Raw genomic sequence first — 144179 nt, 5'->3', positions numbered from 1 at the left:
TAGCTAGGGACTCACCTTATATCGATTTTAGAGTTAATAAGATCCTACAGGTAATATCTAAATCATGCATCCAATGATAAATATTTATATACATGAACGTAATTAATGATATATTGTTGACGTGACAAATCTAAGATATTAGATTTATGATTACGGTAATATCTATAAGGTAGGCTGAACTCTACCTGAATTTAGTGACTCGGTCCCTATTTTCTTGAAAAATGTTTTTTTGAAGGACTTTGTTTCAATAATTTAAATGTTGATGTGTTTTCTATAATAATAATAATAATAATAATTTGGTGCGAGGGAGGTATGTCATTTGAGCAATCAAAGCCTAAAGAAGCATTAATGTTGGAAAAATGATATAGAATAGTTATTGATATGCTCTTAACTTTTGTTTTTTCCCCAATAATATCCCTGAAATCAAGGACCCACAATATAATAATGTATACAGTATACTAGCTAGTGCACTCTCATGGTCACGTTTTGTTTTGTTTTTTTTAACCAAAAGTCCAGTGATTAATTTGTTACAATAATATAGAAGAATTAATGTTAAAAGCTGCAAAATTAAAGTGGCTTTTTAAACCCTGTTTAATTTGTCCCGATGAATTATAAATAATCTCTCTTTTGAATTGTTATCAAGAGAATCAATAAGTAGCAAAGAATTTTTTGTAAAACCAACAAGACACTCGAAAGTTTGTAATACAGATCCAACCACACGAACACATATATATTTATTTTAAATTAAATAATCCACCACAATATTCATTAATGTTGATGAATATTTTCCACAAATCACAGAATATTTACTATACAAATGGATGAAATTATTGATCGACAAGTAGCTGTTGCTTGTACAAGACTTATTGGTACCCGATCCGACCTACTTTATAAGAGATTTGAAAGATCCATTCTGTCAGATCAAACCCAAGAGAAATTTTCGATATCATCAAATATCAAAGATTTCGTGTACGTATCATTATCCTGCATGCACACAAGAATATGTGGGCTAATTGATTTTCTTTAATTTGGATGCAGTGGCGCCCGGCCAAGTTTTGCCACCATGTCCTTGTCTCGAAAAACACGAATTAAGAGAAGTGGGCACTACCGGTACCCCACCCACCCCTCATTGGGGCTGCAAATTGCGCAGAAGCACCCTTTGAAAAAAATGAAAATTCTGCTAAAAACTCTATATTGAAAATAAATACACGTTAAAATTAACTTAAATTTTTTAAAATTAATGCTAAAAAACTCTTTGCAAATTTTTAACATGTATTAATGATGTTATGTATATAATTTTGACGAGTTAATGGAAAAATCGGGTAACTTATTATATAATTAAGAAGAAAAAATAAGTTTTTTGGTCCAATAACTTTATCCCTTTGGGTTTTGGTCCATTAAATTTTTTGATGTGGGTTTTGGTACATTAACTTTGAATTTTAAGTATTTTTTGGTTCAATTGCATACGTCAGTTTCTGATTGGTTCACGTCATCATATTGAACCAATAAAATATTGACACGCATGCAGTTGGACCAAAAAACACTGAAAATGCAAAGTTAGTGTACCAAAACTCACATCGAAAAAGTTAATGAACCAAAACCATAACATGGAGAAGTTAATGGACCAAAAAACTTATTTTCCTTAATTAGAATGAGAAACAACTTGCTTTCTCTCTTGGTAATGGGGGAAAATATATGTGCTTTTTATATAGATCGAGAGCTCCTTTGTGAAAACACATCATATATAACTAGGTATTTGGATTTTATTCGATTATCATCATAATATTAGGTACTAGAGTTTGCAAGCTCGATCAGTCGCTTTTTGTTTTTTAAAAACATGAAGTCAAGTCACTTTTTATCTCTAATTATATTAGGGCTGGTTCATAATTAATATAAAATAAATGTTTAATATTGTTCATGCACACATGTTGCATTCTTGTAAAATTGTGTTTTTTCTTTATAATTTCGTCAATTTTTATGATCAGTTTGTGGAATAAAGATAGTTTTGTAATTTAAATTAAGTAGAAGTAGAACCATAATTATTAAAATTAATTAACACGGGCAATATGGCAATTTCACAATTGGAAAACATGTAACAATAGCTAGTATTGTAGCCAATATTAAGTAGGAGTAGAACCATAATTTCAGAGATTTTTTATCGCCGTGCAGAAAAATAAAGCATGACATGTAGAATCCTAAAAGAAACCACACAAAATGTATGTTTCACCAGCCAGATTTTTATTTGTAGGAATACAATCATGAGAAAGTTTCCACAAGAATAATCTAACCCTTGGCGGGATATCAAGAAAGACTCCATATAAAATTCCACCATTTTTCATTGGAGTGAATCGACTAATATTTTGGAGCTGAGAAAAGACCACGCCGAATCTACAACACCGTATACTTTCCCTTAGAATCAAATCTCCAAAAAAGAGAGTCATCCACCCCTGATACCAAGAGTGGGATTCTTAGAATTTCACCAGCTACATAGAGACTAAACTTTGATAAAATGAGGTCCGCATTCCACTTTTTTGCAGTGATCAAAGAATTCACCGTATCATCAAACTCCCAGGGTATCCCAGGTTGGCCGATCATTGAGTGTAAACTCGGGATCCATTTGTCCTCAAATATTTTGATTGATTTTCCATCTCCCACTCTCCATAAGAGACCAGCTTTTAAGAGTTCTTTGCTCCATAAGATTGATCGCCAAATATAAGAAGGAATACTGCACAATCCCGCTTCCATAATTGATCCATGTCTAAAATATTTTCAAAACTCTAGAAACTAAGGACTCCGGTGCTCGGATAAGGCGTTAGAGTTGCTTAGCTAACATGGCTTGATTAAATTCTCCCAATTTCCTAATTCCCAAATCTCGTCTACACTTGGGCTGACAAAGAAGTCCCAAGATCGCCAGTGCATCCTCCTTTTGCCATTGCTAACTCCCCACCAAAAATTCGCACAATCTCTTTCAATATCTTCACAAATTCCAGCAGGCAGTTTAAAACAAGACATAACATATGTGGGGATTGCTTGCAGAATTGATTTTATAAGCACTTTTTTTCCCCTGCAGAGAAACAGTTGCTACTCCAACCCTGTATTTTTTTTCTCACTCGTTCCACCAAATATTTGAACTGGAGCTTCTTACTTCTTAATGAAATAGTAGACAGTCCCAGATAGGGATGCAAAAGAACCGAATCGAACCGAATAATGTTAAAATTTTAAGGCTTGAATTTGGCTCGTTATAAGTATATTTGAGTTCGAGCTCAATTCGAAGCTCGATAATTTCAAATATTTTGGCTCGAGTTCGGCTCGAAATGAAGTTTGAGTTCGAGTTCGGCTCGAAATATTCGAACCTATTTTTGAACTATTGCTCGGATATTATTGTTCGAAAAACTCAAAATATTCAAAAAATTTCGAAATGTATATATATTTATTACATAATTATATTATATTATATTAATTAAATATTAAGGTTCGCAAACTATTCGCGAGCTATCGAATAAAATAATTTTGGCTCGATCTCGACTCGAAAAAAAGTTTGAACACGTTCGAATTCGGCTCGAGTTCGATAAGTTCGAATACGAATCAAATATTTATTGAGCCAGCTCGAAAATCTCACGAACATGTTTGGTTCATTTATATCCCTAGTCCCGTATAAAAATCATGTCTCTGGACTACAGGCATTGACAGAAAACTGAACATGTATTTATGTTTGAATTCAGGATTGATCACCAAATTACCATACCAAGATATATATTTCCCTCATTGGAGCAACCAAAGCTTAAAGAAGCATTGTTGGAAAAATGATATATATCTACTTATAATAAAGCGCGAATAAGTTGAAATGGGCCTGTTTCTGCCCGGTTACCGATAGCTCAAAATACACGCGTCATTTCTTCTCTCACGATGTTCAACCAAGATCAAATGTGTTGAAAGAAGAATGGTGGAGAGGATCGGTGGTCACCGTTTCTCGCCTCTCTTGATTTTGTTTGTGGTTTTCTTTCATAATTTAACGTTCAACATTCTCATCTCTCCCGATCTTTCTCTGTTTTGAGCCTTACGCTTTGCTTTGCCTTCCGCCTCTCGTCATTTTATCTGAACCAACCGTTATATCATTCTTCAGACAATTTGCGTCGTGTGCCTTCTATTTCGGAGTTCAAAACTTTGTACGGGTAACGTGTTTCTTATCTGTTATTTTACCCTTCTCTTGCGTCAAAATGTTGCAAAATTTGCTTTATATTTTCAGATCTGCGTTTCGTGTGGCTTCTATTTGGGATTTGGAAACTTTGTACTGGTAACAGGTTTGTTACTCTCCAATTTTTTTACCTTTGTTTGCTTACACCTGTTGCAAAATGTTATATAAATTTTTAGATCTGCGTTTTACTGAAAAGCTTCTTCTGGGTTTTTGTTTCTGGTTCGGGTTTCTCATTTATCAAGCTTCCATGTATTGTATTTCTCGACCCTTTTGCTTCGTCTTTATCATCTCAGTGGGTTTTCTTTCATACCGTCTCGATGCCTTGGTATTTGTTTTTTTTGCTTCAAAAATTCTTTTTTTTTTTTTGGTTGTAGTCAGACATTTGTATTTCTTTTTCTCACCGTTTCGGTGCCTTGGTATTTTTTTTGCTTCAAATTTTTTTTTTTTTGTGAGACGTTTGTATTTCTCAATCCTTTTATTTTGCTTCCAAAATTCCTGATTGCTTTTTAATTTTACTTTAGTTAGATGTTCGATTGGTTACAGATGTGATTTGTTAGCGGTTTTTTCCATTCTACGAAATTCTTCGTTGTTTTTTATTGTTGTTAGTTGTCTGATTGATTACAGATCTGGTGTTAGATATGGTGTTGCTTGTATTGAGTTTTTCTTTTTCTGCACTTATAACCGTCGGCATCCTCTGCGCCGTTCTTTTTCATAGAGGTTTTACGATTTTTCAAGGACGGTCATTTGATGCAGCTACTTAATTGTATGCATTTTTAAGCTTGAAGTTTAAATGTTCATCTTCATTTTGTTTCGTGAATATGTAAGGGTCGTTTTTGCTTTAAGATTACATTGAACTTAGTGATTCTGTTTTATTTTTGCTACTCACTTTTATGACGATGGAAGCTTGTGTTTTGATCAAAATGTCTTGAAATATATTAGTTTATGGTTTTAGTTTTGTTATCGATTCCTGTCTACTCACTTTGCCTTTTTCTTTCTTTCTGTTTTTTTCCCTCACATGCTATACATAGATTTATTGTTTAGTTTTCACATCTGCGTTTTTCTTTCACTAAGAAAGAACTGACGCGAACTGAGAAGATGTTGCATATAGATCTGTGTTTTTATTTTTATATCTATTTGTTTTTGTCCCAAAGGTGGTTACTGGACAAGACGCTCAACACCCTCTTCTCTTCCTATATGTTTTAGTACCCCTGCTTCTGATTTGGAGTGGAAACTCATACAGGTTTTTTCTTCTACCCTTTTTTGCATCTTCTTTGTTTGACACTCTATGCAATGCATTTATGCTATCAAATCTGTGTTCTGCTTATGAGTTTTGTTTTGTTTACTCTAAAAAACTTTGTACGTGTTTCTTCTTCTGCCTTTTTTTTTCCTATTCTTTGACTCAACATGTTGTGCAATGTTATCTGTGTCCTTTGATCTGTGTTTGGTTCTCCGTAAAACGTGATTTATTTCTTCAGATTTTTTCTTTGTTATTTTTAAAACGGTTTTTTCGACTTGATTTTCTTCAATCTTATGTCTTATGTAGTATATGTTTTTATATGTAACATATTTTAGTTCAAAGTTGAACAAAAAAGTATTTTCAAATTTGTACATATTATTGAAGTCTTGAAAGACCTAAATAAATTACACAAATCTATGACTTTTTGAACTTTTTCCCTTTGTTTTGTGCACTATGTCTGCTGCGACACATTTTAACTATGGAATATAACCAAAACAATTACAAGTGTTGAAATGTTCTCTGTTACGATGTTTTATGGGGAAAAATGATGCAAATGCTATTAGCTTAATTTAAGGCTGGAAAAAATATCAAGTCCTTGTTGGCCATGAAATTTTGGATTGGAAGAGAGGAGACAGTAGAAATTACTTAAAGAAGAAAATTGAACGTGTCATATGGAGTCTGTCACTCAGGCTTCAACTTGCCATGCACAATTACTTCACTTTGTCTTTTTTGTGATAACGGCTGGGGGATAGACTCATGTATATTGTTTTTAAGAAATTTGTACAGTGCTTTTGACCCTTAACTGAACTTCTACTGCGATAACGATTGAAACTGAAATTTCAATTGAAGAAATATTATATGTTTCATGTCTTAAAAACCTTGCCTTTACAGGATACTGAATATTGTCTAACAATAGAGTTCCATCAAAGAGCACTAAAAAAATAAATTTAGAATCGAACATTAATCTGAGTAGAAGAAAGTAATGGGTAAGAATATTGATGCGTAAATTGAATATAATTCACATCTTCAAGTGTTTAGTTAAATTGTGATGAACATCTTGACCTAATTTTTAGCAACAAAATAAGATTCAGGATCCTTTATAAATGAATTGTGGGGAGGTATAAGTATATATAAGATATTTTAGTTTGACTTGTATTGTATTTTTTAATGTCAGAATAGGCTCAAACACCTAATGTGGACTACTTAGACGAATTCATCATTAATCATTAAAATATTGCTGAATGGAATTTCTGAAAAAAAACACATGCATGATTCAAAATATATATCGAAGATAGCTAATATTATATAATATATATCGATTTAACTTCATAATTAAAGCATTGTTTTAAGTGTTTTTTGTTTCACACCTAATGTGACTTTAAGTGTTTTTTGTTTCACAAACTTGTTAAATTCGTAAGCGATTGTAATGAAACCACTTGATGACATAGAGCTTTTTTCTTTGAGAAGACCAACCAATTAAAAGAAAAATCTTTAAATTGTTTTAAGCTAACCACAGGGGGAAAAAAAAGAGAAGAACAGATTTGAAAATCCATGATTTGAATTGTTACTTTCCTTTGCTTTATGAGGCTGTTTCTAACAACAGCTTTTGCTAGCATATAAATTGTATGTTGATTATGTTTATGCAATATTCGGTGTTCTAATTCTTTAACGACCGAGTTACTTTTAAAATATATTATTGATAGAAGCCATTTTAATATTTAGGTTGACTGCTGCTCTATCCAAAGATCATTGGAGGATTTCATACAGTAAGCTAAGTTAACCTTACTTAAATAATTTTGAATTATTAAATTTAGTTCTGTACAACATAGGTTTGGATTTAGTTGTTTCAAAGAATATTACACTTACGAATATTTAGGTAAAACTATTTTATCTTGTAAATCAGATCAGCTATAATGTTACAAACAGAAAAAGAAGCTGCCTCACAAGTTGATAAAATAAAAACCTGTCATAAAAGAAAATATACTTCTTTAGAAGAGCACAGATTAGCGAAAAACTTGCGCCGGAAACAACGAAGGGATTTGTCAAGTTCAAATAACACTGACATTGAAAATGTGAGGTCTGATCCATTAAAATATATGGTAGATAGTCAAGATGTACTACCTAACATGCCAAATTGTAAATTTTGTAATGCAAAAAGTATTTATTTAGAACCACCAACTTTTTGTTGCTCTTTAGGAGAAATCAATCTTGCATCAATAGAAATGCCTTCTGAATTAGTCCATTTGTATCTTGGGGATAGTAAAGATGCTAAAAAATTCAATAATTGTGTTCGTAGTTATAATAACATGTTTGCTTTCACATCAATGGGCGTACATTGTGACAAATCTTTAGCTACAAGAAATGCTGGAATTTATACATTTCGTGTGCAAGGTCAAATGTGTCACTTCTTGGATCAATTAATACCATCAAATAATGACAAACCAAAAAATCTACAACTATATTTTTTCGACACTGAACATGAGATCTTGAATCGAATGTGAATTAGTTCAAAATTTAAAGAAACTCTTGCACAAAAAATAATTCAAATCTTAGCATTAAATCCATACGCAATTTTTTTCCGTAGTCTTAATAGTATCCATAATATGAATGAATTTAAATTCATTTTACAAGCTGATCCTACCATCGACCAACGTGTTTTTAACAAGCCTAATGTCTCTCAAGTTGCTGCCATATGGTTAGAATCTGATGACTCTGAACATTGTACAAGTCAACACATACAAGTATATCCAAAAGGTAGCCAACCTCAAATAATAAAACATTATTTTGCTTGTTATGATCCTATGCAATATCCTCTTATATTTCCAAATGGGAACCTGGTTGGCATCCAAAAATCGAAAGATTAAATCAAAGACAAAAAAAATGACTCCCAAACCAACATGTGATGGTCAAATCAACAATAGTATCCAAAATTCCACGAATGCAAATGACTTTATTGTTCATATAGGTTGCGAAAAGGGAAACAACCAAAGGTCAACGGTATCATGCCGTGAGTATTATTGTTATAAGTTACAAATAAGAGAAAATGACAAATCGTTCTTGCTACATATTGGTAGACTTTTGCAACAATATATAGTAGATATGTACATTAAAATCGAAACATCAAGATTAGACTTTCTCAGAACTAAAGACATGCAAAATCGTTTGCGAAATGAAATATATCATGGTTTACTAGATAGTATTACAGAAGGGTGTCAAATGGGCAAAGACATTGGAAAACGTATCATATTACCTGCATCATTTATCGGAGGACCTAAAGATATGCGTAGAAGGTATATGGAAGTTATAACTTTAGTGCAACATTATGGAAAACCTGATATCTTCTTAACAATAACTGCAAATCCAAATTGGCCAGAAATAAAATCCTTGTGCTTACCTTCTGATGAAATACAAAACAGACCTGATTTAATTGCAAGAATTTTTCGTTCAAAGCTTCATGTTTTAAAAAATGAATTATTGAAGAATAAAATATTTGGGCATGTCATTGCTTACACTTACGTAGTAGAATTCCAAAAAAGAGGTTTACCACATGGTCATTTTTTACTTATTTTAAGTCAAGCATCAAAAATGTTTCACCCAGAAGCATTTGACAGAATTGTAAATGCAGAATTACCTGATCCACATACTCAACCATATTTATTCTCATTGGTAGTTAAGCATATGATGCATGGACCTTGTGGTTTACTTAATCCAACTTGCCCTTGTATGAGAAAAGGAACCTGCAAATTTAATTATCCTAAAGATTTCTCAGAAAAAACTAAATATGGAAACAATTCATACCCAATATATCGACGAGGAACAACAACAATGTTATTACTATCAGGGGTTCAAAGCTTGACAATCGTTGGGTTGTGCCTTATAATCAATATCTTCTTGCTAAATTTAATTGCCACAAGCAATAAAATATATCTATAAATATATTTATAAAGGACACGACAAAATTTTGTATACATTGATTTCGAATGAAAAAGACTTCACAATTGATGAAATAAAAAATTTCCAATGTGCAAGATGGATTTCACCCCCTGAAGCAATTTGGCGAATTTTCAAATTTGATCTTAACCAAATACATCCGTCTGTAATATGCTTGCCAATTCATTTAGAAAACGAACAAGTAGTAACTTTCCTTGCCAATCAATCAATAATCAGCATTGCCAATAACCCTGCAAATAAGAAGACAATGTTAACACAATTTTTTTACATGAACAAACATAATGACCATGCTAAACAAATGAATTGCTTATATGTTGAATTCCCTGAATATTTTGTTTGGTACAATGATTCAAAAGAATGGGAACCACGTAAAAAACATGAGGTCATAGGTCGAATTTATAGTTGTCACCCATCAGATGGCGAAAATTTTTATCTAAAGTTGTTACTAATGCATATTAGAAAACCAACTTCCTTTAGGGATCTACGAACTATCAAAGGGAAATATTTCACTACATTTAGAGAAGCTGCACAAACTGTAACACCCGGTATTTTAATACGTAAATTCGCATGCATAATTAGGGATTTTATTTATTTAAAATTTTAGATTTATGGGTTAAATTATGATGTGAATTATTTGTGCATGTTTTAAGATTTATTTTTAATCATTTAACCCATAATTAGTGATTTTCATGATTTATGGAAATTTAATTATTTTATCGCGTAGACGGGACCGTGGACGGACGAGATGACAACTTTCTATCCAATTTATTTCATGAGCATTTTTAGAATCCAAAAATATTATTTTGAGTTTTATTTCCTCAAAATTATCAGTATTTAATTTTATATATTTTTAGGAGTCCGTTTTTATTCAAAATAAGCCAAAATAATGACTTTTTATTATCTTTAAAATTCCCTTAATTTTATATTTCGGGATTTATGTTTTATATTAGATTATTTTGTATTTTTAAGAGTTTAAAATTTTATATTTTATGTATATTACCTATCTAATTAAATTATATTATCTATCTAACTAATTTTAATTATTTATTTTAAAAACCTAGATTAATCTAACCTACCCAACCCCACACCCCACTACCATCACTCAGCCGCCACCCCACCATCTTCATCATCTTCTTCATCGGCCATCACCCCCTAGGACTCCATAGCCACGTTTTTGAAGCTCCAAGTCAAGTTGTCGTCGCCCCGTCGTCCCGGAATCGTTCTACATGCCTACTTCTCTTTAACCTATGGTGCAAGGCATGTTTTTCTTCTAATTTTGCACGCAAATCAGTTTATATCATGTATGTTGGGTTTAGCATCGATTTTTCTTCAAATTTTCAGATTAAGGATCGGTTTTTGTTGTTTGAAGCTTGTGTATGCGGTTGTTCATTCATCTCACGGTTTTTCCTTGACATGGCTTGTTCTAGCTGCTGGTTATGGTTGGTAAGAGGTCTAAGGTGGGTCTAGGCTCGAGTGGCTCGAGCCAAACGAGCCCAGGTAAGGGCTGGTGCAAGATCGAGTCTCATTGGTGCGCAGTTTAGGGTTTAGGGGAAGGGGCGATCGGCATGAGGGCTGGGGCTGCATGGGGCTGGGGTCGTGGTCAGGTTAGGACCGCCCAGACGTGGGCTACGTCTGGGCGGCAAAGGTCCGGCCAGGGGCGGCTGGAGCAGGCCGGCAGCAGCCATGGAGTGGCTGCTGCTCGCGGCCGAGAGCTATACAAGAGGGGGGATCGGGTTCTAGGGTTTGGGGTGGATCCGGGTCGGGTTGTTGTGTCCGGGTCGGTTCTGGAAAGTCATGGGTTATGTTAGTTGGGTCCGGGTTCGGGTTAAGTTAGTCGGGCTCTGATATTTTATTTTTAAGTTAATTATTAAGTTAAAGTGTTTTAATTGGGCTAATTAGATTAATTAAATTAATGGGCTACATTTAAGTTTATTAATGGGCTTGAATAATTATTTTAAGTTAGCCTAATAATTTTTATGGGCTTGGAAGCCCATGAGAATTATTGGGCCAGTCTTTGGACTTTTGGGCCCATTGGGCCAGAATAGAGTGTTATTGGGCCAGAAAATTTTTATTGGGCTTAGAAATGTGTTAATGGGCTTAAGTATGTTAATGGGCCAGTCTCAGTGTTAATGGGCCAGAATTTAAGAAATTGGGCTTGAGTGTTAGGGCCAGCAGTTCAGTACAACCCATGAGAAATTTGCATGTGTCCTGAATATATATTTAATTATTTTTATGTATGGAAGTTATTTTTAATATTTATATGTTAGTATGAAATTAAATTAAATATATATGAAGGACACACATTTTATTTAAGTACATGCATTCATGAAATAATTTTTATGCATGATTTAATGTTTAAGGTTGAGCAAAAGAAAATAATTTTTTTATGTTGGAAGTTGAAGTAGTGTGATAATTTAAGGGGGATTCGTCCCCATATGTGAACTATTGAAGGGCAGTTTACTGCCAATTTAAGAGGTGATTCGTCACCGCCACGTACGTTGGTTTACCACGCTGATCAGTATTTAATGTATGTATGGTTACACTATGGATATGACCTTTCGATGTTAGAAAATACTTTGCTCAACAATGTTTATGTATCATTATGATATTCAAGTTTAATTTAAGTTTATGTTATGTTCATGATATTTTTTAAGCATGCTCATTCATGTATATGTTATGTATTAGTATTAAAGTGATTTAAATTATTTTAAACCCTTGTTATGTTAGCATGTTGGGCCTCTAGGCTCACTACACTGATATGGTGCAGGTGAGTACGTAGAGGAGGACGTAGTACCCACCGGCGGCGAGGACCTATGAGCGGACATGCAGTAACCCCGTGACCGTTGTCTGAGTCTACGTCATGTTTTGAATATTTTTATCATGTCATACATTTTATTTATTTTCAGTGGTGGATATTATTACTCATTTTATTTAAATATTCTCAGTGCATGCAAATTTTATTTATTTTGCTTATGTTAGTATTTTATTAAATGTTTGACTCAGATATTTAATTTATTAAAGATTGCATTTTTATTTAAGTTATTTATTTTTAAATTTATTTATTCTGTGCATATATGTATGGGCATGTATGTACATATTTTTACTTAGTAAGTAATAAAAAAAAAAATTCGCATATTTATTTACATTTAGAGAGTTAGGGTCGTTTCACAAACATTAGGATTAATGGAAGATGACAGCACTGCTGAAATGTGTATTGAAGAGGTTGCCGCTTACTTAATGTCTGCTGCTTTACGACAATTATTTGCTACCATTCTTGTTTATTGTAACCCGAAAAATCCCAAACAACTATGGTTAAAATTTGAGCATTTTTTATCACAATATTTTGAACAGAACATAACTCTCACTCCATATGTAATTAAACACAAAGTTTTAGACATTGTTGCTTCTTATCTCGACTCCATGGGGAAAAAATTAAAAGACTTCTTATGTGTTAATGATAACATCATGATAAGCTCTAACGACAGTGTAACTAAAGAAATACAAGCTGAACGAGACATAATAATACCCACTGAAGACATATTAGCTGTAAAACAACTTAACAAACAACAAAACTTTGCTTACGACAAAATTTTATATCATGTTAACAACAATTTATCAAATGTATTTTTCGTCGACGGTCCTGGTGGTACTGGAAAAACATTTTTATACAGAGCACTTCTTGCTACGATTCGTTCAGCTGGTCATATAGCGCTTGCTACAGCTACTTCGGGAGTAGCAGCATCATTACTTCCAGGAGGACGCACATCACATTCAAGATTTAAAATTCCTCTTGATGAGAATGACTCAAAACCTTGTAACATCAGTAAACAATGCTCTTTAGCTCACCTAATTAGATCAGCAAAACTCATTATTTGGGATGAAGCTACCATGGCCAAACGTTGTATTATTGAAAAATTCGACGAAATGTTAAGAGATATAATGGATTCAAATACAATATTCGGTGGTAAAACTATTGTATTCGGTGGAGATTTTCGACAAACACTACCAGTAATTCTTAAAGGTAGCAAAGATGATATTATAGATTCTTCAATTGTCATGTCCCCTTTATGGAACCAATTTCATAAACTGAAACTTAAGCAAAATATGCGAGCATCCCTTGATCCTTACTTTTCTTCTTACTTGCTTAAAATTGGTGATGGAATTGAGGATACTAATGAAAATGATGAAATTCAAATATCTCCTCAAGCAAAAGTTCCATTTACAGATGAGACTAAGTCATTAAATACATTAATAGACATGGTATTTCCAAATATTAACGATGAAAAATTGGATTTTTTTTCATTTGTTAATCGGGTCATACTTACCACGAGAAATGACTTTGTCCACGAAATAAATGATGTCTTAATTAATAGATTTCTTGGCGAAGAGACTACATATTTTAGCTTTGATGAAAACACAAGTACTTGTGTCATACCGGACCAAGAAGAATTGTTCCACAGTTTAACTCCTCAAGGACTTCCTCCTCATAAACTAACTTTAAAAATAAATGCACCAATCATATTGTTAAGAAATATTAATCCAAACGAAGGACTTTGTAATGGTACAAGGCTTCTTTGCAAAGGTTTCACTACGAATATTATTTATGCTGAAATCTCAGTCGGTGTCCATGCAAAAAAACCTGTATTTATTCCTCGTATAACATTATAAGCTCCACATGATAATTTCTCATCTATTCCATTTAAAAGAAAGCAATTTCCAATACGTTTATGTTATGCAATGACGATCAATAAAGCACAAGGTCAGACTTTAGATTTTGTTGGTGTCTATCTAAAAGAACCTGTCTTTTCGCATGGTCAACTTTATGTTGCAATGTCAAGAGCAAAAAGTATTGAGCAATTAAAAGTGATTATTAGACCGCCAACAGCATTAATACAAAGTACCGACTATACAAAAAATATTGTATACCACGACATTTTAGACGCTGTGAATACTCATTGACTCAAGTAAGTTCTTATCTTATTATTTTTCTGCTCATTGCAAGTTTCATTTAAATCTGTACGAGTATTATACAAACCTCATTAAGATATTTGAAATTTCATTTTCATTACTAAACAAGCTCGTTTCTGTGGTTGGAAATATTTGTAAATCAAATCTCGGTGTTGATGAAAAAGCTTCTGATTTGATCACCAAACAGGTTGATGTCATAATAAATTCTGCAGCTAATACAACTTTTGATAAAAGGTATGTGTTTACAAGTATGTTTCCATTTCATATCTGCAAAAGGGAATGATTCAAGATATCAGTCATTACCAAATCAGGTTTCTTTTTATTTTGCTCATGTGGACAAGGCACAAATGTTGGCCTTCCAGCACTGGATAGAGGCAGTGACTTGTGAGTGCTTTGTTTTTTTCCAGTCTTGAAATATTTTATCCGTGTTTCTTCAGATTTTTGCTTGGCCGTTTTTGTACAATGGTATTTTTTCAACGAACATGTTTTATTTTTTATTTATTGTATTTCTACGGTAGATTGATCGTAGGCTTCGATATGGCGACAGCTTACACATTGACTATGAAGTGTGTTGTAAAAGTAATGTTGATCAGCCCTTCTACTGGTGAGAAAAAATTCTGTATTTTTTATGTTGCTTCTTAGTTTATAATAGTTTTTGGCTTGAATCAAGAAGAGTGGTGGAATGTTTCGGCTCTCACCTCTTCTCTCTTCTCTCGCATTTGTTTTTCTTTGTCGACGAGTGTTTATCAGGTGTTTACCATCATCATCTTCTTCTTCTTCTTCTTCTTCTTCTTCTTCTTCTTTTTCTTATTCTTCAGTTCTCCGATCTATTCTACGTCTTCACTGCTTTTCATTTGGCCGATGATCAAGAAATACAAAACAACAAAAATTCGGTGCAGAAAGAGATAATGTGTGAGACCCCGATTCTAATCATCTAATCAAGAGTTAATCCTATCGATAATCATTCAAAGGCCAAGAGATAAGACACCAAATTAAAAAAAAAATTATTTCTAGTGAACAGTGCCGCGCTCGATCCTAGAAAATTCCAGGATCGAGCGCACCATATTCCTGAACTCTCTGCCGAGAAAAAAAATAAGTGCCACGCTCGATCCTATAAAATCGTAGGATCGAGCGCACCCTGGGATCAGAATTTTTCCAGAAAACTGAACATGTTTCAAATCTCAAATCAACAATTCAACTCAATCTAATGTCAATCTAACATGCTCAATTCCGAATCCAACAACATGTAATCAACATAAAAACTTCAATATTCATCATTCATAATCAATTTTAATATTCAACAACGCTTGAGTTCTAAACATGCTTTCAAAACATAAACTAGATTGGCATGCATTTCCAATTCTAACTCGAAGTCCCACTTCTATTCTTCATTCTCGTTTTATCCCTGTCGTCTCTGACTCGATCTTGCCCCACCTGTTGCCAAGTACACATACAAACAAAGACAACAGCCGGATAATCCGTTGAGAATAACATTTCTAGTAAAAGAGACTGACATGCAATCAAATAAACATTTCAAATCGAAATACATCTGTAACGACCCACTGTATCAAGACGTGTCTTTTCAGCGTGCTTATGTCCTCACTCACACGCACCCTGAGCAACTTCCCAGGGGGTCACCCATCCTATAATTGCCCCAAGTCAAGCACGCTTAACTTTGGAGTTCTTATGTGATGAGCTCTCAAAAAGAAGATGCACCTTCTTGATATGAGCAGTACATATGAAATCTTTTAAGCCCTCCTCAACTATGTAGTCTCATACCTACACAGTCTCAGAATCCCTCTCATTCCGGCATGGGATCGGTTCATTCATGTCTCCCTCCACCTAGAAGCCTACCAGGAGCCGCTCATTGTCCGTGCAACCTCTTGGCACCGGCGATCACTCCCTGCCTCTTCAGCCCCGGGCGTCACATGCCCACCAGCTTCCGCTTGGTTCGTCCCCGAACCATACCGTACTAAGAGAGGTCGGCTCTGATACCATTTGTAACGACCCACTGTATCAAGATGTGTCTTTTCAGCGTGCTTATGTCCTCACTCACATGCACCTTGAGAAACTTCCAGGGGGTCACCCATCCTATAATTGCCCCAAGTCAAGCACGCTTAACTTTGGAGTTCTTATGTGATGAGCTCTCGAAAAGAAGATGCACCTTCTTAATATGAGCAGTACATATGAAATCTTTTAAGCCCTCCTCAGCTATGTAGTCCCATACCTACACAGTCTCAGAATCCCTCTCATTCCGGCACGGGATCGGTTCATTCATGTCTCCCTCCGCCTAGAAGCCTACCAGGAGCCGCTCTTTGTCCGTGCAACCTCTTGGCACCGGCGATCACTCCCTGCCTCTTCAGTCCCGGGCGTCACAACATCAACTTCCAAATATTCAAATATCAATCATGCAATTCCAAGACAATTCAACATGAAATGCATGTCTTTAAAACTCTGGGATTATCAAGTCTGGATAATCAAGGTAATCAGCTCTTCTCTTCCTCTATTGGGATCCCGAGGATGAACTATCACACAAAATCGCACCGACCCTCCACTCGAGGTGAATAGTGTATTATTCAATCCTCTAGACTCTGAAGCAACTATATAGAGTTAAGTCGGTCATTGCAGTAAATTGCCTGCCAATGCCCCCTACTATAGTTCTCAGAACGTCTAACTCAAAATGAAATAAATCCATTGGCTCAATATGAATGCAATACAAACCATAAATCATTCAAGTAAATCAAATAACATGCAAGTATGTGATTTTTTCGAAACACTCGAATCAAGTCGGATTCGAGTTAATCGTTCCATTCCAGTCTAAGTCGTCTTATACCTTATTCGCTTCAAAGGTACTTCAATCTGAAAAATCAATAATAAGGATAATAATCAATATCCAATCAAATTCATTCAAAACTCAATCAAACTTCTTCGATCGATAAATAAGAAAATCGATAATGTACCGACTTCAATCTTCCAAACTGTCCAAAGCTGCTATCTCGCAACTCTGCTGACTTCAATTCAATCTATCAGAAGGAGTCATAAGGATCAATATCGACATCAAAAGCTCACTCAAACTCGATATGATCAAAACATAGAAACGATATCCAAAACTCAAACTGACGGCATAACGGCTATAAACTGATCGGTTGCAGACAGCAATTCAACAATCCAATAAACTCATTTCAATCAATACATATCATTTCCAATCCAATCCCAACACATCTCAAATTCAAAGATTAATCACTAAAAAAATCATAACAATTCCGATCGTCGTTAGATCTTCGAACCGTCTTAGATATACTATCACAGCAACCTCAAGAACAACCTCTCCGAATATCAATCAATTCTAAAGACATCCAAAAATTCAAACCTCATAGAAATAAGAGAAACTTACTTCCAAACGGAGCACTTGATGCTGTGATCGCAGATATCTACTCGATATTGAATTCCAACGGACGGATCGAGCTAAAATCGAAATCACAAAAGCTTGGGGAAGCTTTTGTTGCTTCAATGGAGGGAGAGGCGGTTGGAAGGGAGAAGATGGAGGAAAGAGTCAAAGCCTCTTAAATATCTAACAATTCCCATATTTGCATTTTAGTCCCTGAAAATTTTGAAAATTGCATTCTAGTCCCTGATCCAAATCGAATCGGCCCTCGACTTCTAAAATCTCTGATTATCTCAAATAAAGTCCATTAAGATAATTTTGGTGCGTTACAATTCTCCCCCTCTAAGAATCGATTTCGTCCTCGAAATCAATTACAGTTCTATCACAAGGTCGAGGATAGAATCACAGGACTGCAATAAGAATTTACATCTCGGAACTACGTCCAAAATTTTCTTCCAATCTAACTTTGAATCATTCGTCTCAATCAGTTCGACATCTCAACAACAGGAGAAAGTCAGAAACTCTAGTCGATTAATTCATCAACATTCCGTTCGTCTATCAAAAGTCGTCTCATCCTCGTCAGAACATCCTTACAATTCAGTCATATTTCGAATCATCTACCGTTCTAACTCATGAGACACAGAAAGTTCATCTCGAAAATGAAAGAGATCTTCATCTCTCCTCGTACAACTTCTAGAGAGGTGTTTTCCATATATCATTTGATCGCTGCCGTTGTACGAAGTCTCCACAAAAATCATGAATTCTGCCAACTAGTGCTAAGTCGAGCACTACAACTCATGGCAATTCCTCTAAAGTTCGACTCATCTGATCTGGTTGTACGTCGTTATGAGGGTATCGAATCGAAAATAGTTGAAATCAACAACAAAATTCTCTTCAAAGTATATGCCGAGAGAACAATAACATCAAGGATCTCTGTCTAGACTGACAGACTTCGGCAATTCATGACATCTGACAACCTCTGACAAGATATCTATTCTCTGTTCTTCATCAAAATCATTTTGTACAGAAAACAGTAGTGGATTCCATCAATCAATCAATCAAAAATAGACAGTAGATAAAATAAGAAAAATTCCAAAATCTCAATAAGAAGAAATCCCAGCACTGAAAGATCATCAGCACTGAAAATCAGAATACATGAAAGCGGATAATCAGAAATTCCATAATCAGATAATAAGGATCGAAGAAATTCATTCGGTCCAAACCGAAATTCAAACATCGAGTTTAACATACAACTGTTCGGCGTACAATTCTGAAAAGATTCTCGAAATCTCTGTACGATGAGTACAATTCTCATAACCAGAAACAAGAAATTCATCAATAAGAATTCCTAATTTCAACTAATACTTCAGAAAGATTCGGTCAACAGAAAATTCTTCAACAATGCAGGAGTATTCGTCAAATCAAACGGCATGTCCAAAGTTCAAAATGGCCAAACTTAAACCCGGAAATGATTCTGAGAAAGTTCTCTCTTTACGAACCTCCTGTAGATAAATTTCGGATCCCCCTTCAGTGTCGAACTCGTTCTGACAATCGGGACCAATCTAGAAGTTCATTCCGAACAACTTCAGTCGTTCAATAACCACTGGCACATCAACCAGTTACAATCCAATACATCAACTGTAAAGCTTCGGGAGTTCGTTCATACTATTCTGTAATAATAGTCATTCAACAGAATAAATCAAGAATTCTTAGAATCGAGAATTCTTAACGGAGGATTCCATCACTCGTTAAACGATACTCCGATGACATCTCATCTCAGACTCAACAAAGTAGCCTTGCTACGAAAATCATCGAATTGTGACCCCAATTCCATTCTGAATCAGAATAGACTGTACAACAGAAAATCGGATCGTTCTCTCTCTGACTGTTGACAGCTCATAACATCAGAAGCCATACCTCGAACCTCATGCTTCCTCGTCCTCTATTCGATCTGATTCCTCAATTCATCAAACATCTTCCGATCATCTGGAAGAACACTGAATGAACTTCAAAGTTCCAATCTCCTTATACTCTGTCTCAAACCGGAACATCTGGCACAACAAAAGTTATTCGCTAAGAAGGCATCAATATAAACCTGAAACTCAGATTATACCCAGATATGATCTATCTTCATCGGATTCTGAAAGGTCGAATCTGATTCCAAAGCGTTCTCAATCTTCTCAATCAACTCTGGTTCGAAATCGAATGAAGAAGTCAAGATAAACGTTCCATCTGTTCCCGACTCTATCAGAAGTGCAGCAATCATCTGTCAAAGAGGACAACTGAAGTAGATAAAATAAGAACAAATCATTCAGCTTTCACACCCAAACTCATTCTCAGAACTCCTCAGAGTTGGAGGGCTAAATTACTGAAATCTCATCAGTAATGATTCCATCAGTGTCGGAGTGACATCCATCAGTTCAGTCACAGAACAATTCTATATAATCGGGTTCGCTACTATTTGAATCCTGTTCAAAACTTGCCGAATAGAAAATCTGATTCAAGAGGATTAGGACACAACATCTCAATTACATCTATCTGGTGTCCAACAACCTCAGCTCGACATACTCATTCGATCTCTAGAGTATTCAATGCAACCAGTAACCCGAAATAGTTCGTATCTCAATTAATTCATGCTTTAAAAAATTAAATCACATATCCAAGTAATTCAAATAATTTTCAATCATAAAGCATGCTCGCATATTCTTCAACCATAGAATTAATCAATCACATGCGAGAAATTAAGTTCAAGCGGACTCAATCTACCCCGCTCACTTATAGAAATAAAATCCAAAAACTTATTTCTCTGATACCACTTAATGTGAGACCCCGATTCTAATCATCTAATCAAGAGTTAATCATATCGATAATCATTCAAAGGCCAAGAGATAAGACACCAAATAAATAAAAAAAAATTATTTCTAGTGAACAGTGCCGCGCTCGATCCTAGAAAACTCCAGGATCGAGCGCACCATATTCCTGAACTCTCTGCCGAGAAAAAAAAAAGTGCCGCGCTCGATCCTATAAAATCGTAGGATCGAGCGCACCCTGGGATCAGAATTTTTCCAGAAAACTGAACATGTTTCAAATCTCAAATCAACAATTCAACTCAATCTAATATCAATCTAACATGCTCAATTCCGAATCCAACAACATGTAATCAACATAAAAACTTCAATATCATCATTCATAATCAATTCTAATATTCAACAACGCTCGAGTTCTAAACATGCTTTCAAAACATAAACTAGATTGGCATGCATTTCCAATTCTAACTCGAAGTCTCACTTCTATTCTTCATTCTCGTTCTATCCCTATCGTCTCTGACTCGATCTTGCCCCACCTGTTTCCAAGTACACATATAAACAAAGACAACAACCGGATAATCCGGTGAGAATAATATTCCCAGTAAAAGAGACTGACATGCAATCAAATAAACATTTTAAATCGAAATACATCAACTTCCAAATATTCAAATATCAATCATGCAATTCCAAGACAATTCAACATGAAATGCATGTCTTTAAAACTCTGGGATTATCAAGTCCGGATAATCAAGGTAATCAGCTCTTCTTTTCCTCTATTGGGATCCCGAGGATGAACTATCACACAAAATCGCACCGACCCTCCACTCGGGTTGGATAGTGTATAATTCAATCCTCTAGACTCTGAAGCAACTATATAGAGTTAAGTCGGTCATTGCAGTAAATTGCCTGCCAATGCCCCCTACTATAGGTCTCAGAACGTCTAACTCAAAATGAAATAAATCCATTGGCTCAATATAAATGCAATGCAAACCATAACTCATTCAAGTAAATCAAATAACATGCAAGTATATGATTTTTTCGGAACACTCGAATCAAGTCGAATTCGAGTTAATCATTCCATTTCAGTCTAAGTCGTCTTATACCTTATTCGCTTCGAAGGTACTTCAATCTGAAAAATCAATAATAAGGATAATAATCAATATCCAATCAAATTCATTCAAAACTCAATCAAACTTCTTCGATCGATAAATAAGAAAATCGATACTGTACCGACTTCAATCTTTCAAACTGTCCAAAGCTGCTATCTCGCAACTCTGTTGACTTCAATTCAATCTATCAGAAGGAGTCATAAGGATCAATATCGACATCAAAAGCTCACTCAAACTCGATACGATCAAAACATAGAAACGATATCCAAAACTCAAACTGACGACATAACGGCTATAAACTGATCAAACCGGAAACGCAGACATCAATTCAACAATCCAATAAACTCATTTCAATCAATACATATCATTTTCAATCCAATCCCAACACATCTCAAATTCAAAGATTTCAAAAATCACTAAGAAAATCATAACAATTCTGATCGTCGTTAGATCTTCGAACCGTCTTAGATATACTATCACAGCAACCTCAAGAACAACCTCTCCGAATATCAATCAATTCTAAAGACATTCAAAAATTCAAACCTCGTAGAAATAAGATAAACTTACTTCCAAACGGAGCACTCGACGCTGTGATCGCAGATATCTACTCGAGATTGAATTCCAACGGACGGATCGAGCTAAAATCGAAATCACAAAAGCTTTGGAAAGCTTTTGTCGCTTCAATGGAGGGAGAGGTGGTTGGAAGGGAGAAGATGGAGTGGAAAGAAAGAGTCAAAGCCTCTTAAATATCTAACAATTCTCATATTTGCGTTTTAGTCCCTGAAAATTCTAAAAATTGCATTTTAGTCCCTGATCCAAATCGAATCGGCCCTCGACTTCTAAAATCTCTGATTATCTCAAATAAAATCCATTAAGATAATTTTGGTGCGTTACATAATGGTTCCACTTATTTCACATGAGATGATATTTGACAATGGTGATGCAGAACAACACAAGAAAAGAAGCACTGGCAAAGACAGATGCGTTGTTTATCTCACCACTTTTGTTGCTGTTTGCGGCTCATATGCATTCGGATCATGCGTATGTAAAGGGTTCTATGATAACCTTATTATCTAAGACACTTGTTTCGAATTTTTTGATCAAATTGTTTGTGCTTTTCTGTCAGGGTATCCATCCCCCCCACAGTTTGCTATCATAGAAGATGTAAACTTATCCTTGGCAGAGGTTGGTTCAAAATACAAGAGTCCGATCTCATTGAGTTTATTTCTTTTTTAATATTCTCTAAATTGTTCGTAGGAATGGATAGTTAGCTATCGGAGTTCTATAGCTACTGAGGATCAATATATAATAACTATGCAGAAAATGCCTGGGTCATGGGAATTTGGGTAGGCAAGTAGAGCATTTGATGGAGTGCAAGCCGCTAGGGGAGGCGGGTGTGAAGTCTCTGTGCGAGCAAGCTTGAGCAATTTAGTCGAGGAATGGAACGTGCAGCCGGTGAAATGCCACGTGACAATCTGCGGCGATATGCACGGGTAGTTTTACGATTTAATCGAGCTCTTTCGAATTGGTGGAAACGCCTCCGATACTAATTACCTCTTCATGGGAGACTATGTTGGTCAGTTTTACTTGGATTTTGGGCATGTTACGGAAGACAAGCGTATTTTGATTTTTGTTATTTGTTTGATGCATATGAACTGTATCTTTAGGAAGTTTTAGCTGATTTTTGTAACTTGGATAAATCGTAGTTGGTTTTTCTTTTTGTTTGCAAGTGTCCACCGTTGGTGTTCTGGGAAAATCAATTGTTTTTTACTTAATACTTGATGGTTCTATTCTATGCCAGAAAATGAACTGAATTATTAGCATTAAATTGTGATTGATGCTCGGATTGTCCCGGAGGTATATATATTCTAGAAGAAAAACCGATGAAGTGTTATTGTGTTGATGAGATCTGATTCCCTAGCACATGTTTTTTGAATTTCAGCTGCCTTTACTATAGTAATGACAATATAAACATGCAATTTGGAGTTTTTGCACTGTATTTTCTTTAATATTGACCGAAGCCTTTCATTTGTTACATGTTTGAATTTTGTTGCAATTATTGAATCATGCTTCGATAATGATGGATTTTGTCTTGTCTATCCTTGTATTATCTCTTTGGTGACGAGCAATATTTATGGTTTCTTTAGATGGTTTCTTTAGATAATATAGTTCTATTAGCATGTTAGAAAGACCTCTACTTTCTTTAATATGCCCTTACGATAGATATCCCTTGAAGTAACATAAATTTTCCAGACAAACCAGTTTGCTACATTCTCTTTTGCTTATACTTGATAAAATATATTACTGACACAGTAATGCTGTATGACGCACATTGTTCATCCTTTTCGTATTTTAAAAAATATTTCCACTGCACATTCACAACGTAATACAAAATTGATGGATAAAATAAGCATCATTTTAAAGACCTCAATCGAAAGAATTTTTTAATTTTTTCCTTGATATCTGCTTTATTCACCAGATGTTTAATTTGTAGATGGAAAATTGAAGTTATTTATGTTCTTGAGCATTTCCAAAATTTGAAGACTATATTCATCTTCATCTGATAATTTCCAGGTGTGCTTACTAAATTCTTTTGCTTGCTACATATGGGTTCTACGATGTCCGCTTGAGAAAGTATATATGGCAACGCCAATTTCGGTTCGATTCGGTTCGGTTCCGATTAAATGAATACCCAATTACTTGATGTCTGCAATTTTACTACAATAATTTTTGCTGCTTACTGAATGCCTGCAACTTTATGAAAATAATTTGTTACCATCCTTGTTTACTGTAATCCTAAAAATCCCAACCAACTGAACGAGACATGACGAAGACCTTTTAGCCATCCAACAACAAAATGAATAACCTTAGAGTTATATTTTTCGTAATCGTGTTATAAAACTTCATGAACTGAACGAGACATAATGAAGACCTTTTGGCCGTCCAACAATTAAATTGTTTGGTGCGAAAGATAACACATTGATTGATTAATAATTATTGCTTTGTACAATGAACCAAACCGCGCCTAAAGTTATTTATTTAGTTGTTGGACAATGTTATATTTTTCGTAATCTTGTTATAAAACTTCAAAAGTTCTTACATATAAATATCTTTTAGGGCTAATTGCATTCACACCCCCTGTGAAAAGTCTAAAAGACATAAAACCCCCTAAGAAATATTAATAGGCTAATGCATCCCTCAGTTTTTTAAAATGTAGCACATTTCACCCCTATGTTATACAAACTTGGGCACATTTATACCCTCTCATATGGATTTTTATGCTAATATTTTTAAAACATAGGGTCTAACATGCTATTAATTTTACAAATGATGTTTTATGTCTTTTAAATTTTTCACAGGGGATGTGAATGCAATTAGCCCATATATTTTAGGTAAATGATAGTTTAACATATATGCTCAAATAAATTAGTTATTAATACTTCAACGTCGGAGGAATCAACGTAATGCTTTATTACAGAATGGAATGTATTAATAAAAATTACAATAAAAAATCATACCAACACAAATATAAACTTATCTTTACTTATTTATTTAAATTTTTTACGATGTACAACAAGTCTGGGCAAACACCTCACTAAGTGAGGTGGCCCACTCCTAGTATATATAATAGTTATTGATATGCTCGAACTTTTGTTTTTCCCCCAATAATATCCCTGAAATCAAGGACCCACAATAATAATGTATACTAGGGTGAGCACCACCCCAAGAGCCCCATACAGAACCCCCAAGTTCCGGCGCAAAGGATGGTAAATCAGAATAATAATGTATACTAGCTAGTGCCCTCTGATGGTCACGTTTTGTTTTTTGTTTTTTTATCCCAAAAGTCTTGTGATTAATAATGCAACCCCTTTGCGTAACATTATCGTTTTAAAAAAAGCTGAAGAGTGTGCTAAACTTAAAAAACATGGGAATTGAAATTCCAAAACTGTAATTATCAAATGCTATACTAGTTTAAAAGCTGCAGGTGAGGTCGTTTGCCTCTTGTTCGTCTTAGTAAAATCCAAACCATGGAATTGACATGGAGTACTACTTCACTAGCAACTGCGTTTATAATCTTTCCTAGCATAATATTCTACTTTCTCCTAAAAAAATTTGCAGCAAAAAGATTCAGAAAAAGTTCACCCCCGGAAGCAGCCGGGGGATGGCCGCTCATCGGCCACTTGAATTTGCTGTCGGGCCCGGAGCAACCTCATGTGGAGCTATCGAATTTAGCAGACAAATATGGTCCGATTTACAGCATCAGATTAGGCGTATGCCGTTGCTTGGTGGTTAGCAGTTGGGAAGTGGCTAAAGAAATTTTCAACTCCACAAAAGATTCAACTTTCTCCAACAGACCACAGATTGTGTCCAGTCAGCTCATCGGCTACGATTTCGCCATGTTTGGCTTCAACAAATACAACGATTACTGGCGGGAACTGCGCAAGTTTTCCACGCAGAAGCTGCTTTCGAGCCAGAAGGTGTCGACGCTTGGCGCCCCGTGGGAGATGGAAACCCGGGCCATGATGAAATCGATTTATACTCGGTGCCGGAAGAATGGATTCCAAGAACCGTTGGAAATGAAGAAATGTTTTCAGGACCTGGCGTTGAATTCGATGGTGAGGATAGTCTCGGGGTCTACGGTGAAGAAAATGAATTCGGAGGAGTCTGAGAATTGTCTTGTACAGGTCAGGGAATTCTTCAAGATGATGGATGTGATAACTTTCTCGGATGTGTTGCCATGTTTGGGATGGTTGGATTACTTCAAAGGAACCAAGAAAGCTATGAAGAAGACAGGGGAAGTGATGGATGTTATACTGCGATCATGGCTGGAGCAGCACAAGATTTTACAGAAGCTGAAGAAATCTGATCAAAATTATAGGGAAGAAGAAGACGATTTCATGGAGGCGACGATGAAGGCTGCGGATTCTATGGCGCACCAGTTTCCGAGGTATGATGCTGATACCATCGTCAAAGCCACGTGTCAGGTAACCCCACATTCTTATCTTTAATTTCCAGCTGTTGATAATTATATCTCTTTCTCGTAAAAATTTAAGTACATGTTGACTCTACTTATGATTGAAAAAATATTTTAAACATGAAATGAAGTGTAGGTAATAAAATGGAGTGTAAATATCAATTTTTTTCGTTAACTCATTTAATATGAGTTAAATTAGTGAATTTAGAAGGCTTGATTTAGTACTTCCTAACAAATACAATATTATCTATCATTTGTTTATTTTTGAAGCTTGCTCTCCGCTAATTTGAATGTGCTTTAATTTAATTGCTATGTGGAAAATAATTTGCTTTGGATTATTTGTTTTAAAAAATTTGAACTTTTTTCCATATCATAGATGGGAGAACATGGCCTCTATATTCCATCAAATCCAGTCAACAAATTAAATTAGCAGGAAATGTTATATGTACATATTGAGTTACACATTGGTTTACACGCTACACATGAAATTACAAAATTATCAATCCATTTGATTTGGAAAAAATCTTTCCAAAATACATTAAGGATATTTATGTAATTTCAAGTGCAACGTTTAACCCAACGTTATCCTAAATTAAATTAATTTTAATATCTGATACTCAAAGGTACGTACGTAGACTGAAAATGACTAGCTAGTTAATTAGGTGTCTATAACATTTTCTAAAATTCTTTGATTTTAATTTTTACAGTCTATGCTCGTTGCTGGAACTGATACGATCACCGTGACTCTCATTTGGGCTTTGTGTTTACTACTCAACAATCGCCACGTCCTCGAAAGGGCTCAGCAAGAGCTAGATGATCACATTGGCATATCAAGAATGGTGGAAAAATCAGATATTGGAAATTTAGTATACATCCAAGCCATAATCAAGGAAACCCTCCGCCTCTATCCGCCAACGCTTCTTTCACCTCCTCGAGAATCATCTCGAGACTCTACCGTAGCAGGATACCAAATTCCAGGTGGAACCCGTGTAATTATAAACCTGTGGAAATTGCATCGTGATCCCGGGGTGTGGTCGGATCCATCGGAGTTTATACCCGAAAGGTTTTTGACAGAATGTAGAGATGTTGATTTAAGAGGCAACCACTTTCAGTTTCTTCCGTTTGGTGTTGGCAGAAGAATTTGCCCTGGAACTACATTTGCTTTGCAATTCATGGAACTCGCACTCGCTACTCTTTTGCATGGATTCGATCTTAAAACTCCGGCAGGTGATGTTGTGGACATGAAAGGGAGTTTCGGTGCCACCAATATGAAGGCCTCTCCTCTTCCGGTTCTCCTGGCACCAAGATTGTCGCATGATCTTTTCTCGTGCGAGATATGAATAAAGCTAAGGTCGTTATCAATCAAGAAATTTGTTTTAGATGTGTAATCCAACGTGTAACACTTCGTGTACATGCAGCATTCTTTTTTGTTTTAATATAAGTTCCGCATCAAGTACCAATGTTATCTCCAATCAATTTACTTCAAATTTTATGTTTATTTATAAATTTTACAATATAAATATAATGAAAATTTTTAATATGATATAAAAATATTATATTTTTAATAAATATATTTATTATAATATATAAATTGTTGTATATTAATTAATTATACAAGCATGATACGAATTTAATATATATATATATATAAACTAATAAAATTGATAAATAACTTGAATACATAATTTTTGATGGTAAACTCGTAACTTTATTGAGAATAATCATTCATTACTATTGGTACCAACCAAAAAAAAAATTCACCATTCACCCAAACAAACGGGGAATGGAAAGAAGAAGCAAAAAGAGCTAAATTATGAGCCACTGAATTAGCCGAATTCTTAACATGAATAAGATCTGAAACCACTGGACACTTCAAAAAATTTCTGATTTCCTCAGCAATAATACTATCATATCCAAGATTTTCCTGATTGGTAGTGACTGCTTGCACTGCCAAAAGATAGTCGGCTGCCACTTGAACATTTTGGAAGCCTCTTTCATAAAGCAGATCAATTCCTTCCTGGAGCGCGACGAGCTCACCCTGCACCACTGATATAGGCTGATTTATTTGTTTACCAAATTCTAGCAGAAGGCAACCCTGGGTATCTCGTACTACACCACCGATACTAAACAGTCACTGGCGCGTCCACATTCAACTTAAGTGAGCTTCTAGTAGGCGGCGTCCCGGACTTCTCTGATTGTTCTCCCACTATTCCACCACTAATTTTCACCTGTTCTTTGGTTTTTCGGAAGTCAGATAATAACACCGAACTCCAAGAAACAAAATCGGCCATCAAACGCCCTCCTTCTCCATGCAAAAAAATTATGTTTCTCCTTCCAAACCGCCCATGCTTGTATTGCAAAGTCTCAAACTCTTCTCTTGAAAGCTTTTGCTGCATACACCAATATAACTCCAGAGTACAAGTAAAAGTGAGCCTCTTAAAAACTTGTGCAAAGCCAGATGACTTCCAGATATTTTTGATCGTCGTGCAGTAAAATAAAGCATGACATGTAGAATCCTGAAAGAAACCACACAAACTGTATGTTTCACCAATCGACACATGGTGTCTAGCCAGAGTTTTATTCGTAGGAATACAATCATGAGAAAGTCTCCACCAGAATAATCTAACCCTTGGAGGGATATCAAGACTCCATATAAAATTCCACCATTTTTCATTGGAGTGAATCGACTGATGTTCTGGAGCTGAGAAAGACCACGCCGAAATCTACAACCATCACGCACCGTATACTTTCCCTTATAATCAAATCTCCAAAAAAGGGAGTCATCCACCCCTGATCCCAAGAGTGGGATTCTGATAATTTCACCAGCTACATAGGGACTAAACTTTAATAAAATGAGGTCCGCATTCCACTTTCTTGCAATGATCAGAGTATTCACCGTATCATCAAACTCCCAGGGTACCCCAGGTTAGCCGATCACCAAGTGTAACTCGGGATCCATTTTTCCTCAAATATTTTGATTGATTTCCCATCTCCCACTCGCCATATATAAAAGACCAGCTTTTAAGAGTTCTTTGCTCCGTAAGATTGATCTCCAAATATAAGAAGGAATACTGCCCAGTCCCGCTTCCATAATTGATCCATGTCTAAAATATCTGCTTTTCAAAACTCTAGAAACTAAGGACTTCGGTGCTCGGATAAGGCGTTAGAGTTGCTTAGCTAACATGGCTTGATTAAATTCTCCCAATTTCCTAAATCCCAAACCTCCTCTACACTTGGGCTGACAAAGAAAGTCCCAAGATCGCCAATGCATCCTCCTTTTGCCATTGCTAACTCCCCACCAAAAATTCGCACAATCTCTTTCAATATCTTCACAATTTCCAGCAGGCAGTTTAAAACAAGACATAGCATATGTGGGGATTGCTTGCAGAATCGATTTTATAAGCACTTCTTTTCCCTGCAGAGAAACAATTGCTACTCCAACCCTGTATTCTTTTTCTCACTCGTTCTACCAAATATTTGAACTGGCTTCTTACTTCTCAATGAAATAGTAAACAGTCACAGATAGGGGTGCAAACAAACCGAATCGAACCGAATAATGTTAAAATTTTAAGGCTCGAATTCGGCTCGTTATAAGTATATTCGAGTTCGAGCTCAATTCGAAGCTCAATAATTTCAAATATTTTGGCTCGAGTTCGGCTCGAAATGAAGTTCGAGTTAGAGTTTGGCTCGAAATATTCGAACCTATTTTTGAACTATTGGTCGGATATTATGGTTCTAAAAGCTCAAAATGTTCGAAAAAGTTCGAAATGTATATATATTTATTATATAATTATATTATATTAATTAAATATTAAGGTTCGCGAACTATTCACGAACTATCGAACAAAATAATTTTGGCTCGAGTTCGGCTCGAAAAAAAGTTCGAACATGTTCGAATTCGGCTCGAGTTCGATAAATTCGAATACAAATCAAATATTTATTGAGACGACTCGAAAAGCTCACGAACATATTTGGTTTTTTTACACCCCTGGTCGCAGATAAATATCATTTCTCTGGACTACAGGGATTGACAGAAGTTGAATATGTATTTATGTTTGAATTCAGGATTGATCCAAATTACCGTACCAAGTTATATATTTCCCTCATTGGAGCAAGCATAAAGAAGCATTGTTGGAAAAATGATATATAATAGTTATTGATATGCTCGAACTTTTGTTTTTTTCCCCAATAATATCCCTGAAATCAAGGACCCACAATAACAATGTATACCAGCTAGTGCACTCTGATGGTCACGTTTTGTTTTTTTTGTTTTTTTTCCAAAAGTCCCGTGATTAATTTGTTACAATGGATTAAATGAATATAGGAAGAATTATTTTAATGTTAAAAGCTGCAAAAGTGGCTTTTTAAACCCTGTTTAATTTGTAGCAATGAATTATAAATTACACTAATTTTTTTATAATATAACTTACAAATAAAATATTTTCACATTAAAAAATATTTTCACATAAAATATAATACTTTTTTATGAGTAATATACATTTTACTTGAATCAGCAGAAGTTTCACAATATTTTCATAACAAAAAAAAAAAAATTTTATAGTGAAAAAATATTTCAGACATTAAAAGTAACATCTTTCATGAGGTAAGGTTTGGCGAAAATCGGTCTCTCAAATTTGACCATTGAAATGATCTTAGAGGAGTTTGTTATGGGATTTCGGATTTCTAACGTGATGTTCGACAGTGGATTATTTGAGTAAAGCTATGGCAGACGTTAGATTTTGTGAGTGTGAGCTAGTGCGTGACGGCTAGGGCTAGTAGCGATAGAAGTGAGAATGGAGAAGTGAGAACTCTAATTTGGAAAATAAAATGTATTAAAAATTAGAAATCTACTAACCTAGGACTATATTTTAATATAACATGAATTACAACCGACCGGTTCGATTAGTTCGGTTTTCTTATGAAAACTAAAACCGAACCGAAAAACCGAAAAACTAAAAATTTATATCCAAAATCGAACCGAAAAATCTATCCAAAAAAATCAAAATTTTTATTTCGATCAATTTTTTCGTTTATATCCAAATAATGAACACCCTTATTCAGAAACAACACCTTATACGTGCGAGTGTAATATCTTTTCAGAAACAACACCTTATTTCATGAACAGATGTGTGGTCATTCAGAGAAGGTGTGTCGAAAAGTTACAGGTATTCGAAGTTGACTCTTAATTTTCTATAAATATATGTGCATCATCAGAATCATAGTTGTCTTGAATCAGTTTGTTTACTCCATTGTATCTTGAGAGAGATCGAGAAACGTATCTTAAAAGATAGTGTCAAAACGTGTCTTGGAGTTCATCAAAATCCTTTCTATATTTCGAAATTTTTCTCTAACAGATTTCGGTTCTGAATCTGCTCTCCAACAAGAAAGTGGCCATTCTTAGAGATGTGCGTGCGCGAGCTTGAGGTTAAAGCACTGATGAAATCGTACGTTATTCGATCAGTTTTGTCACGCCCCAGAACCGGGCCTAGTTGACATCGGCGTTGTTTAACAATTTAACATTGAAACAACAAGCCTCGTAGTACAAATCTTGCCAAAAACCAGTCTGTTTCATCAACTATAACTGTTTTTACATAGAAAAACACAAGTGCGACAATGCGGAAGCGAAATTGAAATTTAAAGTAAAAAAATATTTCTTCAACTTGAACTGATCCGTCATCACCAACCCCATAACATAATCTGTTCTTTGTCATCTAACTCATCTTCATTCTTATCTGGGGAGGGAGAGTAAATGGGTGAGTGTTTTGGGCAAACACTCAGCAAGTGGGGGCCAATCGTACACACAAATATCGAATATATATACATGATACGAATTCAATAGGAGTCAAGACAGGAGACAAACAGAATACGAAACAAAGAATCAAGACATATCATAACCGAATCATAACTTATACATGGCACTGTTATTCATCTCGTTAATCTTGGCTACTGATCAGTCCCTAATTATTACTCCTCTAAGGGGACGAGGCCTTAAACGGTTATTATAACCCACCGCATCAGGGCCTTATCATATCATGTTTTCGGAATTTCCTTACCATTTCTTAATTTGAATCCTAACAGTGCATTTCAAGATCTCATTGCATAACAGAGGAATCGTACAGAAAGAAACATAAAACGAAATCAAAGGACATGAAACGAGGAATGTACGATCGAGTTTTCAAAACAGGAACATCATTCTTTTAAAAATATATTTATTCATATCTTATCATAATGACCATGGGCTTTTACTGGTTTTGGGCTCCCTCTGGGGCCTTTTCCCACGCATGGGCTCCCTCTGGGGCCTTTTCCCTCACAGGCTTTTCCCAATGCGCCATTATTCAAATCAGAATCATCACAAACGAACATATCACATGGGTATCAATTGGAACAAAAAGGACATAATGAATCTGAACAAAGACTTAGCAAAGGAATGCATAACGAATCATAAGGTACTTCAAAATGAAGCATAACAAAGGATTCATGTGGAACGAAATATATACGGAATCAAAGGACATAAAACAAACAGTGTACGATCAAGACTTGAAATGGATACTTGGTTATTTCAAACAAGAATAAACCCAAACAAAGATTTCGATGGTTTCTTAGAATAATGCTTAGAGAATCGAAATTAACAAAAAGAGTCCAATAGAAACAAGACTCAATGATTTCCATCGAATTGAAACAAAGATGGCTTAAAAAAACAAAAACCCACTTACCTGATTCCCACAAAAATTGAAGTATATTGGATCTTTGGTCAGAACTCTAACTCGAAATTGGATGACACCTCGATCAGGACTTTCAACAGCACTCTTGCTCGACTACTTGCTTTGAACACAAGCTACTCCAGAATCGAAAATTAGGCAGAGTCTCGACCACTATAGATACTAAATTTTGTGAGATATGGAGAGAGCAAAGCTTGGGTTTGGTGTATCTAATTCCTTCAACCTTGAGCTCTATTTATAGGTGAGGTTTAGTAGAAGGTGAAAGGACACTCTTAATGGTCATAAAAGTCCTTAATCATGTCCATAATGATAATTGATGATGGGAGTTTCATGGTTTGTCCTTTGGCTTTCCAACTTCTTGAGTTAATGCCAACATTAATTGAGATAATTAATCTTACATAATTCTTGGTGTAATTGCTTTTGAAATTGCATGCATGTAAATTTCTTGATCTTTACATTCCACCCTCCTTATTTGAAGTTTCGTCCTCGAAACTTAAATCGTGGTCTCCCACTAATGTATTTCAAGAATTCCTCCATGATTTGCTAATTAGATATGTTTTATCTAAAAATAGGTTTCAATGATATATCAAAAAAAAATTTATTAATTTTCATAGAATTCAAAAGAAAAGGTTGGAGTACAATCTAACGAAAAATAGAATATCGATGACATCCTAATCTACGATTTCTCCATCTATAGGTTCTTCATTTGCTCCTTCCACTCGTGCATTCACTAACTGCTGCAAGTTCTCCATTTGGCCTTGTAAATTGACAACTTGAGTAGCCAAATTTTGGCTATCAACTCCAAATTGATTCACCTGGTTTTCCATTGATTGTCTGTATGCATCAAATTCCTGTTGGAGTTGATCTCTTAATTGTTTTGCGATCTTATAATGATCACACCATGCTTCAACAGTTGTCAACATTTGGAGTCCATACTTTTGCGCCTCTTGCAACTCTTCCTTGTAATCCTTGAGTTGTTTTTCTGCAAATCTTTTATCAAAAGCGAGTTGGCTCGCTTCTCTTTGAAATTTGTCCCTAGCCTCCTTCAACTCATCCTTGTCACGGAGCAAACTCGCGATAGTACTCTTGAGTTGCTCAATTTCATTTTCGAGACCCCTAAATGCGTTGGCTTGGTTTGCCATGTTCTCGAAAGTGAGCTTGAGGAATAGGATGGGGCTTGCTCGAAATTTTGGGTAAAATTGTTGCTTGGTGTGCTTTCTTTCATCTATAAAAGTGATTTATATAGGTGCCTAAGAGAGACTAATTTGGTAGGATAATAATATTGATTTGAATGGCCTTGATTCATGCCTAAATTGAGTTCAAATGTTCCTTGGAGTATGACCATAATCATCTCCCAATTCTTGATTGAATTTGATCAAGGATTATGAGAATATAAAATTCCATTTTCAAATTAACTAACTATAATTCGAAAATATGGTATAAGGAGGTTCAAAATTGGAAATCATTGTCTTCCAAATTAAGAAAATAAAAATGGATTGGAATGATCATTTAATCGGATTATTAAATATCTTTTATAATTGAAAATCTTGAAGATATTCATGTGAATTGGAAGCCTAAGAAATCAAGGAAATTAGCAGAATTAGAGTTTCTATCCCAAAAATTATTGTCGTGTTATTCCGATGATATATCCTTGAAATCAAAATATATCCTAATCATGTTAGTCTAACTTAAATTCCAAAAAAAAAATCATGGCTTAAAGAATTATATCAAACACGTATGCTAATTAATAATCCCAAAATCAATCTAACTTAAGGCCAAAGTATCAGTCTTAAATTTTATATCAGACATAAAAACTAGTTCCCAAGTGGTTCTTTCTCACTCTCAATCTTAATTACTTGTCTCCAAAATATTCGTTCTCATTCTAAATCTTACTTACTAGATTCAAGTGATTCATTCTTGTTCTCAATCTTAATTTCTAGTCCCCAAGTAATTCATCTTCCCAAGTGAATCATTCTTAATTTTCCATCAAGATCATGAACCCAATTTACTTAATTACCTTAATTGGTTCCATCAAGTTCCCTAAAACCCATCTTATCGGCATGCTTCTTTTAGCCGAACTTTTCTTAATTCTGTCTATGAGGATTACCTAACCAAATTCCTATTGGATAAATCACTAATAATTGAATTCTTATCTTCATATATCCCAAAACCATATTTTCCAATAGTTAGATAGTTCAAACTTAAATTCATCTAACTGAGTTTCTCTTAACTAGAATTACATTAAAATGTTTTCTCCTTAGTTAAACACACAAGATATTGTGTGGCAGATCTATGACTTAAAAATTTCTCCTTTTGGTGATAATCTTAGTATGTCGCATTTCAGGCATGTATACTTCAATTGGATCTTCTTCATCCACGTTCTTTGCGCTAACTGGTGTCGGGTTGTAGCTAACTTGATTGGAGTACTTGCACATCCCATAAATCGTTCAAGGACAAAATTGAAGTTCATTCTAGAATAAGATTACTCTTAACAAATCTATTATATTAGCCAGCTATTTTGTCTTATCGGATTCTTTCTCTCCCAACTGGTCTATTGGCCCAACTGGTCTATCTGAACTAGGGATGCTTCACAACTGAAATTTATTTTTTTTTTTTCAGCAAGAAGCTCTTCCCATCCGGATTATGGAACCTGGCGGTCTCTGATACCACTAAAATGTCACGCCCCGGAACCGGGCCTAGTTGACATCGGCGTTCTTTAACAATTTAACATTGAAACAACAAGCCTCGTAGTACAAATCTTGCCAAAAACCAGTCTGTTTCATCAATTATAACTGTTTTTACATAGAAAAACACAAGTGCGACAATGCGGAAGCGAAATTGAAATTTAAAGTAAAAAAAATATTTCTTCAACTTGAACTGATCCGTCATCACCAACCCCATAACATAATCTGTTCTTTGTCATCTAACTCATCTTCATTCTTATCTGGGGAGGGAGGGTAAATGGGTGAGTGTTTTGGGCAAACACTCAGCAAGTGGGGGCCAATCGTACACACAAATATCGAATATATATACATGATACGAATTCAATAGGAGTCAAGACAGGAGACAAACAGAATACGAAACAAAGAATCAAGACATATCATAACCGAATCATAACTTATACATGGCACTGTTATTCATCTCGTTAATCCTGGCTACTGATCAGTCCCTAATTGTTACTCCTCTAAGGGGACGAGGCCTTAAACGGTTATTATAACCCACCGCATCAGGGCCTTATCATATCATGTTTTCGGAATTTCCTTACCATTTCTTAATTTGAATCCTAACAGTGCATTTCAAGATCTCATTGCATAACAGAGGAATCGTACAGAAAGAAACATGAAACGAAATCAAAGGACATGAAACGAGGAATATACGATCGAGTTTTCAAAACAGGAACATCATTCTTTTAAAAATATATTTATTCATATCTTATCATAATGACCATGGGCTTTTACTGGTTTTGGGCTCCCTCTGGGGCCTTTTCCCACGCATGGGCTCCCTCTGGGGCCTTTTTCCTCACAGGCTTTTTCCAATGCGCCATTATTCAAATCAGAATCATCACAAACGAACATATCACATGGGTATCAATTGGAACGAAAAGGACATAATGAATCTGAACAAAGGCTTAGCAAAGGAATGCATAACGAATCATAAGGTACTTCAAAATGAAGCATAACAAAGGATTCATGTGGAACGAAATATATACGGAATCAAAGGACATAAAACAAACAGTGTACGATCAAGACTTGAAATGGATACTTGGTTATTTCAAACAAGAATAAGCCCAAACAAAGATTTCGATGGTTTCTTAGAATAATGCTTAGAGAATCGAAATTAACAAAAAGAGTTCAATAGAAACAAGACTCAATGATTTCCATCGAATTGAAACAAAGATGGCTTAAAGAAACAAAAACCCACTTACCTGATTCCCACAAAAATTGAAGTATATTGGATCTTTGGTCAGAACTCTAACTCGAAATTGGATGACACCTCGATCAGGACTTTCAACAGCACTCTTGCTCGACTACTTGCTTTGAACACAAGCTACTCCAGAATCGAAAATTAGGCAGAGTCTCGACCACTATAGATACTAAATTTTGTGAGATATGGAGAGAGCAAAGCTTGGGTTTGGTGTATCTAATTCCTTCAACCTTGAGCTCTATTTATAGGTGAGGTTTAGTAGAAGGCGAAAGAACACTCTTAATGGTCATAAAAGTCCTTAATCATGTCCATAATGATAATTGATGATGGGAGTTTCATGGTTTGTCCTTTGGCTTTCCAACTTCTTGAGTTAATGCCAACATTAATTGAGATAATTAATCTTACATAATTCTTGGTGTAATTGCTTTTGAAATTGCATATATGTAAATTTCTTGATCTTTACAAGTTTAAAAGCAAAGAGAAGGAGAAGAAGGTAGTGGTGGAAATGAAAAAGCTCTTCGGGGGGACATGACTGTTAGCTTAATGGTGAGGGGAGTTGCATGAGACGTTGAGACGAAGGTGGATTCTGAACAGAAGGAGAAATGGAGACAATTACAATTAATCAAGGAGTTCTTCAAAATAATGACTGTTTTATAGTTTTTACTATATCAGATATTCAGATGTGCTTGAGTGCTTCCATATATATATATCTCAAATGGATGTTTAGTGGAATGCATCGGGCTATGAAGAAAACAGGAAAATCCTTCGACGCAATGTTGCAGGCATGGTTAGAGGATCACAAAAACGTACTCAAAAAAACCGATGGGGATCAAGTTTGATTTCATGGTTAGAGGTAAATTAAATTAAGTTTTACCCTCTAAAATCTGAAGACATTAATTAAGTTTAACTGTCTTCTTCATTCAGTAAAATCTTGGATTATTAAATATCTGGATCCACAAAGTCTAAAAAAATTTATATTGTGTTATCCCGAGAAAATATTTCAATCCGAGCCCGTTTATAATGGGTCAACCCGATATGGCCCAACATGTCAAGGTCCAGCCCAGTTTGGACTATGTTGGACTTTGACCAAGGCTGGTCATTATGGGCCTACCCAAGTTGTTTCTAATGGGCCGCAAATATTCTTTTCGAGTTCAAGTAGGACTCTGATATATATGAGATAAGCCTGGATCTTTTCAAATATTCACGAGATAGAGATAAGCTTACAAAGGGACCAATGGATGAAGAGTCCTAGTCCAAGACATGTTATAATTCTACTAGGTAACTTATTATTCTTTCCCTATAAATACAGGTATTGTTATGGTTGCACTATTGATGATTCATGATTCATTATTCATTACTTACTCTTCATTATTCATCAACACTCACTCTCACTTTTACATTAACGCACTCATATCTCTCAGTTTTCGCATTAATCATACCCTCTGCCTTCAAGACACTGACTTAGGCATCGGAGGTGTCACGCCGAAAACACTTTCGGCGCCCCTTGACCTAGCTGTTGCTTGCGCAGATTTCATTGATACCCGACCCGACCTACTCTATAAAGAAATTGGAGGATCCATTCTACCAGACCGAACCCGAGGTAAAAAATCGACATCATCATATTGATTTAGCCAAAATAATGTCACCTAAATAATGAAATTTCATGGGATCTGATACTAGATATTATGGATCTGCTTACGTCACACCAGAGCAAATAAAGAAACTCAAATATAAAAAAAAAAATTGAGAAAACCCTTTAAATGAGGCAAGATGGGCAGATGAACAATTTATAAGTTGCATGGGTGTTTCATGGGCTTTCTCATTGGGCTTGAAGCCTTGTTGTTAAGCTTAATTTTTTAATGGACTTGAGCTCTATTGAGTTAAGCTTATTATACATATCAAGCCCAATAATTTAATAAAATAATTAAATTGGACAGTACCCATCATATTTGTACGTACGTCACTAGCTTGGATTACACGTTTCATATTGATGTGGCAATGAATTAAATTAATTGTCTTTATGCGGCGATAACATGTCGTAATCGACTAATCGATCACCGGTTACAAATTGAAGGGCTACAATATTATTTAAAGTTAAAATTCTTAATGCAAGGTGTAAATTTTTTATATAACCAAATCAATAATGGGGACATATACCAACGATTGTTCGGATCAACAACATGCACCAAGTGCAGTCGTTGGTCCAAACACTAATTTTAGATTTATTTAACTCACTATTTACGGATTTGTCTATGCTAGCACATGAACATTTTAAATACAAAAAATTTGGATCCTTGGATGCAGCATATGGACATTGCCCGAATAGGATAGCATAGAAAAGACCATATTTACATAACCTCTACTCAATGTTCTATCAAGCACAGACAAAAAAGTTCCCAAACCACCAAGAATACCTAAACCTCCTAATTTTTACATGGAACAAGTCATGCAACATATATTTTTATACTTGGATGATTTATACTGATTTAAAACCAAAATCCCCGTTATCATATTTTGCATGCAAATTCGGCGCCTTTTCAGACACGTTCCACACCTTGACAGATTTGTCGAGACTCCCACTGTACACAACCCACTTCCGATCTCCGGCCACCGCGGAATCTTCCTCCACGGCCAAGCACTTCACCGGCCCTGTGTGTCCCGTCAACACCGACAGGGAAGCATGCACCGCCCCTTCCCTCCGCCACACGCATATAGTCTTATCGGCAGACCCGCTGAAGACTAAATTCCCCGCCACCGCAAGGCAGAGCACCGCCAGTTTGTGGCCCTTGAGCACTCCACCGTATGGTTCCTTCTCCATCTCCCAGAAATTCACTATACCATCGGAAGACCCGCAATACACAACCGAACCCGAATCATTTACAGCCAGAGCTGTGACCGCAGATTCCTGTCTGAGCAGAGTCCGAGTGAAAACATGCCTCACCGTCTCACCTCTCTGTTCTCGTTTCCATACTTTAACCGTCCCGTCTGCCGAACCTGTACACACTATTCCTCGGACACTCGAAACGATGGAATTCACGGCATCGTCGTGGGCCTTCACCGATTCAAGGCATCTTGAATCCTTCACTCTCCAAACTTTAAAAGTTCCGTCCCACGAAGCTGAATAAAGGAACCCTTTTTCTTGATCCATGCTCAGGCAAGAAATGGCGTCGGCATGCTTGATCCAGACGGTGGTTCGATTTCGCTTTACCTCCACATAATTCTTCGGCCTGATCGAGGCTTTGAAGATGTCAAGGAATGCAGGGAAAGTGCCCGATCGCTTGTGCATGGTTGGATCCTTGGAATTAATCTTCCACACACGAACCTTTCCATCTTGATGGCCTGTGTAAATCTTGTCCCTGCAGATGATGATGGCTTTAACAAGACCACTGTTGGATTTGAAGGCAGAGAATTCTTGCATATTTTTCCAAACCCGAATGTTCTTGCTGTCTGAACCCGAGTAGAGTGTGCCATCCTTGGCAGCTAGGGAATAGACGTGGCTTTCTTCTCTGACGAGTGAGCAAATCAGGCCATTTTGAGGAACATTCTGAGACGGGTTTTCGGAGGAGTTACAGGTCCATGGAGACATCACCACGGGGGAAGATCCCTCGCAGCTGAGTCGGCTTGTCTGATCATAGGCTGAGAAGTCTCTGTTTCTTGTGGCGAAATCATCGGATGAAGAATTGTTTTGATCAAGCGAGTTTTTGGTTTCCTCCAACACTTTTGTAGACCTTTTTTCGCCTCCTTTCATTCCAAACCGGCCGCCTTCAATTTTGTGAATATTATCTAGTGAAATTTGCATATTTTTGTGTTTGAGAATCGAGGTATGAACATGAATAGTAAGAAACTTGATTGATGAATAACTTCAGAGGAGGAGTAGGTGTGTGTAATGAATGGGGAATTTTGATGAGAGGGTTAAGAGTGAATGAGAGAACTTGTAGCGAATTTAAAGGCGGGAGGGATAATGGAATTTGGATTTTATAGTAAATAATTAAATGATGTGGGATATTTGGGTTTTTTGACATTTGTCGAGTGTAAAATGAGTCCATTTAGGATTCAAGTTTTGCCAATTTAAAATAATGGATAATGTTACATGTACACGGAGTTTTATATATTGGGTTACACATGACATTTAAAATTACATGATTATCCCTCCACTTGATTTGGAAAAAATCTTTCAAAAATGCATGTAGGATTATCATGTAATTTTAAATGTCATGTGTAATCCAACGTGTAATACTACGTGTATATATAGCATTATCCTAAAATAATATTATTGCATTCATATATAATTATTTTCGACACTAATTAATTAAGTAATTGGTCTAACATAAATACGATTTATAAACCTTTTAAAATTTCGATTTTGGAATTGGATCGATTATAAACCAACCAAATGAATATGTAGCATCAGCTCGAATGCAATATTCATGAGTTTATGCATGCATGAGTTCCAAAAACATTAGATCTAAATTTCCAACTCCACTGATCAATTGGGGAAAACTAGTCCTAATGACAATTGATTAGAGAACCTTCTTTAAAGTACTCCAGATATTTTTCTTTTAAATTCTTAAATATCTATAATATCACGCACATCTAATTTAAATATACGTTACACGTTTGAAACTTTGTCTAAAAAAAGCATAGAGGTGATGTATTCTAATATTTTCTATATATAGAATATAGCAAGATAATGAATAAAAATAAGAACGGATGTACACTAACTCGATTGATATATATCATCGATTTAATTATTTTAGAACGATGGCAATATGATGCTCCATTTTACGTGTGTATATACGTGTATATTTGATTAAGTAATGCATCTCAACTCAAGCAAGCGTCACAAACAATATTCCCTAGTGTCTCGGTAAGTAACCTACACCTATGATGTAATTATCAAATCAATTAATACCTTTATCAGATATACACACACATGTATATAAATATATTCAATGCTCTGAAATTTTATTTTAAAAAAATTTGTATGGACTATGTTACATTATATATGATGAGCGTAAATATAGATGTGATTAGATTTTAAACTCATTCTGCCACATTTCTTGTGGTTTTTTTTTTTTTACGGTCAACTTCTTGTAATTTATTGAGAGACAAAGATGTCTTTAGTTACAAGATGTATCAAACACAAAAGAAAGTTTCCATTTTTCCACACAAAGTTTTTCTTTTGTTATAATAAATAGAAAATTCAAATTCATCAAGCGACACTTTTGGCCGTAGTTAAATTCCACACATTTTGTATAAAACATAATATAATACAACATAATGAAGCATACTTCAGTTAGATTTGGAGAGATGATTTTGCTTTTGGTTCAAAGCATGAAGGAATTAATCATGCAGATCTGATGGCCGTTCTAACATATATACTTGCACGAAAACAATTTAAAAAATTATCCATTTAGTTAAAAGATAAAAGGACAAAACTTTGTCCCTATACACCCCAATTTTTATTATTTTATTTTTAAGACATGGGCTACAATTCTTTGGTGGTTATTATGGTAAGCTACTGGTGTACGTTTGAGTAATTGGCAATACGAGGTAAGTGGACAATTTGAAGGGTTTCAAATTTATCTTTGTCTTGCCCTGATTAAGGAAATTAATTAAAGCGGAATGCACATGTGCCGCCACGGCCAAGAGTCCACTCAAACTACGCTTGAGTGAGTTTACTCAAAATGATAATTTGAAAATCTCTACGTCATGAACACAAGGTAGTTGCTTCCATCACTAGACAAACTATATATGCCCACATCTAACATTTTGAGTCGAATTCAAACTACTTTAAAGGTTAATCTACTAATTTGTGTTTTGTAATATTAACTTTATCAACATTAATATAACTTTTAGATCCGTTCAAGCTAGTCATGTTATTGATCAAATTATGGTTGTACTCTAATAATTTATTTAATGACTCGTGTTTTGCTATAATATTAACGCCATCAACATTAATATTAATCACGTATTTAGATAAATGAATATCATTCGATATACGATTGAGATACTATTCTTAAAACACATCATCTCATTTTATTTCGATCAGCCTCAACCAAATCCTCCAAGAGTTGGAAAAATTATACTCACTACAAGTGTAACAATAAAAAATTAATGACAATTGACCAATCAAATGATAACATGATCCCCCGAATCCAATCCTTCAATCATATATATCGATCCCAGCAAAATTAAGTCTTATTAGTTTAATTGTTTGTAGTTCCTCGAAATTTCTGAAGGTGACAATAAAATATTAATTTTGTTAAACTATATATATGTAAAATTTTGAATAATCTTCTCCCCTCTTATAATAAGGTATATCAAATTTATAATTTAACTCATGGGTCAAGTTGGAAATTAAACAAATACCACGACGAAAAGAGGAATTAAGACCAAACTCAACAAAATAAAATAAAGAATCTTATTGTACAAAGTTGGAACGTGCGGGGCTCACAAGCGATTAAACTAACCAAGAATTAAGTGTCCAAAATTTTATATTTACGTACGGAATAATAATTTCATCACCCAAACATAGTCTACGAGAACATTCTAATGCGCGTTCAACGCATAATTTACATTAATGATAGTTTCAAACTTTCAAATTTCACCTCTAATTTAATCATCATATTTTTCATATTATACAAATACATCTTATTTTATAACAAATATTATTATTAAAGTATGGAATGCCGTGCAGGGTAGTGCGATTATTTGGCCAGCAACATGGACATGCAAATGAGAATGTATCGGTTACGACAACGAATGACTTGCATGTTCATACATCGGATTTTAAATTTTAGCCCTTCGTATATATTTTGGTTTTTTTTTTTTTAACAAAAAATTGTAAAATTACAAAAGTAGGGCATTGTGGCCTTGTGGGGAGTTTAGAGCATGTATAAATTAGGCATTAATTTTTTAGCAGATGGCGGGGATCACAAGTTAATTAATTTATACAGTTATATATACATGAAAACATTGATTTTTATTTAAATGATTATTTAATCAATACATGGATTTTTGCCACGGTCACCCCAAATTTTTTTATCAATATTTTAATATCTGAAAAACTAAATATATAATTAAATGACTCCCAGATAATTGTTGGAAAGAATATGTGTTATCTCAGTGATTGGAGTGAAACCCAAGTTTGAATCCCTCCTATCCAACTTTGTGCGACATCCGATTTTTTGTAAACGAATTCAATCCGAAATCCTAAATCCGCTCTTGTTATATGTTCGTAATTAATATAATGCCTCATGATAATGGTACTGGTGAGCGTGTTGGGGCTACTAGAAATACATATATAATGAAGAAATGGATCCCACATTTTAACGACTTTCAAATTTCTGATGTTGGCATGTTGACCGAGTTTGAAATTAAATAATAGTTAAGTGATTAATACGCGGAATTTTCTGAGGTGTTTAATCCCGTGAAGCAACAGATTTGACAAAAAGAACGATTTTGCACTGTATGGCCACATGCCTCCTCATAGGCGAATAATAATCAACAATCGCAACATAAAATATTACTTAGTTTAATGATTTTTTTTTAATAAAAAAAACATGATGAAGTCTTCTTCATCAGACGAAATTCTTAATGTGGACACAAAATTTAGTACTTTTTTCTCGTAATATGTATTTAATAAAAATTGATAGATATTCAAGGGTGGATCTACATATAGTGGCACCCGGGCTTTAGCGCGGGTAACCCGAATATTTTTTAAAATTTTATATATATTAATTTTGAAAAATTTTAAATCAATTTGATAGTAGTCCGGATGATTCGATTCAAAAAGGTTACACGATTCTATAGTTTATAATCTTAGCCTAGTAGTTTAAAAACTCTGGTTCCTCTAAGATATTAATCATTGATTATGTCGTCGATTTTTACGTTGATGTAATTTTATTTATATTTTAAATTAAGCAATTTAAAAAAGTATTCCAAGAAAATGAAATGTTTCTATAAATAAACTTCCATTTATCACATTTTTAATGAAATTTAACTAGTTTGTAGTTTAAAAAATGGCCATAAAACTAAAATCTTTCTCAAAACAGTTTATAAATATATCATTAGACGATTTGATGGGACCAGCTCAGGAGCTGCCTCAAGCCAACCAAGTTGACAATTGAGCTAAAATAGCGGTGAAGTGCTTTGACTTTTGGAGCCATTCACCACCACTCACTTGATCCATTATGAACCACTCGATACATTTGCAAATTAATCAATCATAACCTAATCTGATCCAATAATTAGGCGGTTTAAAATGCAATTTCGTAGAAAGATACAAAATAAATTTTGATTTTAATATTGGAGATATATGTACGTTAAAAGACTTTGGATCTTTTTGGAGTATATAGATCGATTTTCTTGGCTAAATAGTATAATATATGAAGTTAATTAGATACAACAAAATTGTGTCACAAGCACTTTCAACATAAAAGTTTGAAAAGAAAGATGAAAGGGAGGTGTAGAAGGAAGAAAAAACATCTCCAAGTAAACATATTCCTCGATCATTAATCATTTGTTTTGATCTTTCTTCACTCGATCTGTTTCCATTTTACACATATCACCATCAAAATCTTGATCCCAAGCTTCAACCAATTTGCTGAATCTCATCTTCGATCCTTCGTTTTCGGAACCAAATGACATCGAACTTTTATCCCTTTAAAAAGCATTGACACTCTCTAGTTCATAAATCCATGCATTTTCCTGATTCTTGAAAATGAAAATAAGATTAATCAACCTCGTACAGTTGCTGGGATTTGTTCTGTCGATTGTTCAATGTATTCTAGCTTCGTGCAACCAAACATGCGGCGTCCAAAAACTTCACTTCCCCTTCGGCTTCTCAGCCGGCTGCAAAATCCAACTAAGCTGCAGCTCAAACGGAACGGTACACCTCGCCGGCGGTTTCCCGGTTCAGTCCGTCACGTCCGACACCATCTTGCTCACAGTTCCGGCGATTTGCGGTCGACCCGTTGAGGCGGTGCGCAGCCTGTTTACACCGAACTACGCGCCAACTTCACATAACGCGATACTCCTGCAGAACTGCAGCGGGCAGCGTACGTCGTGCTTCATCCCGACGACGATGGTGCAGACCCACTTCGAGCTGCTCGACTGCAATGCGAAGAACGACACCATAAGCTGCTACTCGGAGGAGGAAAATCGGAGCTCGTTTATAAATTACGACAAGTTGAGGGGGATCGGTTGCAGGTCTATGTTCTCTGCCATCTCGATGGAGTCTTTCGGGAACAGCTCCTCCGTGTCTTTGGATGTTCAGATCGTGAGACTGGAGTGGTGGATTCTGGGAGGATGTCGGTGTGCTGAGAATGCGAGGTGTGTTCGGGTCGAGTCGACGCCGGTCGAAGGGAATCCTCCGGGTTACAGGTGCCAATGCGCGGAGGGATTCGCCGGAGATGGATTCATCGACGGATTGGGTTGCTGGAAAGGTAAAAGCTCAGCTTCTCCTTTCGTCTCTTCATTTTACTTTTTTTTCACTTTATTTTCGTTAGATTCTTGCTTCTTTCTTTTTTTTTCGATCATAATTTTCGTTAAACTAAAAGAAAAATGAAGTGTGACAACCACGATTCTTAAAACATCAATCAAAGAATTTAGAATCGTAAATAAATTTAATATTTAGAATTAGAAAATAATATAAGAGGTTTTCATATTTTTAAAATATTTATTTAAATATAATATAGTAAGATATGTAAACAATCATAGTTACTAAAACAATTGATGGGCATTTCTTGCAAAAATTATTGGGGAAAAAAATAAAGTGGTTCAAGTGGAGCAAAGAGAAACATAATCATGGTCGGCATTATAAAATTTGTTATATTCTTTAAATTTGACAGCTTTCTATGGCTAATATCATTTTGGTTGCATATTCGGTCAGAGTGACCCACTATGTAGCCTAATGTGCCAAATTTTTCTTTCAGTGTTCCGTTGTGGAACAATCATATTTTTATAAAATTTTGGTTTAAATTATACTATGAACAAGTCCCACGAATCTTTGGCAGTTACATCCTCAAGATAGTAGAAATGGACTCATCTGTTATCTATTATTCCTAAAAACCTCTATCGGATTTTCTCACGTTACAATATGAAACTAATCACTCCTCCAATTTAGGTTGTGAAAAAAATTATTTTTTATCTTAAAGTTGTTACATTTCGATGTATATATTCAGTATGATGTGAGAACTATTTGCAGAACTAGTCAAAACTCTATTGTTAGAATGAACTTCAAAACTTTTGGATATTAACCTTATGTACACAAACAGAATCATTAGGATGCAATCCCTCAAAGTACATGAACGGCAGATGCGGCGGAACAACAAGAATTGGAGTTCTAGTAGGAGGTAATGATGAATCACTCCATTTCTTTCTGGCCGTGTCGAATCCATCACATGAGCAGTTGGCCGCTATATCGTGTTTGGATATAGAAGTTGTTAAAAAGAATCATTTTCAACATTAATGCTGGCTTTTGCTTTCCAGGAGTAGCTGCAGGTGCTTCACTAATGACCGGCTTTGGCCTCATCTTCTGTTTTATACGGAAAAGATCCAAACTGAGAAGCAGAAGCAGGAAAAGCCGCCGGCTTTGCAAAGGCGCCGGTATTACCATTCCTGTTCACCCCTACAAAGAAATTGAGAAAGCCGCGGATTCCTTCTCTAACAAAAGAAGGCTCGGGACAGGGGCCTATGGAACAGTTTACTCCGGAAAACTGAACGATGAATGGGTCGCCATCAAGAGAATCAAGCAAAGAGATGCAGATGGCATCGAACAAGTCATAAACGAGATCAAACTCCTGTCCTCAGTAAGCCATCCGAACCTAGTTCGACTCCTAGGTTGCTCCATCGAACACGAAGAGCAGATTCTTGTCTATGAGTTCATGCCTAATGGAACCTTATCCCAGCATCTCCAAAGAGAAAAAGGCAATGGGCTTCCATGGCCAGTTCGTTTAACTATTGCCTCGGAAACAGCTCAGGCTATTTCTTATCTCCACAATGCAATGCACCCACCTATTTATCATAGGGATATAAAATCAAGCAACATACTACTAGACTACAACTACAAGTCCAAAGTAGCTGACTTTGGGCTTTCAAGATTAGGCATGATCGAGTCGTCCCACATCTCAACTGCCCCTCAGGGCACCCCTGGGTATCTCGACCCTCAGTATCATCAGGATTTTCATTTGTCCGATAAGAGCGATGTATATAGTTTAGGAGTCGTTCTTATTGAGATCATAACATCTCTGAGAGCCGTGGATTTCAGTCGCCCTCAGAACGAAGTAAATCTGGCTTCATTAGCTGTGGACAGGATTGGAAGAGGCTGTCTAAGCGAGATAATCGACCCGTCCCTCGAACTAAACTTTGATCCGTGGACAGTTTCATCGGTGCACAAAGTGGCTGAATTGGCATTCAGATGCCTGGCGTTTCACAGGGACATGAGGCCTTCAATGATGGAAGTTGCCATTGAATTGGAACAGATTAGGCTGAGTAGATGGTCAAACTCAGATGAGACGTCTTCATGTTCTTCTTCTTCGAATTTAAGCGAAAAACCATTGAAACAGATGGTATTGAAGGAGGTATTGAGTTGCAGCGGTCCTTTCAGTGGCACGAATTCGTCGGATACTGTTGCAGATTTCTCTCCATTTTCAGTAGAGGATTCTTGGCAAAGTGATCAGAGCTCGCCTTCATCAAATAGTTTGCTGAATCATTTCAAAAGCTGAACACTTGGGGGTCTAATTTTCTTAAATGTTGATCATATTTCGAATGAACTCGTGTACTATATACTATAAGGGAGTTCATTTAAATAAATTCGAATAGATATTATAAAACTTTTTGGTCAGATGTCAATTTCATGCTGGTGAGGAGTGAGGACATATTATTATATAATTATACATAAACTTTTTTTAAAAAACAGAAAAGAAAGAGTACCCAGGGTGAGGGATGAGACTATGCTCCACCAGGTGTGCTACACCTGGTGGAGCTAAGCCCTTGGATCAAGGGAGGACCCACATGATTACATGTGGGTCTCACATATTTTCATGTGAGTCCTATTGATCCAAGGGCTATGTTGCATCTGGAGAAGAATTTCAGGTGCAGCATAGTCTCATCCATTAATTTGACCCATTAATTTGAGATTAAAGAACGGATCCTGCGATCAAAGTGATAATGAACCTGAATTGCGATCACCCATCTAATCAACCACAAAATTATTCAACCGATCGGGGACCTCAAAATATAGTGCACATTGATAGAATACTTCTTGTCTTGTAGGCACAAATGGCATTTAAGACACTATATGTTTTATCTCATCAAAGTGCGCCAACATTTGTTGCTATACTTGGAACTGTAGATGCTTTTGGATACAGAAATGGACCAAATTGTGTCGCCTCAACATCTTGAGGGGCAACACAAATTGGTTCATTTGAAGGCGCCAAATATGTCACATGTACACCCACTAGACGCTAGCAGTTGGCACATAAATCGACAATAAATTAAGGCAATAATTCTTGTTTTTTTGTTATAATTTATTTGCAAAAATATATCACTCTTGCCACCATCTGATTTAATTAATAGTATTGAAATTATATTGGGCAGACTGTATTCTATTACTGCACTTTAAAAACGTGTTGATAAATGTGCTAGGTTTTAGTTTTCAGAGAGATATTACTATAAATTGGTGTCTACCATAGTCCATACATGCATGCTGATTAATTTATATTATCCACCAAATATTTCTAAAAGAATTAATATCCTCTATATTTTATTATTATTATTTTTTACATAGTTGTCTAAGAAAAATTTTAAAATAAATGTATTTTTTTCCTGTTCAAACTCATAAGCAAAAATTTTAGACTTATAAAAAAAAAAAAGTCATTTCATCGCATTGGTAACATGAATCAAGTTCTAATATAACTTCGATTTCCTTTATTTCTCTTGAGTTATAATTTTTATAGATTTATTTTCATGACTTGAGTTATAATTTTTATGGATTGATATTAAATATTTTCACCCACTAACCTAACCCGAACCCAACTAAGTATGTTGGAGGGGATTTTATAATTGGTATCAAACTCAATCATTTAAAATTTGAGCATTTGATGTAAGATGAATTAAAAATCATCGAAAAAATTTCATTTTCGGATGTCCTTCAAGAATATTATCCTAAAAACAATATGAAGTTTCCGATATTTCAAAGAGTCTATTAGCTCCAACAAGTCAAACATTAATGATCCTATGAATGAAAATTTAACATGCATGTGGCATGCAGCGCTACAATTTTCATTCGTGTATTTAATGTGGTCCGATTATAATTACGAAAGAGCAAAATTATAGACAATAATTATCTTTGGAGAGGACCTCCAACCGAACAAAAGCATACAATTAAGACCGGAACATTAGGAGAAAACCGAAAACTCGGCCCGGTCTAGGAACTTGCTGGCTGGAACGACGTGATGTCTACGGAGGAGCCGAGCGTCGACGTACCGACCTGAACGTCGAAGGAATCGTAACGACGAAACAGCTCCACCACCAGCAACCTCGCCCCCATCACCACGAAGTTCTTCCCCGCACATTGCTTGTTCCCGATCGTGGGCGACTCTGTTTCCGGTCCATTGGACCACAGCACGTGCTTCAAAAGTTTCTCCCCTTCTTCACCCACGAACCGGTCCGGTACGAACTCCTCCGGCCGATCGAATATCTTGGGGTCCTTGGTAGCAAACGGCTGGTACCCGAACATCATCTCACCCGCTTTCACCTGAAAGGACGCCTCGTGTGACTCGATCACCAAGTCACGCTTGGCCTTGGCGTACTGCAGGGGAACGGGAGGCTGGATGCGCAGCACTTCGTACACCACGGATTTCATCAACGGCATACTTTCCATGGCCGCCATGGTGAGTTTTCCGCCGCTGGATTTGATGGCTGATCGGATTTCTTGGGCTAGTTCCGCTTGCAGCTTGGCTCCAGCTTGGCCAACCAGGCTCACAATGCTTGGGAACAAGATTTTGAATCCACCGTAGGAATTGAAGCACGTGGCGAACAAGAGATTGTGGCAAGCCTCCTCCCGAGAAAGGCCGTCCTTTTCTGCTTGGTCGAGGATTGGGCCGGAGTATTGGTAGAAGAAATCGTACAGCCTCTGGTAATCACTCTTGATTAAAGATGGTGGCAAGCTAAATGTGTGGAGAAGGAGGTCGTCTAAAACTTTGGGCAAACCAAGAGTTAGTATTGGGTGTAAGTTGAATAGCACCCATTTGACGATGATCCCTGGCGCGTCGGTTCCGAGCTTGGTGTCTTTTGGGTCCACGCCGTAAAATGCTCTGGCCAAGAAATTGAACGCCGTCTGATCATTGGCGTCGCCGAAGCTTGCTTTTCCGTTTTTCGCCAAATCCTTCTCCAAGCCCTCGAACAACTCTGTGTAGGCTTTGCTGAATTCCGGGATGATTGCTTCCCGACGATAAGTGAGCAAGAAAAACAACAGGTTCTTGAGCTTTGTGTGGTTGGGTTCGGAAGGGTCGAGATAGGAAAGGATTCTGTAGCCGCCGGTGAGCTCGGTGGAGGGCATGTACGTGCCCGTGAAAAGATCCTTCTTTTCGACTACACTGGTGTCGAAAAGGATCGGAAAACTCCTGCCGTCGAGCAAGATGATGACGTTTGAGGCTGATGAAATGAAGGGCCCCGGCGGCATGTTACTTCTGAAGACGGTTGACTGATATTTCTCCACTCTCGACTTGAAGAATTCTTCCCTGCCTTGATTATAGAAATAATCTTGCCTGTCTTTCCAGGGACCAACAAATGGAAGCCCATAGTCTCCGGGGATTTCTTTGATAGGAAGCTTGGTGGGCGTCGATGGATCACCTGCAACAGTGTCTAGTTCCGACAAGGCGGCGGCGGCGATGAACGGCTGCGCGGAGAATGTACGCCGTTTCGAAATCTTATTAGGAGCTGCAGGAAGTTTTGGTGAGAGATTTTGAACTGGAAATTGGATGTAGGAAGAAGAGAAAGATGCTATAGAAGAGGAAGCCATGGCCAATTAATGTGAGGTTTTTGACTGTCAATTATTGTGAAGCTGACGATGCCACTGTGGAAAAAGCATTATTTTATACTAAAAATTTGAGTTTTTTTATTATTTTTATTTTTGACGTACTAAATATTTGAGTTGGAACGTGGCCAAATGCATCATTTCAAGTTCAACCCAAAAAACAACAGTTATTAATTATTGTTATATTTTTCTGCCTCCTAAAATAAGAAATCAAACTGTGTAGTATTTAAATATTGATAATATTCAATTTGTAATTGAAAGGGCCCGTGTCCTGATTTAATATTTAATAATCAAACAATCAGGATTAATTAATGTAAACAGCGAAAACGAGTTAAAAATTTACGTTTGGGCCTACAAAAATTTCGGCATGACCTATTCGTAAATAGGACATCCCAAAAACCTGTACAACACAACCAGCAATATATATTCGAAAATAGAGTCACAACTCCAATTAACAAACCTATAGCCGCACTGGCCAGGACTAAACACATGCAGAGCCGGCAAGGCTCGATCACACAAATAACAATTCAAAACAAGGTCCAAAACTATTTATACAGATACACAGGGCATCACCCCGTCAAATATAAAACTCGCTAAACTGATATATATACATATATCTGGGAACTCGACTCTACGCTCGCCTCACTGGGTACCACTAGATGACGCTCCACCAGAGGCGTCAAATCCCCCTGGATAACCTGCTATGGAATCACAAACAACCACAGCATAAAAAGAAAACAGGGGTCGGACCCCAGTACGACGAACTATAAAAATTACGACAAATATAACTGACATGAATAAAATCAAGTACAATGCAATGAAATGCAATGTAATGCGTGACAGGTATCAATGAAATAAGGGATACCAAAAGGAGTCCAAATAATCGTATCACAATAACTCAGTGGCCACCCGTGCCAGGAACGCAGCAGACCACGAATCATCACTGCTAATCCATACACGTAGCATCGGAGGGTGACAGGAGCGACCCGTCCAGCCTCATGCTGTCATCAGGAGTGTCGTACGTAGCATCGGAGGGCAACAGGAGCTACCTGTCCGTGCCTCATGCTATCTCAGGAGTGCACTAAAACAATGTCACTCGCTCCATGATGACTCAATACATCTCAAGAGATCAATATCAATAGCAATCAAAGGAGTCAAGGCTCAACGTGCTATGTAAACTTGTAAATGAGTGAAGTAAATCATATAATCCACGTAAGCACATAAAACACATTATCACTCATTACAATATACTTAATATCATTACATGCCATTATAGGTGTCGTAATATAAACAGCTCATACGTACCTCAATCGACACTTAATTACCACAGAAATATCTCAAGTATTTCTCGGATATTCCAATCCCAAATTTTCAGAATCTGTAATTCCAGAAAAATTGCTCATAAATCCTAAAATTCATATTTAATATTAAAACATCCTATCAATGACCAAATATCGAATATACGACTCTAAAAGTCAAAATACCCCAAGTAGAACAATCTGAATTTTCCGAAAATTCCTACAAATTTCGAAAATTCGCATTTATATTTTCTAGAGCATCTAAACACTCAATTAATGAATAATCAACACTTAAATTCGAAAATCCCCAATATAAATAAATCTGGAAATTCGAAATAAATCCCAAATAAATTCTGAAAAATATCGAATACCTTCAATCGACTTCGATATAATACCTACAACCAATAATAAATCAAATATCAATTATCGGATGTCAATTGAATCGAAATACCCAAAATTCGAAACCCTAAATTCAAAATTATACCTCAAAGCTTGGAATTAAAGGGTTAAACGACTACCACCACCTACCCCTAAACTCCGGCGACGATCGGCGGCGGCGAACGGCGGCGAATGGCGGCGGCTGGTGCGACGGGTTTTCGGAAATATATTTACTTTTGAAATCCAGCCAAAAACGAAGGAGATACGGACAATTGAAGAAATGAAGAAATTGAAAAACAAAGAAACAGAAGAAACAGAAGAAACGAGGAAGAGAGAGACGGTGGAGAGAGAGATATTATGATATATATATTATATATGTATATATAGATATGTATTAGTTTAATGTGTGTCTTATTTTATTCATTCGGGGTTCAAACTGGACCCGGTTCGAGTTATTTCAACTCCTGTGTGCTCTATAAATAACATATTCATTTAATATCGTCTATAAACCGATATTTATAAATACATATTTTTAACACACAAATTAATTAATATATAATATCGGGTCCTTACATTTCTCCCCCTCTAAAAAGAAGATTTCGTCCTCGAAATCAAACACACATCAAACTTATATACATAGTGGTCAAGCATCTACCACTGATAGTACATAGGAAAATCAGAGTACATGGAATAATTCATGACATTGTCAAACAAATGAGGCCATTCTTGACGCATTCGAGACTCCAATTCCCATGTAGCTTCTTCTCTCCCATGTCTACTCCATTCCACCATAACCAAAGGAATCGTCTTGTTCCTCAGTTGCTTTTCTTTACGATCAAGAATCTGCACTGGATACTCAACATAGCTAAGGGAACTATCCAACTCCACATCATCAGCCCTCAAGATATGAGAAGGATCTGGTTCATACTTCCGCAGCATAGATACGTGAAATACATCATGTATCACAGACAAACTCTGCGGCAAGTTCAAACGATACGCTAAAATACCAATCTTCTCAACAATCTCGTATGGACCGATATAACGAGGAGCTAATTTCCCTTTACGCCCAAATCTCATAGTACCACGAAATGGTGATACTTTCAAGAAAACAAAATCGCCAACCTGAAATTTTAAAGGTCTACGTCTATTATTAGCATAGCTGGCTTGACGATCCTGGGCTGCTTTCATTCTTTTCCTGATCAGGTCAACTTTTTCTTTCATCTCTTGAATAAACTCTGGTCCTGACAATTGTCGTTCTCCTACTTCTTCCCAACATATCGGAGATCTACATTTTCTGCCATACAAGGCTTCAAATGGTGCCATCCCGATAGATACGTGGTAACTGTTATTGTAAGAGAATTCCACCAGAGCTAAAGATTCTTGCCAACCTCCACTAAAATCCATCACAACAGCTCGTAATAAATCTTCAAGTGTCTGAATAGTCCTTTCAGATTGACCATCTGTCTGTGGATGATAGGCAGTACTCATGGCCAATTTAGAACCTAAAGCTGATTGCAAACTAGACCAAAACTTAGAAGTAAATCTGGTATCACGGTCTGATACTATAGTAACTGGCACACCATGCAATCGCACTATCTGATCAATATACATTTTCGCCATTTTCGTATATGTCCAAGTACGATCATATGGAATAAAATGGGCAGATTTAGACAATCTATCCACAATAACCCAAATGGCATCACAACCACGATTAGATCGAGGTAGGTGTGTCACGAAATCCATAGTAATGTGTTCCCAATTCCACTGTGGTACTTCAAGACTAAGTAACATACCACCTGGTCTCATTCTTTCAGCCTTAACTTGTTGACACGTCAAACACTTAGCCACAAAATCAGAAATATCATTCTTCATACCTTCCCACCAGTAATGGGCTTTCAAGATATGATACATCTTTCTAATTCCAGGATGTACACTATGTCGACTACAATGAGCTTCTCGTAGTATATCGTCTTTCAAATCTATCAAATTCGGAACCACAAGTCTACCATTATAACGCAAACATCCATCAGAAGCAACAAGAAATTTCCCTGACTGACCAGCTGGAGTTAATTCTTTCAAATGATGAATATATGGATCAATCTTTTGTGCTGCTTTGATTTTCGAAATTATTCGTGGTTCAACTTGTATAGATGAAACTATGAAATGATTACCTTTAGCTCGATAAGTCCATCCTGAAGTTCCCAAATGCTCATGAACTTTAGAAATAGTTAAAGATGCCAACATCTTAGTATGAACTTTTCTGCTCAAAGCATCTGCAACTTGATTCACGTTTCCTGGCTGGTATTGAATATCACAGTCAAAATCCTTAAGCAGTTCCAGCCATCGACGTTGTCTCATATTCAAATCAGACTGTGTGAATAAATATTTCAGACTCTTATGATCGGAATAAATCACAAACTGCTCACCGTACAGATAATGACGCCATATTTTCAATGCATGCACAATGGCAGCCAATTCTAAATCATGAACTGGATAACGAGTCTCATGTGGTTTCAATTGACGAGATGCATACGCAATCACGCGTCCATTTTGCATCAAAACACAACCCAGTCCATTCAAAGAAGCATCTGTACAGACAACAAATCCACCTGAGCCTGAAGGTAATGCTAGTACTGGAGCCGTAGTCAATTTCTCTTTCAAAGTCTGAAAACTAGCTTCACATTCCTCAGTCCACACAAAACGTCGATCTTTTTGCGTCAATATAGTCATAGGCCTAGCTATTTCAGAAAATCCCTTGATGAAACGCCTGTAATATCCAGCCAAACCCAAAAAGCTACGAATCTCAGAGACATTGGTTGGTCGAGACCAATTAAGAACAGCTTCAATTTTACTAGGATCGACAGATACCCCTTGTGCTGATATCACATGTCCTAGAAATAATACTCTGTCCAGCCAAAATTCACACTTCGAAAACTTAGCATATAATTGTGATGTTCTGAGTGTCTGAAGAACTAATGTTAAATGTTCTTTATGCTCCTTCCTTGACTTAGAATAAATCAAAATGTCATCAATGAAAACGATAACAAATCGATCTATAAACTCCCGAAACACACGATTCATTAAATCCATAAAAACCGCTGGAGCATTAGTCAACCCGAAAGGCACAACTAAGAATTCATAATGTCCGTAACGCGTTCGAAATGCTGTCTTGGAAACATCTTCCTCTCGAACTCGAAGTTGATGATATCCGGAACGAAGATCAATTTTAGAATATACAGATGTACCCTGCAACTGATCAAACAAATCATCAATTCGTGGCAAAGGATACTTATTCTTCACAGTAGCCTGGTTCAATTGCCGATAATCGATGCACATTCTCATCGTTCCGTCTTTCTTCTTCACAAACAAGACTGGAGCACCCCAAGGTGATACACTTGGTCTAATATAACCTTTTTCCAGCAAATCTTGCAATTGCGTCTTGAGTTCTTTCAATTCTGCTGGAGCTAATCGATATGGAGCTCGAAAAATAGGACTTGTCCCTGGCATTAATTCAATGCTAAGATCTATTTCCCTTTGAGGCGGAAAACCCGGAATCTCATCAGGAAATACATCAGTAAAATCCTTAACGACAGGAATATCTGAAACTTTCAATTTCTCTTCCTTCGTCGCATCTAGAGCATAAATCATAAATCCTTCATTTCCTATCGACAATAATCTAAACATTTCCATTGCCGATACTAATGGAATGCGAGATTGTGAATCACTACCATAAAAATTCCACTTATTGCCATAATACGGTCTAAATCTCACAATGCCATGGAAACAATCAACAGTAGCTCTATAATTCATCAGTGTATCCATACCCAAGATACAGTCAAAATCAGACATAGCTAGTTTGATTAGATTGGTTATCATGATCTTATCCTCAAATCTAATCACACAATTCAAAACTATCTCATTAGACATCAAGAAAACACCAGCAGGAGTAGCAACAGACACAGTATCCAATAACGGAGTAAAAGCAATCTCATGCTCATCAGCAAATGTAACAGATAAAAATGAATGAGATGCTCCTGTGTCTATCAAGATACGTGCAGGATACTCAAAAATATAACAAATACCTGCAATAACTCCCCCAGGTGCATCTTGTGCCTGATCCTGAGTCATAGCATGGACTTGAGCCTGCTGTGGACCTGGAAAACGCTGCTGACTCTGAGGAGATGGATACCTAGGCTGCTGAGTGGACTGTCCTGGAATATAAGGCTGTGTAGGAGCAAACTGTGGTACAGGAGCATATGGTCTGAATGATGGTCGTCCAGGAAACTGGCCAAACTGTTGTGGCTGAAATTGCTGTCTTCCAGCATTTGGACATACTCGAGACGAATGTCCAGCCTGCCCACAAGTATAACAAGTTCCTGGAAATCCTGTACAATGTGCACTCAAATGCTTACCACCACATCTGTCACAGTATACCCTACCAGACGATCCAACTGAACTTCCACCACGACTACCACTGGAACTGGAGGAACTAGACTGTGGTTTCTTTTTAAATGGTTTCCCCTTAGCTTTAAACCAAGGCCTTTTCGCTTGCTGAGAAGATTGAATAGGCTGATATGAAGGTAAACCCATTGGTGTCTGTGAACTGCTTCCAGCTCCTTGAGGAACAGATGCTGGGATTGATTGTGGTTCACCCCTGAGTAGACTTGCTTCAATTTTCTTGGCCTTTTCTACTGCTTTCATATAAGTAGATGGAGTTCCAGTAGTTACCAACGTATGGATCGTTCGTGTAAGCCCCTTCAGAAAATGTGAAAGCTTTGATCGATCATTCTTTGCAACATGTGGGACATAAGGCAAAAGAGCAGAAAATTGAGAAGCATATTCAGCAACAGATTTATTGCCTTGCACCAACAGATTAAATTCATCTTCTTTAGCAGAATAATAAGATGGTGGTGCATATTCTTGTGCAAACTGCTTACAAAATACTTCCCATGTGATCTTTTCACCAGAATCAGAAAGTGTTTCTGCTGTCGTTTCCCACCACAGTTGCGCTCGGTCTTTCAGCTGAAAAGGAACTAACTTCAGTCGAATGTCATCAGGATATTCTAGTCCATTAAACATATTGTTGAGACTTTTCAACCAACTAGCAGCTTTCTCACTTCCTTCATTGCCAAAGAACTTTTGCGGACGCAACTCCTGAAATTGAGAAATTATTAATCGAATTCCTCCCATTTTCTCTGTCAATTGGGCTACTGGATCAGACTCAGCCTGAATCGCTTTTCCTTTGTCAGGATTCACCCGTGGTTGTTGTTCCATCTCTAATTCCACATCTTTCGGAGGCTGAACAGCTGGTCGACCACGTCTTCCCCTGACAATATCATCAAGATTTCTAACATTTTCCGCTGCAGACTCTTCTACAACTTCCTTCCCTTTTCTACCTCTTCCTCCTGGTGCCATTCTACAAGACACAAGGATAGTTCTAATAGAATTCATAAACTAATTCTAAAGCCAAGAACTACTGGTTCTAACAAATACGTTCAAAAATAAACACCACAAGTAAGTCACGTAAGAACAAGTAGTCACACACATACGCAACCAATTTGTTAGTGTCTAAACTCGAGTGTCCTAGACTCTAGTTCGAGCATATCCCAGTATACGCTCTGATACCAAATGAAAGGGCCCGTGTCCTGATTTAATATTTAATAATCAAACAACCAGGATTAATTAATGTAAACAGCGAAAACGAGTTAAAAATTTACGTTTGGGCCTACAGAAATTTCGGCATGACCTATTCGTAAATAGGACATCCCAAAAACCTGTACAACACAACCAGCAATATATATTCGAAAATAGAGTCACAACTCCAATTAACAAACCTATAGCCGCACTGGCCAGGACTAAACACATGCAGAGCCGGCAAGGCTCGATCACACAAATAACAATTCAAAACAAGGTCCAAAACTATTTATACAGATACACAGGGCATCACCCCGGCAAATATAAAACTCGCTAAACTGATATATATACATATATCTGGGAACTCGACTCTACGCTCGCCTCACTGGGTACCACTAGATGACGCTCCACCAGATGCATCAAATCCCCCTGGATAACCTGCTATGGAATCACAAACAACCACAGCATAAAAAGAAACAGGGATCGGACCCCAGTACGACGAACTATAAAAATTACGACAAATATAACTGACATGAATAAAATCAAGTACAATGCAATGAAATGCAATGTAATGCGTGACAGGTATCAATGAAATAAGGGATACCAAAAGGAGTCCAAATAATCGTATCACAATAAACTCAGTGGCCACCCGTGCCAGGAACGCAGCAGACCTCGAATCATCACTGCTAATCCATACACGTAGCATCGGAGGGTGACAGGAGCGACCCGTCCAGCCTCATGCTGTCATCAGGAGTGTCGTACGTAGCATCGGAGGGCAACAGAAGCTACCTGTCCGTGCCTCATGCTATCTCAGGAGTGCACTAAAACAATGTCACTCGCTCCATGATGACTCAATACATCTCAAGAGATCAATATCAATAGCAATCAAAGGAGTCAAGGCTCAACGTGCTATGTAAACTTGTAAATGAGTGAAGTAAATCATATAATCCACGTAAGCACATAAAACACATTATCACTCATTACAATATACTTAATATCATTACATGCCATTATAGGTGTCGTAATATAAACAGCTCATACGTACCTCAATCGACACTTAATTACCACAGTTTCTCGGATATTCCAATCCCAAATTTTCAGAATCTGTAATTCCAGAAAAATTGCTCATAAATCCTAAAATTCATATTTAATATTAAAACATCCTATCAATGACCAAATATCGAATATACGACTCTAAAAGTCAAAATACCCCAAGTAGAACAATCTGAATTTTCCGAAAATTCCTACAAATTTCGAAAATTCGCATTTATATTTTCTAGAGCATCTAAACACTCAATTAATGAATAATCAACACTTAAATTCGAAAATTCCCAATATAAATAAATCTGGAAATTCGAAATAAATCCCAAATAAATTCTGAAAAATATCGAATACCTTCAATCGACTTCGATATAATACCTACAACCAATAATAAATCAAATATCAATTATCGGATGTCAATTGAATCGAAATACCCAAAATTCGAAACCCTAAATTCAAAATTATACCTCAAAGCTTGGAATTAAAGGGTTAAACGACTACCACCACCTACCCCTAAACTCCGGCGACGATCGGCGGCGGCGAACGGCGGCGAATGGCGGCGGCTGGTGCGACGGGTTTTCGGAAATATATTTACTTTTGAAATCCAGCCAAAAACGAAGGAGATACGGACAATTGAAGAAATGAAGAAATTGAAAAACAAAGAAACAGAAGAAACAGAAGAAACGAGGAAGAGAGAGACGGTGGAGAGAGAGATATTATGATATATATATTATATGAGTAACACTCCTGTGCAACGGTCTCATTCGTGAGACGGGTCAACCCTATCCATATTTATAATAATAAGTAATACTTTTGACATAAAATGTAATACTTTTTAATGGATAACCCATATAAGAGACCCGTCACACGAATATGACCCGTGCAACGGTTGCATACAAGTGTTTGCCATATTATATATGTATATATAGATATGTATTAGTTTAATGTGTGTCTTATTTTATTCATTCGGGGTTCAAACTGGACCCGGTTCGAGTTATTTCAACTCCTGTGTGCTCTATAAATAACATATTCATTTAATATCGTCTATAAACCGATATTTATAAATACATATTTTTAACACACAAATTAATTAATATATAATATCGGGTCCTTACAGTAATATAATTGAAATAATTAATTTAATTTTCTCACTAGTTCTCCTTATATTTTTCATGATTGTAAAATTTAAATAATCTACATTAAAATCGGCTGAAAACACTATCAAAATAAATTTGGTTTAAGACTCATGTTTTTAAGTTAAGGCCACTGTTTCTCGTAGGATGAGTTTATCCTCCTCCTACTTTGATTTCGGATGCAACCCAATTATTTTAATAATATCGTTATTTTCATGAGTAACGTGTTGCAATATATGGTAGGATTTAAAACCGACCATCTAAGTTTAAAAAGTGAACTTCTTAAAAAACGTGAATAATTTAGTTAAATGAAATGTTCCATGCAGAAAATGGCAACTCGATACATATCTATTCTATAAGCAAACAACTCAATATTTTTCAAAATTTATAGTTTTGCTTTTCAAAATTGTTATATCGTATCCCCCTCTATATATATATATATAAAAAGATATATCGATGTACCATTTTCATGAGTCTGAATATATATATATATATATATATATATATATATATATATATATATATAGGAACTCACCAAGGAATTGGTGGTATTAGTTCAATAATTTATATACATATTTCGTAAATTAAATATTAATTACTATTAAAATTTAAATATATAAACCATTTCTGGTAGTCACCAATCCATTTATTCTTTCTGAATAAACCAAAACTCGATTTTGGAAGGAAACCATTTTTTTCATGGAAATATCCCCCAAAAGATAATACGGATATTTCCTTTTTATAGATATTCCAATTTGTTGGCGTGGAAAATGACTGGCGGCGGAGGAAGGACAGGCCCACGTGCTTCTTTAATATTTTAAGATTTTAAAATATTTATATATTATTTTGTTCGAAAAAATATATATATATATATTATTATTTCTAAAATAAAATCATAATGCCAATTTCCCGGTACCCGCGATTCTTAATTTAAGTCCCGGTATTTTAGCATATACAAGTACAAAATAGTAGATTAAATTATGCAATATTTTAATATTGCACAACACAGACTAAAGTGAAGGAAAATTACAAAACAAAAATTCTATATTAAGAATAATTTTAAAAATGTTGTGAAAAGTAAAAATTTATGGTAAAAACTAAAAACTCTAAAACTCAAAATATATATGAAACCAAACATTTATAAAATCTTCTCTCTAAACTTATGTTATTTCTTCACAAATGTTGAGGTCTATGTATAGATCCTCAATTGAGAAATGTCCAAAAATAAATATGTCATCAATTACATAATCAAAAATTAAAATATCATCACATCACCATCACAATAATTTTCAATCTAATTTTAATATATAATTTCCAATACTCCCCCTTGTGATGATGATCGTGATATTACGTGTTTGTATACTGCCTCGTTAAAAACCTTACTAGGAAAAATCCAGTGGAATAAAAATCATAGCAAAAAAAAAAGAGTGCAGCCACGTAAACTCCCCCTCATGTTAATACGATCGATTCTTCACATACGCTGTAGATTTCTCATTCCAATATTATATATATGCTTTCTGAATATTGCCGTAGAAAGCGTCTTTGTGAAGAGATCTGATGAGTTCTCACTTGATTGAATGTAACAGATATCAATATCTTTATTCTTCTCAAGCTCTTGAGTGTAGGCAAAGAACTTTGGAGGGATATGTTTGGTTCTGTCACTTTTGATGTATCCTTCTTTCATTTGAGCAATACATGCAGCATTATCTTCATACAACGTCACATGATTCTTGTTTACTGATAATCCACAAGAATTTTGGATATGTTGTGTCATTGATTTTAGCCAAACACATTCACGACTTGCTTTATGTAGCGCAATAATCTCGGCGTGATTTGATGAAGTTGTTACTAGTGTTTGTTTCTGTGAACGCCAAGAAATTGTTGTGCCTCCACGAGTAAATACATATCCGATTTGGGAACGTGCCTTATGTGAATCAGATAAATATCCAGCATCAGCATAACCAATGATACTTTGATTGATGTCTTTTGAGTACAAAAGTCCCAAATCTGTCGTTTCTCGTAGATAACGGAATATATGTTTAGTTCCATTCCAGTGCCTCTTTGTTGGATATGAACTGAATCTTGCTAATAAATTTACAGCAAAAGATATATCAGGTCTAGTGCAATTTTCCAGATACATAAGGGCACCAATGACACTTAGATATGGTACTTCTGGACCAAGAATAATTTCATCATCTTCACATGGACGGAATGGATCATTTTCTATGTTTAATGATCTTACAACCATTGGAGTACTTAATGGATTTGATTTATCCATATTAAAACGTTTAAGGATCTTTTCTGTATAATTTGCCCGGTGAAAAAAAATTCCACATTTTTTTTGTTCAATTTGCAAACCTAAGCAATACTTGGTTTTTCCAAGATCCTTCATTTCGAATTCTTCTTTCAAGTACATCATAACTTCTTGAATTTCTTTATTTGTTCCAATGATATTTAAATCATCAACATATACAACAATAATTACACATCCGAATGTTGTTTTCTTGATGAAAACATAAGGGCATATTGGATCATTTACATATCCCTTTTTCATCAAGTGCTCACTTAGCCGATTATACCACATTCGACCGGATTGCTTCAACCCATATAATGATCTTTGCAATTTTACAGAATAAAATTCTCTGGGTTTTGAACTTTTTGTTTCAGACATCTTAAATCCTTCAGGGATTTTCATGTATATATCACTATCAAGTGATCCGTATAAGTAAGCTATAACAACATCCATAAGACACATTTTCAAATTTTCAGACACGGCCAAACTAATCAAATATCGAAACGTAATTGCATCCATAACAGGAGAATACGTTTCTTCATAATCAATTACAGGCCTTTGAAAAAAACCTTGTGCAACAAGTGTAGCAACCCTACCCGGATCCGCTAGCTAATCAGAGTTAAGAGCATAATTAAACATGCATTAAATAAATCGCTGCGGAAGACTTAAATAAAAATAGACTGGCAGAATACAACCGGTTAAACCAATTCGATTTATACAACCAAATCGAATAAATAACCTAAAGGTATAACCTACAGCTAATCCTGCTGTCTTCACTGGTCACTGGTTACTCCAAGCTCCGGGTGCTCAATCCTGTACCTATATCTGCCCCATCGAATGGGGTGTCCAAATACACAGAAAAGACTGGACGTGAGCTCTAAGCTCAATACGAAAGAGCTGGGTAAAACATACAAATATGATGCATGCAAATGATAAGGTATCCATATCTGGGATAACTGTATACAACTGCTCAGTAATGGCACCTAGGACATGAGTGGTACAACCCGGGGAGCAAACCCTGCGTACACTGCTCATTCCTACAGGACGTGGACTGTGTCCCCAGATGCTAACTACCCATGACCCGTCAGTCACTGGGCACTAGACATCACCCGTCCAGACAAGGCTGAGCGATCCTACATGGCTCATATCATAAGATGGACAGGCACAATATGATATGCACATGCTGCATAATAATATGACACACAAATGCAACATATAAGAATGCAAAACCCGCTGGTTATCTCAGTCTGTACTTACGTACCTTACTACAGGCAGTTCCTAGCAGTCCCACTCTAGGTTCCCAGCCTATATCAGCTCTACAATGCAAATACCCATGCATCAATAATTAAGCTCTAAAAGCCTTAACTAAGCTATTGCATACTCCTAAATAATTTAAGGAGACCATGACTATACCTGCGTCCGTCGTCAGCCCGCTGATGACAATTGCCTCAAAACTCAGGCACATCTTCGCCTCAACATCGGGATTGCTATGCCACTTCCGGATTCCCAATAGGATGCCTAGAACTCCCTAGATCTGAGTTAGAAGGCCTAGGAATTGAGAGAGGAAAAAGGAGAGGTGCGAGTTGAAAATGAAATTTCGGACCTCTATTTATAGGAGAAGTTCGGACCGTCCGAACTCGACTTCGGATCCTCCGAACTGGTTCGGATCCCCCGTTCCTGACTTCGGAGCCTTCGTTCCTGTTCGGAGCCTCCGATCCTGACTTCGGATCCTCCGAAGTCCCATCAATGATGTCACCCATGACGCATTATCTTCGGAGCCTCCGATCCGAGTTCGGATCCTTCGAACCCGTTCGGATCCTCCGATCTTTGGTTCGGATCCTCCGATCCAGTTCGGAGCCTCCTAACCCAGTTCGGAGCCTCCGAACCATCCGAACCCTCGGAACCTTCCCGACCATTTTCGAGTGTCCTGAATCCATTTCTGGACTCCGTTAACCTATTAGGAATTTCCTTAATCATTTTTTACTTAATATAAACATGATTACACGATTAATATACTCATTAATCGCTAATTCTGGATACGGGTCACTACATTCTCCCCCCCTTAGAAGATTTCATCCTCGAAATCTAGGGTAAAACCTCGAGAACGTACAAGAAACCCTTGCTCGAGTGTCTGGTCGAAATATCCTCCGACACACTCAGACTCCCGTCGAATTCTCTGCAAGTTTCATTAATGCTGAACCGCATTAACATTTTCCTAGCTGAAAACCACTACGTTACTTGATGACAACCAATATTCCTTGACACTAATGTATCGCAGCACTGATACATCTTTCACTCGGACCACGATCTTCCTGACCACGAAGGATGCAAACACCCATTTGATCAAGATCATCATCTCAAAGGAAATATTATACTGACGAAGACCAAGTAATAACCTGACTGGTTTATGACAATCGTCGAATCACTAATCAAAACTAACCATCTAATGGTTCCAAAAGTTCCCGGTGCTCAACACCTCTAGTTAGGAAAACACTAATCCCCAACATTGTGCTGACACATTCTAACATGAATCTCGCTTTAGGATAATCCAGTTGACTCAAGTCTATACTTCAACGTAACTGCTCACAATGTTCCCTAGACTGGTTACCCTCCCCACTCTCCCTGAAGCACAACCGGCTTCCCAAGGAATATTGGGAACTTAAACCATCATGTCTAGTACATTCTGCTGTCCACGTTTCTTAGTATAACCTCAACACTGTGCCCTGATGATAATTATCATCACTTGCAATTCATGACGCTACGTCATCTCCTAGCCATTGGCCTGCAAAGTCACGCATACATTGCAATAGAAGTTATTACACCTCTGATGATCTACATCACCTCACCCATAGGTTATTCATCCATGAATCCCAATCGTTGGACATCCTCCTGATAGTTATACATACTCGCAATCACTGTACGCTCATCAAGACTAAGGCAAGCTCCCAACAATATGCTCGACTGGGACATTCCACAGTGCACAGACATATGGAAACTCTTCCTATTCCGTCTCGAAACTCGACAGTTATTGCACCTGGTATAACTCAACTCAGAGTCTCTGATAATACCATAAGCTCATACCAACCTCCCAAGGTTGAACATACTAATCCTGGAACTAAATCCCAACGGATTCTCAATAGTCAAACCGCTCCCTTGCCGAACGCATCAGTCTCAGCACTGAACGATCTAATTCGTCGATTCCCTAGTCAATCCTGGGAAATACTTGTGCTCGAAGTAACTTGCCACCCGATGCACATCCGAATATCGTCCATTGCTAAAGCACAATATCCTTGACGAATGGTCCGCACTGATGTGGCTTGTCGACTGGAAAGAACAAACTTGATCCGTCACGATCTTGCGAAATCTTCGACCCCAAAGGTAAACCTCGTTGGCTACTAAGTCGATCTTTGACTATCTCTGTCATTTCAGAGACATCGTTCATCACACGCTAGAAGACTAGTGACACCTCCTGCTAGACCTCGAGGATCAGATCCTAGTTAATGTCGCACAGATCAGACAACTGATGTTTTCTTGCTAATGTCCATTAGCATTTCCAACTACTCGTCGGATCCAACCACAACGGTACACATAGATGCCCTCACTAAACCGAAATGTCCGGTCAACAATCTTCACTATTGTTGTTCAATGGAAAACTCTCACATGAAATAACAACATGATCCTTTCCTGACCTATTGCTATCACTAAGCAATTGATTGGACCAATATCAGCTTCCTTCTTAACAAGAATGCACTATACTGGAAACTACCAACTCCCTTGCTTGTCTCCACTGTCAAGTTAGCACCTAACTTGACCATACAAGTCAATTGCAATCTTTCGATAGATTCGTCTCTGGAAAACCTAGAGATTCTAAATCATCCAAGTTGTCGAATGCTTTGAGACTGTACCAGGTACTCATCTCCTAAGCACTAAGCGACAAAATACTACCCCAAGTATTCTTCGATTGCTCTATCCAAATCATTACTGATTGGATTTACCCTATCGATCTCGTCGAACTACTGATGTTCGCGCTCATTCGATCATACAACCACTGATCATCTAAACCTACATGGCTCGGTCAATAACTATGACTCAGCTGCCACACAAAAAACCATTTCCAAACGGTGTTAGATCACAGTACATAAGTAGTTTACTTGGCACAAGTCCTGCGCCTTTTCAGCACTACTAACCGCTGCTTCGTATTCTGAACTTAATCATCCCAACTGATATGAATTCTTAATGTATGGAAGGCAAACACGACTATATTAAAATCGTACCCTCAATCCAATAACAAAAGAAATCAAGAAATTTCCCGATCTTGAAAACAAGTAAAAAAAAATTTTGGATTAACCACCTCTAGCTTACAACGAAACTAGCAACAATAATCATGAAGAAAACAATTGATCACAACGGGACCTTCAAAAAACCTGTTTCTGACAACCCACGAGGATAATCAATCGACAAACGCCACAAAGTTGAAAACTTTGATAAGTTTGATTTTTGGGTAAGCAAAAGCTTAATAAAATTCTAGAGAGAATTTTTTATTGAGTAATCAATAATCTGAAATCTTAATTGTTATATTTAATAATGAATGTATATGTTGTATTTATAATACAACTACAAAATAATAAAAGATATCGCAAAATAATTCAAAATATAGCTAAAGATATCAAAGATATCTCCTAAAAGTTTCCTAGTAGGAATAAAACTCTCAAAAATAGAAAATAATGCCAAAATATCAAAAAGTCTCGCACACACACAAAACACCGAACTGTGTGAGAGAGAGTGCAGGCGCGGGCGCGTGTGGGTAGGCGCGGGCGCGCATAGGACTCTGTCCTGAAATCTTAAAAACAACGGATCAGGCGCGGGCGCGCGTGGGCAGGCGCGGGCGCGCATAAGGTCCTGTCTGCCATGCGCGGGTGCGCGTCAATGAGGCGCGGGCGCGCATACCTCTCGGGTCTTGTCACCTATTTTTATGTTTTCTTTGATATTTCCTCTACTCTCTTGAATTTTTTGGACTTCAATAAGATTATAACATCCCTCCAAATGATCTTCAAGCATTCCAATGTCCATTATCAATGATTGAAGCGCATCTTTGAATTTCTTAGCACGTCCTCTCGTAATCGGTCCTCTTGGCATCTCCAACGGATCCTTAATCACTTGATCAACAGGAGAGCTATCCATGATCGCATCATCCTCCCCTTCTTGAAAAGGATTTGTCCTCAAATCTTGATCATCTCCTACATCAAATGGAGACAAATCAGAAACATTGAAAGTAGCACTGACGTTATACTCACCTGGTAGATCTAATTTGTAGGCATTATCATTGATCCGCTCCACGACTTGGAAAGGTCCGTCGCCTTTAGGTAACAATTTAGAACGCCGCTTCTCTGGAAAACGCTCCTTCCTCAAGTGCAACCAAACCCAATCACCCGGTTCAAATACAACCTTCTTTTTACCTTTATTTGCTTGTTTTGTGTATTGCAAGTTATTTTTCTCAATGTTCGCTTTCACCTTCTCATGCAAATTTCTCACAAACTCAGCCTTTTTCTTTCCATCCATACTAACCCTTTCACTCATAGGCAAAGACATCAAATCCAACGGGGTTAAAGGATTAAAACCATACACAATTTCAAATGGTGAAAATTTTGTAGTAGAATGCACACTACGATTATATGCAAACTCCACAAATGGCAAACATTCTTCCCAACTCTTCAAATTCTTTTTAATTATAGCACGCAACAAAGTTCCTAATGTCCTATTAACAACCTCAGTTTGACCATCCGTTTGAGGATGACATGTAGTCGAAAACAGTAATTTAGTACCAAGCTTGCACCATAATTTTTTCCAAAAGTAACTCAAGAAATGAGTATCTCTATCAGAAACAATACTCCTAGGCATGCCATGCAATCTAACAATTTCATTAAAGAACAAGTCCGCAACGTGAGATGCATCATCAGATTTATGACAAGCAATAAAATGAGCCATTTTCGAAAATCTATCAACCACCACAAACACAGAATCCCTCCCCTTCTTAGATCTTGGTAATCCTAAAACAAAATCCATCGAAATATCTACCCATGGTTCACTAGGAACAGGAAGTGGGGTATACAATCCATGCGGTTGTGTCTTAGACTTAGCTTTCCTACAAGTCACACATCTCTCACAAATACTCTCAACATCATGCTTCATATGTGGCCAATAAAAATGTTCATGCAAAGTATCATAAGTTTTAGCCACACCAAAATGCCCCATCAAACCACCCCCATGTGATTTCCTAACAAGTAATTCACGTATGGACGATTTAGGAACACACAATTTATCTTCCTTAAATAGATATCCATCATGCATGAAAAATTTATTCTTCGGACCATGCAAACATGACACATAAATCTCACCAAAATCATGATCATTGGCATACAACTCCTTCACATACTCAAATCCCAAAAACTTAGAGTCCAAAGTAGATAGAAGCACATACCTTCGTGATAGAGCATCTGCTACCACGTTTTCTTTCCCTTGCTTATACTTGATAATATAGGGAAAAGTCTCCACAAATGCCACCCACTTGGCATGTCTCTTGTTCAGTTTTTGTTGTCCTTTGAGATGTTTCAAAGACTCATGATCCGTATGAATCACAAATTCTTTTGGCCTCAAATAATGCTGCCACGTTTCAAGAACACGAACCAAGGCATAGAACTCTTTGTCGTAGGTAGGATAATTCAAGGACGCTCCACTTAGCTTCTCACTGAAATATGCAATTGGTCTCCCACCTTGCATCAAGACACCTCCAATTCCTACACCTGACGCATCACATTCAATTTCAAAAGTGTTAGAAAAATCAGGTAATACAAGTAAAGGAGCATTAATTAATTTTTGCTTAATAATATCAAAAAACTTCTCTTGCTCCTCGCCCCAATGGAATGGAACGTTCTTGTGGGGACCCGGGTTGCTAATCTTATCTTAGGGCAATTTATTGTAATTAACAATTAAACAAGTACTTAAAAGAATTAAAGAAACAAGAGCTAAAAAAAATTTTGTTTTAAAAGGCAGGGTCTCGCTCGATCGGGGAATATGCTATCAAAAATCTGCTGCCAAAGAATGGATAAACAAGTCATAATCTTTTATACATGCTACAAAATCAAATACATGCTATCTTATAACGTCTTACAAGCTTCTAAACATAATAAACATAAACTAGCATGTATTCAAGCCATAATATACAAAGTTCTTGTATCACTTCTAGCATGGTTCAACAACATAAAGTACAAGTCGTGCTACTTAAGCCCGTGTCCTCACTTTCTATGCCTCAATCTCGAGCTATCCTTGTCTTTTCTGACTAGCTCCTGCCCCACCTATTGCCATGCACACATACAAAACAAAGCAATAGCCGGATAACTCCGGTGAGAATAAAATCCCAGTATAAACAACTTTAAACGCGAGATAATAAACGTGAATGCAATGCAAATGGCAAAAGGAAGGCTATCAAGCTGATATCAATAAAACTTAGTTCTTTGGGATCCCGAGGAATAAAATAACTATCAAACCACCGATACTCCCATTCGAGGCGGCATCAAGTATTTTAGTCCTCTGACTTTGGTACAACTATAGTGAGTCTTCTGGCTCTGAACATAAATCCATATTCTGTGCCATGAGTCAAGCTGACTCTAGAAATAAATTTACAGTCCATGCCACTCACTACAGCTCTCCAAACGTCATCTGCACTCTAGGCGATGGCTGCCCTCTGTGCTATTAAGGCTGGAGTTCAAGATGAATGAAACATAAGCTAAATGCATTAAAAGCTATAAAACACATCTTGAACAACTAAGCATATAAGAAAACAAAGCAGTACAAACAAATAATCACATAAGAAATATAAAGAAACAAGTATGTGATTGACATGGGAATACTTGAAATGAAAGCTATTTCAAGCGTTCTATCCCATCTGGATTTGCTGTCATTTATACCTTTCTATGTCACGTCTGAAAGTACTTCAAATCTGCAAGTACATCAATGAAAATTCATATCAAAAGGTTGCTCCACTTCTCAACTCAATCTCAAGTGCAAATGCTAGCAAACCTTGCTTCAAATCCTTCTCGGTTTGACTCGGAGATCTCGAGTTCGGCAACTTCGATAGAAAGCTGATAAATTACATATTGAATAACTAACAAGATCAGATGCCATTCAAACCATGCTTCGTTCAATCAACAATATCAAAGTCTTGACATTTTGCAAATCGACGGCATAACGGCTAAAACCGGCAATCCAAACAATATCCAAATCAATCCAACAATCCAGATAACTTATAATCTCTAACATATCATCTCATTACCATAAAAATCAGTATCAATCAAACATGGTAGTGTTCGAATTATTCTTCCCAAATTCATATAAAATCCGAACGACAGTCTTTTTCCGAACCGTCTGCGAATACACGATCGGTACTGCTGATATACGCATATATGATAAAATCATAATTTTCCATCTTTCACATAAAAATAAAATCTGAGATATGTGAATAAAACAAGTACCAAATCGAAGGTCTCGGAGCTGTGATCGCAGATATATATTTATCTGGAATTTCTGATAACCGGAACGCAAGTTATCGAAGCTTGAACGGGACGAAAATGGAGTTCTTGAAGGTTTGGACGATTCCTCTGTTTCTTTTCCTTTCCAAAATCTGATATGCACGTGTATTCAGCTTAATTCAAGTGGAAATTGAGATATATATATCATATTTGCAGTTTAGTCCCTGAACTTTTGACTATTTACAATTCAGTCCCCGGAAAAGAGATTTAATTCAATTTCAATCCTTATTCATTTAAGAATATTAGAATTTAATTCTAAACTCTAAATATTCCCAAATTAAATATTCTCGGATTAAAATTAAATAATCCCGGGCCTTACATTTCTCCCCCACTAAGACATGAGTTCGTCCTCGAAATCATAAGCAAGCTCTATAGACAATCTGTATACACATAAGATAATGAAATAACATAAAACAAAATAAGAACTCACATCAATGAAACAACTCTGGAAATCTCTGTCTCATGTCTGACTCAGTCTCCCAAGTCGCTTCTTCGATGCCATGTCGACTCCACTGAACTTTGACTAGCTGAATTATTTTGTTTCCGAGCTGTTTGTCTTTGCGATCAAGAATCTGAATAGGCTGCTCAAAATAACTAAGAGTCTCATCAAGTTCAGCTTCATCAGGCTGAAGAATATGGGAAGGATCAGGCTGATACTTCCGCAGCATAGAGACATGAAATACGTCATGAATACCAGACAAAGATGGAGGAAGAGCAAGTCGATAAGCAAGATCGCCTATCTTCTCGGTAATCTCATATGGACCGATAAAACGTGGAGATAACTTTCCTCTCTTTCCAAATCTGACCGTACCTCTAAACGGAGAAATCTTCTAGAAAACTCTGTCTCCCTGATCAAAAGATAGAGGTCTTCGTCTGATATTTGCATACTTTGCTTGTCTATCCTGAGCTGTTTTCATTCTTTTCTGAATAAGCTTTACTTTCTATGTCATTTCTCGGATCATATCAGGCCCAACATCAGGAACATCTGAGATATCATCCCAGTACAATGGTGATCTGCATTTCTTTCCGTACAATGCTTCAAAAGGAGCCATCTCAATGCTCGTCTGATAGCTGTTATTATAAGAGAATTCTGCAAGTGGTAATGAATCTTGCCAACTAGTACCAAAATCTAGTACTACAGCTCTCAACATATCCTCAAGTGTCTGGATAGTCCGCTCTGATTGTCCGTCTGTTTGAGGATGATAAGCTGTACTCAGATGCAATTGAGTACCAAGAGCTTGTTGCAAGCTATGCCAAAAGTGTGATGTAAATCTAGGGTCTCGATCTGAAACAATAGATTTAGGCACACCATGTAATCTTACCACTTCTCTGACGTAGATTTCTGCCATCTGATCATGTCTGTACGTCATTCTGTACGGAATAAAACATGCTGATTTCGTCAAACGATCAATAATCATCCAAATGGCATCGCACCCTCTGGATGAACGTGGTAGCTGTGTAACGAAATCCATGGAAATGTGATCCCATTTCCATTCTGGAACTGATAGACTCTGCAATAGACCACCTGGTTTCTTTCTTTCTGCTTTTACCTGTTGGCAATTCAAACATCTGGCTACAAATTCAGTCACATCTGACTTCATTTGTTTCCACCAATACTGCATTTTCAAATCATTATACATTTTTCTGCCACCAGGATGAATACTGAATCGACTACTGTGATCCTCTTTCAAGATTTGTTGTTTCAAAGCTGAAACATTTGGAACAACAAGTCTGTTATTCACATATAACACATTATCAGCACTGACCTGATATTCAGATTGATGTCCAGATCTGATCATAGCAATCGAATTCTGAATATTCTGATCCTCTTTCTGTGCTTCTTTGATTCGTATCAAAAGTTCTGGCTCAGCTCGTATAGCACAAACACAGATAGGATGCATATCTGTTGCAAATATTAATCCAGAAAGACAACAATCTTCCACCATTTGAGATACACCTATCGTAGACAAGGATAAGGAACATACCTTTCTACTTAAGGCGTCCGCAGCTGCATTAGATTTTCCTGGATAATATTTAATCTCGCAATCGAAATCTTTCAATAAATCAAGCCATCTACGCTGTCTCATATTCAATTCTGATTGCGAAAACAGATATTTCAAACTTTTGTGATCTGAAAAGATTTCAAACTTCTCACCATAAAGATAATGTCGCCATATCTTCAATGCAAAGACAATAGTGGCAAGCTCCAGATCATGGATAGGATATCGAGTCTCGTGTGGCTTTAACTGTCTCGAAGCATAAGCGATAACATGACCTCTCTGCATAAGCACACAACCCAGACCCTTGTGAGAAGCATCACAATATACAACAAAATCACCTGTACCTGATGGAATCGTCAAGACAGGTGCACTTGTAAGCCTTTTCTTCAACTCCAAGAAACTAGTTTCACAGGCTTCAGTCCAGACATACGGCTTATTCTTCTGAGTCAGTTGCGTAATAGGCTTCGCAATGCTGGAAAAATCTTTGATAAAACATCTATAATAACCTGCCAAGCCCATAAAACTCCGTATTTCTGGCACTGATGTAGGTCTAGGCCAATTCAATACAGCCTCGACCTTGCTTGAATCCACTGAAATCCCATCACCTGAAATAATATGCCCAAGAAACACAACTTTCTGCAACCAAAATTCACATTTCGATAACTTAGCATATAATTTCTCATTTCTCAAAGTCTGTAAAATGAGTCGGAGATGTTCAGCATGCTCATGTACATTCTTGGAATAGATCAAGATATCATCGATAAAAATAATGACAAAGTCATCCAAATATTTCTGAAATACCCGATTCATCAATCCCATAAATACTGCAGGAGCATTGGTTAAAACAAAAGGCATGACGATAAATTCATAATGTCCATACCTTGTTCTAAAATCAGTTTTAGGAATATCTTCATCTCGTACTCTCAGTTGATGATATCCAGATCGCAAATCAATCTTCGAATAGATAGCTGAACCCTGTAGCTGATCAAACAAATCATCTATTCTAGGCAGTGGATATTTATTCTTGATGGTTACCTTGTTCAATTGACGATAATCAATGCATAAGCGCATGGAATCATCTTTCTTTCGTACAAACAGTACCGGAGCACCCCAAGGTGAAACACTCGGTCTAATGTACCCCTTGGCTAACAAATCTTCCAATTGATCCTTCAACTCCTTCAATTCAATAGGTGCCATTCTGTAAGGAGCCTTGGATATTGGTTGCGTACCTGGCATTAGATCAATACTGAAATCTATATCTCGTACTGGAGGTAAACCAGGAATTTCATCAGGAAATACATCAGCAAATTCATGCACAACTGGAATATCTGTTACTGCTGGACTGGATTTCAATACATCGACTGCATAAATCAGAAATCCTTTCGCCCCTCTCTGCAATAAACGGGTCATAGATAACACAGATATTAAAGGAATCTTGGCTCGAGAACCCTTACCGTAGAATTTCCATTCAGATGCCATTTCTGGTCTAAATCGAACCACTTTCTGGAAACAATCTACAGTTGCTCTGTACTTGGTTAACATGTCGATACCAACAATACAATCGAAATCTGATAATCCAAGTACTATACAATCTATATTAATCACATTCCCGTCATATTGCAACGCACAATTTCGAATCATTCGAACAGATATAATACCTTCACCCAATGGTGATGAAATAGAAACAACAGTAGGCAATGGCTCAGAAGATAAAGAATGCATCATAACAAATTTTTCAGAGATGAATGTATGAGATTCACCTGTATCTATCAAAACATAGGCAGGATAACCATAAATAAATCAGTTACCTGCTATGACATCGTTAGGTGCCGCCTGTGCCTGTTCCTCAGTAAGTGCAAAAACTCGAGCCTGTTGTCTAGGAGGTTGAGTCACAGTCTGGCTTCCTCCTCCTCTGGTCTGTTGCTGAGGTTGCTGAGGCTGAAATGAATGCACTGATTGCCTTTCGGCCTGAGGTATTGGTCTAGAAGAAATTTCACCTATAGCTCTTTGAGGACATACCTTGGCATAGTGACCAGGTTGACGACAAATATTGCAATTACCTGTCACACCCTTGCACTGATCACTTGAATGTTTTCCACCACACTTAAAACAGAATGCTCCTGATTCACCAGTTCTCTGACCTGCCCCAAACTGTCTCTGTCCACTAGAACTTGAAGAACTACTACCTGGCTTCTTAAATTGCTTTCCCTTTGGCCTGAATCTAGAATCCTTTCTGCCACTGCTTCCTCCCTCAAATCTGGGAGATGTTTGCTGAAACTGTGGCGGATTCTGTGGAATAAAAGCTGATACAGGCTGGGGAAATGGCTGTGAAATGAACGGTGTTCCTCTTTGTCGCAAAATACCTGCTTCGGCTCCCTTAGCTTTGTTCAAGGCATCAACAAAAGTATTTGGTCGTCCACTGTTCACCAAGGTAAACACCTCTGGATTAAGGCCATTGATAAACTGATCCGCCATTGCTTCAACAGTAGCTGCTATATGTGGTGCAAACTTCAAAAGACTTGAGAATTTGGCCACATATTCCTCGATATTCAAATTACCTTGCTTTAGATTGGCAAATTCAGCACCCTTATCCTTCCTGTAGGAGACTGGAAAGAAACGTTGATAGAACTCAGTTTTAAATACAGTCCAGGTGATAATCGTACCTCGTTGTTCCAATGCCCGTTTGGTAGTAATCCACCAACTTTTGGCAACTTCATGAAGTTGATGTATTACCAGTCGGATACGACGATCATCTGTATAGTCAAGTGATTCAAATAGTTGTTCTATATCTTCAAGCCAATTTTCACAATCAACTGAGTTTTCTGTTCCTTTCAGTTTTGGCGGTTTGAATGACTGAAATCGCTTTAACAAAGTCTCCATTGGAGTAGCAGTAGGATCCAACGGGTCAGTAGATGTACTACCCTGTGCATTCTGAGTTTCAACAATTGGCGGTGGTACTTGTACTGGTTCAGCTGGTGGAACCACTAATGGCTGTCTAATGACCGGTGCTTTATGGGGAGGCATATCTGATTGTCAAACAGATTAGTGCATAAACAATATAATATGCAGAAATTTATTCCATCCTTCTCTGATAAGCATTCTCATGCATTCTCATGAGAATTCAGGTTCTGACTAAGGATATTCTGGAATACAATTGCATATATATAGCATGTAGTAGCAATAAAAGCACATAATCATGCAATCACATAATTATTGCTATATATAAAGCATTCTAGCAGATAATGCACATAATCAGATATAACATGTACTCTCATGCAATATTAAACAATCAGACAGACTCAAACTACCCCGCTCATCAACTTCTATCTAAATCCAGAAACTTATGCTCTGATACCACCTATTGTGGGGACCCGGGTTGCTAATCTTATCTTAGGGCAATTTATTGTAATTAACAATTAAACAAGTACTTAAAAGAATTAAAGAAACAAGAGCTAAAAAAAATTTTGTTTTAAAAGGCAGGGTCTCGCTCGATCGGGGAATATGCTATCAAAAATCTGCTTCCAAAGAATGGATAAACAAGTCATAATCTTTTATACATGCTACAAAATCAAATACATGCTATCTTATAACGTCTTACAAGCTTTTAAACATAATAAACATAAACTAGCATGTATTCAAGCCATAATATACAAAGTTCTTGTATCACTTCTAGCATGGTTCAACAACATAAAGTACAAGTCGTGCTACTTAAGCCCGTGTCCTCACTTGCTATGCCTCAATCTCGAGCTATCCTTGTCTTTTCTGACTAGCTCCTGCCCCACCTATTGCCATGCATACATACAAAACAAAGCAATAGCCGGATAACTCCGGTGAGAATAAAATCCCAGTATAAACAACTTTAAACGCGAGATAATAAACGTGAATGCAATGCAAATGGCAAAAGGAAGGCTATCAAGCTGATATCAATAAAACTTAGTTCTTTGGGATCCCGAGGAATAAAATAACTATCAAACCACCGATACTCCCATTCGAGGCGGCATCAAGTATTTTAGTCCTCTGACTTTGGTACAACTATAGTGAGTCTTCTGGCTCTGAACATAAATCCATATTCTGTGCCATGAGTCAAGCTGACTCTAGAAATAAATTTACAGTCCATGCCACTCACTACAGCTCTCCAAACGTCATCTGCACTCTAGGCGATGGCTGCCCTCTGTGCTATTAAGGCTGGCGTTCAAGATGAATGCAACATAAGCTGTATGCATTAAAAGCTATAAAACACATCTTGAACAACTAAGCATATAAGCAAACAAAGCAGTACAAACAAATAATCACATAAGAAATATAAAGAAACAAGTATGTGATTGACATGGGAATACTTGAAATGAAAGCTATTTCAAGCGTTCTATCCCATCTGGATTTGCTGTCATTTATACCTTTCTATGTCACGTCTGAAAGTACTTCAAATCTACAAGTACATCAATGAAAATTCATATCAAAAGGTTGCTCCACTTCTCAACTCAATCTCAACTGCAAATGCTAGCAAACCTTGCTTCAAATCCTTCTCGGTTTGACTCGGAGATCTCGAGTTCGGCAACTTCGATAGAAAGGTGATAAATTACATATCGAATAACTAACAAGATCAGATGCCATTCAAACCATGCTTCGTTCAATCAACAATATCAAAGTCTTGACATTTTGCAAATCGACGGCATAACGGCTAAAACCGGCAATCCAAACAATATCCAAATCAATCCAACAATCCAGATAACTTATAATCTCTAACATATCATCTCATTATCATAAAAATCAGTATCAATCAAACATGGTAGTGTTCGAATTATTCTTCCCAAATTCATATAAAATCCGAACGACAGTCTTTTTCCGAACCGTCTGCGAATACACGATCGGTACAGCTGATATACGCATATATGATAAAATCATAATTTTCCATCTTTCACATAAAAATAAAATCTGAGATATGTGAATAAAACATGTACCAAATCGAAGGTCTCGGAGCTGTGATCGCAGATATATATTTATCTGGAATTTCTGATAACCAGAACGCAAGTTATCGAAGCTTGAACGGGACGAAAATGGAGTTCTTGAAGGTTTGGACGATTCCTCTGTTTCTTTTCCTTTCCAAAATCTGATATGCACGTGTATTCAGCTTAATTCAAGTGGAAATTGAGATATATATATTATATTTGCAGTTTAGTCCCTGAACTTTTGACTATTTGCAATTCAGTCCCCGGAAAAGCGATTTAATTCAATTTCAATCCTTATTCATTTAAGAATATTAGAATTTAATTCTAAACTCTAAATATTCCCAAATTAAATATTCTCGGATTAAAATTAAATAATCCCGGGCCTTACAGTTCTTCTTTATCACCGCAGTCATAGGAGCCGCCAAAGTGCTGAAATCTTTTACAAATCTCCTATAGAAACTTGCAAGACCATGAAAACTACGAACTTGACCAATAGAAGTAGGCGTTGGCCAATCTCGAATTGCACTTACATTGTCCTCATCAACTTTGACACCTTGAGCGCTCACAACAAAACCAAGAAACACAAGTTTTTTTTGTACAAAACACACACTTTTTCAAATTAGCATACAAATTCTCAGCCTTTAGTGTGATTAGCATAATTCTCAAGTGTTCAACATGCTCATTCAAATTTTTGCTATACACCAAGATATCATCAAAGTATACCACAACAAATTTTCAAATATAAGCACGCAAGACATGATTCATCAATCTCATAAAAGTACTAGGTGCATTAGTTAACCCAAATGGCATAACCAACCACTTGTACAATCCATATTTCGTTTTGAAAGCAGTTTTCCACTCATCTCCTTCTCTCATCCTAATTTGATGATAACCACTTTTCAAATCAATTTTACTAAAAATGCTAGAACCATGCAATTCATCCAACATATCATCTAGCCTAGGAATAGGATGCCTATACTTGATGGTAATATTGTTAATGGCTCTACAATCAACACACATTCTCCATGAACCGTCTTTCTTAGGCACTAACAAAACAGGTACAACACAAGGAGACATCGACTCACGCACAAACCCCTTATCGAGAAGTTCACTTACCTGCCTTTGTAGCTCTTTTGTTTCCTCCGGATTACTCCTATAAGCTGGCCGATTCGGTAACGCACTTCCGGGCACAAGATCAATTTGATGCTCAATTCCCCTCAAAGGTGGTAGTCCTTGAGGTAAATCCTCCGGAAATAATTCTTCAAATTCCTACAAGAGAGAAACAACATTGCTCGGAAGATTTCCGGCTATATCACTTGTGTTAAGGAGAATCTCCTTATAGAAAATCAACACAAGTGGAGTATGCACATGTAAAATCTCTCGCAACTCACTCTTTTGGGCCATATATATTTTTTTATCAGCCTCTTTCCTCTCAATTTTTTTCTCATCTTTTTTTCTTTCATTCTTTTTTTTTTCTAAGGCCACCTCACTTTTTTGTTCACTCTTTTTTTCGGTCTCTTCTCTCTTTTTATTTTTCAAATGATCCTCCAACACTTGCTTTGGAGTCATAGGCAACAATACAACAGAGTCCTTTTTCATAGTAAAAGAATAACGATTTTTAAAACCGTCATGTATCACCTTCCTATCAAATTGCCACGGTCTTCCTAACAAAATATGACAAGCTTGCATAGGAACAACATCACACAACACTTCATCCTCATATTTACCAATTGAGAAAGGCACTAAAACTTGCCTAGTCACTCTCACCTCCGAACTATCGTTAAACCACTGCAATTTATATGGTTGAGGATGCTTCAAAGTAGGCAAACTCAAATTTTCAACAAGCTCACTACTTGCCACATTAGTACAACTACCCCCATCAATGATGACACTACACACTTTGTTTTTCATGAAGCATCTAGTATGAAACAAATTTTCCCTTTGATTTTCTTCCTCCTCTTTTTGTTGCACATTCAACACTCTCCTGGTCACCAACAACTCTCCAACCACCGCATCATATCCCTCATCATCAGGATCCTCCAACGCAGGCATACTATCATAATTCTCCTCCTCACTCTCCGACTCAAACTCACCACAAGCATTCATTATCATAATTTTTTTATTCGGACACTGACTAGCAATATGACCAAGACCTTGACATCGAAAGCATTTAATGTCCCTAGAACAATTATTAGGAGTTTCAGATTTACCTTGCACTCCTTGCTTTGGTGTTTCTTGCTTGGTGTCGATTTTTGGTTTGGACACCGGCTTGACATCCTCTCATTTGCCAACGTTTGGACGCCAAGGAGTAGAAGAACCCACAACAGTAGAGTTTCGACCCATACCTCTCCTTTTGAGTTGTTGTTCCACTTTCATGGCCAATTGTACCATCTCCTCAAGATCCATGCAATGTCTAAGCTCCACTTGGTCTTGAATCTCCCTATTCAAACCACATAAAAAACGAGCCATAGTTGCTTCACGATCTTCTTCAATATTAGCTCGAATCATGGTGACCTCCAACTCCTTGAAGTAATCCTCAACACTCTTCGAACCTTGCTTCAAATTTTGTAAACGCCTAAACATATCACGATAGTGGTAATTAGGCACAAATCTCTTCCGCAATATTTGCTTCATCTCCTCCCATGTCTCAATGGGACGCTCTCGATTCCTCCTCCTAGAAGTAACAAATTGATCCCACCAAATGAGAGCATAATCCACAAACTCAACCACCGCCAGTTTTATTTTTTTCGCATCATTGTAGTTGTGGCAATCAAACACCGATTCAACTCTCATCTCCCACTCCAAATAAGCCTCCGGATCAGATTTCCCATGGAACGAAGGAATCTTCATCTTAATCCCACTAATATTCCCATCCTCTCGACTCCCTTCGATGTATCTTCCTCTCACAGCTCCCCTTCTATTTCTTTCACCCTCATAAAACCTCCTATTTCTACCCCAATTTTCACCCAAACTCTCTTCATCCTCTCCACCATCATCATCTTCCTCAAATATTTTCTTTTTATTTTTACCATCACCTCCACTAACTTCAAACTTATCCAACTTCTCATGTATTGGCCCCAAAGCCGCCATTATCATCTTGGTCAATTCATCCATTTGAACTTGAGAAAAGTTTTGGCTAGAAGAACTCATCGTACCTGCAAGAAAAAGTTAGTAATAAAATTGCCTCACACAAATTCTCACAATTCACTCCAAAGAATTCACTCAACCACTCTTTTTTTATTCACTCAATTTATGCAGGCTTTTGCTTTATGTATAATTCAATCAAACTTTCAAGTTTACAACTCGTAGACACTTGAAGATTGACTCTCGAAGACTGACAAAAACAAGATGAAGAATTTTTATGAACACTCGAATTTTGACTTGAACCCAAGGATGAACAATTGACAACAAGTTATCTTGCTTCTCCAATATTTCTTTTTTTTTTTTTTGAAGCTTTCGATCCTTTCTTCTTTTTTTTTTGATCGATTTTTTTTTATTTTTATAACTTGTAGCACAAGACACGATACTTGGATAACAAGTTTGAAAGAAACGACACAAAAATTCGACGAAGGAAATATTCCAACGAAGAACGATGAAGAACGGGTAAGAAGAACGAAGAACGCGAAGAACAGAGATAGATGAAGATAGATACTTACTTGATTCAAAACCTTTGCTCTGATACCAAATGATATGAATTCTTAATGTATGGAAGGCAAACACGACTATATTAAAATCGTACCGTCAATCCAATAACAAAAGAAATCAAGAAATTTCCCGATCTTGAAAACAAGTAAAAAAATTTTTTGGATTAACCGCCTCTAGCTTACAACGAAACTAGCAACAGTAATCACGAAGAAAACAATTGATCACAACGGGACCTTCAGAAAACCTGTTTCTGACAACCCACGAGGATAATCAATCGACAAACGCCACAAAGTTGAAAACTTTGATAAGTTTGATTTTTGGGTAAGCAAAAGCTTAATAAAATTCTAGAGAGAATTTTGTATTGAGTAATCAATAATCTGAAATATTAATTGTTATATTTAATAATGAATGTATATGTTGTATTTATAATACAATTACAAAATAATAAAAGATATCGCAAAATAATTCAAAATATAGCTAAAGATATCAAAGATATCTCCTAAAAGTTTCCTAGTAGGAATAAAACTCTCAAAAATAGAAAATAATGCCAAAATATCAAAAAGTCTCGCACACACACAAAACGCCGAACTGTGTGAGAGAGAGTGCAGGCGCGGGTGCGTGTGGGCAGGCGCGGGTGCGCATAGGACTCTGTCCTGAAATCTTAAAAACAACGGATCAGGCGCGGGCGCGCGTGGGCAGGCGCGAGCGCGCATAAGGTCCTGTCCGCCATGCGCGGGTGCGCGTCAATGAGGCGCGGGCGCGCATACCTCTCGGGTCTTGTCACCTCTTTTTATGTTTTCTTTGATATTTCCTCTACTCTCTTGACTTTTTTGGACTTCAATAAGATTATAACATCCCTCCAAATGATCTTCAAGCATTCCAATGTCCATTATCAACGATTGAAGCGCATCTTTGAATTTCTTAGCTCGTCCTCTCGTAATCGGTCCTCTTGGCATCTCCAACGGATCCTTAATCACTTGATCAACAGGCGAGCTATCCATGATCGCATCACCAACTCTGTCAGAGTTAGCCAATAACCACTAGTAGTCACTGGCATAGATTGCGTGCCACCTTAGCACTACTAATCATTGTCTTGTTCACCCAAGGAAAACATCAAGATAACTAAGCCCATTTCCATCCCATGGAAAATCCTATGCTTAACCTTTGAAAATATCAGACAGTACTTAGCGCAACCACTGGACTCACTATCCTTACCTCGTTCATTCAAAATGAACACCACGGCTCGTCAAGTCCAAAGTTATACCTAAGGAATTCCAAAGATTCCCAACATTCCCGGACATGCTCCTGATTATATCTCTCGCTTAAGATTGTGCAACAATTTAAGACTAAGGTAGCTTACCATGTTAACCCACCTGGACAACCACCAAGGCTTCACGGGTATAGGCCACACTTCCCTCACATCTCAGATAGCTCTGTACAATCCTTAGCGTCTGACATAATCTATCACAGATGAAGTCAATCATCAAGGAGTAGTCCTCGTATTCGAGTCAAAGTCTCGTAACAACATCCCATCCAATATCTTGGATAATTCCTATCACAAGGAAATTCTAACCACAACTCTGATGATAACCCATAGCCATTGCTGGTAGAATCCGCCCACCAACTAGATCCATACATCTAGCAGTAACCCAAAGGTTAAAACATATCTGCTCAGAGTATACACTTGTCAAGAAAATCCCTCCATGACTGGTTCCTACAGCAGAACACTCAAACTATATCTTGTTGGAAACGGTGTTCAGATCAATTAAGAATTGATACCCGGTGCAGCGAAAGTTTAAAATTTTTATTTTATTATATGGAACGATTCCATATATGGGTATCAAAACTTTTACGATTAAATTTGTTCAAGTAAAAATAAAACACAGTTAAATTTTTACCTCGTCAAGCAAAGGCTTGATCGTGGACTCCAACAGAATTTAATCTGCTCTTCTTGTAAATCCCGGGAACCGATGACAGTCACGATCTAACTCCGGAATTAGGTCCACGAATGAAAAACAGAAACCCTCTGATTGACTGCACTAGAAATCAATTAGAAGTTTTACGTAGAGAATAAACAGATATGATCTGTTAATTCGATTTGTAATTTTTCACAAAAATCACAAGCCGAATTTTCTCCAAAGGGACAGAGGAATTTTCGAAAAATCCTCTTGAATAGTATAGAGTGAATTTCAAAAATTGCAGTATTCAATGTGTGTAATTTTCGAACCCAACACCTCTATTTATAGATAATTTCTAGTTATAATTGTATCAGGACTCTAACTCCTTAAAGCCCACAATCCATAACTTAAGCCCAACAAGCCAAGCTTGTTGTTATAGAAATTAATATAAAATTCATCGTGACTCCGATTGATAAACTGATTTCACCAACGTGCACAGAAACCATTTCTGCATCTTTTAGAGTCAAGATAATTTTTCTGAATCCGAATTCAGTGATTTCCAAAAATGCCCATCCCTATGTCATTTTAGGAAATCCCACTCCCTTTAGTTAAGAAGTCCAACTTCTCTTTCATTAAATTTAACTCTTTAAATTTAACTATCTCTATGGGGTTTTAGTAATCCATTACTTGTGTAACCCTCAATGGTTCAGAAATACAGCTAGCCATGGGCTCACAACTCCTTGTGACTCGGAACAATAATTTCCGACTTACCCATCGAATCATGGTAAGAGCGCCTAGCAACATCGCCCCATGATTCCCTAGGTATTACTGATAGTGCCTGCAAGAACCAGTAGATTTTGGTTAGCGTACAGTACGGTCCCTTCAACCAAATATCCCGATCGAATCAACAACCATTGGTGCATCAAGAGTCGTTCGAGATTCGATAACTATGCATAACATCTTGGAGATCTATTAGTGACATCGCATGTGTTACTAGGAACACCAAGTAACCTAAAACACATCATGTACTCTGGCCAGAGATTCGTCACACTAATATCTCCTCAGATCGCATAGGATATCCACACTCGCAAGTATGTGGTGAATCCTTGACAACAAAGCATCGACTCCTATATGTGTCGTAACTGTACCCAATCCCGACACCTGATGACCCCAATAGAGTCGGTAAACGAGTCAAAGTACAGTACTAGCATATAGAGTCTCAATGATGTTTCAAGTAATAAGGACTAATGATGTACAACCAAAACCGTGGACTTTATCCACTCGATAAGTGATAACCACTTGGAAAGTTCGAATAGGGTAGTTCGATCATTCATCATATGAATATCCATTTGCATGCTTTGAACATCTCTATGTTCCATACCAATAAAACGTGGTACTCGGCATCGCAAATGCTAGTCTCAATCTCGAGCAATCCTTATCCTTATTTGCGGACGGTTCAATTGACTAGGAACAGTTTAGAATATACAGTGACTATAAGATGTGTTTCATGATAGCCATCCCCATGTGCTACCACATCTTACATACACTATAGTATATTCAAGGTCTTTATCAAAACAACAATAGTATATCATAATATAACAATATGAAGAAAGATAAAGTCAATGCCATTATAAAAGTGTAAATTATATTAAACAAAAGATTGTTTTACATAGAGTCATAAAAGCCCTTAGCCACAAGTTGGCTAACCGGGCACCCACTCTTTCAATCTCCCACTTGCCCTAAAGCCAACTGGCAAGGGCTTAGTAAGCGGATCAGCGATATTGTCTGTAGAGGTCACTCTCTCGACACTGATGTCTCCTCTTTCCACGATCTCCCGGATGATGTGGTATTTCCTCAGTACGTGTTTGGACTTCTGATGAGACCTTGGTTCCTTTGCCTGAGCAACGGCACCCATGTTGTCACAGTACATCGGGACTGGACCAACAGCTTCAGGAATTACACCCAACTCTTGGATGAATTTACTTATCCAAACCGCCTCTTTAGCAGCAGCTGATGCTGCAATGTATTCTGCCTCAGTGGTGGAATCCACTGTGGTGTCCTGCTTGGAACTCTTCCAAGAGACAGCACCGCCATTGAGCACGAATACAAATCCAGAGGTTGATTTTGAGTCATCCACGTCACATTGGAAGCTAGAGTCGGTATAGCCTTCCAACTTCAATTCTCTCCCTCCATAAATCATGAATAAATTTTTAGTCCTTCGCAAGTACTTAAGAATATCCTTCACAGCTTTCCAATGCATTTGACCGTCTTTGGCTTGGTATCTGCTCGTGACGCTCAGAGCATAGGCCACATCCGGTCTGGTAGATATCATCCCATACATGATACTACCTATGGCTGACGCATATGGCACGTGTGTCATCTTCTCTATCTCTTCGTCAGTCTTGGGATACATAGACTTGGATAGAGAAACTCCATGACACATAGGTAGATGTCCTCTCTTGGACTCATCCATAGAAAACCTTTTCAATATGGTGTCGATGTAGGTTTATTGAGTGAGTCCTATCATTCTTTTAGATCTATCTCTATAGATCTGAATTCCTAGAATATAGGATGCCTCACCTAAATCCTTCATCGAGAATCTACCTGATAACCATATCTTTGTTGACTGCAACATCCCTACATCATTCCCCATGACTAGGATGTCATCAACATAAAGTACTAAGAATGTTACCGCATTCTTAACTACTTTCTTGTACACGCATGGTTCCTCCGGGTTCTTGATAAAACCAAAATCCTTTATCGTTTCATCAAATTTCTGGTTCCAACTTCTTGATGCTTGTTTGAGACCATAGATTGATCTCTGAAGCTTGCATACCTTATGCTCGCTTCCCATGGATGTGTATCCCTTAGGCTGCATCATATAGATCTCTTCCTTAATGTTTCCATTTAGAAATGCAGTCTTTACATCCATTTGCCATATCTCATAGTCATACCATGCTGCTATGGCAATAAGGATTCTTATGGACTTGAACATTGCGACTGGTGAAAAAGTTTCATCATAGTCAACTCCTTGTCTTTGAGTATAACCTTTTGCCACCAATCGTGCCTTGTAGGTCAATACCTTTCCATCAGGCCCAAGCTTTATCTTGTAGATCCATTTGCACCCAATTGGAACAATTCCATCGGAAGGATCTACTAAAGACCAAACTTGGTTAGAATGCATCGAGTCTATTTCCGATTGCATAGCTTCAAGCCATAAATTCAAATCCGCATCAGAAATTGCTTCCTTGAAGTTTCTTGGATCACATCCAATGTCGGGTTCACTTTGATCCCCTTCAAGAAGAAGACCATATCTAATAGGAGGCCTAGAAGTCCTCTCGGATCTCCTAGTAATAGGCGTGTCTTGTGATGATTCTTGAGGTGTAGGATCACTATTTTGTATCTCGGGTTCTTCTTGAATTTCTTCGAGTTCCATCATCTTGCCTTTCTTATCCAATAAGAATTCCTTCTCCAAGAAGGTGGCATTCCTTGAAACAAACACTTTTGTTTCAGCAGGATGATAGAAATAATATCCAATTGAATTCTTCGGATACCCTACAAAATAACATAAGGTGGATCGACTATCCAACTTATCTCTCACTGTCTGCTTCACGTAAGCAGGACATCCCCAAATCCTCAAGTATGAATACTTAGGAGCTTTGCCATTCCATAACTCGTATAGTGTTTTATTTACTGCTTTAGTGTGGACGTTGTTTAACAACAATACCGCCATTTCAAGCGCGTAGCCCCAAAATGAAGGTGGGAGCTCAGTGAAGCTCATCATGGATCGAACCATGTCCAACAAAGTTCGATTGCGACGCTCCGAAACACCATTAAGCTGAGGTGTCATAGGAGGAGTCCATTGAGAGAGAATCCCATTCTCTTTTAGATAGTCCAAAAACTCGGTACTTAAGTATTCTCCACCTCAATCCGATCGAAGTGCCTTAATACTTTTACCTAGTTTGTTTTCTACTTCAGCCTTGAATTCTTTGAACCTTTCAAATGCTTCAGACTTATATTTCATTAAATATAAATACCCATACCTAGAATGATCATCAGTAAAGGTAATGAAGTAGGTGTTGCCACATTTAGTACCAATCCTAAATGGACCGCAAACATCTGTATGGATCAAATCCAACAGATTTTGACTACGCTCAGGTTTCCCTTCGAAAGGAGATTTAGTCATTTTTCCCTTTAGGCGGGACTCACAAGTAGGTAGAGAGTTAATATCAGACATATCAAACATGCCCTCTCCCACTAGCTTGTTCATCCTCCTTGAGGAAATATGACCTAGCCTAGCATGCCAAAGGTTTGCCGGGTTTTGACTATCGTCCTTCCTTTTAATTGTTGTTACCGGTTTATCAACATAATTAATTGGAACGTCTTTTAATTTTAAGCTATATAGATCGTTTTCAAGTTGTCCATTTCCAATCAAACATTCATTCTTGTAAATATTGCAAATCTCATTCACAAAATTGCAAGAAAAACCATCTCTATCAAGCATAGAAATAGATATAATGTTTTTGACCAAATCCGGAACATATAAAACATCTCTCAAAAATAACTTAAAATTGTTCTGCAAAACTAAATAAATGTCTCCTATAGCTTTGGCTTCGACTCTAGAACCATTCTCGAGCCTTAGTTGGGTCTCACCCATCCTTAGCTTATGACTTCTTGTCATCACATGCAAATCATTGCAAATGTGAGATCCACATCCGGTATCCAATACCCAAGAAGAAGTATTAAGCGAAACATTTATTTCAATGTAAAACATACCCTTTGCAGTTCGCAACTGTTCGAGGTATTCCTTGCAGTTACGTTTCCAATGACCGGGTTTCTTGCAGTAATGGCAAACGTTTTCATCTTTTATCCCATTTGAAACATTGGCCTTTCCCTTCTTATTTGGTACAATCTTCTTGGGCGGGGCAGAACGTTTCTTACCCTTTCCACTTGGTCCTTTCTTAGAGTTAGAAGAGGAGCCAACCAAGAGTACCGGTTTATCCTTCTTTAGTGTGGCTTCATATGTGACAAGCATATTGACCATCTCTTCAAGGGTGGCCTCTATCTTGTTCATATTGAAGTTCATCACAAAACCGTCAAACGATGAAGGAAGTGATAGAAGCAACAAGTCCGCGCTAAGTTCATGCTCCAAAGTCAAGTCGAGTGTTACCAACTTTTCAATGAGCCCAATCATGCGCACCCCATGCTCACGGACCGAAGTCCCATCTCGCATGCGGCTCGTCATGAGCTCTCTGACGGTGGCATACCTCTCCGACCTTGACTGAGCTCCAAAGAGTTCCTTGAGGTTCTTGTGAATGTCAGCAGCATTCACGGTATCCTCGAATCTCCTTTGAAGCTCATCAGACATCGAAGCCTGCATGTAGCATTTGGCCTTGATATCATGGTTCCACCATAAATCAAGTTTGGCCAACTCTTTCGGACTTGTATTAGCCGGGGCTTCCTTCGGAGGCGGCTTCTCTAACACGTAGAAAGCTTTTTCCGAAGTAAGAATAATTTTCAACTTACGCAACCATTCCGTATAGTTTGCGCCAGTCAATTTGTTTTGTTCGAGAATTGAAAACAGTGGATTGCGAGAAGTCATTGTAATAGTATACTGAAAAGAAAACAGACAATAATCAATGATTGTTTAATTAATTTACTAAGACATAAAATATGGCGAATTTTAATTTTATGAATTACACTCCCACTATGTTAACGATTTCACTACCCTCTAGTGAAAACGGAAAACTGTTTTTCTTAGTGAGAACATGGAGTCCAATTGACAAATCATGATCCCGAATAATATCAGTCAACCATAATTTTCAAAAGGTAGATCCCAATTACTTCCAAAGTAACCCCCATGTTTTTACCTCATGTCCAATAAGGGCCCAATAATATGACGCCGTTTATTGTGACATGTCAAGATAACCCATCAATATTAAGTTGTGATGGACGGTCGCCATGTGGATCCCCAATAATATGAGCCAATCCCATGGGAGTTCCACCCAACTTACAACATGTGTCGATCCAATGTACAGCTTTCCAACGAACGCCCCGCCCCCCCCCCCCCCCCCAATAATATGAGCCGGACCGTATCCGCGGGTAGCATCTCATACATTGATCGTTGATGGAAGGTAGGAATATTTAAACAATATTTAATTCCCTTTTTATTAATCTTGATATCAATTTTAAATCATATTTAAAATGAGGGATTTTTAATTTTGAAAATTTGTCTCATCATGCAATTTATGTATGCTTGCGGGATTCATACAATTTAGTCTAAACATGCATACATCAATAATATCATATATTATTTAAGGATGATCGATCCCATTAACTAATCGACCCGTGGTTGCCAATCACGAGTCTAAGTCCAATCCTAGGTGATATGCAAGTATGCAATGCAATCGTATTACATTGTGCTTCCAATTTACATTTCTTCGGTCTTCATTGTCTGCTGGGCCCACCATTTCTTCAAATCTTTGTCTCCCACTAAGTCTAATAAATTTACAATAAATTTCGATTACAAATATGGGATACATTTTTAGGGGTGGGAACGGGCCATAAACCAGACCCACTTTTATTACATATGACAATCATATTGGGCTATAAACCAAGCCCATAAATAAACACCAACAACAATAAGACAAATGTAAATCACCTAACATACACCTAAAATATTGGTCATGGCAATCGATCATCCTTTATCCATTAATTAATTCAATAATTAAATAATTGGATAAACATGTAAAGGCATCATAATTTAAAAGATAAAATCATATTTTATCTTATCCATCCATAAGATCATATCTTATCATCAATTGTACCAAAATAATTAATTTTATAAAATTTAATTTAATGGATAAAATTTATAAATTTTTCAAAAATTCAAATTTATCCAAAAATCAATTTTAAAATTTTCGGACTCGAACAACTCGATCCGATGCCTCGTGAACCAATAAAAAACAATTTTTGATTGGATCAAAAACTATAATTTCAAAAAAAAAATTAAAATTTTAATTAAAAATTAAAAATAATTTTTTCGGGCTGCCCGGGACAATCCCGGGCAGCCCGCGCCCCAAAAAGGGGCCCGGGCAGGGCAGCGATCCAATCGCTGCCCTTGGGCAGCGATGCTCTCTGCCCGATTTGCCCTTTAATATTCAATTTAAAATTTTCGTTTTGTTTCAAAAACCGAGGCTTAAAAATTTTGTACAATCGATTAATTTAATCGTTTGATCTGAGCAACCTGTCTCTGATACCACTGTTGAAAACGTTGTTCAGATCAATTAAGAATTGATACCCGGTGCAGCGGAAGTTTAAAATTTTTATTTTATTATATGGAACGATTCCATATATGGGTATCAAAACTTTTACGATTAAATTTGTTCAAGTAAAAATAAAACACAGTTAAATTTTTACCTCGTCAAGCAAAGGCTTGATCGTGGACTCCAACAGAATTTAATCTGCTCTTCTTGTAAATCCCGGGAACCGATGACATTCACGATCTAACTCCGGAATTAGGTCCACGAATGAAAAACAGAAACCCTCTGATTGACTGCACTAGAAATCAATCAGAATTTTTACGTAGAGAATAAACAGATATGATCTGTTAATTCGATTTGTAATTTTTCACAAAATTCACAAGCCGAATTTTCTCCAAAGGGACAGAGGAATTTTCGAAAAATCCTCTTGAATAGTATAGAGTGAATTTCGAAAATTGCAGTATTCAATGTGTGTAATTTTCGAACCCAACACCTCTATTTATAGATAATTTCTAGTTATAATTGTATCAGGACTCTAACTCCTTAAAGCCCACAATCCATAACTTAAGCCCAACAAGCCAAGCCTGTTGTTATAGAAATTAATATAAAATTCATCGTGACTCCGATTGATAAACTGATTTCACCAATGTGCACAGAAACCATTTCTACATCTTTCAAAGTCAAGATAATTTTTCTGAATCCGAATTCAGTGATTTTAAAAAATGCCCATCTCTATGTCATTTTAGGAAATCTCACTCCCTTTAGTTAAGAAGTCCAACTTCTCTTTCATTAAATTTAACTCTTTAAATTTAACTATCTCTATGGGGTTTTAGTAATCCATTACTTGTGTAACCCTCAATGGTTCAGGAATACAGCTAGCCGTGGGCTCACAACTCCTTGTGACTCGGAACAACAATTTCCGACTTACCCATCGAATCATGGTAAGAGCGCCTAGCAACATCGCCTCATGATTTCCTAGGTATTACTGATAGTGCCTGCAAGAACCAGTAGATTTTGGTTAGCGTACAGTACGGTCCCTTCAACCAAATATCCCGATCGAATCAACAACCATTGGTGCATCGAGAGTCGTTCGAGATTCGATAACTATGCATAACATCTTGGAGATCTATTAGTGACATCGCATGTGTTACTAGGAACACCAAGTAACCTAAAACACATCATGTACTCTGGCCAGAGATTCGTCACACTAATATCTCCTCAGATCGCATAGGATATCCACACTCGCAAGTATGTGGTGAATCCTTGACAACAAAGCATCGACTCCTATATGTGTCGTAACTGTACCCAATCCCGACACCTGATGACCCCAATAGAGTCGGTAAACGAGTCAAAGTACAGTACTAGCATATAGAGTCTCAATGATGTTTCAAGTAATAAGGACTAATGGTGTACAACCAAAACCGCGGACTTTATCAACTCGATAAGTTATAACCACTTGGAAAGTCCGAATAGGGTAGTTCGATCATTCATCATATGAATATCCATTTGCATGCTTTGAACATCTCTATGTTCCATACCAATGAAACGTGGTACTCGGCATCGCAAATGCTAGTCTCAATCTCGAGCAATCCTTATCCTTATTTGCGGACGGCTCAATAGACTAGGAACAGTTTAGAATATACAGTGACTATAAGATGTGTTTTATGATAGCCATCCCCATGTGCTACCACATCTTACATACACTATAGTATATTCAAGGTCTTTATCAAAACAATAATAGTATATCATAATATAACAATATGAAGAAAGATAAAGTCAATGCCATTATAAAAGTGTAAATTATATTAAACAAAAGATTGTTTTACATAGAGTCATAAAAGCTCTTAGCCACAAGTTGGCTAACTGGGCACCCACTCTTTCATATCTCTGGCACACCAGATGATATCAAACCATCGATATCAAACCTGATATCTAATCCAAGGTCATACCTCGTCGTGACTGTCACCAAATCCCTAGACTGAGTAGCCTTTCCACCGCCATCTCCTGAAGCACAAGGCTCCCAGGTATCCTTTGAAGTACAAGGACTCCCAGAGTAACACTAGCATAGGGTCGCGCCCCATCACGTCTAGTCCTGGTCATGGTCCACAACTCTCGGCATATACTGGACCTGGTATCCCGATGAAAACCCATCATCACAAGTCTCAACCTAACGAAGGTCAGACAGCCTACTGTTCTAAGGAAACAACCTAGAACAAAGCCCAAATGTTCTAAACCGAACAATACCCTTATGCCCCTAGATGAGTCCACTCATCGCTGGCACTAACATAGTCCACTAACTAACCAGGTCAATCATAGGAAATCACCTAGACTAACCACAAGTCAAACCGTCACAGTCGGCCCACTCAAATCCCATGAGCTGCAATAGTTGAACACTAATCAACTAAACCCAATCCAAACTTCTGCACAATCATGCAATCATCCAAGAATTGCTGGATAAATAAAACATGTATCACTTATTTCAAGTTATGTACAATTCTCTTTATTACAATCTCATGTAATACATACAGCATTCAAAATACAATGAAATGTACAATAGAACTTGAAATGACACAACCAAAGTATGATGATTCATTACAACTGAAATACTGTTTACAACTACATCAATACAGTATTTAAATCATCGTACTAGTCTTCGTTTCTTGAGCATGAAGCTTCTAATTGACACACGCATCGATACAAGCATACTCCCGACCAAGTCTCTCTACATGTCCTCCTACGAAGAACTCCGGAGAAATAGCTCGTGATAGCTAACCAGCTATGCTCTGCGTCAGTGCATGTCAGTCGACCTCTTCTGCTCACGATCTACCATCAGCGTTCTTCTTGTATCCAAATCATGCTTCTGAACATGAAGTTTCCCGTGTGCCTACCGAAAGCATCGATACAAGCATACCGGCAAAACCATGTTCTGCATGAGGTTAAAGACCTCACGCTCGAAACCTGTCATGCTTTAGGCACTCGAGGCATTCTCTGGTAAAGGTCTATCTGACAATCTCTCCAACTACTAGTGGAGAATCTTCAGAGTAGTGTCATCATGGTATGGACAATACAGATGCAAGCATCAAGTGCATCCCATCCAATGCTCTGCCACTGCCTCTGGCATCCGGTACTCGATCCAAAACTAGGATCCACATGAGTAGAATTCTTGAAAACTCGGGCACGATCCATCACTCCTGTCCGCACTTGCTGGAATCTCATAAGCCAAATCTTCAGAAATCCTTCCGATGATGATAGTCTTTGGGCAAACTAATTGCCGCCTCATCACCTCTTCCAAGGTCTCATCCATCCTATAAGGATAACCCAAATTCTCAGTACTATATCCCAAGTCTCTTGCATGCATATGCTCTGATACCAATAAATTTAGCGACCCTACCCGGATCCGCTAGCTAATCAGAGTTAAGAGCATAATTAAACATGCATTAAATAAATCGCTGCGGAAGACTTAAATAAAAATAGACCGGCAGAATACAACCGGTTAAACCAATTCGATTTATACAACCAAATCGAATAAATAACCTAAAGGTATAACCTACAGCTAATCCTGCTGTCTTCACTGGTCACTGGTTACTCCAAGCTCCGGGTGCTCAATCCTGCACCTATACCTGCCCCGTCGAATGAGGTGTCCAAATACACAGAAAAGACTAGACGTGAGCTCTAAGCTCAATACGAAAGCGCTAGGTAAAACATACAAATATGATGCATGCAAATGATAGGGTATCCATATCTGGGATAACTGTATACAACTTCTCAGTAATGGCACCTAGGACATGAGTGGTACAACCCAGGGAGCAAACCTTGCGTACACTGCTCATTCCTACAGGACGTGGACTGTGTCCCCAGATGCTAACTACCCATGACCCGTCAGTCACTGGGCATTAGACATCACCCATCCAGACAGGGCTGAGCGGCCCTACATGGCTCATCTCACAAGATGGACAGACACAATATGATATGCACATGCTGCATAATAATATGACACACAAATGCAACATATAAGCATGCAAAACCCGCTGGCTATCTCAGTCTGTACTTACGTACCTTACTACAGGCAGTTCCTAGCAGTTCCTAGCAGTCCCACTCTAGGTTCTCAGCCTATATCAGCTCTACAATGCAAATACCCATGCATCAATAATTAAGCTCTAAAAGCCTTAACTAAGCTATTGCATACTCCTAAATAATTTAAGGAGACCATGGCTATACCTGCGTCCGTCGTCAGCCCGCTGATGACAATTGCCTCAAAACTTAGGCACATCTTTGCCTCAACGTCGGGATTGCTATGCCACTTTCGCATTCCCAATAGGATGCCTAGAACTCCCTAGATCTGAGTTAGAAGGCCTAGGAATTGAGAGAGGAAAAAGGAGAGGTGCGAGTTAAAAATGAAATTTCGGACCTCTATTTATAGGCGAAGTTCGGACCGTCCGAACTCGACTTCGGATCCTCCGAACTGGTTCGGATCCCCCGTTCCTGACTTCGGAGCCTCCGTTCCTGTTCGGAGCCTCCGATCCTGACTTCGGTTCCTCCGAAGTCCCATCAATGATGTCACCCATGACGCATTATCTTCGGAGCCTCCGATCCGAGTTCGGATCCTCCGAACCCGTTCGGATCCTCCGATCTTTGGTTCGGATCCTCCGATCCAGTTCGGAGCCTCCTAACCCGGTTCGGAGCCTCCGAACCATCCGAACCCTCGGAACCTTCCCGACCATTTTCGAGTGTCCTGAATCCATTTCTGGACTCCGTTAACCTATTTGGAATTTCCTTAATCATATTTTACTTAATCTAAACATGATTACATGATTAATATACTCATTAATTGCTAATTCTGGATACGGGTCACTACAACAAGTCTAGCTTTATTTCTTGCTATTTCATTTTTCTCATTGCGCTTTTGAATAAAAACTCATCTGTATCCAACAGGTTTTACACCTTTAGGTGTGAGGACTATAGGTCCAAAAACATTACGTTTATTTAGCGAATCCAATTCAACCTGGATGACATCTTTCCATTTGGCCCAATCATGACGAGTTTTACATTCTCCAAAAGATTTTGGTTCATGATCCTCATTTTCATTTATGATGTCGCATGCCACATTATAAGAAAATATCTCATCAATATCTTCTATATCTTTTCGGTTCCATATTTTTCCAGTATTAATATAATTGATAGAGATTTCACGATTCTCGTCAGTTTGTGGTTCTGACAGAATATTTTCATCATCAGGTGTTTCTTCTGGAACACCATTTTCTATTTTATGATCATCGTGTTTTTCTATGCCTTTTCTTTTCCGAGGATTTTTATCCTTGGAACCGACTGGCCTTCCATGCTTTAAGCGTTTTATGACATCATGAGTGTCTTCAATTTGTTTCTTTGGAATTTCAATTCGAGCAGGGGCATTTACAGCATGTATATATGATTTTGTTACCCCTTTTGTGTCTACAAATGCATCTGGAATTTGATTTGCAATTCTTTGCAAGTGCACAATTTGTTGTACATCTTTCTCACATTGTTTGGTCATTGGATCCAAATGTAACAATGATGGTACATACCATATGATTTCCTTTTCGATGTGTTTCTTTTCTCCCCCCTAACATTGGGAATATTTCTTCATTAAAATGACAATCAGCAAAGCGTGCTGTAAACACATTGCATGTCTGAGGCTCAAGATATCGAATGATTGATGAGCTATCATAACCGATATAAATACCGATTTTTCTTTGAGGACCCATTTTTGATCGTTGAGGTGGTGCAATAGGCACATACACCATACATCCAAAAATTCTCAGATGAGAAATATTTGGTTCTTTACCAAATGCAAGTTGCAATGGGGAGAATTTATGATATGCACTTGGTCTGATGCGAATTAATGCCGCAGCATGTAAAATTGCATGTCCCCATATAGAAATAGGGAGTTTTGTTCTCATAATCATTGGTCTAGCAATCAGTTGTAGACGTTTAATCAATGATTCAGCTAATCCATTCTGTGTATGAGCATAAGCAACATGATGTTCAACAGTAATTCTCATTGACATACAATAGTCATTGAAAGTTTGGAAAGTATATTCTCCAGCATTATCAAGTCTTATTTTCTTGATTGTATAATCGGGAAATTGATTCCGCAATTTTATTATTTGAGTCATTAATCTTGCAAATGTCACATTCCGAGTTGACAATAAGCACACATGTGACCATCTGCTGGAGGCATCGATCAATACTATAAAATATCAAAATGGTCCACATGGTGGATGAATTGGCCCACAAATATCACCCTGAATACGTTCAAGAAATATGAGTGATTCTGTTTGAATTTTAGCTGGTGATGGTCTTATAATAAGTTTTCCAAGAGAACATGCTCACTACAAGAAAATATGGAAACAACAACATAGATATAACAACGCTTCGATCGTGAAAGTGTTGTTAAATGTTGTTTTTTTGACCTTTAACAACGTTTTTTTTATTAAAAGTGTTGTCTATGAGCTCTTTGTTTGCCTCAACGATAACGCTTTTAATAAAAGCGTTGTCTATGAGCGCTATTTTCGACTCTACCACAACGCTTATTAGAAAGTGTTGTGGATGAGCGCTATTTTTGACTCTACGACAACGCTTATTAGAAAGTGTTGTAGATGAGCGTGTTTTTTTAAAATTTTTAAGATTATTGGACGAAATGCGTTGAAGAATCTTGGCCCCAAAATAAAATATTTGCGTACAAGTTTTTATCTCTTCTGGCATTATCTCTCTCTCTCTCTCGACCGATCTTTCTTCTTTATTTCTTCCTTCAACATTTCGAAATTTCAGTCTCCGATCTATGCCGCCTCGTTGCTTGAAAAACTGATTTGAGCATAGATTTAGAATCCTCTCGTCAAGGGCCTTCTTCCTGTACCTATTTCCCTAATTTTTAAGCACGCTCCGTTGAACCTTTTTTCCCGTCGTCGTCGTTTTGCCCGCGCTTTGCCGTCGCCGACCGTCGCCTAGGCTTGGAGAAAGTTTGTTTAGGTTGTTAGGAGCTTTATTTTGAAGCGTAGAGGTATATTTCGAATTCCAGGTTTCCAAATTTGAGAATATTTGGTTCATTCGAATTTCTATGATTGATATGCAATTATTTGTTGGTTGTAGGTAATATATTTGAGACGATTAGAGGTATCCATCGAATTTTCTATTTTTTTTGGAATTTATTTTGAATTTTTAGAATATATATTTAGCAAGTTTTGCGTGAGTAGTGCAATTCTTATGTTTTTCATGTACATCGGTACAAGTTTAATCGCTTTTTATTTTCAAACAGGGTAATTTTTCTAGGTTTCAAATGTTTACTGAAATGGAATTTATTAGTTTTTGTGCTTTGAAGATTTATGGGTTTTTCATTTTTTGTTCTATTTATCTGTTGTGATCTTTTCAGATGAAGGCGAGATTTTTGATTTATTTTTTCATCCATTGTTGTATGTCAAACACAAACCAGTGGGATTGTTGTTTTGTGTGCGGAAATCTAAGGTTTTAACATTAAATGAATTTTTTACTACCGAAACAAGCTGCAGATCTTGAAGTATATGTCTGGAGGAATAATCAAGGATTGATGTTTTAGACCTCTCTGTTTAGCACAACAGAGTGGAATTCAAAAGATTACTTTTTTTTTCTATTTCCAATGAAATTTTGATGGTTTGATTTTAACTTCATAAGTAATACACGACACTATAATGGGGGATAGTATATATCATACTAAATCTTGAAATCGGAAAGTCTAAAACTTTCAGGTTAATGTTTCATGCAATGTTTTCATAACCGGACCGGTGATCGAACCGGTCGACCACCAAAAAATGGTTCAACCGGTTAGACCGGTTCGACCGGACGGTTCAATCGGATTAATAAAAAATTAATATTATATTCATTTTATATAGTAAATAAAATTTTAATATATTTATTATTAATTATTTCATAGATTTTACTAAAATTTTATCATAGTATACTAGTACATAATCTCCAAAAATCAACAAAATATATTCTAAAATCTTATTCATAAATCATAATTAATCAACATGATATCTACCGCCTATTTTTGTTCATAAATCACAAGAAATCATCAATCATATATATGTCTATTTTCGAACAACTCCAACATTCAAATTCCAAATATGTAATTGAAAATAAATAAATAAGCAAAACAAAAAACAAGACCCGTCTGCCACAAATATAATTCATATCTCCAGACTCCAAATCATAACTAACACTCCAAACTTCAAATTTCAAAGGCCAAATTTCTAATTGCTAAATAAATAAATAAAAACATGTTTCGTATGCCATAATCCATAGTTCAATAGATGGTAGCGATAGAAAATAGGTGTCAAAAGATGTTCAAATATGGTTTCAATCTACCATTATCTCCGACGGACGGCGGTGTATAGGGGCGGCAAAAGCGGCAGCCTTGAAGAGCAAGGTTGAGAATCGAGAGAAAGAAGAAAAATAGGGGAATGGCGGCTTCAACTCGTGCAATCGAAATGCTGAATAAGGGAATAAACAAACGAAACCCTACATCTTTCTAATTTTCAATTTTTAATTTTTATTTTTTTTTAGTTTTTTTTTTAAATATTGATAACCGGCCGGTTACCGGTTTTTCCGGTTCAACCCGGTTTTTTCCGGTTCGATCGTATTTTCGGGTTTTAACATGCACCCGGACCGGTCTGGCCGCCGGTTCCCGGTTGAACCGGCCGGTCCGGTCCGGTTCTGACAACACTGGTTTCATGAGAATGGAAGGCTACCAATGAACCAAACATAATGTAATTAATATTGGCTAGTACCCTAAAATATTCTGTAGTAATGTAAGAATTTTCCAATGCTCGACATATCCAGTCTTGATGGTTTTTCATGTAAAAACTAAGTGTGTGTTGTTCTGTATAGGTGGCTTAAGTAGCTTTGGTTATTGTTGGAATTATGCTGTGTATGTGATGTCTTCAGTTGCTGGAGAGATATGACATTGTTATAATCATAATTGAGTAAAAAACTTGACCAACCATCTTTAAATTTTCTTGAGTTATACGTTAAATGTACATGTATAAATCTAAAAAAATTACAGAACTTATAAAACTGTGCAACAAAAGCTTCTGCATCACATTGAGCTTATTGTAAGAATGCATTTTACTATCTATTATGTGTCAAGACATCAGGCTTATCGTTCTATGATCTTGTGTTTGTTTTGTTAGGTAATGGAGCTGCTCAAAGGATCATTAGTTTTCAAAACTCCATTGACAGACACAATTCTATGAATTAGTCCCGAAGCTTCCACTTCTAACAAAAGAAAGAGGCATATTATCCTTGCACACAGATCCCTACTCAAACAGACACAATCTTCTTATTTAGCGTGAAATTTTAGGCATAAAATCTTCAAAATCTAATTTCCAAAAAAATCTTTGTTCTCTTTCTTGAGATCAGATGTTGTGAGCGCTGTTAGTTGCCACTGAACCAACAATATGCGAAACTTATCTCCTACTTCGGTAGAGCCGAGGCAGAGATTCTTTACCTCTATGTAAGCTTTTATAAAAGGGTTAATGCTTGAATTTGTGAATCCATTCTTTGATAATTTTTTTATACGTGCTTCAGCACTAGTTTTGTGTAGAAATATTATTTGTTATGTTCTGGGCTTCTGGGATTTCTTCAAATCTTTGTAGTTCTTGATCGTGCATGACTACTTATTTCTATTCAAGTGTTAAGGTCATTCCTTGATCAGTAGGAACTGAACTTTTTATGGGGGGTAGTTTGATTCATAGTTTTGAAAAATGTGCAAATAATGAAGCTCGGTTATGCTATAATGGGATGAATGCAAGGATTAATATTAATTTAATAGGGATAAGTTTGTCCTATACAAGTTTGATGTTGGAGTTTGAAATCTGCTCTTTATTTTGTTAAATGGACTTAAAGATAATAAATATGATGAAATTGTCTCAACTAACGAACAATGATTGGATGTAGCTAAAATTTTCCAGCCTCCGCCCTTCAAATTTTTCAGTTTCTAAAATTTTGATTCTTTTCTTATTTGTTTTGCTTAACTAATTTTTACGGCTAGAAGTGTTTGAGTGACTTAATTAATTCTTATGGCTATAATTTCTTGAATGACTTGAGACTTAGATTTTTGTTTTTTATTCGAATAATTATTCTATTATTCTTAATTATATGTTTAGTGCACAAACCTTCTTCTTATTTTTTTGTGTTTTGTTAGGTACATATTCTTTTGTACAAAGAGATTCCTCTGAGGATATTTAAGAGGTCTGATTCTGCACAGTGTCGTATCCGCATACCTTTCACTCTTTTTGATGTGGAAGCCTTAGTTCAGGCTGTTGAGAAACTTGGGACATGACGGTATGTCTGGTGATAAGTGCATTTTATGCACTTAATTTATATATGATTTGACTTGGATTTTGTAATATATCGAGTGAATATTATGCGTATTTGTTGTTGTTTTTGTGAGTTGCAAGGATTTGAAGAAAAGTAGCAAGAAGAAGCGGAAAGCCGAATTACGGGACAGAAAACTTCAGAAAATTACTGGGAATGTTACAGAAATCTAAATCCGATCTCCACCGTTCAAATTGAATTTAAGGATGTTTTAAAGTTGCTGTCAAAATTTCAGCTCGATCCGACAGCTAGAACTTAAGTTATGATTTTTACAAAAATGCTGCGCAGATGGTAAAATGGAAGAACAAGTAGCGCCCCAGCTCTAGTTTTCCAGCGCTCCAGCGCCCGTAAATTCATGTCCAAAGCGCCCCAGCGCCGTCTTTTGAGCGTAAAATAAAATACGAAACTTGAGCGCCCCAGCACCGAATTAGTAGCGCTCCAGCGCTGCGCAGTATCCAAAAATATGGAAAGTCTTTAATCGAGTTTGAAAAGGGTTTTGATAGCTTATTTTTTAGGGATACGAGGGTTTAGAGAGTATTGAGAGTTTTTGAAGGCTAGAGACGGCTAAAGACCAAGGAAAAGGAAGAAGAAGCATTCTTGGCGCGAAGACGGACGAAGCGACTACCGGAGATGGAGAAGCATCATCTACCTTTATTTTTATTTCATTCTTTCTCCTAGTTTTTGAATGATGTTCAAGAACATGCTTTGTTTGATTTTTATTTACATTATGAACTAATTCCTTTGTCTAGAGGAACGACGTTTCTTGACTTGAAACCATGTTTTTGATATTTTGATTGATATATTAGAATTATTCATTCGGTTTATTTGTGTTTTCCTGAATTGATTGCGTTCAATTAACTGATCATTACTTGAATTGTTAAATTTATTTGAAATCTAGCACTCGAGAGAGACGATTTTGAATAGGACCGTAGGAAAATACATCATTGGTGTTTATAGAGTTCGAGAGGCCTATAACTCCATTGAAGCCTTTGTAAGAATTATTGTGCTATTTACCGGATTTAATAGTTGAACTTAGATAGAGATATTGAGTTTGCTATTGAATACGAATTTCTGCTTGACACTCGAGAGAGGTAGTAGAAAATAATAGGGATTCTTGGTTAGTAAACTAAAAGAATTTATGATATAGATTTCTTTATGAATTAAATTGGTGGATGGTTAAGTGAAGTCGATCCTCTAGAATTTGTCTCTTGTTGAATTTTCATCTTGCGAACTCGTTGTTAATTAGTTTTATTTATTGCAATTTTTAGTTATTTAAACTCAAACCATTCTCGTAGCTCTACATAGGATTAATATTTTATTAGTTGCAAATATTTAATATAATATCATTTTATTCATTCTCTGTGGGATCGACTTGGACTCATTTTCTATATTAAAACTTGACACCGTGCACTTGCGGGCACAAAATTATGCAACAAGTTTTTGGCGCCGTTGCCGGGGAATGAATTTTATTTGATTTATATTAAATTGTGCTAATTAGTCATAATTTTGATTTAGAGCATTTTATTTTATTTTGTTGGTTCTAATTTTAAATCTTTCCTGTCTATGCAGTTTATGCGAAAGAGCCAAAGTTACGACTCACTGCTCTTTGATCCAGAAATCGAAAAAACTGCTAAAGCGTTGCGAAAGGCTAGAAGAGAAGAGTTGCAACTAATGGCTGAAGAAAGAGAAAGAGAAAGAGCTGTCAATAATGCTCCGGTGCCGATCAGAGATCACTTTCGACCGGTGATCAATGCTCATTATTTTGGGATAGCTAGGCAGATTATCACAACAAATAATTTTTAGTTGAAGCCAGCTCTGATTAATATGGTGCAGCAGAATCAGTTCAGGGGTGCAGCTACAGAAGATCCAAATTTGCACCTGCATACTTTTCTGGAGATAGCTGACACAGTAAAGATTCATGGTGTTACTGAGGACACCATCAAACTACGATTGTTCTCGTTCTCTCTTAGGGACAATGCTCGTAGTTGGTTGCAATCACTACCTCTTGGGAGTATCACTACATGGGATGATATGGCTTCCAAATTTCTGGCTAAGTATTTTCCGCCTGCTAAGTCGGCTCAGTTGAAAATAGAGATTACTACATTCAAACAGCAAGATTTTGAGCAGTTGTATGAAGCCTGGGAGCGGTACAAGGAGTTGCTTAGAAAGTGTCCAAAACATAATTTTCCGGACTGGGAACAGATTGAGTTATTCTACAATGGTTTGAATGGGTCAACTCGTATTTCTGTGGATGCTGCAGCTGGAGGTTCAATATTTTCTAAATTTCCTGAACAGGCTTATGATATGCTTGAGCAAATGACTGTTAACAGTTATCAGTGGCCGAGTGAGAGATCTGCAATAAGGAAGCCTGCTGGAATTCATGAGGTTGATGCATTCACTGCTTTGACTGCTCAGATGGCTACTATTTCTACACAGTTGGCTGCACTGACCAAAGGGAATCAAAGTTCTAATGAGACAGCATCGCTGGCGACTGCCGTAAATTCTGCTGATGGATTTGAGAGTGTGGAGCAAGCTCAATATGTGAACAACAGGAATTACAACAACTATCGAGGTAATCCTGTACCCAATCAGTATCATCCTAGTTTGCGTAATCATGAGAATTTTTCATATGCAAACAATAAGAATGTGTTGAATCCTCCACCGAGGTTCAATACTCAGAATGGTGAAGGTAAGGCATCGTTGGAAGATTTGGTGAGTAATTTTATTGCAGAATCATCCACAAGATTTAAGAGGAATGAAAATAGGCTTGATAGTATGGAGACACACTTGACCAATGTGAGCGCTTCTATGAAAAATCTTGAAACACAAATTGGTCAGCTGGCGAATGCATTGAATAATCAGCAGAGAGTTGTGTTTCCTAGCAATACTGAGGTTAATACTAGGGAGCAATGCAAGGCTGTTACTCTTAGAAGTGGTAAAGAACTTGAGACTAATAACCCAAAGGCAGTGAATGATGAGGAAGTGGAAGAGATTGTGGTGGAGACCAAAAATTCTGATAGCAAAAATTCTAGCAAGTCTGCAGTTGTTTCTGAGAAACCGCCTGTACCAAAAGCTGTTCTGCCATATCCTCAGCGGTTCAAGAAGAAAGCGTTGGATGAGAAATTTTCTAAGTTTCTTGACATCTTCAAGAAAATTCATATTAATATTCCATTCGCTGATGCTTTGGAGCAGATGCCGCATTATGCAAAATTCTTGAAGGAGGTGATGTCTAATAAGCAAAAGTTGGAGGAGTTCGAGACTGTCAACCTGACTGAAGAGTGCAGTGCTATCCTGCAAAAGAAGCTACCACAAAAATTAAAAGATCCAGGAAATTTTACGATTCCTTGCATTATTGGTTCTTCTAATTTTAATAAAGCACTTTGTGATTTAGGAGCTAGTATTAACTTAATGTCTTTGTCTGTTTTTAGGAGTTTGGGACTTGGAGAAGTGAAACCCACGACAATCGCATTGCAGCTAGCTGACAGATCTATCACATATCCGTTTGGAATCATTGAGGATGTACTGGTAAAAGTAGATAAATTTATTTTTCCTGCGGATTTTGTTGTGCTAGATATGGAGGATGATGCAAATATGCCATTGATTTTGGGGAGACCGTTCTTGGCTACTGCTGAAGCCAAGATTGATGTGAAGAAAGGTGAGTTGACGATGGGAGTTGATGGTGAGAAGGTGATCTTTAATGTGTATAAGGAGGTTAAAAATTCATCCATGGAAAAAGTGTTCATAATTGAACAATCAAAGAAGATGGAATGTTGCTGCAAAGTTGTTAGTGCTGTAGAATTGCCAAGAAAGAATGATCCGAAGGTAGCAAAGAAGAAGAAGAGAAAGAAAGCAAAGATCAAGAAGATTGTTGAATATGTTTGGAGTGTGAAAGAAAAGGAAAAGACCCTCAACAAAATGGAACCGGGCTAGAATTGAAATAAAGTCGGGCTATGGACTATAAACTAAGCGCTTCTTGGGAGGCAACCCAAGCTAGTTGTTTTTTGCGTTTTTTTTATTTTCTTTTAGTTTTTTTTGTTTTTATTTTTATCGTGAGGAAACTAGACATTAATAATGATTTTGAATTGTGTAGGTTAAAAAGTATGGAGCTGAAAGAGTTTAGGAGCCACCCCTGATAAAGAGTTTTGAGTGATTAAGATGGTGCTGAGTACTGACGCTTGGTGCCTAAGGTATATGTCCCTTGTTTTTAATGAATACTGTACATTGAGGACAATGCACAATTTAAGTTTGGGGGGGTGTTTAAAAATTGTAAAAATTTGAAATTTTTTATGAGTTAGTTGGAGTTGAAGGCATGATGTTGTAATTGTGTTGGCCTATGATGAAAATAAATTTTGTGTGCTGAAAAAGTTGTTAGCTATATTTAATCTTGAGTTCTCACATTTATGCACGAATGCCATGATTATCGATACTCCTAGCAATTAGAAAAAAATTATGTGGATTTGTGATGTGCATTAGAAGATTTGATTCTTAACTCTTGTGATTTTTATTTGAAACTGAGGTAGATTTTTAAGATCACAGAAGTGATTTAGGCGTTTTTTTTCCGAATCTATTGAGTTTTTTTTTTAGCCATTCTATATTCATGAAAAATCCAAAACAAATTGAGTAGCTAAAAAGTTCAAAGAAAAGTAATGGCGGAGAAAGTAAGGTGAGGGGAGACCTTGAAAAGAAAAAAAAAATGGATTGAAATTCTAGTCCAAATACAAGGCATAAAGATGGAGATGTATGGAGTAGAAGAAAGCCAAGACTAATGTCTGGCAATGCAAATAAAAAAATTTTAGCTACTCATAATCCTGCACAAATTGAAAATATTCAATTCCCTTTGCTTTGCATCATGAGTCCTTGTTTGCATTGATATATATATATGGATGCTTATCTCCTGCTGATTATACTTGAGCCTAATGTTAACCGAAAAGTCCTGTTGATCTGTGTGAGTAAAAGTTGAACTTGGTTGAGAGTATTTTGAAACTTGAGGGTGGAGTTAATGATTTTATGAAGCTTACGGATTGCATGATTTTACCGAAAGTTAGGTGGGTAGATGAGATTGGCAAATCACACACACACGAGAACTCTTGAGAAAATTAGCGGGCATGTGTATTGAATCTTGAAATGTAAAAATTCAGAGGTCGACTATATTGCTCATTACTGTTTTACTCGGGACTAGCAAAAGTCTAAGTTTGGGGAGATTTGATAAGTGCATTTTATGCACTTAATTTATATATGATTTGACTTGGATTTTGTGATGTATCGAGTGAATATTATGCGTATTTGTTGTTTTTTTTGTGAGTTGCAAGGATTTGAAGAAAAGTAGCAAGAAGAAGCGGAAAGCCGAGTTACGGGACAGCAAACTTCAGAAAATTATTGGGAATGTTACAGATACCTAAATCCAATCTTCACCATTCAAATTGAAGCTTAGGATGTTTCAAAGTTTCTGTCAAAATTTCAGCTCGATCCGACGGCTAGAACTTATGTTATGATTTTTACAAAAAGGCTGCGCAGATGGTGAAATGGAAGAACAAGTAGCGCCCCAGCTCTAGTTTTCCAGCGCTCCAGCGCTCGTAAATTCATGTCCAGAGCACCCCAGCGTCGTCTTTTGAGCGCTCCAGTGCTATACGTCCGTCATTGAAAAATAAAATACGAAACTTGAGCGCCCCAGCGCCGAATTAGTAGCGCTCCAGCGCTGCGCAGTCTCCAAAAATATGGAAAGTCTTTAATCGAGTTTGAAAAGGGTTTTGATAGCTTATTTTTTAGGGATACGAGGGTTTAGAGAGTATTGAGAGTTTTTGAAGGCTAGAGACGGCTAAAGACCAAGAAAAAGGGAGAAGAAGCATTCTTGGCGCAAAGACGGACGAAGCGACTAGCGGAGATGGAGAAGCATCATCTACCTTCATTTTTATTTCATTCTTTCTCCTAGTTTTTGAATGATGTTCAAGAACATGCTTTGTTTGATTTTTATTTACATTATGAACTAATTCCTTTGTCTAGAGGAACGACGTTGCTTGACTTGAAACCATGTTTTTGATATTTTGATTGATATATTAGAATTATTCATTCGGTTTATTTGTGTTTTCCTGAATTGATTGCGTTCAATTAACTGATCATTACTTGAATTGTTAAATTTATTTGAAATCTAGCACTCGAGAGAGACGATTTTGAATAGGACCGTAGGAAAATACATCATTGGTGCTTATAGAGTTCGAGAGGCCTATAACTCCATTGAAGCCTTTGTAAGAATTATTGTGCTATTTACCGGATTTAATAGTTGAACTTAGATAGAGATATTGAGTTTGCTATTGAATACGAATTTCTGCTTGACACTCGAGAGAGGTAGTAGAAAATAATAGGGATTCTTGGTTAGTAAACTAAAAGAATTTATGATATAGATTTCTTTATGAATTAACTTGGTAGATGGTTAAGTGAAGTCGAACCTCTAGAATTTGTCTCTTATTGAATTTTCATCTTGCGAACTCGTTGTTAATTAGTTTTATTTATTGCAATTTTTAGTTATTTAAACTCAAACCATTCTCGTAGCTCTACATAGGATTAAGATTTTATTATTTGCAAATATTTAATATAATATCATTTTATTCATTCTCTGTGGGATCGACTTGGACTCATTTTCTATATTAAAACTTGACACCGTGCACTTGCGGGCACAAAATTACGCAACATCTGGTGAAACTATATTCTAAAATTATATGACTAAGGGTATGGTGATATATGCTTGCTGAAACCTTTACCTTTGCAAAGATAGTTTCACACCTAATCCATCATCTTTTTTGGCTTCCTTAACTATTTTGTTTGTTGTGGGGTCATAGTTGCCCCCATACTTAAACATAGTTTCTCAAGTGAACGCAATATGAGGATTAATATAGATAAAATTTAGTCCAATGCATGCTTGCGTTGAGTTGTATAAATAATTTTTTCATACTCAATCTGCTTTCCTTAATTCCTTTGAGCACTATGTACAATTTTATATTTATGTATTTGAATGGACTTTGTGCCCCCTTGCTATGTTCTGGATTTAAGTTTCATATTTTACTGAAATCTATTGTTGCGATCTAGATTTATGGGAAGATTTGAGAAAGGTATGGAGTGGAGTACTCACAAGTTGATATATATAAGCGTGCTTATGGTCAACCTTGGGGTAAATCTCGCCAGGTCTCATTCTCTATTCTCTGTAAATTGTAATGAAGTTTCAATATTTAGGTTTATTTTTCATTTTTATCAATTCATATTTGTTTTATGTTTGTTTGTTCTTACTTTTAATGATTTACAGTATGGAGATACAAATTAAATTAAAATAGATTTGAAATTTTATTTTTGTTTGCTGTTATTGTTCAGCACATTCCCAGTCCTCCAAATGAATTTAGCATTCTAAGAGTTGGTCTGATCGTCGACTCCAGTTTGAGGCAGAAAGCATAGCGCACATGGCCGAGATAAACATGAAAAATTCTATTATTTGTTATATTTGAATGATTTTTGTTATATTTGAATGATTTATAATATTGAAATATTGTATATTAGATTTAATTTCCAAAAATTTTGAATATTGAGTGATTTATAATATTGAAAATTTGTGAATTAAATTTTATTTTTTTTGTTTTTTATTTGTGAAAAGACAACGCTTTTTAAACGTTGTCGTAGGTGGTTTCAACATTGTCTTTGAAAAACACAACGCTTTTAAAAACGTTGTGAAAAAGCGTTGTAAATGGCTGTGTTGTAAAAAGTCCTCTCAAAGACAACACATAAAAAGCGTTGTCGTTGCTAAAAAAGACAATGCGAAAAAAGCGTTGTCCTTTTCAAATATCACAACGTTTTTTATGCGTTGTCTTTTCTCAAAACGACAACGCTTTTTTCGCGTTATCTTTGACCGCGGTCTTTCACAACACTGGCTACGACAACGCTTTTTCGTGACAATAACAACGCGAAAAAAACGTTTTCGTTTGCCGTTTTTCTTGTAGTGGCTTTACATTGAAACTTATTATTCTGAAAGGTCTTCTGGTCTTTCAATGGATGACCATGTGTATTTTCAATAATTCTTCGCATCATTATTGAACCAGGATGTCCCAATCGATCATGTCAATTAGTTAATATTGAAGAATTATTAACCACCATATTTGATTCGATTGACCTTATATGTGTATAATGCAATCCAGTAGGGAGCATTGATAATTTTTCAACCACATATTTTTTTCCTGATTTATATGTGGTAAGAAACATATATTTCTGATTTCCATCAGTTATCATCTCAGTATCATATTCATGAGAATATATGTCATTAAAACTCAATAAATTTCTTTTCGATTGTGGTGAATATAAATCATCATTTATCCGAAATTTTGTACCATTTGGTAACAAAAATTGTGCTTTACCACAACCTTCAATCAAGTCTACAGGACCTGATATGGTATTCACCATTGTTTTTGTTGGTTTTATTTCCATGAAATATTTTTCATCTCGCAAAATAGTGTCCGTTGTACCACTATCCGGTATGCAAATTTCCATGATATTATTTCTATGTTTGCTCATAGCATTTTCCATATCAAACTTCACAAAAATGCAACAAAGAAAAATTAAGTACAATATAAATGCAAAATATAACATGCTTTATAATACAAGAATGCATGAAAAATACAAATTTGTTACAATCTAGTCCCACCAATCTTTTAATCAATGTCTTCGAAATCATTCAAAAAATCCGCAGCATTGAAACTAGTTGAACCAATTAAATGGTCACTATTTTCAATAAAATTGGTCTCTTTTCCTTTCCCCTTTGTCGATTCTTTATAGAGCTTACATAGTTGCTCAGGGGTTCGACAAATATGTGACCAATGTCCTGGAGTGCCACATCTATAACAAACACTCTCAGATCTTTTTGAGTGATTTTCATTTTCACTCGTATTTTCATGCTGCCTTTTTGGTGGGTGGTTCGTGACGTTCTTTTGAGATGAGTTATTGAAATAACTATCTCGATTATTTTCATATCCACGGCCACGACCACGACCGCGATAATTTTTACGTCCACGTCCACGCCCACTTCCTCGACCTCGTCCACGACCAAAATATTGTCTATGCCTTTGATTTTGGTTTTCATTTTTAATTCCGACATTTGCTTCTGGAAATACCGTTGAACCAGTGGGTCGGGATTGATGATTTCTTACTAACAATTCGTTGTTCTTTTTTGTCACAAAAAGACATGCGATGAGTTCAGAATATCTCGAAAATCAACGCACTCTATACTGTTGTTGTAGAGTTATATTTGATGCGTGGAATGTGGAAAATGTTTTTTCAAGCATTTCCATCTCAGTAAAAACATGCCCACAAAATTTCAATTGCGAGACTATTCGATACATCGAAGAATTGTAATCACTGACTTTTTTAAAGTCTTGTAATTTCAACGTATTCCATTCATCACGGGCGGTCGGGAGTATAACTTCCCTTATATGCTCAAATCTTTCTTTCAGCCCTTTCCATAAAATCATTGAAAGAGTGGGTGCCCGGTTAGCCAACTTGTGGCTAAGGGCTTTTATGACTCTATGTAAAACAATCTTTTGTTTAATATAATTTACACTTTTATAATGGCATTGACTTTATCTTTCTTCATATTGTTATATTATGATATACTATTGTTGTTTTGATAAAGACCTTGAATATACTATAGTGTATGTAAGATGTGGTAGCACATGGGGATGACTATCATAAAACACATCTTATAGTCACTGTATATTCTAAACTGTTCCTAGTCAATTGAGCCGTCCGCAAATAAGGATAAGGATCGCTCGAGATTGAGACTAGCATTTGTGATGCCGAGTACCACGTTTCATTGGTATGGAACATAGAGATGTTCAAAGCATGCAAATAGATATTCATATGATGAATGATCGAACTACCCTATTCGGACTTTTCAAGTGGTTATCACTTATCGAGTGGATAAAGTCCGCGGTTTTGGTTGTACATCATTAGTCCTTATTACTTGAAACATCATTGAGACTCTATATGCTAGTACTGTACTTTGACTCGTTTACCGACTCTATTGGGGTCATCAGGTGTCGGGATTGGGTACAGTTACGACACATATAGGAGTCGATGCTTTGTTGTCAAGGATTCATCACATACTTGCGAGTGTGGATATCCTATGCAATCTGAGGAGATATTAGTGTGATGAATCTCTGGCCAGAGTACATGATGTGTTTTAGGTTAATGGGTTTTCCTAGTAACACATGCGATGTCACTAATAGATCTCCAAGATGTTATGCATAGTTATCGAATCTCGAACAACTCTCGATATACCAATGGTTGTTGATTCGATCGGGATATATGGATGAAGGGACTGTACTGTACGCTAACCAAAATCTACTGGTTCTTGCAGGCACTATCAGTAATACCTAGGGAATCATGGGGCGATGTTGCTAGGCGCTCTTACCATGATTCGATGGGTAAGTCGGAAATTGTTGTTCCGAGTCACAAGGAGTTGTGAGCCCACGGCTAGCTGTATTCCTGAACCATTGAGGGTTACACAAGTAATGGATTACTAAAACCCCGTAGAGATAGTTAAATTTAAAGAGTTAAATTTAATGAAAGAAAAGTTGGACTTCTTAACTAAAGGGAGTGAGATTTCCTAAAATAACATAGGGATGGGCATTTTTGGAAATCACTGAATTCGGATTCAGAAAAATTATCTTGACTCTAAAAAATGCAGAAATGGTTTCTGTGCACATTGGTGAAATCAGTTTATCAATCGGAGTCACAATGAATTTTATATTAATTTCTATAACAACAGGCTTGGCTTGTTGGGCTTAAGTTATGGATTGTGGGCTTTAAGGAGTTAGAGTCCTGATACAATTATAACTAAAAATTATCTATAAATATACTGCAGTGTTCGAAAATTCCATAAGATTTTCAGTCTTGCAATTTTTGAATTTCAGCCTATATTATTCAAGGGGATTTTCGAAATCCTCTGTCCCTTTTGGAGAAAATTCGGGTTGTGATTTTTGTGAAAAATTACAATCTGAATTAACAGATCATATCTGTTTATTCTCTACGCAAACTTCTGATTGATTTCTAGTGCAGTCAATCAGAGGGTTTTGTTTTCTATTCGTGGACCTGATTGAAGAAACGTTCATTCATCAGTTCCTGGGATATATAACAAGAGCAGATTAAATTCTGTTGGTGTCCATAATCTCGCTTCGAGATTTCAAGGTAAAATATTTAATAGTGATTATTTGTTTTACTTACACAAATTTAATCGTAAAGTTTTGATACACAGATATGGAATCGTTCCATATTAATAAAATAAATTTTTTAAACTTCCGCTGCACCGGGTATCAATTCTAATTGATCTGAACACAGTTTTCCAACAATCATTGGGTCTTTTTCTGTGAGATACTCACATTTCAATCCTTCATCAAGATGTCTACGTAAGAAAATCATAAACTTTGTCTTTTCTTGTGAGGATGATATATTATTTTCTTTGATGGTATCACTTAGACCCAATGAATCAAGATGCATCTCTACATCGAGAGTCCATGACATATAATTCTTTCCAGTGATATCGAACGCAACAAATTCAATCTTTGCCAAATTTGACATGGTGGTACTAGAAAAATAACAATGCATTTTATTAGTTAATTTCTATTAGTATGACAATACAAAATAATGGAATAACGAAGATTACAAGTGCATGTACAAATAGAGAAAAAATATGTGGTGGAAAATCGCTGGTGAGTACAAGACTCGTGAGCATGATGATCATAGTCGTTATGAAAAATAGCCTTATAAATGTCATCATCTTCATCTTCGAAAAATCGAGGAGAAATTATTTTGAGAGAAAAAGTGAATTTGGTGTGATTGAAAATGAGTTTGAGTGAACATATTTATAGGGCAAAAACTAGTCGTTTGTTACCGTTGGGGGTAAAAAAAAAATCGAGTATGTGTTGAATAAAAATTTGTGATAATCATGTGATCCATATAATGATAATCATAATTAAATATACGCAATAAAATATATATCATATCACGTTATTATAAGGTCAGTGTCATAGACAGCCTCTTATATAATAACATGAAATTATACAAATATAATTAGACAATAAAATTATTTAAGCAGTAATGTATAATCATATCATGTTATTATAAGGTCGGTGTCATAGACAGCCTCTTATATAATAACATGAAATTATACAAATATAATTACACAATAAAATTATATAAGCAGTAATGTATAATCATATCACGTTATTATTTAAAAACCTTAGAAGCTTTTATACTTGTCGTATCCCTTACTGGGAGTGTGGGATGTCGTCTTAACATCCTTCCAAGATTTATAACAAGTTTTTTAAAAAAAAAAACTTATTTTTTTGTATCATGCCTGATAATAACATGATATTATATATTAAATATATACACAAAAAATAAATAAACAATAAAATAAATATACTTACTTGTTAAATATTTTTGTCTTCTCTTTGTGTTTTGGAGCGTCGAAAATTATAGAGAACCTTCGAGCGATCGTGCTGATAAAGTGTTGTGAAAAGTAAAAATTTATGGTAAAAACTAAAAACTTTAAAACTCAAAATATATATCAAACCAAACACTTATAAAATCTTATCTCTAAACTTATGTTATTTCTTCACAAATGTTGAGGTCTATTTATAGATCCTCAATTGAGAAATGTCCAAAAATAAATATGTCATCCATTACATAATCAAAAATTAAAATATCATCACATCACCATCACAATAATTTTCAATCTAATTTTAATATATAATTTCCAATAAAAAAAATTTAAAAATCGATTATTTTAAATAATTAAAAAATAATTTATAATTTTTACTCTCTTAAAATTGAATTGGAAATTAAAAAAAAAATTCTATTGTCTTTTTTTTTTGCATATATTAATTAAAATACAAAAGGTCTTTATAAACCAGCGGTTACAAGAATTACCGTATGTTTCCAGCTTGTGTATGCCTGTATATGAGTTTGCTTAATTAATGATGTATTATTATATATGGGGAGAAAAGCCCAGTTGCCAAAGACCCAATACGTAGCCCCATCCTCGAAACTAGGGGTAACAAATTTTACATAAATCCCGACTCGTCCCGATTCTCAATCTGTTTCCGTCCCGAATTTTTTTCGTCCCGAACTTTTCCCGACCCAAATGGTTGGGATTATTCCAGACTTGATCAATTTTGGGATCGGGATCGGGATAGATAACTCTTCCCAATGGGATTTCCGACCCGACCCGAATATAAAAATAATATTTTTTAATTTAAAAAATATTTTTTTTTAATTTTATGTTTTAATATTAATGTTTTATAATTATATACCATATAATTTTTTTTATATTTATCTTTTTTAATATTAACATTGAGTTATAAATTTTATTTTGTTTTTTTATTATGAATAATTATTTATTTTTTTATTAATCAAGTAGTTTTTTTAGTTTATTTGTAATGTACTAAAAAAATGTTTTAGTTTTTTAATTGTTATATATAAATAAATTTTAATTTATTTGTAATGTATTAAGAAATTGTTTGATTTTTTTCATAATTTTTTTTAAAAAAATATTTTCATAGAATTTTTTTTGTAAAAAAATATTATTCGGGATTACCCTCTCCCGACCCGACGGGATCCCGAATGTTCGGAATCCCGAACATTCGGGTCCCGACACTTCTCGGGTGCGGGATCGGGAGAAAAAAAATATCTCAATTTCTATCGGGACGGAAATCGGGTAAGGAAGTTACGGGACGAGTCCCGACCCTATTCCACCCCTACTCGAAACCGAAACTTGTGGGCATGCTAGAAAAGACCAGTTACTAAAGGCCCAATACGCAGCCCCCTCCTTCAAGCCGAAACTTAGAGCATGTACAAGGATGTGAAGAAGTTGGTGTGGTCAAGTTGATAACTTGATCGCATGATGATGTCAGCGTTGATGACTTCATTGCATGTTTGTACAGTGGTGTGGTGATGTTGTAGTGGTGATGTTGAAATATTATTTTTTAATCTATTAAACAATGATTTTAAAACATAATAAAAATACAATTAACAAATTAAAAATATACATAATTAAATTTAATAATTACATAATAAAAATGCACATAAATATAACAAATTAAAAAACATTCTTTAAAAATACCGATAAAAAAAATTTAAAATCACAAAATATTCCAAACTAAAAAGCACACAAGAAAAAATGTACATCAATTAAAATTAAGCACAAAATATTTCAAACTAAAAAGCACATAAGAAAAAAAGGTACATCAATTAAAATTAACACAAGTAAATAAAAGTGGACAAGTTCCACTATGCATCCCCATGTAAATTCCAAATATGTTCGATCAAGTCTTTTTGAAGATTGTGGTGCAATTCTCGGTTTCGAATACTGACACGTCGTTCTAAAAAAGCGTTGAACTCTACAGTAGGATATCTTGAAGGGACAACGTTTGGTGACACATGTTCATCATCTCTAGTTGGAAAATCGTGATCTTCGAGTATATCCTCCCTTTCGTCCTTTACAATCATGTTATGTAGAATGATAAATGTTTTTATTATATAATCTAGATCAATTGGATCCCACAAGCGAGATGAACCTCTCACTATATGCCAGCGTGCTTGGAGTACACCAAAGGCTCGCTCAACATCTTTTCTCACCCCCTCTTGATATCGTGCAAAAATCCTATGTTTTTGCGAGAGGGGTCGAGGGATATTTTTGACAAAGGCAGCCCAAGATGGATAAATACCGTCGGCGAGATAGTATATCATGTTGTATTCATTCCCGTTCACCTCAAATTGAACTGGAGGGGCTTCTCCCTTTGCAAGATTTAAGAACAAATTGGACATCTCCAGTACGTTGATGTCGTTGTTGCATCCTGATACGCCGAAATATTCATGCCAAATCCATAAATCTTTTGATGCAACCGCTTGTAGTATGATTGAAGGTTCTTTTTGATGTCCACTTTGATATTGCCCTGCCCAAGCTGCCGGACAAATTTTTCAAGCCCAATGCATGCAATCAATGCTTCCAAGCATCCCGGGAAATCCTCTTCTAGCATTTTCAGCATTTAGCCGAGCAACGTCCTCAGATGTTGGTTGCCTCAAATATTGTTCATAAAATATCTCATGCATCCCCCTGCAAAATGTTTTCAAACACTCCAGCGCTGTCGATGCACCTATCCTCAAATATTCATCAACAGCATCGCCTGCAACATCATATGCAAGCATCCGAACAGCAGCCATAACCTTTTGTAGTGATGACAACCCGAGTTTACCGGTTGCGTCCCTCCGTTGGACAAAGTAAGGTATATTGGTCTGTAGAGCTTCCATAATTCTAAAAAACAAAGGTCTTCTCATACGGAATCGCCTTCGAAAATCATGCTCGCTGTAGACGGGACTGTCGGTGAAGTAATCTTTAAATAATCTTCGAGCCCCGGCAACACGTTCTCGATTTTTTGATTTCCGTTTGTAGCCACGTACGCGACTTGACTCCCCCGATTGAAGCGTACAAACGTTCATTATTAATTTCTGGGTTATTGAACATGGTGGGGAGATAAAGTCGTCCATCATTGGATCATGTGACATAATTTCATCGTCTGATGATGAAGAACTCATGTATGCCATGAAAAATATTGAAGATTTAGTGTGTGAATATGTTTAAACAAAATGGAGAATGTGTAAAATGAAATGAAAATGAGTATATTTATAGAAAATTTCATGGATTTTGAAAATTATGGCCATTTGTACTTTTTCAAAATATTTTTAAAAAAATTTGAAATTTTTAAAATTTTTTTTTGAATTATTAATAATTTTTATGAAAAAAATTGGCCGTTGATCTTCAACGGCCAAATCATCCCAGCCTTTTTTTTTTTTTTTGTTCCGTTTTTCTTTTCTTTTTTTAAATAAAAGGGCCAGATTTTTCTGGCCCTTTATTTATCAACGGCCAGATATTCTGGCCGTTGATTTTTTTTTTTAAAAAAAATTTTTTATTAATTGATGGGCCCCGCTTTAAAAAAAGTTAAAAAAAATAAAAGAAAACCAATAATGGTGGGGCTCACATGAAAAAAAAATTTAAAAAAATAAAGAAGGGTGGGCTTGACCGCGCGGAGAGGCTCCGCGCGGGGCCCACCACTTGATCGCACACGGATGTTATCCGCGTGCGATTTCCTCGCACCTTGGAGGGGCGAGTGATGAGGGGGGCGATCAAGTTGGGCTGATCGCCCCAACTTGATTGCCCCCTTAGACATGCTCTTATGGGGGCATATTATCGTTCCCATTGGACATTGACAATATTAGAGTATGTCATGAATTGATGGAATTATATTTTGATAATGTTATTATTATTATAAAATGATAAATCATACTCTAATAATAATTATCACTGATGATATAAAAAAAAATAATTGAGTGATGATATTAAAGATGAACATATAAATAAATAAATACGTACAAATATATATAATACTATTTTATTAAGGGCAAAAACTCATATGAGACGGTCTCAAGAGTCATTTTCTTGAGACGGGTCTCTTATATGGGTTATCCATTAAAAAATATTATATTTTATGTCAAAAGTATTACTTATTATTATAAATATGGATAGGATTGGCCCGTCTCATTTGTGAGACTGTCTCACAAGAGTGTTACTCTTTATTAAGAGGAAGAAACAATAGTAACTGATGGTTCGTTGACAAAAAAACGTGGATACTGAATAATAAACTAGTCCATCAACCAATTTATAATTCTTTTTAAAAGAAAATAGTTAGACATAGTTTGGTACACATGATAACATAGTGATTAATAAATTAACTTCCTTCATCTCATGCTTGGTATATTTTTAAAAGCCCATGATAAGTCAATGGGCCTTTGATAAATGTTTTGACAAGAGGACTATGTATCTCTTTGATTTGGTGTGATAAATTTAATACAACTAAAAAATACTACAAAAAAACATGATTACCCTCCACATATAAAAACATCTAAACTCTAAACACGCCTCATTCTCCTCCACATTACGGTAGGGTTAATTTTGTCATTAAAATCGAATATATAAATTTAATCACTCTTATTAAACTCATACCAAACATTCACTATAGTATCCTATCATTTTACTTATCCTTAGTTTATCATTATATTATATATCATATATTTATCATATCCTATGTACCAAACTATGTCTTATATGTACACGCATGATATATGTGTGTCGACGTGACTAGCTAGCTAGTTACTATATTAAAGTTTAGATATGTTAAAACGGGTTAGCGGAACGGGTCAGCTCACAACCCGTCGCAACTCACCATTAGTCGGGACGGAACGGGTCGTCCCATCTTTTAGGAAGGTTGGAAAAACACCTACCCAACCCACCTATTTTAAATGTCGGGGCGGGCCAACTCAACAAACCTAAGTGTAATTTGACGGGTTTTGGCAGGCCAACCCGCAACCCACCCCAACTCACCATTAGATAGGACGGGACGGTCAGCCCATCTTTAGGCGGGTTGGTAAAATGTCAACTCAATTAACTTATTTTGTATGGCAGGACGGGCTAACTCAACGAATCTAACTCATTTTGAAGTCTCTATCAAAGTTAGAGCATCAATGGTATGCAAGATAAAACCTCATTCACATATTAATTTTTTTAAAAAAAAAACAAAAACAAATTAGAAACAAATTCACTATGGCAAAAAGTCAAAAACATCTGACGCGTGCTCCCGAAGCTAGTTTACATTAAGCAACGGTTTATAAAAGAACATGCACGCAAGAAAGCTACAAAGTATAAACGATTTCCACACACTCCAAATTCCATTTGGCCCGTGACCAAGCCAACGGCTCAAAAGTTTAGACTGTGGACTCGTCAAATTCTTACAAAAGATTCCATTTGACACGTGTCCGGCGTAGAATTAATAGCGTGGAACCAAACATTGTCCCAAGAAATTAAAATCAAATTCACACATGCAAGTACGCTGTCCGAAAATTCAACGTTAAATTAAATTAAACCTTACAGAAATGTGGAGAAAAAAGGCAATATGGTCTTCCAACGTACGTAGAGACAATTTCAGACAATATGCCCCGAATCTTCCCTTAATTAATTCCATGCACCACGTATTTATACCACACCATTTTTCCAATAACAGGATTAATTTCTTGAAATAATTCTCTGACCATCAATGGCCGCCACTAGAATATTGCTAAGGGCGTCAAAATTACCTACGGGGCTTGGATTTTCTAAGGAAACTGTCTCAAGCTCTTCGTTTCCACTGACTGGGTCGAGGAATAGGACACAGATGTGCCTGAGGGATCATATAGAGTTGAGTACTGATCATACTCCGACTGTCGGCGGAGGCCGGAAGCCGGTGATGGTACAGGCCACCGCCTCCCCCTCGGCATGCATACTGATTTCGGAGCCCAAGACGAATAAAATGGAGGATTTGGCGACGTTGTTTGCAAATATTGCAAAAGTGATGTCTCAGTGGCTTGAGTTCGTCACCAAACAAAGGCCATGGAGATTTCATATTCAAATGTTCGTTGAAAAGGTGAAAATTGAATATTTTCCTCATTTAATTTATTTTCTTTCCGTCTCACGCACACACATATCTAACGGTGCAAATTTATCATTACACATGTGTTAAAGACAGTGTCTGTATAGGTAGCGTGAAATTTTTCCACGTTTATATTAGTAACTGATGGACCTTGTTTACTGCAGGTTATCATAGATTGCAGATTTTTCGCATTGCTAGCAGTGGCGGGATCTTTGATCGGTTCCGTGCTTTGCTGTGTTCAAGTAATTAATCACTCCTATATATACTTCAATAAAAATTGAATATGCATGGCTCGTGTGTAATATATATGTATGTGTTTCAAATCTCTTGCAGGGGTGTTTTCTGATACTGGAGTCATATTTCCAGTACTTCCATGCCATGTCCAAGATGTCAGAACAAGGGCACGTTGTGTTACTATTACTTGAAGCTATTGGTACTATATACGTTCAACATTTAATCATATATATGTTTTCACAACGAAATTTTATCTTAAAAAATAATGTGATAATTGGATCTTAATTTGTGTTCAGATATGTTCCTAGTTGGAATTGCAATGCTTATATTTGGAATGGCTATGCATATAATGTTCGTGGGAACCAACAACCGCGAAAGATTGGAGTATACAGCTTCAAACTTGTCCAACAATTTCAGCCTTGAGGTATACATAAAATCTTCCTTTGTTTGTTGCATTCGCTGTTATTTTATAAATATCAGTCCAAGTAGAATATTGCAGTATGACTAGTGTGTAGATATTTTGTTCATGAATTCCTCTCCTATACTATTTCAGAAACTCTCATCATGGATCAAAATGAGATCTGTCATGCAAGCGAAATCGAAAATCGGGCATGCTCTGATATTGATTCTTCAAGTGGAAGTCATTGAAAAATTCAAGTATGTGACAACTACAAGTCCTTTAGATCTTGCCTGCTACGCTGGAGTTGTGCTTCTGTCCTCTGCATCCATATTCATACTTTCGAGAATCGCTCTTTCTCGAGCTGAGAAGTAAATGAGAAAAGGTCTTCACATTCAACATGATAACACTTTCAGGATACAATGGTGTATATATATATATATATATATAAAGCAGATAGTATATGAAGGAATTAAAATTGTAACAAACGAAGTGGATATTTTTTTGTTCTTTGATCTATGTTTCATTTATTAATTAATATAGAACATATATAGTTTTTATTTATTTGGAACTTAATTACAATCTCATCTGTTATAAATTCAAGTCACGTGGAGACAATTTTAATTTGATCTTCTGCTTGAGTTGCAGCTGTCGATTTGAAATAGAATTCAAAGAAAATGTCAAGTATGAAAGTAGACTATATATGTTTTATAATATGGTCAGATAAAAACGAAACAAGAAAATATTCATTCTTCAGCAATAAATACAAGAAGAAGTTCATAATAGTGTGAAAGTTAAGTGCTAATTTTTTTTAAAAAAAAAAAAAATTCCCCTATTTTGATTGAACGCTACGCCTAGAGCTCCCACCTAAAGAAAATAAGTATAAATTTGCTCTTCAATAAAAGGACCAGTATTCTAAATGGCGGTCGACGAGGCCGCCTATCGACTGCCTCGCCTTGGCATCAGGCGGCCCCAAGCTGTCCGGCGAGCGAGACGGCGGGTGAGGCGGACAAGATGGTAAACAAAATTTAAATTTCATTCAAAGATCAGAGTCAACTAAATTTAAAAACCTAGTCAAAGTCTATCAATTTTAAAATCTTAGTTATTTGAAAACACTATCTACTCTCTTTTGTTTTCCACTTTTGTTTCAAGTCGTCTCACCATCAACCACTAAGTCCGCCGCCCCGCCGCAGCAAGCCTTTAGGTTAGGTTTGTATATTTAACATACTTTTACATAATTTAAGCCAAAGTCTAATAATATTGTTTGAGATTATCGGATGTTAGTATAATAAAGATGATTACTATATGTGATTACATATTTTAAAAAATGCTAAAAAAAATTCAACCGCCTAGCCAGCCGAGGCGGTCACGGATCGTCCCGTCACCGCCTTCCACCATTTACAACACTGAAAAGGACTGACGATTTACACCGAAATTCGTTGATATAAGACTCTCAAGTTTAATTTATTAAAAAAGAAAAACTCTCAAGTTTAGTAATACATTACATAAGTGTGTGTTTGTATATATAACTAGTATTTCACCTGTGCGATGCACAGAGTGTTCTTTTTATGTATTTTTTGACAAAATTAGTAAATATGATTGTTTGAATAAATAATTAAAATACAAATAAATTAAGGTTGAATTGAATTAAATGATTTGAAATCTATCAATATAAATGTATTTTCATTGTTTAGATATCTTTAAAAAATAAAATAAAATTCATCTTGATATTTATTACACTATAATTTAGCTAATCACAACGGATTTCAAATCCTTAGAGTATTTTAATTAATTTAAATTCATTGTGGTTGGAGGAACGTTTGAAAGAGTTTATAAAGTTTGTAAATTTGTTTGGAAAACTATTAGAAAACCGTTTTAAACGCTTTAAATAAGTTATTTGATATCTTTAAGATGTTTTTATAAAACAAAGTTGTTACACCCTATTTTTTAAAAAATATATTATTTTAATATTTTACTTCTTCATATTATCTTTGTATATTTAAAATTTTATTATTTTTTAAGGAATTTATTTATCCAATATTTATTATTTTCTCTGTTCATCACCTCTTACTCTAGTGTTATTTGTCGTTGATCATCGTTCCACATTTCCCTTCTGTGATCACGATTTTCCTAGCCCCGAGTCCTTAGATTGAGTTGTTTGGGATATTTTTTATCTGTCTCTGGTTATGCTAAAATTTGATTTATGAGGCGTTCAATTAAATTTTAATTTCATGTTAGATGTTAATTAATATTTGTTGTTAATTTCATGTAGGGATTGAAAATTCATGGATTGGAAGCATAATTTTTTAAAATTATTTTGTTTTAGTTTAATTTTGAATAGCTAAATTAACTATTTATAAATTGAATTTGCACCTAATTGTAAGTGTGAATAATTTGTTGTGATTTTTTTATGAGCTAATTCATGATTATGAAAATAAAGGATAATTTAGTATAATTCAATTATATTTTACTTTTTAAATCCCTGATTTCAAATGAATCAATCCAAATACAACCTAAAAATTGATTATAAACCATACATATAGTAAAAATACAATTATTTTTTTTAAAATTTAATATTATTTTATCTTTATTTTAAAATTTTTAGATCAAATAATTTATCAGTAATAATATCATTTTTTTAATCTCTACTATATATGTATACTGCTTGGTAAAACAACCAGCTCTTAAAAACTAAAAATAATTTTTTTTAATTATGAAAAAGGCTATTTTATTTTTAAAAAAATCAATCGTATTTTTGTCTATATTTAAAAATTTTTTGGTAAAATAGTCTATCACTTATTAAATCATCTTTATTTTTTTTGAATATCTGTAGCGTACATATATATATATGTATACAGGCAAAACAACTACATTATTAAAAGCAAAAAAATTAATTTTTGTTTGCTCACGAAAAAAACTATTTGAATTTTTTTGTAAATTCAATTGTATTTTTATCTTTAATTTAAAATTTTTAGATAAAATAATCTAAAACTCTCATATATTTTTTCTTAAATCTTCAATATTTCATTTATCTATAATTTAAAATTCAGCCATATATTTATTTGTATTTTTAAATATAATGCTAATGTATATACTCTCTTTAGAACAAAATTTTTAGCTGGATAATGTTGGTTTATATTTTTAGCATAATTTTCTGCTCTTATGCATAGATATATAGATAGATATACAAAACAACAACATTATTAAAAAAAAGTATTTGTTTGATCAATATAAATAGTAATTTAATTTTTTAAAATTAAATCGGATTTTTATATATATTTTAAAATTTTTAGATCAAATATTTTATCACTCATAATATTATTTTTTTAATCTTCAGTATTATCTCTATCTATAATTTTAAATTTAATCATATCTTATTTTTAAATTTAATGATTAATGATAATATCTTTACTATTTTTAGAAATTACTTTTGGGCAGGAAACTATTTTTAGCAAATTTTTCTGTTTTTATATATATATAGATTTTATTATATATATATATATATATATATATATATATTTATATTTATGAAATAAAAATTCCAACATGCGTGTATTTGCTAAAATGAGAGTCGGAAATCAGACTTGAATCCAAGAGCTTATGTCGCAACTGCAGATATAAGAAGAGAAGATTTATCCTTCTAGTGAGAATCAATACAAGAAACCAGGACAAAACAAAGATTTTACACAAGGAAAACCAATATGAGGTTGATTATGTTATCCAACCTGAGAAAGCAAAGCCGAACATGGCTCCACGATTCCATGGTGAGCTTAAAGTTATACAAAAACTTAAAAAAAGGGTTACAATATCTGCTGAAAACCTTAACGTTTTGAGTACTGAGGGCGCTTCCTTGCTTTCCTCAGTCCAGGCTTCTTCCTTTCAACTACTCTCGAATCTCTGGTCAGGAGACCTTCCTGTTTCAAAGGCGATCTGTGGCTTGCACTAACTTTCAGTAAAGCCCGAGCAACGCCAAGGGAAATTGCTTGAGCCTGCCCAGACAGACCACCACCGTGCGCCTTCACAAAGACATCGTAGCTGCTCTCATAGCCTAAAGTCACAAGAGGGGTCTTGATATACTGCAGCCATAGAGGATTCCCTTGCAGGTATTCCTGCAAAATTAGTTCGATTAATGCAGACATATTGATCTTGAAATCTAAAAATCCTCATAATAAGCCTCAGAATTACAAAGTACAATTTTTTCTCACCCCATAAAATTTGATAGTCAAGCTACCAGCATGAGCTTCTTGCATTTTATATCCTCTAAAAAATTAAGTTCAAGATTAATATTTCAACTTCAGCATCTGTACATCTCAATATACTTTCCAATTATGTCCATATGAGTTTCTTGAATATCAAGCATGATTATCTGTTAGCACCCAATTGTTAACAACATCGATTTCAAGGAATTAGGAAGATTTGAGGAGCTTGTGCCTCCAAAGATTTCAGAAGCATGGACAACTGTTATGGACCTGTTATTAGTGGGTTGTTATTAGTGGGCTGTTATTAGTGGGCCTAGATCCAAATAGCCCAAGATGTCTTAGAAGTGTCTAGATGGTGGGCCTAGATGTCTTGGAAGAATCGAGAAAGAAGGCAATAGATTAAGGCACGAGGAGGAAGTTATTTTGTTCATTCAGTTATTGCTCTTGTTTTGTAACTAGCTTGAGCTAGGGGATACTAGCATTTTGCTAGGGTTTACAGAGCTTGCTCTGAGAAAATATTTCTATTCCTTTTGCAATATAAATTGATTTCTTAATTTGTGATCGTAACAATTGGTCCGACCTGCCGGATTTCTTAGTGAGGAAGAAGATGGCGACCGCAGATTTTGAGGTGAGGGTTGATGCATTAGAGGAAAGGGTACTGAAATTAGCAGAGGATATGAACTCGATGGAGCTGAACTTACAAGAGAATGTGAATTCAATCAGCCAGTCAGTGAAATCGATCGACAAGTCAGTGAAAGCGATGGGGGACTCGGTCAATGAATTGGTAGACTTCAAAAGGTGGCTGGAGCAGCTAATTCTGGGGAAAAAAAGGGAAGAGGTTGGAGAGAAGCTTGATAACCAGATGCTCGACAATGTAGAAGAGAAAACCAACAAGCCAGTGGTCAAGGAGAAAAGTTCGCTCATCAAACAGCAGTTGCAATGCTACAAGGGATCGGAGCAGGGGGCAGGAGTAGTCGAATGCACTGACCTCGAGCCGGTTGCAGAAGAAAACAAAACCGAGGAACTTAGATGCAGAGATGAGAAGAAACAGGTTCTATGGACAGTGAGTATACGCAAGTCTGTTGCATTAGATCCAATCGAATGGAAATGCTTGACCGATCACTTCCTTGAACACAATCCAAGGAATTCTGTCAGATGCATACGAAAGACATGCATCGGTGAGAAGGAACACACGATCAATTGCTTCCGATTGGTTAAAAGGGACGCTCCAGATAAGGCGACACGTTCAGGGTTCCGGCGGGTTAAAAAGAAAGCCCCAGATAAAGTGACGCATCCATGGGATTCTCTTTCTGCGATGACGGTAGGGTTTCTCGATGGATTGAAAGAGATGGGTTTCCCTCAGTGGGCTGTGGAGGAAGAATATTACATGGGCTATTATTTCCTACATTTCATAGTTGACAATTGGGGCAAGAACTGGGCCCATGGTCCAATTTTAATCTCTGGAAATTGGAGATTAATCGGTGATTAATCGGTGAGACTGGGACTAAAGGAGAGGAGTGGGCCCATGGCCCAACCTTAATTAATAGGGCTAAGGAATCAATTCCTAAGGTAAAGAAGACTAGGGTTAGCAATTGCTACATCCGAGAGAAGGAGCTGGGCTCGTATAAGTCCATTGGTCGGGTTGGAAGATTGGATGTCGAGTGGGCCCAAGTAAATGACAATCTGCATTTAAAGCGTGACGAGGGACGCACTTTGACTTGTCGTCAAGCGATTGAAGAAGTTCTCTCACAATCTATAAATTTTGGCAGAAGATCCACGATTTCTGTGGCTGCCCCATTAATCTGTGGAAGTGCTATTAAGAATGCAAGGAAAACGTCCGTTGTGTTGTTACTATTATTCAAGAACGGCCTGTCCGAACGCCACACAGAGTTGGCAGCACAAAAATTGAGAGTTCAAAGAGCAGGAGTTTGCAAATTGATGTTCCAGAAGCAACTTTTGGGTGATGGATTCAAGACCGAAATAGGCGCATGTACAATCACAATGGACAGAAGAGTGTTTAGAGTGAAAGGGGTGGATTTCATGCTAATAATTGCTTGGAAGTTATGTTTGGATGAGATGGCTACTTCAATTGTGCACTGGACAAGAGTTAGATGGCTGCTTGGGCAAGAATCACCCTTAGATTTGGAGATTGATATGGCTAGTGATTATGAGCCAGGGCAGATTTTAGCAAGAAGGGCCAAACGCATAGGGAATGAAGCTGCTGATAAAAGGAAGCTATCACTCAGGGCTGAATGGTCGTCTGCTGGATTTTTTTTAAGATTCAAAGCTGCTGTCGGAATTGAAATAGAACTCAGAGAAGTTAATTCTTTAGTCATGAAGTCAAATACAAGAAAGATGTGGAGTAAAGGTTCTTGTGCAATGACCATACAAGACTCAGAGAATGTGCAGTTGAGGGATTTCTCTAGCAGCTTTATTGTCGTCAAAGCACGTCGTTGGAAGAACAAGCTTCGTAATTTTTACTCAAAGTTGCAGGAATGTAACAATGAGTTCTTCAATCTTGGTTTTGAGGTTATTGTCTTTGATGTTGGCTGGAGGGAAGCAAGATTTGGAGAAGATCAGGTTTTAAGACTCAGCCTTGAGGACAAGGCTGATTTCGAAGACGGCGGTATTGTTATGGACCTGTTATTAGTGGGCTGTTATTAGTGGGCCTAGATCCAAATAGCCCAAGATGTCTTAGAAGTGTCTAGATGGTGGGCCTAGATGTCTTGGAAGAATCGAGAAAGAAGGCAATAGATTAAGGCACGAGGAGGAAGTTATTTTGTTCATTCAGTTATTGCTCTTGTTTTGTAACTAGCTTGAGCTAGGGGATACTAGCATTTTGCTAGGGTTTACAGAGCTTGCTTTGGGAAAATATTTCTATTCCTTTTGCAATATAAATTGAGTTCTTAATTTGTGATCATAACAACAACCTAAAAGATGAGAGTCAAATTTCAAAATTTAGGATTTGGGTCAAGGCTTGCACATTATAATTCACCTGCGTTGCATATCCATAGAAAGTGGAAAATGAAAGTTCCTAAGTCCCACTGCCACTCCAAGATAACTCGACTCATAGCGACAGAGGATTCCAAGGGCTAAGAAAGCTGATCCAAGAATCCTTTCGCCCAACAAATCATTTTGCAATAGTCTCTTTAGGATTGGGTATCATTATCGATTCGCTATCTTGGTCAAGAGTCATATTTATTATACAACAAATTTAGGATTTCACCCCTCAACTATCTCATTAGTTTTGCCCCTTGTGCAAATCATGTGCAAATCAGCTAGCTTCAGTATACACTCATACACATGCTTTAGGATGCTTTCAGTACAGTATTTTACTGCTCACACACTTTTACACAAACTGCAGCAGTCTCGGTGTTAATGAGTTCTGAACAAGATTTTCAACAGGGACACAAGCAGATGTCCGATCAAATGACAGGAAAACATAATTTCTCCTACAGTTATTTAAAACCAAAGATCATCAGAAACTCTCCCAAATAGCGTTTTAGCCTATAGTTCAGCCTCCTATTAATCATAACATACGATATACCCACAAAAGCGTATATGATATAAGAATCAAAATTAAATTCATGACGGCTTTCAATTAAATTATGAGCAAGAATAAAACATCAGCATAAAGTAATCGAAGTGTTAAAAGAACCTTAGCATCGCGATAATTGATGACAAATTTCCCGGAGCCTTCCTGCAGAACAACCCTAGCAATAGCACATTTCCTGCGGCCTGTGCCGATTATATTCTGCGCCGCGAATCCACCAGGAAGCCTGGATTTCACAAGATTTTCGAGATCTTCAGTCTCCACATCTGCTTCGGCGACGGAAGCTAAGGAGGTGATGACGAAGGTGGGGTATTTAGGGGCAGGAGATTTCAAAGATAGGGGCTTTAATGGAGAAAATGAAAGAGAAGGAACGGGAATGGGTGAAATTCTGGAGGAGAATGAGAGGGAAGCTAAAGATGAAGTGAGAGCGGAGATGGAGGTTGCCATAGCTATTGATGGAGGTATGGTGGTGACTGGTTGAGTGAAGTTCTTCGTAGCTTGAAGAGGATAATGCAGTTAAATTCTCGAGCAATTTTAAGCAAGGCCCAACATGGTTATCCAAATCAGAAGCATTATGGGCTCAATACTCTCTAGTCCAAAGCCACTGGTTCAGGTTTTCCGTTCGGGTCATTCAGTAGAATGAAATAATGGACCTATCCATTTGACCCGAGAGAGACAGCACAATATGAATAAAACACAAGACGTGTGAAACGGTTTGACACATATTTATTTGTAAAAAGTAATATTTTTGGCATATAAAATAATATTTTTTCAGATGTTGGATTAATTAAAAAATTCGTCTCACAAAATTAATCTTGAGACAGTCTCATAATAGTTTTGGTGTAAAAAAAATTAATTATTATTTTACAAAAACATAATCGTTAAGAGAATATCTTTTTATTAATTGATGTAGCATATATTAAAATGAAATTATGAATTGATTGTTTCAAAAGGAGTACAGTGTTTCAAAAGGCATGCCATACCACAAGTCGGCCGCCTCAAGCACGATTGTCGGGTGGCCATAATCGCCTTGTGTGTACCGGGCTTTCCATGTGACCTGACAATTTTTTCATGTTCAATGCATGTAATCAAGGCTTCCTAAGAACATGTTCAAGGGCCGGTCAAGTGGAGCGATCAAAGCCACTTGACCGGCCCACTTCATCACCTCGCCCCTTGGAGGGGCGAGGAGCGTGCGGTCAAAATGGTGGGCCCCGCGCGGAAAGGCTTCGAGCGGTAAAGCCCACCATTTAATTAAAAAATAATAATTTTTAAAATAAACGGCCAGATCTTTCTGACCGTTTGAAGACCAAAGGGCCAGAAAATCTGGCCCTTTGATCTTAAAAAAAAAATGTAAGTCTAAAAAAAAAAAATGGTTGGGATGATCTTCAACGGCCAGATCAATTCCAGCCTATTTTTTAAAAAAAAAATTAAAAATAAAAAAAATTAAATTAAATTCGAATTTTTTTTATATTCTGAAAAAGTACAAACGGTAATATTTTTCAAATTCAAGCCTTTTTCTATAAATAGGTTTGGATGCATCTCATAAAATTCACAATTTCTACTACTTGAATTTCAAAAATTCTATATTCTCCAACTTTCATTATATTTTCAATCCAATTGCGAAAATGGATTCATAGAAAAATAATGATCTCAATACTCCTTCACCAAATAATTCTCAATTCACCGACGAGCAAATTTTGAGTTTTATGTTCAACCAAACTCAATTCTCCCAAAATCCCATCGAAATATCGCCTCCTACCTTTGAAGCCCCGTCTACTAAATCTAGAAGGAAAGGAAAAAATATTGTAGTTGGTGATGGTGGTGAAGGCATTAGAAGGAAACCTTGGACGAATGTTGAAGATGAACATCTCGCAAAGTCATGGTGCAATGCTTCAACCAATCCGGCACTTGGCAATGATCAAAGCAACTCGAGTTTTTGGGGATTGGTTTGGAATGAATATAACCATGAGTTACCAAATGGATGGAAAATACGCTCACCGGACAACATGCGGCAACATTAGAATGATGTTTCAAAACGAGTGTTCGCCTTCCAAAACAAAATGAGCGAACTTGAAGCACTCAACCAAAGCGGATCTTCATTTGATATGAAGGTATGAATTCATATTTTTTTTAAATTTAAATTCAACATTTTCGAACTTGTTTTTTTTTTTTGTTTTGTTTAGTATGCTCAAGCTCAAACGATGTACGAACAAGATCATAACCATCCATGGTTCGATGAGAAAACTTGGTTAGTGTTGAATGATCAACCAAAATGGAAGATATGGTCGTTCGATAAATTCGTAGGAGGTTCGACGAATGCTACGAAGAAGCTTAAGAATATTGATGGTGAATCATCTCCATCTCCTTTCTCCACACCATCTGACACACAAACCGGCGAAGAAGGAGATGATGTGCAAGAAGTGAGCAAAACCACTAGGCCGATGGGACGGAAGGCCTCAAAAGGGCAATGAGAGGAGAAGGATCTAAAGATACAAACATGGTGGAAATGTTGAAAACAATACATGAAGTAGAAAAAAAAAGGGATGAAGAGAGGACTGCTTTGACAAAAGAGCATTATGCAACAATGGCTCAAAATATGGAAAAAAAGTTCGAAATGAGGATGATGGAACACGAGATGAGGGTGAGGGAGCAAGAAAGAATGGAGAGAGAACAAGAAAATCGAATCATGGAAAAAGATGTTAACGATCCAAGGCTCACTGACATTCAACGTCAGTACTACAGACACAACTAATACCCAACTTGATCCAACATAACTTTGTCCAATAGCTATAGTTACATGTACTACGGATACACAATTACCGAAATGTCCTTCAGCCCTAGTATTTATTTCACTTTCCACCGATAGAATTCATTTCTCTCTTGGACGCAGCCACCATGGAAGGAAGCAGATCTGGGTCATGAACTCTTTCAAAAATCTTGCTTGAATCCATTAGGTTTTGTGGTTCAAAGGGTTAGATCTTTAAGTACCCATGATTTTTACAAAATAACAGTTTATATTTTCTTTCGTTTCTTCATATATCTGTGTTCGTTACTTTATTATATTTCTTTATTTATTATATTTGTGTTCATTTAATGGGTTTTATTGTTGTGAAGATTAATATGTAGTTGTCAATATAATTTTTTCTATGGTTTTGGTCATGGACCATTATTAATTTAACGTGGGAAATATATTTTCAACAGAAGTTGCTTTTTCAATAGCTTAAATAATATGTTTTATTTATTTTTGTTTCTCGATAAGTCACTGTGTTATTATAATTTTTTTTGCATTCTTGCCTCTATGTCCAATGGTCTGAACTTCTGGCAGAAATCTTTCTGTCATGGCTGAAGTACATCGCCAAATTGCAACATTCCTAGCGCTACACCAACATTTGATCAGGTCGTTCGTGTTCTTAGTGTTGATAACACGTTTTTTTACAAAGTTCGTAGAACGACGACCTCGTAGATATCGTAGAAGAGACCGTTCTTACAATGTCACTAGTAGAATACCTGCTCAAATCAACCATCTACATAGGATTATCGAATTAGGAGATGTGCAGTGTGTTAATAATTTGAGAATGGATCGTAATGCATTTGCACATCTTTGTTATTTGCTAAAAAATGTGAGTGGCGTCGTGGATTCGAAATATGTTCGTATTGAGGAGAAGGTTGTGATGTTCCTATCTATTTTAGCGCATCACAAGAAAATCAGAGTCATTGGTCATGATTATTTACGGAGTGGACAGACAGTGAGCTATCATTTCCATGAAATACTCCGTGCAATTCTCAAGCTACACCCTCTGCTACTTGTCAAACCTCTTCCAGTGGATGATAATTGCTCCAATAATACTTGGAAATGGTTTAAGGTAAGTATACTTACTCATTATCAAATATAATTTCTTTCGTTATGAGAATCATTAGTTGCACGTGATGCATTTAAATTCTGAATATAAAGTCTAGCAAGCACAAACTTATCACGACTAATTTCAAGTGCTTGAACAAAATATACAGGGTTGTTTGGGTGCATTGGATGGCACATATATTAACGTCCAAGTACCAAACAAAGACAAAGCGAGATATAGAAGTAGAAAAGGAGCAACATCAGTAAATGTTTTGGGGGTATGCAATCGTGACATGCAGTTTATTTACGCACTGGCCGGATGGGAAGGATCTGCCGCAGACGCTCGTGTTCTACGTGATGCAGTTAATCATCAGGATGGACTAAAGATTCCGAGAGGTTATAAGTTCTTTATAATAACTTCAGTGAGGACTTTTAAATTAAAACAATATTTGTCGAAACTTATTTGTTAATAGGATATGAAATATAACTTATAAGTAAGTTACTTACATATTGTTTTTCTTGCTTGTCATGAAATGTTTTTATTTATTTGATAAATACTGTTATGAAAATTATTAAATTAATAATTTACGTCTGAAATGACAGGTTGTTATTACTTATGCGACAATGGCTACCCGAACGTTGAAGGATTTTTGACGCCGTACAGAAGAACACGATACCATTTGGATCAGTGGGTGGGCGGGTCTTTTGCACCCCAGAATTACAAAGAGTGTTTCAACTCTAAACGTTGTCATGCTCGTAATGTTATTTAAAGAGCATTTGGGCTACTGAAAAGACGATGGGCTATTCTTCGTAGCCCATCGTTCTACCCCTTGAAAATTCAGAACCATATAATCATGGCTTGCATTCTGCTTCATAATTTCATTCGCTCCAAAATGATAGATGACCCTATAGATTTAGGTGATGAGACAACTGTTGACCTCACAGGAACTGAAGATTTTGACTTCATAGACAATGTTGAATCTTCTCCTGCTTGGGACACATGGAGGAATAACTTAGCGTTGTCTATGTATCATAGTAACTGAGAAATTCTGTTTCGCATGTATTTGAATGTATTTGTGGTATTTTACATAATATGTGACAGGGTGATGTTTTATTTATTCTGTTGTGTTTTAAGATTTATGATTATGATTTGTAAAACTCGAAATTGGTGAATACTATTTTATTTTTTGTTATTGTGTATTTTTATTATATTTATATATGGTGGTTTCATTTTGGACTAAATCACAGGACATAAATATTTTTTGCAGTCTACAGGGATTCTGCTAAATTGTTTCGAACAACATGGATATTAGTTCATCTAGAGCTACTGCAAATAGCATAGCTAAGAAATCTGAGAGAAGTCGTCGAGTGTGGACACAGAAAGAGGATGAATTCCTGATTCAGGCACTTAAAGAATTAGTCAATAGTGGTTGGAAGAGTGAGAATGGGTTTTGTTGTGGGTACTTGACTGTCTTAGAGAAATCCATTGGCCAGGCTTTTCCAAACACAGATTTACGAGGGAACCCACATATTAACTCGAAAATTCACGTCTGGAAAAGAACTCATGGATCCTTGTTAACAATGCTTAGTAGGAGTGGAATTGGCTGGAATGAAACAGAGAAGAGGATTGAAGCAACTGATGAAGCTTGGGAATCATTTGTAAAGGTCATGCTCTCTTTCGATTTATTCTGGTTCATTGTTTGTTTAATTCATAATTAGGTTCAATGTAAAACTTCATCAGTTTTGTCATTTAAATTTTGTTAAAGTATTTAATGTGCAACATAAAAACAGGCTGACAATAGTGTTCGTACGTGGCGGTACAAGACATGGCCATATTATCCCGATTGGTGTGAAATATTTGGAAATGACCGTGCAACGGGACAAAATGCAGTGAGCTTTGCTGATGCCCTTCAAGGAGTACTAAACATGACTGATGATATAGTGTCGCACGAGCAAATTGAACTGGATAATCTTTTTCAGGACACCAAGGAAGCGGGTGAATCCATGTCAGTGTCAAATGTGTTGGAAAACGGTGTTCAGATCAATTAGAATTGATACCCGGTGCAGCGGAAATTTAAAAATTTATTTTATTAATATGGAACGATTCCATATCTGGGTATCAAAATTTTTACGATTAAATTTGTGTAAGTAAAATAAATAATCACTATTAAATATTTTACCTTTGTCAAGCAAAAGCTTGATTGTGGACTCCAACAGAATTTAATCTGCTCTTCTTGTAAATCCCGAGAACTGATGGTGTCACGATCTTTCTCCGGAATTAGGTCCACGAATGGAAAACAGAAACCCTTTGATTGACTGCACTAGAAATCAATCATAAGTTTGCGTAGAGAATAAACAGATATGATCTGTTAATTCAGAATTGTAATTTTTACAAAAATCACAAGACTGAATTTTCTCCGAAAAGGGACAAGGACTTTCGAAAAACCCTTAGAAAATAATATGTGGTGTTTTCGAAAATTCTAATAATTAATTGCATGCAATTTTCGAACACTGCACATATATTTATAGATAATTTCTAGTTATAATTGTATCAGGACTCTAACTCCTTAAAGCCCACAATCCATAACTTAAGCCCAACAAGCCAAGCCTATTGTTATAGAAATTAATATAAAATTTATCGTGACTCCGATTGATAAACTGATTTCACCAATATGCACAGAAACCATTTCTGCATCTTTTAGAGTCAAGATAATTTTTCTGAATCCGAATTCAGTGATTTCCAAAAATGCCCATCCCTATGTCATTTTAGGAAATCTCACTCTCTTTAGTTAAGAAGTCCAACTTCTCTTTCATTAAATTTAACTCTTTAAATTTAACTATCTCTATGGGGTTTTAGTAAACCATTACTTGTGTAACCCTCAATGGTTCAGGAATACAGCTAGCCGTGGGCTCACAACTCCTTGTGACTCGGAACAACAATTTTTGACTTACCCATCGAATCATGGTAAGAGCGCCTAGCAACATCGCCCCATGATTCCCTAGGTATTACTGATAGTGCCTGCAAGAACCAGTAGATTTTGGTTAGCGTACAGTACGGTCCCTTCATACATATATCCCTATCGAATCAACAACCATTGGTGCATCGAGAGTCGTTCGAGATTCGATAACTATGCATAACATCTTGGAGATCAAATAATGACATCGCATGTGTTACTAGGATAACTCATTAACCTAAAACACATCATGTACTCTGGCCAGAGATTCGTCACACTAATATCTCCTCAGATCGCATAGGATATCCACACTCGCAAGTATGTGGTGAATCCTTGACAACAAAGCATCGACTCATATATGTGTCGTAACTGTACCCAATCCCGACACCTAATGACCCCAATAGAGTCGGTAAACGAGTCAAAGTACAGTACTAGCATATAGAGTCTCAATGATGTTTCAAGTAATAAGGACTAATGGTGTACAACCAAAACCGCGGACTTTATCCACTCGATAAGTGATAACCACTTGAAAAGTCCGTATAGGGTAGTTCGATCATTCATCATATGAATATCCATTTGCATGCTTTGAACATCTCTATGTCCATACCAATGAAACGTGGTACTCGACATCGCAAATGCTAGTCTCAATCTCGAGCGATCCTTATCCTTATTTGCGGACGGCTCAATTGACTAGGAACAGTTTAGAATATACAGTGACTATAAGATGTATTTCATGATAGTCATCCCCATGTGCTACCACATCTTACATACACTATAGTATATTCAAGGTCTTTATCAAAACAACAATAGTATATCATAATATAACAATATGAAGAAAGATAAAGTCAATGCCATTATAAAAGTGTAAATTATATTAAACAAAAGATTGTTTTACATAGAGTCATAAAAGCCCTTAGCCACAAGTTGGCTAACCGGGCACCCACTCTTTCAATCTCCCACTTGCCCTAAAGCCAACTAGTCATACTACGTAATCCCATTGCTTCGCGATGTTTGTCAAACAATGGTTCTGGCAAGGGCTTAGTAAGCGGATCAGCGATATTGTCTGTAGAGGCCACTCTCTCGACACTGATGTCTCCTCTTTCCACGATCTCCCGGATGATGTGGTATTTCCTCAGTACGTGTTTGGACTTCTGATGAGACCTTGGTTCTTTTGCCTGAGCAACGGCACCCGTGTTGTCACAGTACACCGGGACTGGACCAACAGCTTCAGGAATTACACCCAACTCTTGGATGAATTTCCTTATCCAAATCGCCTCTTTAGCAGCAGCTGATGCTGCAATGTATTCTGCCTCAGTGGTGGAATCCGCTGTGGTGTCCTGCTTGGAACTATTCCAAGAGACAGCACCGCCATTGAGCACGAATATAAATCCAAAGGTTGATTTCGAGTCATCCACGTCACATTGGAAGCTAGAGTCGGTATAGCCTTCCAACTTCAATTCTCTTCCTCCATAAACCATGAACAAATTCTTAGTCCTTCGCAAGTACTTAAGAATATCCTTCACGGCTTTCCAATGCATTTGACCGGGATTGGCTTGGTATCTGCTCGTGACGCTCAGAGCATAGGCCACATCCGGTCTGGTAGATATCATCCCATACATGATACTACCTATGGCTGACGCATATGGCACGTGTGTCATCTTCTCTATCTCTTCGTCAGTCTTGGGACACATAGACTTGGATAGAGAAACTCCATGACACATAGGTAGATGTCCTCTCTTGGACTCATCCATAGAAAACCTTTTCAATATGGTGTCGATGCAGGTTGATTGAGTGAGTCCTATCATTCTTTTAGATCTATCTCTATAGATCTGAATTCCTAGAATATAGGATGCCTCACATAAATCCTTCATCGAGAATCTACCTAATAACCATATCTTTGTTGACTGCAACATCCCTACATCATTCCCCATGACTAGGATGTCATCAACATAAAGTACTAAGAATGTTACCGCATTCTTAACTACTTTCTTATACACGCATGGTTCCTCCGGGTTCTTGATAAAACCAAAATCCTTTATTGTTTCATCAAATTTCTGGTTCCAACTTCTTGATGCTTGTTTGAGACCATAGATTGATCTCTGAAGCTTGCATACCTTATGCTCGCTTCCCATGGATGTGTATCCCTCAGGCTGCGTCATATAGATCTCTTCCTTAATGTTTCCATTAAGAAATGCAGTCTTTACATCCATTTGACATATCTCATAGTCATACCATGCTGCTATGGCAATAAGGATTCTTATGGACTTGAACATTGCGACTGGTGAAAAGGCTTCATCATAGTTAACTCCTTGTCTTTGAGTATAACCTTTTGCCACCAATAGTGCCTTGTAGGTCAATACCTTTTCATCAGGCCCAAGCTTTCTCTTGTAGATCCATTTGCACCCAATTGGAACAATTCCATCGGGAGGATCTACTAAAGACCAAACTTGGTTAGAATGCATCGAGTCTATTTCCGATTGCATAGCTTCAAGCCATAAATTCGAATCCGCATCAAAAATTGCTTCCTTGAAGTTTCTTGGATCACATCCAATGACGGGTTCACTTTGATCCCCTTCAAGAAGAAGACCATATCTAATAGGAGGCCTAGAAGTCCTCTCGGATCTCCTAGTAATAGGCGTGTCTTGTGATGATTCTTGAGGTGTAGGATCACTATTTTGTATCTCGGGTTCTTCTCGAATTTCTTCGAGTTCCATCATCTTGCCTTTCTTATACAATAAGAACTCCTTCTCCAAGAAGGTGGCATTCCTTGAAACAAACACTTTTGTTTCAGCAGGATGATAGAAATAATATCCGATTGAATTCTTCGGATACCCTACAAAATAACATAAAGTGGATCGACTATCCAATTTATCTCCCACTGTCTGCTTCACGTAAGCAGGACATCCCCAAATCCTCAAGTACGAATACTTAGGAGCTTTGCCATTCCATAACTCGTATGGTGTTTTATTTACTGCTTTAGTGTGGACGTTGTTTAACAACAATACCGTCGTTTCAAGCGCGTAGCCCCAAAACGAAGGTGGGAGCTCAGTGAAGCTCATCATGGATCGAACCATGTCCAACAAAGTTCGATTGCGACGCTCCGAAATACCATTAAGCTGAGGTGTCATAGGAGGAGTCCACTAAGAGAGAATCCCATTCTCTTTTAGATAGTCCAAAAACTCGGTACTTAAGTATTCTCCACCTCGATCCGATCGAAGTGCCTTAATACTTTTACCTAGTTTGTTTTCTACTTCAGCCTTGAATTCTTTGAACTTTTCAAATGCTTCAGACTTATATTTCATTAAATATAATACCCATACCTAGAATGATTATCAGTAAAGGTAATGAAGTAGGTGTTGCCACATTTAGTACCAATCCTAAATGGACCACAAACATGTGTATGGATCAAATCCAACAGATTTTGACTACGCTCAGGTTTCCTTTTGAAAGGAGATTTAGTCATTTTTCCCTTTAGGCAGGACTCACAAGTAGGTAGAGAGTTAATATCAGACATATCAAACATGCCCTCTCCCACTAGCTTGTTCATCCTCCTTGAGGAAATATGACCTAGCCTAGCATGCCAAAGGTTTGCCGGGTTTTGACTATCGTCCTTTCTTTTAATTGTTGTTACCGGTTTATCAACATAATTAATTGGAACGTCTTTTAATTTTAAGCTATATAGATCGTTTTCAAGTTGTCCATTTCCAATCAAACATTCATTCTTGTAAATATTGCAAATTCCATTCACAAAATTGCAAGAAAAACCATCTCTATCAAGCATAGAAATAGATATAATGTTTTTGACCAAATCCGGAACATATAAAACATCTCTCAAAAATAACTTAAAATTGTTCTGCAAAACTAAATAAATGTCTCCTATAGCTTTGGCTTCGACTCTAGAACCATTCCCGAGCCTTAGCTGGGTCTCACCCATCCTTAGCTTACGACTTCTTGTCATCACCTGCAAATCATTGCAAATGTGAGATCCACATCCGGTATCCAATACCCAAGAAGAAGTATTAAGCGAAACATTTATTTCAATGTAAAACATACCCTTTGCAGTTCGCAACTGTTCAAGGTATTCCTTGCAGTTACGTTTCCAATGACCGGGTTTTTTGCAGTAATGGCAAACGTTTTCATCTTTTATCTCAATTGAAGCCTTGGCCTTTCCCTTCTTATTTGGTACAATCTTCTTGGGCGGGGCAGAACGTTTCTTACCCTTTCCACTTGGTCCTTTCTTAGAGTTAGAAGAGGAGCCAACCAAGAGTACCGGTTTATCCTTCTTTAGTGTGGCTTCATATGTGACAAGCATATTGACCATCTCTTCAAGGGTGGCCTCTATCTTGTTCATATTGAAGTTCATCACAAAACCGTCAAACGATGAAGGAAGTGATAGAAGCAACAAGTCCGCGCTAAGTTCATGCTCCAAAGTCAAGTCGAGTGTTACCAACTTTTCAATGAGCCCAATCATGCGCACCCCATGCTCACGGACCGAAGTCCCATCTCGCATGCGGCTCGTCATGAGCTCTCTGACGGTGGCATACCTCTCCGATCTTGACTGAGCTCCAAAAAGTTCCTTGAGGTTCTTGTGAATGTCAGTAGCATTCACGGCATCCTCGAATCTCCTTTGAAGCTCATCAGACATCGAAGCCTGCATGTAGCATTTGGCCTTGATATCATGGTTCCACCATAAATCAAGTTTGGCCAACTCTTCCGGACTTGTATTAGCCGGGGCTTCCTTCGGAGGCGGCTTCTCTAACACGTAGAAAGCTTTTTTCGAAGTGAGAATAATTTTCAACTTACGGAACCATTCCGTATAGTTTGCGCCAGTCAATTTGTTTTGTTCGAGAATTGAAAACAGTGGATTGCGAGAAGTCATTGTAATAGTATACTGAAAAGGAAACAGACAATAATCAATGATTTATTTAATTAATTTACTAAGACATAAAATATGGCGAATTTCATTTTATGAATTACACTCCCACTATTTTGACGATTTCACTACCCTCTAGTGAAAATGAGAAACATTTTCTTTAGTGGGAACTTGGAGTCCAATTGACAAACTATGGTCCCGAATAATATCAGCCAACCATAATTTTCAAAAGGTAGAGCCCAATTGCTTTCAAAGCAACCTCCATGTTTTACCTCATGTCCAATAAGGGCCCAATAATATGACGCCGTTTATTGTGACATGTCAAGATGACCCATCAATATTAAGTTGTGATGGACGGTCGCCATGTGGATCCCCAATAATATGAGCCAATCCCATGGGAGTTCCACCCAACTTACAACATGTGTCGATCCAATGTACAGCTTTCCGACGAACGGGCCTCCCCAATAATATGAGCCGGACCGTATCCGCGGGTAGCATCACATACATTGATCGTTGATGGAAGGTAGGAATATTTAAACAATATTTAAAATTCCTTTTGTTTATCTTGATATCAATTTTAAATCATATTTAAAATGAGGGATTTTATTTTGAAAATTTGTCTCATCATGCAATTTATGTATGCTTGCGGGATTCATACAATTTTGTCTAAACATGCATACATCAATAATATCATATATTATTTAAGGATGATCGATCTCATTAACTAATCGACCCGTGGTTGCCAATCACGAGTCTAAGTCCAATCCTAGGTGATATGTAAGTATGCAATGCAATCCTATTACATTGTGCTTCCAATTTACATTTCTTCGGTCTTCATTGTCTGTTGGGCCCACCATTTCTTCAAATCTTTGTCTCCCACTAAGTCTAATAAATTTACAATAAATTTCGATGACAAATATGGGATACATTTTAGGGGTGGAAACGGGCCATAAACCAGGTCCACTTTTATTACATATGACAATCATATTGGGCTATAAACCAAGCCCATTAATAAACATCAACAACAATAAGACAAATGTAAATCACCTAACATACACCTAAAACATTGGTCATGACAATCGATCATCCTTTTATCCAATAATTAATTCAAAAATTAAAATAATTGGATAAACATGCAATGACATCATAATTAAAAGATAAAATCATATTTTATCTTATCCATCCATAAGATCATATCTTATCATCAATTGTACCAAAATAATTAATTTTATAAAATCTAATTTAACAGATAAAATTTATAAATTTTTCAAAAATTCAAATTTATCCAAAAATCAATTTTAAAAATTTCGAACTCGAACAATTCGATCCGATGCCTCGTGATCTAATCAAAAACAATTTTCGATCGGATCAAACACTAGAATTTCAAAAATTCAAAATTTTTTCAAAAATTAAAATTTTAATTTTCCGGGCTGCCCGGGTGCCCCGACCGGGGCTCGGGCTGGGCAGCCCGTCGCTGCCTATTGGGCAGCACCATGCGCTGCCCATTGGGCAGCATCGTGCGCTGCCCTGGGCAGCGATCACATCGCTGCCCATGGGCAGCGACAATCGCTGCCCGTGTTTTGCCCGTCAAAAATTTAATTTTAAAAAATTTGTTTTGTTTCAAAAACCGAGGCTTAAAAATTTTGTACAATCGATTAATTTAATCGTTTGATCTGAGCAACCTGGCTCTGATACCACTGTTGGAAAACGGTGTTCAGATCAATTAGAATTGATACCCGGTGCAGCGGAAGTTTAAAAATTTATTTTATTAATATGGAACGATTCCATATCTGGGTATCAAAACTTTTACGATTAAATTTGTGTAAGTAAAATACATAATCACTATTAAATATTTTACCTTTGTCAAGCAAAAGCTTGATTGTGGACTCCAACAGAATTTAATCTGCTCTTCTTGTAAATCCCGGGAACTGATGGCGTCACGAACTTTCTCCGGAATTAGGTCCACGAATGGAAAACAGAAACCCTCTGATTGACTACACTAAAAATCAATCAGAAGTTTGCGTAGAGAATAAACAGATATGATCTGTTACAGAATTGTAATTTTTACAAAAATCACAAGACTGAATTTTCTCCGAAAAGGGACAAGGATTTTCGAAAAACCGTTAGAAAATAATATGTGGTGTTTTCAAAAATTCTAATAATTAATTGCATGCAATTTTCGAACACTGCACATATATTTATAGATAATTTCTAGTTATAATTGTATCAGGACTCTAACTCCTTAAAGCCCACAATCCATAACTTAAGCCCAACAAGCCAAGCCTGTTGTTATAAAAATTAATATAAAATTCATCGTGACTCCGATTGATAAACTGATTTCACCAATATGCACAGAAACCATTTCTGCATCTTTTAGAGTCAAGATAATTTTTCTGAATCCGAATTCAGTGATTTTCAAAAATGCTCATCCCTATGTCATTTTAGGAAATCTCACTCCCTTTAGTTAAGAAGTCCAACTTCTCTTTCATTATATTTAACTCTTTAAATTTAACTATCTCTACGGGGTTTTAGTAAACTATTACTTGTGTAACCCTCAATGGTTCAGGAATACAGCTAGCCGTGGGCTCACAACTCCTTGTGACTCGAAACAACAATTTCCGACTTACCCATCGAATCATGGTAAGAGCGCCTAGCAACATCGCGCCATGATTCCCTAGGCATTACTGATAGTGCCTGCAAGAACCAGTAGATTTTGGTTAGCGTACAGTACGGTCCCTTTATACATATATCCCGATCGAATCAACAACCAT

General features: G+C 36.6%; 8 protein-coding genes, 1 non-coding gene and 1 pseudogene across 9 annotated transcripts; 3 read left to right on the top strand and 7 right to left on the bottom strand.

The window, feature by feature from the left end:
• Window positions 1–25450: 25450 nt before the first annotated feature.
• LOC140865264 (cytochrome P450 CYP82D47-like) lies at window positions 25451–28092 on the top strand. Its single transcript, XM_073269848.1, has 2 exons — window positions 25451–26637; window positions 27335–28092. The coding sequence occupies exons 1-2, from the start codon at window positions 25681–25683 to the stop codon at window positions 27965–27967; spliced, it is 1590 nt and encodes a 529-aa protein (XP_073125949.1). The 5' UTR covers window positions 25451–25680; the 3' UTR covers window positions 27968–28092.
• Window positions 28093–39569: 11477 nt separating this feature from the next.
• Window positions 39570–41167, bottom strand: LOC140865856 (protein JINGUBANG-like). Its single transcript, XM_073270677.1, has one exon. The coding sequence runs from the start codon at window positions 41067–41069 to the stop codon at window positions 39747–39749; it is 1323 nt and encodes a 440-aa protein (XP_073126778.1). The 5' UTR covers window positions 41070–41167; the 3' UTR covers window positions 39570–39746.
• A 4508-nt stretch (window positions 41168–45675) lies between these two features.
• On the top strand, window positions 45676–49131 carry LOC140863721 (wall-associated receptor kinase-like 14). Its single transcript, XM_073267340.1, has 3 exons — window positions 45676–46719; window positions 47551–47628; window positions 47765–49131. The coding sequence occupies exons 1-3, from the start codon at window positions 45996–45998 to the stop codon at window positions 48997–48999; spliced, it is 2037 nt and encodes a 678-aa protein (XP_073123441.1). The 5' UTR covers window positions 45676–45995; the 3' UTR covers window positions 49000–49131.
• A 1435-nt stretch (window positions 49132–50566) lies between these two features.
• LOC140864409 (allene oxide synthase 2, chloroplastic-like) lies at window positions 50567–52330 on the bottom strand. The gene has a single exon (XM_073268581.1). The coding sequence runs from the start codon at window positions 52296–52298 to the stop codon at window positions 50703–50705; it is 1596 nt and encodes a 531-aa protein (XP_073124682.1). The 5' UTR covers window positions 52299–52330; the 3' UTR covers window positions 50567–50702.
• A 2302-nt stretch (window positions 52331–54632) lies between these two features.
• LOC140861923 (uncharacterized) lies at window positions 54633–82771 on the bottom strand (annotated as a pseudogene).
• Window positions 82772–104892: 22121 nt separating this feature from the next.
• LOC140869921 (small nucleolar RNA R71) lies at window positions 104893–104998 on the bottom strand. The gene has a single exon (XR_012146910.1). It is a non-coding gene; the product is annotated as a small nucleolar RNA R71 (small nucleolar RNA).
• Window positions 104999–117131: 12133 nt separating this feature from the next.
• LOC140861922 (uncharacterized) lies at window positions 117132–117668 on the bottom strand. Its single transcript, XM_073264924.1, has one exon. It carries the CDS (start codon window positions 117666–117668, stop codon window positions 117132–117134), a length of 537 nt encoding a protein of 178 aa, XP_073121025.1.
• A 153-nt stretch (window positions 117669–117821) lies between these two features.
• On the bottom strand, window positions 117822–118340 carry LOC140861921 (uncharacterized). Its single transcript, XM_073264923.1, has one exon. The coding sequence runs from the start codon at window positions 118338–118340 to the stop codon at window positions 117822–117824; it is 519 nt and encodes a 172-aa protein (XP_073121024.1).
• Window positions 118341–120926: 2586 nt separating this feature from the next.
• LOC140867186 (uncharacterized) lies at window positions 120927–122555 on the top strand. Its single transcript, XM_073272261.1, has 5 exons — window positions 120927–121354; window positions 121525–121602; window positions 121694–121793; window positions 121891–122018; window positions 122148–122555. The coding sequence occupies exons 1-5, from the start codon at window positions 120989–120991 to the stop codon at window positions 122364–122366; spliced, it is 891 nt and encodes a 296-aa protein (XP_073128362.1). The 5' UTR covers window positions 120927–120988; the 3' UTR covers window positions 122367–122555.
• Window positions 122556–125607: 3052 nt separating this feature from the next.
• On the bottom strand, window positions 125608–130244 carry LOC140863101 (small ribosomal subunit protein uS9c). The gene is made up of 2 exons (XM_073266261.1): window positions 129849–130244; window positions 125608–126100 (listed from the first exon to the last, which is right to left on the bottom strand). The coding sequence occupies exons 1-2, from the start codon at window positions 130188–130190 to the stop codon at window positions 125813–125815; spliced, it is 630 nt and encodes a 209-aa protein (XP_073122362.1). The 5' UTR covers window positions 130191–130244; the 3' UTR covers window positions 125608–125812.
• Window positions 130245–144179: the final 13935 nt, after the last annotated feature.

Source organism: Henckelia pumila, chromosome 4 (assembly GCF_033568475.1).
Source record: "Henckelia pumila isolate YLH828 chromosome 4, ASM3356847v2, whole genome shotgun sequence".
Taxonomy (NCBI): Eukaryota; Viridiplantae; Streptophyta; class Magnoliopsida; order Lamiales; family Gesneriaceae; genus Henckelia; species Henckelia pumila.
The sequence above is the reverse complement of the archived record's forward strand: the minus strand, read 5'-3'. Positions and strand labels throughout refer to the sequence as shown.

Coding starts and splice junctions, on each gene's coding strand:
- LOC140865264 (XM_073269848.1), top strand. CDS start 25,681: ATGGAATTGACATGGAGTACTACTTCACTAGCAACTGCGTTTATAATC. Junction 26,638..27,334: donor TCGTCAAAGCCACGTGTCAG/GTAACCCCACAT, acceptor TAATTTTTACAG/TCTATGCTCGTTGCTGGAAC.
- LOC140865856 (XM_073270677.1), bottom strand. CDS start 41,069: ATGCAAATTTCACTAGATAATATTCACAAAATTGAAGGCGGCCGGTTT.
- LOC140863721 (XM_073267340.1), top strand. CDS start 45,996: ATGAAAATAAGATTAATCAACCTCGTACAGTTGCTGGGATTTGTTCTG. Junction 46,720..47,550: donor CGGATTGGGTTGCTGGAAAG/GTAAAAGCTCAG, acceptor GTACACAAACAG/AATCATTAGGATGCAATCCC. Junction 47,629..47,764: donor AATTGGAGTTCTAGTAGGAG/GTAATGATGAAT, acceptor TTTGCTTTCCAG/GAGTAGCTGCAGGTGCTTCA.
- LOC140864409 (XM_073268581.1), bottom strand. CDS start 52,298: ATGGCTTCCTCTTCTATAGCATCTTTCTCTTCTTCCTACATCCAATTT.
- LOC140861922 (XM_073264924.1), bottom strand. CDS start 117,668: ATGTCCAATTTGTTCTTAAATCTTGCAAAGGGAGAAGCCCCTCCAGTT.
- LOC140861921 (XM_073264923.1), bottom strand. CDS start 118,340: ATGAACGTTTGTACGCTTCAATCGGGGGAGTCAAGTCGCGTACGTGGC.
- LOC140867186 (XM_073272261.1), top strand. CDS start 120,989: ATGGCCGCCACTAGAATATTGCTAAGGGCGTCAAAATTACCTACGGGG. Junction 121,355..121,524: donor TTCAAATGTTCGTTGAAAAG/GTGAAAATTGAA, acceptor TGTTTACTGCAG/GTTATCATAGATTGCAGATT. Junction 121,794..121,890: donor ACTATTACTTGAAGCTATTG/GTACTATATACG, acceptor ATTTGTGTTCAG/ATATGTTCCTAGTTGGAATT.
- LOC140863101 (XM_073266261.1), bottom strand. CDS start 130,190: ATGGCAACCTCCATCTCCGCTCTCACTTCATCTTTAGCTTCCCTCTCA. Junction 126,101..129,848: donor TCAATTATCGCGATGCTAAG/GTTCTTTTAACA, acceptor CTAATTTTGCAG/GAATACCTGCAAGGGAATCC.